The 109,941-nt window shown below is 36.2% G+C and overlaps 12 protein-coding genes across 16 annotated transcripts; 5 read left to right on the top strand and 7 right to left on the bottom strand.

The window, feature by feature from the left end:
- Positions 1-655: 655 nt before the first annotated feature.
- Positions 656-2,535, bottom strand: LOC122303386 (protein DETOXIFICATION 49-like). Its single transcript, XM_043115158.1, has one exon. The coding sequence runs from the start codon at positions 2,430-2,432 to the stop codon at positions 804-806; it is 1,629 nt and encodes a 542-aa protein (XP_042971092.1). The 5' UTR covers positions 2,433-2,535; the 3' UTR covers positions 656-803.
- Positions 2,536-30,866: 28,331 nt separating this feature from the next.
- On the bottom strand, positions 30,867-35,887 carry LOC122303199 (serine/arginine-rich splicing factor RS40-like). 2 transcript variants are annotated; one of them, XM_043114839.1, is made up of 7 exons: positions 35,729-35,828; positions 34,238-34,349; positions 32,974-33,310; positions 32,657-32,769; positions 32,333-32,568; positions 31,383-32,120; positions 30,867-31,267 (listed from the first exon to the last, which is right to left on the bottom strand). In XM_043114839.1, exons 4-7 carry the CDS (start codon positions 32,750-32,752, stop codon positions 31,246-31,248), a joined length of 1,092 nt encoding a protein of 363 aa, XP_042970773.1. In that variant the 5' UTR covers positions 32,753-32,769; positions 32,974-33,310; positions 34,238-34,349; positions 35,729-35,828; the 3' UTR covers positions 30,867-31,245. The 2 variants fall into 2 exon arrangements, with proteins under 2 accessions (XP_042970773.1, XP_042970772.1); XM_043114838.1 differs by lacking the exon at positions 32,974-33,310 and having other exon boundaries at positions 35,729-35,887.
- Positions 35,888-44,797: 8,910 nt separating this feature from the next.
- LOC122303197 (two-component response regulator ORR21-like) lies at positions 44,798-50,680 on the bottom strand. Of its 2 annotated transcripts, XM_043114836.1 has the most exons (9): positions 50,526-50,680; positions 49,275-49,421; positions 48,615-49,037; positions 48,375-48,451; positions 46,350-47,555; positions 46,107-46,205; positions 45,665-45,757; positions 45,367-45,426; positions 44,798-45,172 (listed from the first exon to the last, which is right to left on the bottom strand). In XM_043114836.1, the coding sequence occupies exons 1-9, from the start codon at positions 50,671-50,673 to the stop codon at positions 45,122-45,124; spliced, it is 2,304 nt and encodes a 767-aa protein (XP_042970770.1). In that variant the 5' UTR covers positions 50,674-50,680; the 3' UTR covers positions 44,798-45,121. The 2 variants fall into 2 exon arrangements, with proteins under 2 accessions (XP_042970770.1, XP_042970769.1); XM_043114835.1 differs by lacking the exon at positions 44,798-45,172 and having other exon boundaries at positions 45,267-45,426.
- Positions 50,681-53,115: 2,435 nt separating this feature from the next.
- Positions 53,116-61,841, bottom strand: LOC122303195 (traB domain-containing protein). 2 transcript variants are annotated; one of them, XM_043114832.1, is made up of 7 exons: positions 61,378-61,841; positions 60,673-60,788; positions 60,513-60,601; positions 60,337-60,411; positions 60,023-60,130; positions 58,534-58,629; positions 53,116-53,501 (listed from the first exon to the last, which is right to left on the bottom strand). In XM_043114832.1, exons 1-7 carry the CDS (start codon positions 61,755-61,757, stop codon positions 53,232-53,234), a joined length of 1,134 nt encoding a protein of 377 aa, XP_042970766.1. In that variant the 5' UTR covers positions 61,758-61,841; the 3' UTR covers positions 53,116-53,231. The 2 variants fall into 2 exon arrangements, with proteins under 2 accessions (XP_042970766.1, XP_042970767.1); XM_043114833.1 differs by having other exon boundaries at positions 60,673-60,801; positions 61,378-61,556.
- Positions 61,842-63,384: 1,543 nt separating this feature from the next.
- On the top strand, positions 63,385-64,545 carry LOC122303196 (ethylene-responsive transcription factor ERF027-like). The gene has a single exon (XM_043114834.1). The coding sequence runs from the start codon at positions 63,508-63,510 to the stop codon at positions 64,234-64,236; it is 729 nt and encodes a 242-aa protein (XP_042970768.1). The 5' UTR covers positions 63,385-63,507; the 3' UTR covers positions 64,237-64,545.
- Positions 64,546-74,546: 10,001 nt separating this feature from the next.
- Positions 74,547-75,608, top strand: LOC122303194 (dehydration-responsive element-binding protein 1D). The gene has a single exon (XM_043114830.1). It carries the CDS (start codon positions 74,686-74,688, stop codon positions 75,304-75,306), a length of 621 nt encoding a protein of 206 aa, XP_042970764.1. The 5' UTR covers positions 74,547-74,685; the 3' UTR covers positions 75,307-75,608.
- An 848-nt stretch (positions 75,609-76,456) lies between these two features.
- LOC122303193 (post-GPI attachment to proteins factor 3-like) lies at positions 76,457-81,362 on the bottom strand. The gene is made up of 5 exons (XM_043114829.1): positions 81,007-81,362; positions 79,374-79,635; positions 79,074-79,270; positions 78,484-78,671; positions 76,457-77,093 (listed from the first exon to the last, which is right to left on the bottom strand). Exons 1-5 carry the CDS (start codon positions 81,099-81,101, stop codon positions 76,807-76,809), a joined length of 1,029 nt encoding a protein of 342 aa, XP_042970763.1. The 5' UTR covers positions 81,102-81,362; the 3' UTR covers positions 76,457-76,806.
- Positions 81,363-83,865: 2,503 nt separating this feature from the next.
- Positions 83,866-84,476, top strand: LOC122303192 (uncharacterized protein ycf20-like). The gene has a single exon (XM_043114828.1). It carries the CDS (start codon positions 83,866-83,868, stop codon positions 84,331-84,333), a length of 468 nt encoding a protein of 155 aa, XP_042970762.1. The 3' UTR covers positions 84,334-84,476.
- Positions 84,477-84,627: 151 nt separating this feature from the next.
- On the top strand, positions 84,628-97,162 carry LOC122303189 (zinc finger CCCH domain-containing protein 48-like). The gene is made up of 9 exons (XM_043114826.1): positions 84,628-86,939; positions 87,101-87,196; positions 87,903-87,992; positions 88,145-88,246; positions 94,386-94,532; positions 94,722-94,841; positions 94,942-95,001; positions 96,454-96,551; positions 96,678-97,162. The coding sequence occupies exons 1-9, from the start codon at positions 86,514-86,516 to the stop codon at positions 96,817-96,819; spliced, it is 1,281 nt and encodes a 426-aa protein (XP_042970760.1). The 5' UTR covers positions 84,628-86,513; the 3' UTR covers positions 96,820-97,162.
- A 456-nt stretch (positions 97,163-97,618) lies between these two features.
- LOC122303190 (sorbitol dehydrogenase) lies at positions 97,619-101,737 on the bottom strand. Of its 2 annotated transcripts, XR_006240632.1 has the most exons (7): positions 101,361-101,737; positions 101,150-101,217; positions 100,827-101,063; positions 99,840-100,130; positions 99,103-99,290; positions 98,000-98,281; positions 97,619-97,906 (listed from the first exon to the last, which is right to left on the bottom strand). XR_006240632.1 is itself a non-coding variant. In XM_043114827.1 (6 exons), the coding sequence occupies exons 1-6, from the start codon at positions 101,485-101,487 to the stop codon at positions 98,089-98,091; spliced, it is 1,104 nt and encodes a 367-aa protein (XP_042970761.1). In that variant the 5' UTR covers positions 101,488-101,737; the 3' UTR covers positions 97,619-98,088. The 2 variants fall into 2 exon arrangements, 1 of the variants encoding a protein (XP_042970761.1); XM_043114827.1 differs by having other exon boundaries at positions 97,619-98,281.
- Positions 101,738-103,112: 1,375 nt separating this feature from the next.
- On the top strand, positions 103,113-105,810 carry LOC122303188 (L-idonate 5-dehydrogenase-like). Its single transcript, XM_043114825.1, has 6 exons — positions 103,113-103,296; positions 103,466-103,533; positions 103,701-103,937; positions 104,539-104,829; positions 104,992-105,179; positions 105,446-105,810. The coding sequence occupies exons 1-6, from the start codon at positions 103,179-103,181 to the stop codon at positions 105,636-105,638; spliced, it is 1,095 nt and encodes a 364-aa protein (XP_042970759.1). The 5' UTR covers positions 103,113-103,178; the 3' UTR covers positions 105,639-105,810.
- A 427-nt stretch (positions 105,811-106,237) lies between these two features.
- LOC122303187 (pentatricopeptide repeat-containing protein At2g29760, chloroplastic-like) lies at positions 106,238-109,044 on the bottom strand. The gene has a single exon (XM_043114824.1). It carries the CDS (start codon positions 109,009-109,011, stop codon positions 107,053-107,055), a length of 1,959 nt encoding a protein of 652 aa, XP_042970758.1. The 5' UTR covers positions 109,012-109,044; the 3' UTR covers positions 106,238-107,052.
- Positions 109,045-109,941: the final 897 nt, after the last annotated feature.

Here is a 109,941-nt window from a genome sequence, read left to right as displayed (position 1 = left end):
TCAATTACTAAGGCAAAAGCATTCCTTAGTCCATCTTCAAAAGTTGATTCTCTGTCATAGCTAGTTTGTTCTACCAATCGAACATATCTAGCATTTTCCAACATTTTTTGCTAGTGAATTACGTTTCTTCTATTGAACTTGCGATATAGTTTGGCAGCACGAATTCGAAGCTATTAAAATTACAAGATGTTATAAAAATAAATTAACAAACGAACGTAATTTATTAGGATAAGTTAGATTGGAGTTACTATAATTATATGAAACTATATTAATAGCTAAAGGTGCGTGGCCTCATTGGCATAACTCAAATTTTTAAAATGGAGATCTGGATTTCGAAACTTTCACTCCCTCAAATGTATCAAAAAAGATAAAAATAAGAAACTATATTAATAAGTGAGTTTATTTTTGTATAACCTATTTAGCTTCTATCTTAATTATGTTGCGCCGGACTCTGGTTATACATGCAATGAGTTAGACCTGATATATGGGGTCGTGCTTTGTTGAAAACTGTGGATTTTTTGCTTGATTAACTATATTTAATTAACTCCATCTCAGCTCTTTATTTTTGGTTCTCAGCTAAACCAAGTTTCACAGAGAAAAACAAAAGAAAGAAATATTGAGACCCTGAAAGAATTTGGCATCACTAGATAAAGTATCCTTTCAATTCGTTTGTACTACAAAAATTTTGAAAACCCATGCACTGGGAATTGGGGTGTGGAAGTCGCTATGACGTTTCTCATGCTCCCGCCATGTACAGCATATATATGACAATACCAAAAATAAAAACAAAAACAGAAGTAAAGTTAAACAAGTAAGTTATTAGCTTGGTTTAAATCCCCAGATAAAATTGAAAAATCTTCCTTGATTTCAGCTTTGAGAGGCTGCTTTTCCTCCTCCTGATCTTGGCTGTCATGATCAACACCGACAACCCCGGTGACCAGCTCCTCTGCTCTCCTGGCTTCTAAAGCCCAATCGGTTAGACTGATTACCACCAACATGGCAGCGGCGCAGGAGCCCTGCGCTGCCAAAAGCCCCAACCACAGCCCCCGGAAGTCTAATCCAGCGTAGAAAGCCAGCCCCACCGCAACCGGCGTTCCCACAAGGTAAAAGCACCCCAGGTTGATGTTCGCTCCTACTTTTGGCCTTGCTGTCCCCCTCAGCACTCCGCAGCCTGTAGTTTGCGGACAGTTTCCGAGCTCACACAGCCCGATTACCGGCAAAACCATTGATGTCAATGTTATAATGTCTTTGTCTCCGGTGAACATGGTAGCCCAACCGTTCCTTACCATAATTGCGAAAACCAGTGCCAAAAGTCCCAATATGAAGCTGCAAGAGAGGCCAACAATGGCGGCCAGCTTTGCTTTTCTTGGATTTTTTGCACCTAGTTCATTGCCAACTCTTGTAGATACGCTGAAGCTTAGCGATGAAGGGAATATGTAGATTAGCGCTGTGGTTTGGATTAGGATGCCCATGGAAGCCACCGTTGCTCTGGGGTTCCACAGCAACCCGCATAGTAAAATCATGATCTCATACCACCACCACTCGAGACAGACTGAAATGCAGCTTGGAATGGCCAAATTTAATAAAGATTTCCATTCTTTAAAGCACTCCATTGAAAAACCTCCCCAAGTTTTCCTGTGGAGGCCAGAGATAAGGGTGTAGAGGATTAGAGAGCCTACAAGATTGAAGTTAGTCCAAACACCGCTAAGAGCAACGCCTTTGATTCCTAAATTAAGATGTGAAACAAGAAGGTAGTTTATAGGTATATGAAGGACAATTGAGAGAGTGGCGCAAAATGTTAGAGGCAGAGTCATGGATTGCGTTCGAAGATAAATACGTAATGGGTGTAAAAGTGATTGAGCTACGAGGTCAGGGAGAGAATACAGAAGATATGTTTGTGCTTCTCTGGCAATAATTTCATCTTGGCCACAAAAGAGAAGAATTTTCTTCATGTTTAACCAGAGAAGAGAAATAGGTATTGATATTAACCCCAGCAAAAGCACTGTTCTCTGAAGGGAGAGGCCAAGGAGAGCGTGTTTTTTGGCACCAAAAGCTTGGCCACAAATGGGCTCCATCCCCATGGCGAGGCCAGAGAGAATAGAGTAGCCGGTAATGTTAGCGAAGCCAACAGCGAGGGAACCACCGGCTAAAGCGAGATCACCTAGGCGACCGAGGAAGAGCATGGAAATCATTGAGCGAGAATAAAGCAAAAGGCCTGTCAGCATCATGGGGAGAGCTATTTTGGCTATGGAAATGACTTCTGCGACGGCAAGGGATAGATGGCAGCTTTTCTGTGGTTGTTTCCAGGTGGTTCGGTCCGGTACTACTAATGGGGTGGTAAGCATGTTCTCCTGCTCTGTTTCGTTCATTAGGAGAAGTTTACAAGCAGAGTCTGAATCGCATTTGCTGGGGACAGCAGTTTGCTGGCACATTATAGCTAGCGTGGTTAATTAAAATAAACGTGCTGCAGCGTTGAGAGAGAGAGAGAGAGAGAGAGCTCGGGATCGAGAGGGGGGGTTTGGGAAGGTGGTGGCCAGTGTAAGGGTTTTTATAGGGGTTTGATCTTCGAAAGAACGCGGCCCGAGTGTGTTTTTATTTTAACAGCCTTGAACTTAACACAGTCTCTTCACTTTTTTGGAAGGAAGCAAGCCTTCAATTCTGAGTTTTGACCGGCCTGCAAAATATAGGAAATAGTAAAATCCAACTCTGAAGAACTAAGATTTGGAGGTTCAATTATCATGTACTAGTACTGTTGCACCTTCTCTGTTCATTTATACATCTCCTTCTTGGATTAAATCTGATCTGATCTAACGAAACAAAACTCAACCACTTCTTTCAATACTGGGTTCGGATCAAAATATATTATTTATATTACAAGAAGACGGTTTTTCGTTAACACTATATGGTAGTTGGGGGCTATTTTTTTTGTGTCTTTAGAGTTTAGACTGAAAAACAAGGACAAAGTTTGTTTCTTGGACAGTTGTTGTATTTACCGTATATTAACAATGCAACCAAAAAAAGCCCAACAGGGCCCGTCGATTTTGTCTTTGTACATGGAATTTTGGATACGTCAAGTTGGGAATGGCCGGACGGCCGATCGATCGCTGTTGTACTCACTTTCTATTTCTTCTATAATTCGAACCATTTTACGCTTCTTGAGCCATGGGTCTTGTCCGACCGTTACGCTTTAGCCCTTGCATATGAACTGAAACATGCACTTAGTTATTTTCAAACTTTGGGATTAATTCATAAGATTAGTCGGCCACCGACTAGCCAAACAGATTATTGGTTGGAAATACAAAAATCAAAGGGAGGAGAGTGCGTAGTGGTGGTACTCCAGTATGTATACAAACAAAGAGTAATGATTTATATACAACTTATTTTACATTTTTTATTTATAACTTTGTTTTACGTGGAAGAAATTTAAAATAAAAATCAAATAAAAAAAGAAAAGAGGTTAATATTTTTTTAAATAAAGTGATGGTATCCACGTTATCTTAATTATTGTAAAATGGATTACATCATTGTCCTATCGACAATATATTCTTATTGGCAGTGAGGCACCCTTATCCTTAAATTTTAGGGCAGGGCTAGATACTGGTGATGCAGGGTGCTGATCATCAGGGAACATTTCAATTACGAAATAAATACAATTCATTGCGTTCGCTACTTTCGTACTATTCCTTTGTCTAAAGAGCACAAATAGCGATTCTAGGGGTCCGGTGGGTTCCCCTTTGCTTTAACACACCCTCCATGCATACTGCATTTGATACAGAGGTCTTAATCAGCTTTGCTACATATAGTCGTCACATGCAGTCAGAGTGCAGTCGACTATACGAAATGAATAAAAAAAATTATAAAATTTTTTTTTATATTCAATGGGACTTACATGAATTATAAAAAGTTATAAAAATAATTTTTTTTTTCATATAGGTCCCGTATTAATTTTCTTTTACAGCCGACTGCACGCCAACTATATCTCTCTACTTAAAAAAATATTTCTCGATCTTAATACGGAAACGACAACTCAGCTTTTAATGGGAAGTCTTCTTCAAAAGTCTTACTTTTGCACTACAGTTGGGCCATTCAAGTATGAGTTGCCAAGTGGATGGATGCCAGTCGTGGACGTTTCAATGAGTGGGTTGGTCTTTTTGGACACGATCTTAGCAGAGCCTTTCATGACAAGGGCATAAACCCACTGGAAGGCCGGGTCGATATTGTTCTTTTGACTCCAAGATACAATAGAGACAATGCCTTGGTCATAAAAACGTGTCCAAAAGTCAGCATAAAAAAGAAACACAGAAAAAGAACGGAAATTTGCATGCATCTCGATTTATTTTACTTTGACCTCCAGAATTTTGCTGCTTCTGGAAAACGTTGCTTCTAAACCAAACTTAAGCACTAGCAGCACACAGATCATCATCTAGTCCCACCATGATTTTGTAACCATCAGCTAGCTGGGGGATGTTTTGTCTAGTTGCAATCCTCTTTCGGTGGATCCTTCGACGTGCGCTTTAAGTTTTGGAAAATACCCTAATTGATGACCAAGAAAAGCCATTATTATAATATTAAAAATAGAAGGGGGGAAAAAAAGAATACAAAACGATAAAGTTGGGGAAAACTAAGAGTACGCTATAGACAACACACATGTAAAACCAAAAAAACGAAGGGAAAAAAAAAATACAATATTGCAAGACTTCGATTAGGTTAAAAGAAAATAGTAAAAAAGTGCTTTTGGGACGTTTTGTTAAAGATCATGGATGGGAGAAAAGGGCTTTCGGTAGCTAGGGAACTAATTTCATGTCGTTTAAGCGTCTCTGTAGATCCTACGTACGTATAACACCCTTGTAGAGACCGACACACGGGAAAGTAAATAAAAGAAAGAAAGAAAAAGGCATGCCACGATGATAGTAGATAATACGACCACAGAGTACTGAATCTCTAACGTCATGAGCTGAAAATTGCGATCATGCTTAGAGAACATTATGGATGGCATGCATGCTCCGACAATCAACCCATACCACTACGGAGTTCATTTTTATGCGTACGTGTACCCTCGATCTCCTTTTTCCCCCAAAAAGAACATGTAGTACTACATGAAGATTGTTATTATTTCTGTTCTTTTAGTCTGAGATTATTGTCTTAAAGGATCCTAATATTTTAAGCTAGGTTCAGATAGATCAGAATCAATATCAGAGACATTTCTTCTGAGGCAATCTGCCGCTTGTAACAGAAAATTATAGATATTGCTGAGATTACATATATATATATATATACATACTATTTTGAGAGCTAATCTTCGTATAACACATGTTCACATTAGCTTTACGAATATGATACATATAAGTGTACAGTTATACTTGTAATTAGATTTTTCCTCTTAGATTTTTCCTCTCGATTATACCCATTACCGGCCAAAAGAACAAACCCAAAATAAAAACAAGGAAAGAAAATAAAAATGAAAAATAAAACGAGAAGATAGAGAAACCTAGTTTAGGTTCACAAATTTTAAGGCCCTAGCTACAATCTAAAAACCAACTAATCTCTTGTTTAGACCGCACGTTTAACCATGAACTCTAGCTTAAATATTAGTCTTATCCCTCGTGTTAAACGGCCGAAAATCTATCTAAATTTCCTATACAGACAGTAAGCTTGATGGATTGAGCATCGATATAGGTAACTATTAACGTATCACATTCTAATATTCTAGCTAGATACAGAAAAGAACCCAAATCCTTCTCTAATTCTTTTGTATTTTGCGTCAGAAGGATCCAAATTATATTAATCTTGTCTTCTTGTTGTCTTGAGTTGATTAGGATCGTTATGTTGATACCTGCATAGGTTTTAGGGTAGGATGTTTTCTAGATTAACTGATCTTAAAGTCTCAGTCAGTCTAATTATTTGCTCTCAAGAGAATCAAGACTGTACAGTATGTTCTTTTTCCTTGGAGTAAGACGCGAGCAGTCCTGGAGATCAGAAGCATCTAAAAAAATTCTTTTTTTTTTTTTAAATTTTTTACCTTTTGACTTCGTCTTCTTCACTAAAGCCAAATACGACGCCACCAGCTTGTTTGTCTTCCTCACCGAAAGCCATTTCCCATTTGTTTTTCTTCCTTTAGTTCTTATTTTCCTTTTCTAGGCAAAGCCATTTTCATTTGGTTGGTAACCCGGAAGAGACGGAGTGTGAATTGGTGGACACCATTGAGTTCACACGACTAAAACTATGTACTTATCACAGATGTCACTTCATCCACCCAATGTTCAATATCTCATGCAAATGACATGTTGCATGTCGTTATCCGGATATAATATCATGGTAACTTAGTAACTAGTCATTGGTTTTAAAACATGATAAGAAATAATAGAAAACACACAAACAAATTAGCTAGGTGAGCTAAGGCTTTAATTTAACTACAGTTTTTCCAGGACTTCATAAAGCAATATTTTTGTTATTTTTTTTATAATCAGAAGTTAATTAACCACCATTTCTACATGAACGATAGTACTGTAACAATCAGGAAATTAACCGCTCTTGCAATAACTCAGTATAATTATAAAACTTAGCGTAAACGCGCGTATAGCAGGATAACAGAGAGAGGAAAAAAAGAAAAGGATAACAGAGAGAGAGAGAGAGAGAGAGAGAGAGAGAGATATTAATTATTCCAGCTGCAAATCTAAATAATCTTACCTTTAGGTAAGAGAATGCTTTCATGTCTTAAATAAATCTTATAAAAATATATATTAATTAACGAGATTTAATATCTTACGTATTTAAAAAATTTATAATAAATCAATGTACCGTATGTGTAAGTTTAATTTTATAGACATAGCATTTGCCTTTAGTCCATCATATACGAAGCCCCTTCCATCAATCTATGTAGTTTATTCAGTCATGAAAAAAAAAATCAGGCATTTTCTCGTGCATAATGTTGCCTATAAATCCACTTGTCGGTACTACCTCTGCTTCGGTGGGCCGAAATTCTTACAGATGGTTTTCGTATTACGTCTCTCTAGAGTAGAGTATATGAATATATATGTATATATATACTGTTGAAAACCACCTACAATGTGAAACCATTTTAGCACCATTATCTAATTTGACATATTAGGCGCTACCCATAGACACCCACAGTGTCTGCAGCAAATGACGCCCCAATCTCTTTTTACAAATTGCTGCACCGAAATCATAAATGGTAGCTGCTCTCTCCTATAAAAGAGAGAGCTCAGGTGGGCAAATAAGGGAGTAGGAAATTAGAGAGAAAAGAAGGACGTGAGAGAGAGAGGATTTGTAGAGTTGTTTTGTAAATCTCGTACAAATTCAGTGAAAGAGGCTCCAATAGACGTAGGCAATTTGCTGAACCACTTAAATATCATCCTATGTGATTTTGGACAAGCAGGAGTGCGCAACGTACAATTGGTATCAGAGCTCTGGTTCGCACCGTCCAAAAATCAAGTTGATCGAAATCAACTTTTGACAACTCCAAGGTGTTCCTCGCGTTGAGACGAATCCGTTGCCGCAAACGGAATCGAAAATGGAGATCAGAGGAGCCCACACGTGCCCCAAGAAGATCGGAGCGTGCATCCACACGCCTTCACGCGCCCAGAGGAGGAAGACACATGAAAACTACATGTCTCACGCGCCCCCATGCGCCCCAGTTGCACTGCTGCCGCGCGTGCATCTCACTCGCCAGATGACCAAGACCGTTCGTTTTCAGATCCATTTTGGATTTAATCTAAGCCATTTTGAGTTCGATTTCAACTATCAAATAGTACTTTTCAACTATTTAGATCATTCCAGACTCATCCGTATGGTTAGAATTTTGAAATTTTGTTGTCTAAATTTTCTAAATGCAAATGGAAGGATCTGGAAGAGATAGGAGCTCTGAAAATGCCAGTAGCTCCGGGCGTCGATCCATAGTGTCCAATTGCAAGTTTGAAGTTAAGAAATTCGATGGAACAAGTAATTTTGGCATGTGGTAGTGTGAAGTGATGGATGTTTTGATCCAACAAGAGTTGGATATTGCGTTGGACGATAGACCAGATGATATGACTGATCAGGATTGGAGGAAGCTTAATACCTAAACTTGTAGTACAATCCGGTTATGCCTTACCAAATAACAGAAGTATTTTATCGTGAGAGAGACAAATGCTAAGAAACTTTGGTAGAAATTGGAGGATAAGTTCATAAAGAAGAGCATTGAGAGCCGTTTGCACTTGAAGAAAAAACTCTTTAGATTCCAATTTCGTGAAGGTATTTCTATGTCTGAACATCTGAATAGTTATAACTAAATTCTTGCTGATTTGTTAAACTTGGATGTTGAAATCCAAGATGAAGATAAAGCTTTACTTTTGTTAAATTCCTTACCTGATACATATGAGCATTTAATTACTACTCTACTGTATAGGAAGGAAAACATTAGTTTTAAAGATGTATCTAGTTCTTTAATTAGCAATAAGTACCGCAAAAAGGATAAGCAGGTACAACAAGATACATCAAGTGAAGCGCTAATAGCAAGAGGGAGACCACAGTCAAGATATCCCGGAAAGAAGAAATGTTTTCAATTGAAAACCCGGGCCACATCACGTGGTTCATCAGTCGGCAGAAAACTTACCAGAGATGAGTGTTCCTTTTGTTGCAACAAAGGATACTGGAAGAAAGATTATCCCAAGCTGAAGGGACAATAGCAGAATCAACCCACCACAGTCAATGTCGTGGACATAGATGATGATTCAGATTTTGTTTTGACAAGTTCATTATCCATTTATCATTCCAATGAATGGATTATAGATTCCGGATGTACCTATCACATGTGTCCCAATCGAGACTAGTTTACTACTTCACAAAGATTGAGGGTGGAGCAGTACTTATGGGCAATGATAGTGCCTGTAAGACTCAGGGAATAGGTAGCATTCGGTTAAAGCTGTACGAGGGCAGCGTCAAGACTCTAATAGAAGTTCGGTACGTTCCGGACTTGTGGAAGAATCTAATCTCACTAAGATCTCTGGATTCAAAGGGATTCAGAATCACCATTGAAGATGGAACCGTCAAAGTACTAATGGGAATTCAGGTGGCAATGAAGGGTTTGAGGCGAGAAAACTTGTGGTTCTTGCAAGGAAGTACTGTTGATGGAAGAGCTTCCACATGCTGTAAGAAGGTAGATGAGACTGATGCTGACACCACCAGTCTTTGGCATATGCGTATGGGACACGCAGGAGAAAAAATTTTGCAAACACTGGTGAAGCAAGCTTACTCAAAGGTGCCAAGACTGGTAAACTGTCTTTATGTAAGCACTGTGTATTAGGGAAGCAGAAGTGGATCAAGTTTGGAACCGCTGTACATAATACAAAGGGAATACTTGACTATGTACACTCCGATATTTGGGGGCCTACCCAAAATGCATCCTTGGGAGATAAGCATTGGTTTGTAACTTTTGTGGATGATTATTCTTGTCGTGTGTGGGTGTATACGATGAAGAATAAAGATGAAGTACTGAAAATCTTCCTTGATTGGAGGAAAATGGTTGAGACTTAGACCGGCAGAAAGATCAAGCGGCCCAGATCTGATAATGGAGGTGAGTACACTTTAGACCCCTTCATGAAAGTATGCCAGAGGGAGGGAATTGTCAGACACTTCATAGTACAAGGTACACTGCAGCAGAATGGTGTGGCAGAACTGATGAATCGCACTTTGCTAGAGAAAGTGTGATGTATGTTACTGGATGCTGGATTCAGTAAGAAATTTTGAACTGAAGCTGTGACATATGCCTGCCACCTTATCAATCGACTACCCGCAGCTGCCAATGACGGGAAGACACGACACCCACTGAAATGTGGAGAGGTACACATGCAACTGATTATGACTCTTTACACGTTTTCGGATGTCTTACTTACTATCATGCTAAAGAAAGTAAGCTTGATCCTAGAGCCAAGAAAGCAAAATTCTTGGGCTTTAGTACTGGTGTAAAATGGTATAGACTTTGGTGCATAGAGTCTAAAAAGGTGGTCATCAGTAGAGATGTTACATTCAACGAATCTGAGATGCTTAAGTCACATAAGTATAAAGATTCCGATGAAGGCAGCCATGATAGCGAAACACTTAGTGATTCGCAAAAGATGGAGTTTTCCACTCAAAATGATTCAGGAGAAACAAATGGAAAGCATGGACGAGATGAGGTTGATAGTCCAGTCATAATACCTCCAATACAACCTGAATCAATAGCAACCAATAGATCGAGATGAGAGAAACGTGTACCGACACGTTTTGCAGATTATGTGACATATGCATTACCAGCTGAAGGGGGTGTGATCCCAACCACTTACAGAGAAGCCATACAGTCCAGTGAACAAGTTGAGTGGACAAAGGCGATGAATGAAGAGATGCAGTGTCTTCACCAGAACCAGACTTGGGAGCTTGTGCCGCTTCCAAAAGGAAAGAAGACAATTGGTTGTAAGTGGATCTTTAATCAGAAATATGATGAAGCTGCTAAAAATGGAGTGTGATACAAATCTAGGTTGGTAGCTAAGGGCTACGCTCAGACAGAGGGAATTGACTACAGTGAAGTATTCTCTCCTGTTGTGAAACATTCATCCATTCGGATATTGCTAGGTTTGGTTGCATAATACGATCTTGAGTTAGCACAACTTGATGTAAAGACAGCTTTCTTACATGGTGATCTGGAAGAGGAGATTTATCTGTCTTAACCAGAAGGTTTTAAAGAAGCTGGAAAAGAAAATTGAGTATGCAGTCTGAAAAAGTCACTCTATGACTTGAAGCAGTCACCTCGACAATGGTATAAACAGTTTGACCGCTTTATGATGGATATGAAATATATTCGTTGCCAATACGATCATTGTGTATATTTCAGAAAACTTGCAAATAGATCTTTCATTTATTTGCTTTTATATATAGATGATATGTTAATTGCATGTAAAAGTAAGAGGGAGATAAATCGTTAAAAAACTTAGTTAAGTCATGAGTTTGAAATGAAAGATCTGGGAGAAGTACAAAGAATACTGGTGATGAAAATCAGTAAAGATAGGGTGAAAGGTATAGTTCACCTTACTCAGAAGTAGTATCTGAAGAGAATACTGAAACGCTTCAACATCAACTCGAAGACGAAGCCTGTGAGTACTCATATGACCCCATATTTCAAACTTAGTGCATTGCAGTCTCTTAAAACCGATGAAAAGCGGGGCTACATGAGGAATGTCCCATATGCAAGTATTGTTGGAAGCTTAATGTATGTCATGGTGTGTACACGACCTGATATCTCCCAGGCTGTTAGCTTAGTTAGTCGCTATATGCATAATTCAGGAAAGGTTCATTGACATGTGGCTAAGTGGATTCTACGGTATATTTTAGGGACCGTAGATATTGGTTTAAAGTTCGAGAAAAGTGAAGATAGTCTAGTAACTAGGTATGTTGACTCAGACTATGCAGGTGATCTTGACAAACGATGATTGACAACTGGATATGTGTTCACGATGGCTGAAGGACCAGTTAGTTGGCGATGAACTTTGGAGTCGACAATTGCACTATCATCCACTGAGACTGAATACATGGTTGTAACAGAAGCTGTGAAAGAAGCTATTTGGTTACAGGGATTGGTAACAGATTTGGACTTTAAGCAGCAAGAGGTTACCGTTTATTGTGACAGTCAAAGTGCAATCCATTTGGCCAAAAATCAAGTGTATCACTTTCAAACAAAGCACATAGGTGTTCGATTTCACTTTGTACGTGAAATATTAGAAGAAGGGGACATCAAATTTCAGAAGATTGGCACTGAAGATAATCCAGTAGATATGTTGACAAAAGTCGTCACAGGGATCAAGTTCCAACACTGTTTGGACTTGATCAGTATTGTACACTGCTGAGCACCCTCGGGTGCATTGGAGCGTATTCGATAGCAGAAATCTCTCATGTCAAAGAAAGATGTGCATTTATTTAAAAAATGAATCAGTTTGTAAGCAGCTTAGTATGATACACTTGGGTGGAGGGGGTGATTGTTGAAAACCACCTACAGTGTGAAACCATTTCAGCACCGTTCTCTAATTTGGCATATTAGGCGCCACCCACAGTGTCTGCAGCAAATGACGTCCCAATCTTCTTTCGCAAATCGCTGCACTGAAATCATAAATGGTAGCTGCGCTCTCCTATAAAAGAGAGAGCTCAGGTGGGCAAATAAGGGAGTGGAAAATTAGAGAGAAAAGAAAGACGTGAGAGAAAGAGAGGATTTGTAGAATTGTTTTGTAAATCTCGTACAAATTCAGTGAAAGAGGATCCAGTGGACATAGGCAATTTGCCGAACCACTTAAATATCGTCTTATGTGATTTTGGACAGGCCGGAGTGCACAACATATACATATACTATATATGTGTATGTACAATATATATACACATATTGTTAAATTTGTAGAGTCTGATTTGTGAGTGTGTCGGCTTGATTTGATGGCTCAACCCAATAAAAATGCGTTATAATTTTTTGGTAGATTTTAAATGAGGCTTGGACTATGGGATGGAATTTTGGCATTGTTTTAATCGGGAAGCGGTAAGCAGGAAGTTTGCTCGACAGGTAGCTCAAGTGAAACTCAAGTCGAGATCGAGTTCGCTTGACAGGTTGCTCAAGTGAAGCTCAGGCCGAGAGTTCGCTTGAGATACGCTCGACACTCCTCTCAAGCGAATAATGTAAGAAAATGAAAATTAGGATTTTCACTATGGGACATTATAGATATGTACTTAATGAATAGTACATGAGTTATAAGGTTTCTGAACAGTGAAACTTTATCCCAAAGTGTATCTTCTAATTCCTCATTATAGTAAACTTATCTCCAGTTTTGTGGACGTAAGCACCTTGTCAAACCACGTTAATTTTTTTCTGTTGTCTGTGTGTACTTGATTATTGTATTTTCACATTTATTTCACTGGCTGTCTCGTTATTGTTGCATATGGATGTGATGTTTTCACAATATATATGTCTATAGTTATTATATAAGTGCAGATAGCTGCAAACAATTATTGTTGTTGTGTTTCGTGTGTGCAGTCAGTGTTTGGCATGTTTTTATCTTTTTTATCCTTTTGTGTGTGTGTAGTCCCTGTGTGTCCGTTTAAGTGTAGTCATTTTTGTCTTCCGTGTTGGTGCATCATAGTGTTGGCAGGTTTAATCTTCTTCTTTTTACCTTTTAGTCTTTTGCCTTTCATATTTTTGTCTTTCCACTTTGTCTCCTGACTCTTACAGTGGCAGAACCAAGAATTTTTCTGAGGGAGGCCAAATTTTTTAGTGTACGACACATTGAAATTTAAAAATCATAAAAATATAAATATATATAAAATTAGATCTCCATAATTTGTAATATATACTTAAAAATAAAATTCTAAAAATAAAACATCTTAATATATGTTTAAGACCTTTTACGATAATATTTCATGAAATAATATTCCTCTATTATATTTTTTATAATGAAATATTTAGAATTTATTTATTTCATATAAACTATCAAGTGATTTGTTAGAATGTCATCTTTCATTCTATTATATATGTAAGCTAGTTTATTAAGTTTTATGTAAACTCTAGATATTGTCATGTCCTATTAGGCATATAATATTATAATAGAGACCTTAACTAAAATTTTTCTTGCTCAATGAAGTCTATAGGATAAAACCTCTCAACTATTTTCCATATAGATCACCAATCCTAAATTATTTTTCTTGTATTTTTACTTTGGATTCCATGTTAAGAAATCTAATATTATCTAATAAAAAATTTTGTGATCCATATTAGTAAGTTTATTATTTCTCCTAAACTTAGTTTTGATTTAATTTTGATGAGACCATACTCTTGAAAATAAATAATATATAGGAATTATACAAAATTTTGAGACTATAGGAAAAAAATTGAAGACATTTCTAAGTATATTAAAATTTTATAGAATTTATAAAGATTATAAATTTTTTTGGAGGGCCAATTTCTATATTTATAAAGTTATGAATAAAAATTACGGTATATTTTTATTTTTCAAAAATTTTTTTGGAGGGGGCCTTTGATGTATGTGGTTCCGCCACTGGTTTCCTATTCTCTTTGAAAGTATCTTTGTTTTTTCTTTTTCTAAGTTCTTCCCTTTGTCTTCTCTCTTCTCCGCGTCTTCTCTGCATCTTCTCTCTTCTTTTCATTTTTGTTTGTTCCTTTTCTCTCTTCAAGTTTGTTTTTCAGTGTTTATTTTTTTTTCCTTTCATTTTGTTTAACCTGATTTTTTCCAAGGGTTGTAGTTTGTTCTCTTCCTTTTCTCTCTTCTTTGTGTCTTGTTGATTTAGTTTTTGTGTGTTCGTTTTCTCTCTTTAGATTTGGAAATTTGTGGAAATATAGATTCTCCTTTCTTTCTTTGCATGTTGTGGGTTTGCATGTTTTTTGTTTTCATATTGTGGTAAATTCAAGCTCAGTTTTTTCCTTCTTTGATGTTGATGTTCTAATCTTTAAATTTGTGATCTTCGATTTCTGTTGATCGACTGGTTTAAAGCTTTTTTTTTGTTGTTTTGTGATTTTCATAACTGTGAAAAAATAAAATTTGTTTTTTGTATGTTGTTTGCTTGCATGTTGTGGGTTTTCTGTTTTTTGTTTTCATTATTTGCATATTTGTGAAAAAATAGATCCTTTTGTTGTTGTTTGATGTGTATGTTTTTTTTTTTTTCATTTTGTTGGAGCTGATTTTCTTTGGTTTGTCTGATGTGTATTGTCCATTCTCCGCGAGTTGTTTTTTCTTTCTGGCTTCTTCTCTTCATTTTCCCTACTCTGTTTTTTTTTTCTTGTTTTGTTTTTTTTTTCCTTTCAGTTAGTTGAAGTTTTTTTGTTTGTGATTTATAGATTTTTGCATAAATTGATTGACTAGGTTGAAGGTTTTTTTTTTTTTTTTGGTTGTGATTTTAAGATTTGTGAGAAAATAGAATTTCTTTTTCATGCAGTATTTTTTTTCCCTTTCATTTCGGCAAAACTTTTTTTTATTTTTTTATTTTTTATGGTAGCTATTTAATTTTGGTTTTGCAACTATTGGAGTGTTGCATCTCATATTGAAAGCATGGAATTAAAAAGGGAAAGAAGAAAGACTTAAAAAAATAGCAAGTCAGAAGAGGAGAGTTAGTTATTTCAGTTTATTTGTTATTATTGTTGATGTATTATAAATAGGACTAAAGTCTGATGTGAAGAATTCAATTCATTCAATTCAATCGTTTTACCAAGTTCATTTGCCTTCTCTATTTTTTAATACTTTTGCTCTCACCAAGTTTAGATTCAATACTTCATCTGATTCTCAACATGGTATCAAATTGAAAACCTAAAACGCTTCCACAACCAAATTCTTCAATTCTGCCTTGAGAAATTATGCTCTATAATTCTCACATCAATTACCTTCAAGTTTCTCTGCATTTTCTTGAACAAATTCTTGAAAATGAGTTCTGGCGATCTTCCTCCTACAATTCTTCTTCTGTTAATTCTCCTCCTGTTAATCCCTCATCATTTAATCATCCTCTCATAAATCCTTCACATGATTCCTTGAGTCCATATTATCTACATCCAAGCGACAATCCTGGGACTTTGTTAGTATCAGAAATCTTTAATGGTGAAAACTATGTTGCATGGAGTCGTTCGATAGTCATTGCATTGACAGTCAAGAACAAGGTACAATTTATAGATGGTTCAATTGTTTCTCCTTCTATTGATCAACCTATTAAACACACGGCAGGTTAAGAGCCAATAATCTTGTTCTTTCTTGGTTGATGAATTCTATTTCAAAAGAAATACGAAATAGTTTGTTGTTTATGGTATCTGCTGTTGATCCTTGGAATGAACTTAAAGCCAGACATCTCAAGAGTGATGGACCAAGGGTTTTCCATCTTGAGAAATCTTTGAGTTGCATCAGTCAGGGTGCTTTATCTGTTACTGAATATTTTAGTACTTTTAAAACTCTTTGAGATGAGTACATCAGCTATAGGCCATTTTCAACATGCACATGTGGAAAGATGGCAACTTGCACTTGTGAACATTTCTCATTCTACAAATCAGGCAGCAATCTAATTATGTACTCAAATTCTTGGTAAGGTTAAATGATTCTTATGCCTCTATTAAAAGTCAATTGATGCTAATGGTTCCATTACCAAGCATGTCCAAAGTTTTCTCCCTATTGCTTCAAGAAGAAAGTCAAAGGCAACTTACAAATTCTACTTCATATAATGAGACGTATGCTTTGATGGCAAAGCAATTCAATCAGCAGAATTACTAGTCGAAATCTTTCAAGGATAAACCAAAGAAGTTTGCCCTACACTGTACTCATTGTGGCTATAATGGTCACACAATGGACAAATGTTTTCAACTTCATGGTTATCCCCCTGGCTGGAATGGACTAAAGGGAAAAAGAAATGCTGCTTCTACTCATGCTGCCATTACAACTCCAGAGGTCTACAATCTAAACAGTAATGAGCAACAAAAGTTTTGTTTCACTCCAGAGGAATTTAACAAACTAATAGCACTTGCAAATTCAGCACAGTCCAATTCTTCAAATCAGAATAATTTACAACCATCTGTTAACCTTGTCACCACCTCTAACTTTTCTGGTAAAGGGCGACCTACACCTAAACCAACTCCATTCTCATGTAATTTTGTTACTTCTAAGCTAGACTCCAATTTATATGATCTATTCACCACTTTTATCAGTTTATATCATTCTACACCTAAACCAATTAGTGCATTCATAAATATTCCTAATGGTATTACAGTTCCAGCTACACACATTGGTATTGTATGTCTTTCAGATTCCTTATTTCTACATAATGTCTTGTGTATTCCTAATTTTTCATTCAATCTATTATCCGTTTTCAAATTCACTAAACAATCTAATCTTTCTCTTACGTTTACTGCTTCCCATTGCCTTTTACAGAACTAGTCAATGGAGAAAATGATTGGCATTGCTCTTGAGAAAGAAGGACTTTACCATCTAACTCAAGTTTCATCAAAAGCTAAAACCTGCAACTCTTTTCAGTTTAATTCTGTTCCTTTTGCTTTATCCTCTATTCACAAACTATTAGATATAGGCATTGTAGATTAGGACATGTATCTAATTCAAGATTACAATCCCTCGAACATATTGACCCTACTATCACTCTTGATTGTACAAATGCTTGTGACATATGTCCTTTAGCAAAGCAAAGAAGGCTTCCTTTCTCTGTATCACAAACTAATTCCAATAAAAGTTTTGATTCGATCAATTGTGATACATCGGGTCCTTTTGGCAATGTTTCTTATTCTAGTTTTAGGTATTTTTTAACTATAGTCGATGACTTCGCAAGATGTACTTGGATATACATGATTAAAGTAAAATCAAAAGTGCCATCTTTAATCGAAACTTTATGTAAAATGATAGCAAATCAATTTTCTTCTTATGTCAAAATTATAAGGTCTGATAATGGACCAAAATTCTTACTCACAAAATTTTATCATAAACATGGAATTTTGCATTAGAGAAGTTGTGTAGAAACTCCACAATAAAATGGTATTGTGGAGAGAAAACATCAACATCTAGTGAGCACTGCTCGAGTATTAATGTTTTAAGCAAATCTCCCATTAATTTTTTGGAGTGACTGTGTGCTTATTACCGCACACATAATCAATAGAATTCCAACTCCTCTCATTCAAAATAAAACTCCTTTTGAAAAGCTTTTTAACAAACCACCCAACATTTCTCATCTAAAAGTTTTTGGTTGCCTTTGCTTTGCATCAACATTAACTAGTCACAGACATAAATTCAATTCAAGAGCCACAAAGTGCAATATTCCTAGGATACCCTTTTGATATTAAGGGTTATAAACTCATGGAGCTAAACACCAATAAGATAATTGTTTCTCGGAATGTCATATTCCATAAAACAATTTTTCATTTCAAAGTGTTATCATAAAATCCTAAAACTCATTCTTTTCTGTTTCCCATTTCACAAACCTTTTCAGATTTACCTTCTAACAACTCATACTTCAACCCATATCAAAATATGGAATCTGAAGCACCACATGACAATCCTATTTCTTTCTCTGAACCTTTTTAGCAAAACCTGCTGTCAGTCATCATCAAGCAGCCACTTGAGTATTGAGGTATCTAAAGGCCATGCTAGGGTAAGGTCTCTTCTTTCCAACTTCATTAGAATTGCAATTAAAGGGTTTTTTAGACAGTGATTGGACAGGCTGTGTAGATACTCGAAGGAGTGTCACTGGTTTTGCAATTTTTCTTAGCAACTCATCAATTTCATGGAAATCATATAAATAAGTTACAATCGGTCAATCATCTGCAGAGGCAGAGTACCTAGCCCTTGCAATGACAACATGTGAGATTCAATGGCTTTTATATGCCTTGCAAGACCTGTATATTAATCATTCACAGCCAACTTTGCTATATACTGACAGTAAATCAGTAATGTCCATAGCCATAAATCCAGTTCATCATGAAAGAACAAAACATATCCAAATTGATTGCCATCTAATTAGAGACAAGTTGCAACATAATGTTATTAAACTCTTCCATATTCCATCAAGACTACAGCTAGTAGACATATTTACAAAGCCACTTGGGTCTCTACCTTTCATCATAATCTTCGCAAGATGAACATCATTAACATCCATATTTATCTTGAGGGAGGGTGTTGGAGTGTTGCATGTCGTTTTGAAATTCCATCAAGACTACAGCTAGCAGACATATTTATAAAGCCCCTAGGGTCTCTACCTTTCATCATAATCTTCGCAAGATGAACATCATTAACATTCATGTTCATCTTGAGGGAGGGTGTTGGAGTGTTGCATCTCGTATTGAAAGCACGAAATTAAAAAGGAAAGAAGAAAGACTTAAAATAGATAGCAAGTCAGAAGAGGAGAGTTATTTCAGTTTATTATGTTATTATTATTGATGTATTATAAATAGGACTCAAGTCTGATGTGAAGAATTTAATTCAGTCATTTTACCAAGTTCATTTGCCTTCTCTATTTTTCGATACTTTTGCTCTCACCAAGTTCAGATTCAATACTTCATCTGATTCTCAACAGTAACTTGCAGATTTGTGAAGAGATAGATCCATTGGATAGAAGCCTTTTTTTTTATTTTATTTTTTATCATTTTGTCGTGGGTGATACAAAATTTGATTTTGTGCGTTCTCTCTTCTTTTAGACATTTTGTTTTTTTGGTTGTGTGATTTCAAAATCTGTGAATAGATAGATTTTTTTTTCATACTGTGTTTTTTTTTTCTTTGATTCTGTCGAAACTTTTGCTTTTGGTGTTGATCAATTGGGTTGTAGGTTTTTTTGGTTTTGTGATTTGTAGATTTGTGATGAAATAGATCGACCGAGTTGCAGTTTTTTTTTTTTGTTTTTGGTCGTCGGTGATTCAAAATCGGAATTTGGTATTTTTTGTTTTCAAAAGCATTTATGAAGAAAATTTACAGTTTATTATTTTATATTTTCATCTTCTTATAAATTTATGTTTTCATCTTCATGGGGTTAGCTGATAGGAGATGCAACATGTGTCGGACTCACTAATTGTCTATATGGTGGCTTGCTGAGCGCGAGTCAAGCCGATCTTTGGTTTGAGGTTGATATTTCTCAACTTTGTAAATCTATATAAATCTATAGTTGCTTATATAATTTTATATTTGCATTTTGTAATGATATTCCGATTTTGTAATGGTTCTTGTTGATCATTTTGTAATATTTTTTCTTATTCATTTATTAAGATTCTATTTTTTTTTTTTGAAGTTTGGTTTTTGCGTCAGGTTTGGGCTGTTTGGTTTGAGGTTTAAGTTTTTTTTTTTTTTTTTTTTTTTTGATTCATTATTCAATTCATTTTGTTATGGATTGAATAATTTATTTATTAACCTGTTTGAGCTGTACTATATATAAATTTTTTAAGGTTCTTACTTTTTAATTTTACTTCATTTGTTTAGGATGCAAGATTTTTTAGCTTTGGACTCTTTGGTCTGAGGTTGGTATTTCTCAACGTTGTGAATATGTATAAATATCTAGTTGCTTATATAATTTTATATTTGCATTTTTACTATAAAATTAATTTTTCTTGGTATAAATAAAATTTTTCCAAGTCTGTGTTGTAGCTTTAATAACCTCAAAAATTTGGTTTGAGATTTGGACTGTTTGTTTTGAGATCTGTAACAATCTGAAGTTGGGTGATGTACCTCATATTAATGACATATTTGAAGCAAATTTACAGTTTGAATTGTACTATATATAAATTTTTTAAGTTTTTTCAATTTTGCTTCATTTAACTTCGATCCACTTGCTCATAGTTCTTTTTTTGTTTGGATATCATCACGTTGCTTTGTTTTTTTTTTTTTTCTTTTTAATTGATCCACTTCGTTGGTTTGGTTCTTTCAGGGAATTTGAGCTGTGATCTCATTCTTTCGGTTCGATTTCTCAAACCAAAAGAACATGATCAAAGCCCAAATTTCCTAGAAAAGGTATATGAATTTGGTTCTTTTGCTTTGCATCTCATCACATTATTATCTTATTTTCATGTTATCATGTTTTGGTGATTTTATTTTACTTTAATTAAAGTGATTTGCCCCTATATTTCTTGCAAGGAATTTGGTGTTATTGATTTGTAGCTTTAATAATCTCAAATTGATAGAATATTAATTTGAAGCAAATTTACAGTTTGAGTTATATTGGTTGTGTGATGTCCAGTTTTTTTTCCTTTGTGGGTTGCGTAAATGATGTAAGATTAATTGATCTTGACTTTTTTTTTAATAATCCGATTCTTTTGTTTTGTTTTGGTTTTACAAGAGGTTTGGGATGTTTGGATCAGACACATGCATCTGCCTCTAGTCATAGTGTCCATCCATTAACCAACATTTCTGATGTTGCAGAACTGCTCAAAACTTCACAACCCATTAAAGTAAAATCATATTCTTAACAACAAATTCTCATATTTATGATGTAATCTTAAAGGAAAATTTCTTCCAATTTCTTATATGTACATCACAATACTTTCCTAACTATGCAATATTTACAACAATTTGATTTTAATATTTGTTATAAATATGATGTAGAAACCAAAATCTTGGATAAAAGCTGGGAAGATAAATGTGCTCAACCTCCACCAAATCTTCTTTTACATACCATGTATGGGATGTAACAAAGGAACAGGTTATGAATATAATGAAACATTTATGTGTTATTATTGTAATATAAAAGCACTGAACAACCATGGTATGTAATTTTTTTTTTCTAAACTTTTAGTTTTGATCACTCACATAAAAAATTTAACATATACCTTCTATAAATTCTAACACAACTATATTTTTCTCACTAATAGTTGTCGAGTATAGATATATTGAAGTCGATGATTGTACAATACAATTACCTGCAGTGATGTTTAGTGCAATTGCAGATGAAGTATTAGGTTGTTCAATAATTGACTTCATGAATCATACTGGCGAGGTAACATAATATTACATTTTTTTAACTCCTTCAATTAAAATCATAAAATCTTTTTTCTTTATACCATCACATTTCAATTACTCTAATTTGCAAAAAATCAAAATCAAAACAATTTTTATATATAATAAGATGTTTCCCTTTAAAATCCTTTGGAACTTCAATTTTGTACATTTAGATCCTTTATTTATTTAATAACAACATCTAAGTACCAAACTCATATCATCTGTTGCCCAGATGACTAATACAAGAGGGGGGTGAATTGAGTTGTATTAAAAAAATAACAATTATAAATCAAATATATAATATAAAATATAAACAAAATATGAAATAGCAATAAATATAAAAAGTAAGGGTAAGAGAGAAGTAAACTCAGTATGTTAACGAGGTTTGGCTCCACTGCCTATGAGTTCATTCACTTTGAGTTTCTTAAGGTCTCTAACTTCAAGAATCGCTATCACTTTTGATTCCCAGCATTTTGGTAGAGAGTTGAGAATTTTTCTTACTATCTCCACTTTGGAATAAACTTTTTCAAGAGCTGTCAAGCTGTTTATGATGTTAGTAAAACGAGTATACATACTAAAAATAGATTCATCATCATTCATCTTAAACATTTTATATTCATGAGTAAGAATATAAATTTTTGATTCCTTAACTTGCGAAATTCCTTCATAAGTAACTTCCAAGTTATCCCAAATTTCTTTTGCCGTAGCACAAGTCATTATTCTATTAAACTCATTTCCATTGAGAGCATTAAATAATAAATTTATAGCAGTTAAATTCAAAGTATAAAGTCTATCGTCTTCACGATCAAACTCTTCTTCTTCCTTTTTGACCTTTACTCCATCAACCACTTTTGTTGGAATATAAGGTCCATTTACAATGCATTTCTAGATTTCTCGACCTTGAACCTGAAGGAATATTCTCATTCTAACTTTATAGAATGAGTAATTATCTCCACAAAAGAGTTGAGGCCGACTGCTAGATTGACCTTCACCAAATAAAGCTGCAATGTTAGCCATAAGATCTTAACTCAAAAGATAGTTAAATCTTATAATAGAGTTTTTAACTCTGATACCAATTGTTGCCCAAATGACTAACACAAGAGGGGGGTGAATTGAGTTGTATTAAAAAAATAATAATTATAAATCAAATATATAATATAAAATATAAACAAAATATAAAATAGCAATAAATATAAAGAGTAAGGGTAAGAGAGAAACAAACTCAGTATGTTAACGAAATTCGGCCCCACTGCCTACGTCCTCGCCTCAAGCTACCCATTGAGGATTCCCAAATTCACTATTCAACCTCCTTAAGGTGGAGATAGAAACTTATTACACCTTTGAACAACACCGCTACAAAGGATCCGTGTAGAACACCCTCTACACTTCCCCGTGTAGAGCACTTTCTACACGCACAAGAGTTATACACACCCTTTTCTAATACAAGAGCTGATAGTGGGTAGGTTATCAGAAAATACTCTTCAATGAGTGAAATAAGAACAATACAGCGCAAACTATATCTCTCAAAATAAACAAAGATTAAGACTCAATGCTTAGAGAATAGAGAATGAAGCTTTGAATGAATGTTGTATGCTCTGGATGTTGTAAATGTGAAGCTCTCAAATGATCTATTTATAGGCATATGAGACTTCATATTCAAATTAAAAAAGATTCACATGTCAAAGATAACCTCATTTACTTTTTCAAAAAATTCAAATAAAAGGTTCTTCTTTTTCAATTGTCAAAGACAACATCATTCATTTTTCAAAAACTTCAAACCTAATCTTTTACTTTTGGCATATGTCAAAAGGAGCACACTTTTCTTTTCAAACAAATCAAACCTAATCTTTTACTTTTTGCATATGACGAAAGGAGCACACTTTACTTTTCAAAAAATTCAAACCTAATCTTTTACTTTTTGCATATGACAAAAGGAGCACACTTTACTTTTCAAATATTTCAAACAAAATCATCTACCTTTTGCATAAGTCAAAAAAAGCATCAATCACTTTTGAAAATATTCAAACAAAACATGAACATGTGAAAGATGACAATCAATCATCTTTAATATTTTCAAAGTTCAACCCTTTAATCAAGGTATGCACATGTGAAAGATGACAATCAATTATCTTTCAAAATTTTCAAATTTAATTTAAAAAAAAATTCATGCAAATGTGGAAAATGTATTTTAATGTTTTATGATAAAATATTAATTTTGAGCCTTAATCCTAATTTCGAATTTTTAAGAGATTTACAATATTACTCTATCACTTTAATGTGAATTTGTTCCCTTCTTGCTCATACTTGTTTCCTTGATGTACTTGACTCCATTGTGTAGACAACTTGAGTTTGAAACTCTTTTATTCTTTGAATCCATTTGTTATCATCAATATCCATGTATAGATATATAATTACACAAAACTTGAAATCTTGGATTCAACATCATCCAAGAGCATCTCTCATTCTTGGAAAATATTGCAAAATAAACTTCACCAAAAGAGTGGATAATTCAACTTGATGCAGATATAGATCAACTCAAACAACAATGCCGAAAAAAAATACAATGTCCTCTCAATTGATTCTATAGAAAAGTACAAAACATGCTAATTAAGTTATTTACTATTTGATTTGTCCTCTCATATATATTGTCTATAGGGCAGTAAATGAACTAGTCTTTTTGATAGCTCGCTTGGTACTAGTCTGGTTAAACTTGAATCAAACTCGACTTGTAAAAAAAAATAAAAATACTCATCTGTGAAAGCAGATACTTGCTCAATTAGTAAATGACACGTACCTGACAAAACTCAACTCGGCTAAGACTCGTTAGGGCCTACTCGTTTATGCACGAGTTGACTCGTTAGTTTGACTCGATTAAATTCATTCATATATTGATAAATATATACATACATCTATGTATATATATACTGTATTAGCTAATAATATAATCATAATACTTGTATAATTAAATATATAATATGTAACCTAATTACTTATATTTATATATTGAATATGCTTTATAGCTATATTTTATAATTTGTACAATAATTAGTCGATAAGATTTAATAATTTTATATACTAGTATATGTGAGAACCGTATATGAAATAAATATGTGCTATCATATTATGTCTTTGTATTAATAATTTTTGTAGGCATATAATATATTATTATTATGGATAAATATCAATTAGTTGGATATTAATTATCTATAAATTTTTAAAATCTTATAATTTAATACAGGTTCTACTTGTTAGTTATATAAATTCAATATTAAATTTTTATTTTTTATCTATCTAATTTATTAATTCTTAAATATTATTAAAAAATAAAATAAACAATTCGAGCCTAGCTGGAGCTCTCGAGCTCGAGTTGGAAATTTAGTTTACCAAGTTGAGCTCAAATAAAGAATAAATAAAAATCTTGAACTCGACTATTTTGAGTTGAATCAAGCTTGGCAAGCCTAAGACTGACTTGACTTGGCTCGATTACAGTCCTAATTATCTATATCACTTCATTTTGAAAACTTATATCAATTAAACTACAACTAATATTAAGCATATATGGTTGATGTATATTACTATGGTTGATGCATATATGATTTTATTTTGAAATGTATGGTTGAGATATACAGTTAGCTTATTTAATTTTAGTATATATATTACTATAGTAGCTAGATGTGTATATTCCTTTATTTTGAGATGTGTATTTAACATTGATGGTTAGTATATTTTATTTTGCCATCTATGTTACTATCATTGATGTGTATATTACTTTATTTTGATATGTATAGTTTTTTTTTTATTATTATTATTACTTTGAAATGTATATACGGTATGCTATATATGATTGATTTTATTTTGTCATGTATATAGTTGACATATATTATTAGATTATTTTCTCTCAAGTAGGCAAACGTGCCTTGGAAGTTGCTCCACCACTAGTGTGTATATATATATATATAATCATAGATGTTAGTGGCCTTTGGCTAATTAATGTTGTATCTAGCGTATGATCGGATTGATCAGGGGTTGAATCCTCCTTGAGGTTAGTGAAGAAATATAGTCCGCTTGATTCGATCGTATGGATTAATTTATTGAATTTTCAAGTGGGGCGCTTAAATCCAGTTTAAGAGAGCAACTGCAGCTAACCATCTCTGATTATGAAGGGCTCGAATATTCTACATATAAAAGCGTTTGGAATTCATGGAGATATATATATATATATATATATATATATCTATTATAGATGTATATATATAGAAATCGTAAATTACCAGAATTAATGACGTTCCTTGTATGATCAGTTAACATCATGCCAATCGTAAACCGTGTGAAAGTATATATTAATTCTTAATTAATAACATTGCAATATGAAACTCTGTTCAGAGAAAACACGAACACACACAGACCCACAAACTGAAAACTTGATCAAGATTTGATCACGATTTATCGAAAGTTTACAATTGCAACAAAATTCAAAAGTAAAACTAATTAAATCCACTCAACGTACCTAATAAACATCATATACTGCGCGCTATTAGAGTAATCATCCACATGATATATGATCCTCTCTTCTATCTTCTTTATCAAATGAAAGTGACGTACTGATCAATTGCTGTTCCGTCGGCATAATTTCTAGCTTAATTAAGGTTATTAGGATCCCGCTGGATCCTTAGGTTTTTCCATATATATATATATATATATATATTTTTTTTTTCTATGCGAGTCCTTTACAAACATGTCCTCAAAACTCTGATTCACGATGCTGATGATCAGGTTGCGGATTTTTCTTTACTTTTAGTCATAATTGTATGACGTAGATAATTTTTTTTTTTTTTTAAAAGTACACTCTATCATATCAGTTGTCTTCTTTGCGGTGGCAGCCTAATTGATTGAGAGTCGGGTTACTGTACCGTCAGCTCTTATTTTAGATGTATTGTCTGGTTATTTTTTAATATATTTAAATATTTAAAAAGATAAAAAAATATATTAATATATTTAAAATCACTTCTATAGTCATTAAATAAATAAGTATTTTTTATTTTTTATCCGACGATACATTTAAATTGTACCGCCCAGGCAACACATGATTAACTTTATTCTTGATTGAGATACCAGCGGGGGTGGTGGAAAGTATATCATCCATGAAGTGATTTGCATCAATAATACGTAATAATATCTCTGCGATATCAACATCCTACTCGCTAGGGGGTTTGGTCCGTTTGGAATATATACGCTCTGAAAGGATTGGTGTTTTTTCTTTGCTGGAGACGAAAAGCTGGATAGCACGCTCTTGGATGGAGGCTTGGATGTGAATTTCGGATCAAACTTTCAACAAAAAAAAAAGAAAAAGTTGTCTGAAAAAGCAAATGCAATGAGTGGGATCCATCAATTTAGCACTCGTGGGTTGCTTTTGGAACGGTCGGAAAAATTTAGGCCGTGAGCAAATAGGGGAGCAACTTGCCTTCTCATTCTTAATTTCTTACAATATGTAGTCACTTAAATAAAATACTTTCCTTCCGTTTTTGTGTGCATGGGTTTGTGTTAAAGCGTGTAATTGTGCTATTGGAAATATATATATATAAAACTTCCATGTGTCTTCATACCCACTTTGTACTGCAACGCCACCACAGATGTAGACTTTCTATCGCCGATCTTTTCTATCATTTGTCTTTGATTTCACGTTTTCATGCGCATATATATATATCTCTATCTATATATAAGAATTTCGATTCTTTTCACGCAAATTATTCAAGCCCTACTCGGCTACGCCCTATTTATAAATAGATTATGATGGAACTTCTTTTGACAGATATCCACATGCATGCTAGGTGTGACTCATTGCATGATCATCCTTCTAGGGCTAAGTTGATAATCTTTTTGCCATTTTAAAGGCAACAAATTGCTATGGTAGAATAGAAATATGTATCGTTGGTCTTGCCTAGGTAAGATAATAAATTTTCCCACCTATCAGAACACCACTTTCGTCCAATGAGGAGTAAGTAGGTTTCTAGCTACCTAGATTGCATAGAACAATGTTCATTACCATGAGTGCATGTCGTCTTTTAATTTATGAATTGATGAAATTCAGCCAAACTTTCATGTTCGGATCGTTGTCACAGCATGATAAGGATAAAGGTTTTTTTTTTTGTCCTTTCAAATGGGATTTGTTTAACACTTGGCAGTACTTATCTTTGCATGCAAAAAGTGTCCGTGTTAACAAACAATTTAATATCTTGACACAAAACGAAAAGGTTTCGGTTCAATTATCTTTCATTGACTGCTAGTATCTCTTTTGCCAATATGGCTTTTGATTAGACAATAAATTGTGCATGATGCGTGCATTTATAAGGATTATCACTCCTTCTTCTTTTTTATAACTTTTTTTTTTCTTTTTTACTTTTTGCATTAATACGCGGGTCCATGGATACCAAATCATCAAAGTTGTTACTTTACCGGCTAAACTTTAGGAGACATTTCTTTTTTAACAGTGTGATTGTGATGAGGGGATGCATTAATAGAACATACATTTCGAATGAAGGGAGCCACATGATAATCTTAATTTCTTGTGGTTATATTACAAAAAGAATGGTCATTCGAAGGGACAACGATATGATCCCCAAAACATATTTTAGTGCAGTCCAATATTCCACCCAATAGGGATGTTACCCACCCCATGTGAGTGGGAAGCTAGTCCTCCTGGATCCGCACCCATATGGACAGGGGTCCTATTTTTGTCCCTGCCAACCAGCCCTGCTATATGCGGGCGGGTGTATCACCCGGCTAGACAAGTGAGCGGATTGGCCCATGGTCATCATACCCATGCACCCGCAGACCTCAATGGGCCATTGGCAACAACAATGGCGAGATGGAGAAGAGATGAGGGACGGAAAAGAGAGAGTGAGATAGAGAGTCGGAGAGGAAAGACAGCAATCGAGAGTTGAGAGAGACATAAAGCTTAGAAGAGTGAGTAAGACAAGGATGGAGAAGAGAGAGTGAGATAGAGAAAGTGATGAGAGACAAAGAAGAAAGAGCAACAACAATGACAGCAAGATTAGAGACAGAGAAGAGAGGGTGAGACAAAGATGGATAAGAGACAAAAAAAGATGGAGAAGAGAGAGTCTGAGAAACGAATTTTTGTGATTAAAATTTAGTGATAAAAAAATTATGTTTTATAATTTTTGTAAGAAATAATCATTTTAATTACTAAATTTTGATGAAAAATTTATTTTTCTTGTAATGATAGAGAGTCAAAGAGGAGAGACGGTGACCGAGAGTTGAGAGAAAGAGAGCTGAGAGGGTTTCGAGGGAAAGATGGGAGTGGGTGAAATTCGGGCAGGGTAGTGCCCCACCTAGCACCTGCTCCAGCCTTTTTCTTAGGGGCTGGTGCAGGCCCAGGTGAAGCTCAGCCGAGCCATGTACGAATACTTGGCCAACACCCCTATCAAATATGTTCAATTTCTACATTCCTAGATGTTGTCTTGGCTATGTGATAAGTGAACATGTTTTAACAGGGGGTTGGCTCAAATCATATTGCATTGAAAAAATAAAAGAAATGATACACATGTAATTTTCACAATTCTTTATACAACTTTGTTTTTAACTAGGAGCATTTTTATAAAATAATTTATAAAAATAATATTGTTTTATAAAAATACCCTCAATTTAAAATATAATTATATAAAAAAATTGTAGAAAAGATCGTACATGTATCATTATTAAAAAAAGAAAAGAAAAAAAGAAAAGGAAACCTTAGTTCAACACAAAATAAAGTAAAAACACATCTAAATGTATGTATATTCAGACAACTTGATATACAAGTCAACCAAACTTTTTTTTTTTTTCACTTTTTTGGTGGGATAAGAGAGAATTTATATTTGGTGTGTTTGGGAGTACAAGTATTTTCAAATATTCTTAAATATTTTATTTTTAAATATCACTTAAACACAAAATATTCTCAATTTCAAATTCTAAACTTTTTCTTCTAATCACTAACTAATCATTATAATTTTTTCAAACTCTATGAATAAAATACAAAAAGTAATTTAAAAATTTTCAAATATCAAAATAAAAATAACGTTAAAACAAATAATTTTTTTATTTTATAATATTTGTATTCAATTTTTTTTCTTATTTTTTAAAAATATAATAAAATATTTTAATTTAAATTATTTTATTAATATTCACAAATATTCTGAAGTATTGTAAATATCCAAATCCCATAAACAATTGGTCCAAAATTCTGACCGCAAGTGCAGGTGGTCCAAAAAGCACATAAGGCCTCTCTCGGCTAGGCCGAATCCTGAATTTTGTTCTTTGCTGATAACTGTGGTGACGTCGTGCTTGCCGCTGAGTTTAAAAAAAAGAAAAAGAAAAAAAGAAAGCAAACAAAACAGGAAAAAAGGAAGTGCGCATACAATCGAATCAACACGGAGATGAAGAGAAACTCTGCAGATGTTGCTTACCCCAAGTACTTACTACACCCACTTCATCACTTTCAAGTCAACTCAAGTCAATGGCGTTGAAGTTTGGTTGTTTACTGAAAAGCTTCTAGATCTGATATTGTGGACGACTCATTCTAAACCCGGCCTCTTCTACTTTGTTTGTGGTGAGGTTCAGACTCATTCAACACGCTAAAATACATGCCCCAATTTAGCCGGACCTCCTTATGAAAAACGCTCTAAAATATGCTATTGATGATGATGGTTATTGACTCTCATGTCCCCCGATGTCGGTCAGGTTTGCTCTACTTGTGTTTTAAATGGGCTTAAGACCCATTATGTCACAATAAGTCCATGCTTTGATATATAGAATCCAGCCCAACTAAACTTAACTTAGGGAAGGGAGCAATCCAAACGGGCTACTTCTTTGAGGGGTAAACTAAAAAGGATCAGCAAGTGAAGATGCACGCAGAGAGTCCCGTCTCAGCCATAGAATCTATCTTTTTTTTTTTTTCTTCAAATGAGAATCTATCTTTTTGTGCCTTAAGTAACACCAGCACAATTGAAAAACAATGCTCTCTGGCCACGGTAAGAACGGCACATTGTTTATGCGGACTAACTTTGCATATAGAGGTTCAGGTTGACTAAAAATCTCATGAAGAAAAAGCGATAACAAAATGAGATTCAGTGTCTTCTCTTCAGTAGATACAATCTAATACCGAAGGATTCAGTCTCAGGATCCTAAATATGCCAAATTTATGTTCTCGATCTCGGAACAAAATCTTCTGAGTACCAACAATGGTTGCAAGCAAAGAAGCGCACAGAACCCAGTCTTTGGTCTTCTGAGTTCTGAAAAGACAAAACCAGTCTTTACATTTTAAAAAGAACGGTACTCCCATGAACGCTTAAACATGTTATCCAACCCCACATATTACTTCTATAAGATGTAACAGCAAAATTTACAAAGTGGTGGACAGTCATCATTATCACAAAATAAGGGTACACAATCATCAGTTTCCACGAGAAACAACAATTATTCTGATTCGAAGTACTAAACAATAACAGAAAATAGACCAAGTTCAACATGGATAAGAGGTTTTGTATACAGTAGTCTCGTCCAAACTGTCCATAAAAATTCGAGCATAAATCAAAGCACGAGAAAATTTTAAAACTAAGAGAATAATGACCGACTAGGTCCTACATCACAAGCTCATAAGGATATTACTGGAAGAGGCCCTAACTCCACGATTGTTGTCACTGAAAGAGGCAAAGTGGAACAAACTCCACGGCAACAAATCAGAGCAACCAATTGAAGTTCTTGTATACTACGATCTAGATCACTCTGTTGCTGGTGATTGACTGCATTATCAAAAGAATATAGAAATAATAAAAACAACAACATAACTCCACTATGTTCATACTATAGCAAAGAGAGCAGGGTAGAAAAGACACAGAAAATGACAACAACGCTTACCTTTGATATCTCTCATGCACGGGGGTATTTGGACCACCACCATAATTGGGACTATCCTCTCTAGGTTCAAGTATTGGGCTGACTTCATGAATACTGTCAGGGTTAGCCTTCTCTCTTCCATATGGACTACGGCTGGGGCCGCGACCATTTTCAGGACTAGCCCTCTCTCTCCCATAAGGACTGCAGCTGGGGCCATGACCATTGTCAGGGCTTGCCTTCTCTCTTCCATAAGGGCTGCGACCAGGGCCACGACCATTGCCAGGGCTTGCCCTCTCTCTTCCATAAGGGCTGCAACCAGGGCCACGACCATGGTCAGCACTTGCCCTCTCTCTTGTGTAAGGACTGCGACTGGCACCATGACCAATATCAGCAGTCACCCTTTCTGTTTGGTAGGGACTATGGCTGGCACTGCAGCGATGATCGCGACCAACCCTCTCTCTTTGAGGACTACGACTGCGTGCACGACCATACTCAGGACTACCCCTCTCTCTTCGATAGGGACTTGGACTGCAATCACGACCATAATCAGGGCTGCCTCTCTCTTTCCTAGAGGGACTAGAACCCCGCCCATAATCAGGGCTACCCCTCTCTCTTCGATATGGGCTAGGGGATCGCCTTCTATCACGACTTCTATCCAATGACCTATCACGAAATCTATCAGGGCTATGCCCATTTCTCCTTTCATCATCATCATCCCGGACTGCATATTCCACTGAAATAACTCGATCCAGCAATTTGCTGCATGCCAGCATTAGAACACAATCATCATCATCATAACCAACAACATGAGCGTAAAATGTTAAGAACGCCAAGATGAATGCATTTAGTAACATGCAAAATCAAACCCTAGAACAACCCTACCACATTTTAACCCGCCATTCACCAGCATGAAAGGTGTGTCTAAGGGCCTTTCCTCAAAAATTAAATATGTTTTAAAGTGTAAGTTATACCTCATGTTTGTCGCATCCAATGCTTTTGTGGCATCATCCTGTGATTCATACTGCACAAATGCAAAGTTCCTTCTAATCCTCACACTCACTATCTTTCCATATGGTTCAAAGTGCCTCTCCAAGTCCCTAGTCCTTGTATAGTGTGTATCAAAATTTATAACAAACAAAGTCTTTGAAGGTTTCGTACTAGCTGAAGATCTTTTGGAACCTCCAGGCCTTCTAATGCCACGTTCATGCTGCAACACATATGTTAAAGGGCTCAGGCATAACAAAACAGAGCTGGAACAAAAATTATGAACCTAAGCAATGATGTAGATATGTTACTTTTGTCCATTCAACACGAAGCCTGCGTCCCTTTCGACCAAATTCTGTTCGGTCAAGTCTCCGAATAGCATCATCAGCATCTCTCTCCTCCTCCATATAAATAAAAGCAAATCCTAAAAACCCATGAAAAAAAGAACCAAATTAATAAAATAAAATTGAGGCTGAAAATAGGTATGTAAACCTAGAATCCTCCCGTTAAAGGATTCTTCAACATGACGGCATTTCCCCCCTTCAACTGAAAATCTAACCTGAAGTAAAGATGTTGGTAACCTCCGTTAATTCTATAAACTAAGTGACCAGCAAAATTAGTAACAGACCTTGTGTGATGAACTAAGTGGTGTCAAGGAACAACATTCCAAAAGTGGATGTCTCATAGTAGGTCAATGAAAAGAGTGCCTTCTCCATCTATTCTGCTGCCTCTGCTGTGAGGTTGGCAATGTTTCTAGGTAGAAACATGTCTGAAATTGAAGGCTGGGCAAAATTCATGAGGGATGAAAGGCAATTGTGACTGAGGGAAACGTGGGAAGGTAGTCCATTGAGGATCAGAGTGACTCTTCTTGAAAACAAGAAGAAGAAGCTTGTCACAGGCAGGGATCAGATTTCTGAAGAGCCCATCCGTTAGCCAGGAAGAATGGGGGACATGCCAAGATAATCCTGCGCCAAAGAAAATGTTGAATATGGGGGTCGATGCCTCAAAAAAATGTTTTTCTTAAACATATCCTGAACCCCCAATATAACTCCACAAAGGAAGAAAGCAGTCGCTGAGTCACGGATTGTGACTGATGTTACAGTCATACTGGCAAGCTATGAGTGTGCTAGGAAGCTGCCACCTCTGTGGATAGGTTTGCTACTGCTGAGTTGCCTTGCCGGTGGAGGATCCCATGCCTAGAGTGCAGGCATTTTTTGTATGATTGTGTGTATTTTATTTAATACATCACACCATTGCAGGTTACAGACATAAAAGTACTTTTTTTTTTTTCTAAATTTACGTGGGTTTTATGTTCACCTCAAAAAGATAATCAAGCAATTTATTTTCAAACAAAGCAAAGCCTTTAAACAAGAAGCTCAAATGATTACCTTACTACAAGTGAAATTGTGTGGGACATTCAAATATTGCAATTACCCAATCCTCGACTCCTAAATCTACCGTTAGGCAGCAGCACACCTCATCCTCCATAATTTCCCAATTTGCACCACATTTCCTCTCTCTTTCTTAGTGTAACTAAGTCCAATTGGATAATATGCCTAATTAAGTTACCAGTATTCTTATTTATGTTATTAATTATAACACATGCATGAAACTTGCTAACTCGCAAAACTTCCAATCCCTCAACCACTTTCTGAGATAATTCTCTTAAAAGTTTGATCCCATAAATGCTAAACCTTTACTAATGGATTATTCCCTAAGCTAAATGAACAGTTTCAAACTAATATCCTGGCACTTTGAGGAGCTCAGCCTCCAAGTCTTCTCATATACCAAAGCCTTAACGATTAGCCAGATAGAAAGAGAGAACAGAGAAATATGGTAGATTTGAATTCATAAAAGACCAAATTGTAGATGGGCAAAACAAAAGTTCTTACCAGACTTCATATCCACCCTCTCAACGTTCCCATATCTACTGAAAAGCCGTTCCAGATCAGACGGTCGAGCGTCATACTCAAAATTTCCACAGAAGATTGGCCTCATTTTTTCCTGGCCACATTATGAGACAGAAAATTTCATATATATAAATATATGCTGAATATATCTCGGAAAAAGCAAGAAGAAACTGGGTCAAAGCAACTGCAATTAGTGCAGCCTCATAAAAGTAAGTGCAACCGCAGCATAAAAACCCAAGGAATATTGTCCACACACAACTTCTTTGTAAAATGCAAGTCAACTAATATATGATATGCTTATAACAGGATAAAGTCTATAAGTTTATAACTGCATCTGATTAGACATCATGGCTTTTTTCAGCCAAGAAAATTCCAATGGAACTAAAATCAGGGTAATGGCATTTTTCGGCAAAGGATGACCCAAATTACAAGTCAAGCTTCTCATAACCACTTATTCAACACAGGAAACCAACAAACCCCACCTATCAATAGTTAAGAACCTCAAATGTTTATAATCTCCTACTGATGACCACACTATCAAACCAATAATGAACTAAGAGCGAGTAAATATAATTATTGAGAGAAATATATAAAGAGTATAAACACATTAGAGGAGTCATTGAACGCATTCCATACCCCAAAATTAGTGTGGATTGGATGTGAATGATATCGCATCGTTCTGGGGATTCTTTTTAAAGAAAATTAACTTGAGGAAACGAAACCCAACACTGACCAAAGAGGCATTATGTGCATTTCCCTAGTTTCATGCTAACATAAACAGTGCATCTATTAATAACCCAATAAAAAGGAATAAGATTACAAGTCATTTACAAAGATGATGAAACCCCAAAAATCCACATAACAAAAACAGAAAAGCCATCAACCATTACAGCAACAGCACGAGTAATATTCAACAAAATCCTCGAATAAAGAAACACAAAGGCCCATTAACCAATAGATCGATAACAAAACCAATATTCAGAAAAAGACACAAAACAACAACCAACTCAGCTATGTGCCAGTAACTTCAACATCATATTCTACAAAATTCATAATCATATACCATATTCAAGCCATACCCGAAAAGAAAATATTCGCCAAAATGTTCACATTACAATCGTTCCAAAATATAAGCGAGAAAATCATATGAAACTTAGATAACAACCAAAAAACTATATTAGAGCCAGAATAACCCAATTCTAAAACAGTTTAAGTTAGAAAAATATTAGATCTACAAGATAACAAACGACAATCTCGGATCAGACCGTTAACGTATCGTTTGGTTTCCGTGAAACTGTAAGAAAAGAAAGTTAGAACGTAAAGCCCTTAAAAATTCCCTGAATAAGCCCAAATTCTTCTCTGTTCTGTCTTAATTCATCGGGAACCAAACGGAACAAAGGGAAAATTCAAACAGAAAAAAGAAATTAACGTTTGGGATAGAGCAGATAAAAGGGTTTGAGATTCTTCCTGTACCTTTCGAAGGCAGTGACCGGAAAACAGTCAGAAGAAATTGAGAATTGTTATACAAAACCCTAAAGGAGAGAGGATTCCGATAATTATTTTTCGATTGCCTGAAAAAGATAGCCTGCGTGTAATGAAAGTATACAGACGAAACGAAACAACGTTGCGAGATTGTTAAATGGGCCCTATACTTTCTAGTATTTGTAAGAGGGGACCAATGTCCGGAAAGTTTATTCCAGTGGACCCACCCATTTGCGCTTTTTTGAGCGACCTTTTTACTCATAATCATTATGTTTTGATTTATTTTAAAATATATTATTTATAAAATTTAAATTTTAAAATTAATTTTTTAAAATAAAATATATCACGCAAATATTTTATTAAACATGCTCTGTACACTTGTTTAAAAATAGAATTCTTTCTAAGTCCATTCTTAAAAGGAGTCATATTTTTTATTTCTTATATTAACTTCATTTAAAAATAAATAAATAAATAGCTATAAAAAGATATGTCATGTCCAATATTGTAATATATAATAAAAAATGTTAAAAAATTATTTATGTTTGGTTTATATTTTTTTTCGAGCCCCACCATCTGAGAAAATAAACTGCAGCTTTAATTAACAATTAGATTGTTATCCAAAATGGTTTTGAAATTAAAATCTTAATAATTGAAACAATGACAAATTTAATTAGTTTGAGAAATAATCTACAAAAAAACTTCCAAAAATGCTGTTTAAAAATTACAAGTAATTTTTGGAATTATTTTTTTAAAAGATATGCCTTTCCAAACAGCATATGAATAGGTTTCGAATGGTGAGGGTCCGTATTGCAAATAATACTTTCAGAAAGGTTTCGAATGCAAATTGCGGGATATTAATCACGCAACAAATCTCAGAAGAACTCACGAATGGTAGCAAGCCACGTGTTTTAGTGACCGTTACTAACTTGGAATCGTAAACCACGTGCTGTTTGTCTTGGTGCCAACCTTTTTGCAGAAAATATCTTCGTTGTTTACCAGCTGAGGCCCAAGTCCTCCTGACCAGAAAATGTTTGACTTGGTCTTGGGCTTCTTCTCGAGTTCAGGAGTCAGGACTAGCAGGCTACGTATAATGGCCCATGTTCTGAGATTTTTGGAAGTTTACGTTTTATCTAATCATTTAATTAATTTTTCTAGCAAAGATAAAACACAAAACCTCAAAAGTTTGTGTTAAAAATATTCCACAAATATTTTCTCTTCAACAAATTTATAATAATCCACAAATAAATGCATACATACATACATATATATATATACATACATAATATATATATATATATATATATATATATTAGGATTCATTGGAATGGCCTGGTCCTAAATAAATTTTAAGGGGATTTTTATTTTTTATTTTTTGACGCATTTACGCTTGACTGTATATGCTTTTCCCCCTTCTTTGTGAGCAACTGTACGTACATGTAGGTCTTTATGTTTAAAATTCCAAGCCTATGAGAGAGAAGAAAAGGTGAAAGGGTATAAATTATAAGTGGATCCATCTCAATCCACCAATAACCCAAAAGGCTACGAATTATGCGATGCAAAAGGAAGCCTTTAATGCATTGAACAGAGAAAACGGAAATAAAATATTTAAAAGTGTTAAAAAATGATGTGAAAAAATATTTAAAAGTGTTTTTTTTTTCACATCATTTTTAAAATTTTTTTTTTAAAAAAAATCACAATATTATTTAACAACATTTTCTTAATCACTATATATATATATATAAAACTATAAAAAAAATAGGAGTGGAATGCTCCAACGAGATCCCCTAACACGATTCCTATCATTTTCCAATGATAAAACATGTATTGGTATTAAAGTTGTAACAATTCTTCTATAGGCAAGGAAGTCCACGTAGGGAATGCACACGAATGAAGTCTCATTTCCATATCAACTATAAATAAAGAAATAAAAAGAAAACAAAAGAAAACAAAAATGATCATTTGCCCAACATGAACGGAATTGGGAAGGTTGAAATGCACAAAACATACCAGTGGCATTCGTCATAAGCCTGCAACCCAACTTGGTACAATCGGGTTTATGCTTGACCTGATCGTCCTCATTTAAGACATCAAACCGACCCGACTTGAACAAAACAAAAGTGGGTCTAACCCATACGACCCAAAAAGAAAAAAGAAAAAATTGCTAGTCTATTGAGCTTTTTATCAAATATCTTGTGTGCTTTCTTACTCATTCATTCACCCAATGGCCTTTACACTCACTGCTTTCCCTTTTTAAAAACATTTCACATAGAGTTCTTACAAATACTTGTAGAATGGAATAGCCACTTGAAGAAGAAAAACAAAGGAAAAAAAATAAAAAGAGCAAAGCTAGCAAGCTAATGGCAAATAGAAAAGAGGCAGAATATACATTTATATAATAATTTATTTTAGGTAGAAACTAGACAGCAAGCTAGCTAGCTAAGATAAGAAAGCAATTGCTTGGGTGAGATAATAAGCATGGTCAATGGCCATGCATTTCACTCATAGCTGCATGTTGCTTGGTTCCTGACTACATGTAATGAAATAATGGAAGTTCGAGATGAGCTACAATAAGCGAGACTCCTCTATAAGGGAAGGAGGTTCCAAACCAGAGAAGGTGGTGGCGAAAGCCCTTGTTGCGAGTTCTGTACCCCCCGTCTCTCTCTCTCTCTCTCTCTCTCTCTCTCTCTCTCTCTCTATTCTAGCTATTTTTAGGTAGGAATCTTCATCGTCCTTGTTGTCGTGGCTGAGGGCGACATCAATCAAGCCCTTAAATAGACCCTCCATTATTTGCTCAGAGAGAGAGAAAAAGATATAAGAGTGCGACTAGAGTTTAAGAAAGGAAGAAACGTATGGTTTTTATAGTCAGGCGGGTTGGCACCCAAAATACAAACCGTTATTAGTAACAGGTTGGAGAACCAATCATGTTCAAACCAAAAGAAGTTGGGTTATTTTAATCGGGCCAAGCTGACTTTCGGTTCATATGCACAGCCCTAGTTCATCATTCCCTGCTCATAGAAGAACTGCAACCCATTTCAGCATTTCCTTTCTATTTAATTTTGTCTCCCTCATTTTCAAAATAGTGAGCACGTTGGGTTGCAACCCATTTCCAAAACCTAGTCATTGGTAAGTTTCATTCTATTAATTCAGGCATCCATAACTTACTGGTCAGGGATCAAGATTGAAATGTAACAATTATTTTTTTCTAATCAAATTTACTCAAATTCATCCCTATACTTGAAGCTACAACAGATTTTTTTTTTTTTATAACTTTTGTTTTGAATAAAGACTAATTTTCTAATTTTGTTTACAAAAGAAACAATCAATATCCAAACCATTAGGCTCAATAAAAGTTTTAGTTTTCAACCCTGTTTACATTTACTTTTGCGCATGGAATTAGAAGCTGGTTGTCTGCCTTGCAAATAACTTTCTTGAGGTTAAGAACAAAATGAAATCAAATCTAGAGAGAGAGAGAGAGAGAGAGAGAGAGAGAGAGAGAGATAGAGTACCTTGGCTGTCAAAATCGATGGATGATAGCGAGATGAAAATGGGAGTTTGTGGCCATCGAACATTTCTGCAATGTTCAGAAACCTATCTCGGGTCTTGGCTACGCTTTGGAGATGGAGAAGGTTTAGAAACCCATTTCGGGTCTTGGCTGAGAATGGATCGTGAGAATAGAGGATATAGAGGACACTAAAGAATGGAGGAGATGGAGGAAAATGAAGAATGAAATGCATCGTATCATTTTTCATGTAGATTGTTCGTGCGCAATCCTTGCGCCAAGTCCCTTGCAAGTATCATTTTCCAAGTTGTAGCAACTTAAAACCTAGGAAATTCATTCATTTTAGGCAGATTTCCATGCATACTATACAATAGTATCAATTCATCTTCAATTATGTCTTTACTTATTACTTTAAAAATACAATCACAATTAACAAAAAAATCTGTTAATTAACAAAAGAAACCTATCTCGGGTCTTGGCTACTTTAAAAATACTTATTCTTCATTCTCATCCCTAAAAAAATCTGACATGCTACATTAACAAGAAGTTTTGGCAAATACAATTCTAAAAAATAATGGCTAGTTCTATGGGGCCACAATCTTACAAGAATGTTGTGCAAGAAAATAATGGTTATAAACATAAAACTTAGTGTTTCTCCATGATCCTTTGAAATCAATTAGGTGTTTAACAATGCCAAAGGTTTTAAGCTTGATGCTGCAAAATGGAATGAAAACCTTCATTTGATAAGGTATAGCAAGCTTAGTATGCCTCCTACATTAACCCTGTTTTTAGTATACAAAAGGTATCAGTTGATTGTCATTCTAAATAATTCATGCATAGAGTTATGTTAAAAAGTACCATAAGTTAAGAGTATAGCAAGACAAAAGGATTTTGCAACCAAATCCATACAATCGGTGCTCAACACCCACAATTAAGAACTCTGCCTCTCACCCCTCCCATCAAGCAGCCAATCCCCTCACCTGACAACGTCACACCAAAAAACAGTCGAACCAACCAGATAAATGGAACCCAATAAAGAAGAATGAAAATGGAAACCCAAACAACCAAATAAACGATGGAATCGAACGAGGAACACAAAAGCCATATACTCATTTAGTCACACATGCACAATAGAGGACTATATGTAGGAATGGAAAATGAACAAAAAACTCAGTTACAGAGGACATAAAGGTAAGAGATGTGAAACATCAGTCAGCAGCACACGTGAGGCATGAAACAGAAAACATAGAAGTCATGGGCAAAAGGGTAATAATAGTGTCTTCGATAGAGGCATCAGCGGAACAAAACAAAGAGAGCAAAGAACACAAATGTTAGGGGCACAACAGTAATAACACTCCATCAGACAGGGGCATTAGTAGAATAGAAGTAAAAGTAAAACACAAGAGACAGGAGCAACATCGTAATATGACCAGACACAAAGGGACAAAAGTGGAAAAAGGAAGTGTCAAACAAACATATTGTTCATTCCTGTTCATTTGTGTATAGCTGCTTTTAAGATATAAGAGATATATATATACTTGTAATTGGTTGCATTTAAAAATACAATTATTCCATATACACCGAGTAGAATTGTAGAAGTATGAGTACTGGAAGAAGGATCAAAGGACCACAGATAGGCCAACAGCAACAACACTCTGGCATGTCGATCATGAATTGCTTCGGCAATAAGTCGTTGAAGTCGGAATTGGCTTCAACACAACCATAATTAAACTAGGTCTTGAATTCAGGGCATTGTATCTCTGCCATGTCATTATTATTATTATTATTATTAAAGTGAAAGAAAGAAGGAGTCCTTTAGAAAATCTAAAAAAAAAACCCTAGTGAGAGAAACTCTCACTTCTCTCTAGAAAATTTCAGAGAAGCCGTTTGAGGGAGGTGGAGCTTCGGCTCCTCCTCCCTCCTCCCTCCTCCATCGTTTTTCATTTTTCTGTTTTGAGTTATCTCTTTTCCATTGAGAATAAAAACTGTTTGGCTGAGTTGATGCCCATTGAGAGACCGATGACCAGCCGTTGTTGCCGAGCTTTTTCTTCAACAAATCACCCGGCTGTGTGGAGATATATTCCATGGTAGAGGTGAAGGGTTTCGGATCCGACAGGCAGGTGTTCTTGACCATTTATTCTTTTGGTCTTCTGAGGGGATAGGTTTGAGGTTTTAAGGCGTGGGCTGGTAGTGGAGCTTGCTCGTGGAGATGGATTTTACATGCTGGCTGGGGTGTTTGTCTACGGGGTATAGAACTCTGTTTTTCCATGGAAAACAGAGGTTGTTTTGGGGACGCATGCCGAGAAGCATAAAGGGGATAAAAGCTTCTCCGGGGTGGGTCTTGGGCGCAGCTCACGACGGATGGCTTCACGCAGTCAAACGGTGGTAGTCTTTTTTCTTCTTTCTGCTTTCGTTTTTTTCTGGTTTTTGGAGTTCTCTTTTTGGATGTCCGTGTGAGTGGATTCGGGTGATTTGCTCCTGGAGATGTATTTTTACATGTTGGTTTGGGGTATTTCCCGTGGGGATTAGGAGCTCTGTTTTAACCATGGAAAACAGGGATTGTTTTTGGGGTGTACGCCGTGCTGCATGGAGGTTTAAAGGGGTTTTGGGGTGGAGTCCGGGTGTATCTCATGGCGGTCACTCCTTAGGATGATGGCCGGAAATCGTTTTCGTTTTCTTGGTTGTTTAGATGAGGTTTAAACCGGGTGATGCAGGGTATGGCTTAGTCCTTCTTTGTTTTTCTTTTTGGTTGTTTGGGTGTCTGGAATAAGCCTGGTTTCGTCTCTGTCTCCGTTTAGTTTAGCCGAAGTGGAGTATGGGTGGTTTTTGCGATTGTGGGCTGGCGACGGTGACGGGGAGGAAACCGAAGGGTGCAGGAAGTGGCTCTATTTTGGTTGGTTTGTTGTCAGAAACCATTGTGCAAGAATTGCGTGGTGCAGGCTAGCGTGGTGCAGGCTACGTGTGCGTGATGGGTGCTGACAGAAACCGATGGGCAGAAAGTTGGACGAATGGCGAGTGGGCGTACGACGTAGTTTTTTTAATTTACTTTTTCAGTGTCTGTTATGTTGTTTTTATTTTAGATCTGAATAAATTTTTTTGAAATGGGTAATACCTCTCCTCTTTTGAGGAAGGGGGTTGTGAGTCCTCTCCTCTTTTGAGGATGGGGTTGTGAGTCATCTCCTCTTATAGAGGGTGAAGGTTGAATAGTTTCTCTCCTCGTTTAGAGGGTGAGGCTGGTTTGTGTTTGTGTTGTTTTTTCTCGTAGACGAGCCGGGATGGACACTTCTGTTTTATCAGAGTCTTGCATCTCAGTATGGTGTCGTCATTGGAGAGCTTAGAAGTTTTTAGACACAGTCCGGCGCAATAGAAATTGTGTACGGGGGAGCGTACAACCGAGAGTTAGTTGGCTTGTAATCGGGGCTTGTTACCCGTTATTATTAGTCACAGCTATAACTTCCTTCATTCAGTAATGAATTGAAGTCCATTTAAAAAAAAAAAAGGAGTCCTTTTCTCTAGCCGATTATTTCCATTAGGGACCAAAACCCTACCGTTGAGAAGGAAGACTTTGTTTAAGGACCAAAACCCAAACCTAAAGTTGTTTAATGTGGAGAATGAAGACTTTGGAGTTGTAAAGTCTAGTTTTTTCTATCCGAAGGAAGTGTACTTGTAGCGGAGCTGCGAGTAGTAGGTAAGCACTCAAAACTCCAAAGTCTTTATTCTCCATCAAGGCTTTCCTTCATTTTCTTGAACCACTCGATACAAATTTCTTCTTCTGCATACATATTTCTTCTACACCAAATAGATTTCTTCTAATACATGCAGATCTTATAGTTTTTGATTTCGTTTGATATGGATATTTTTAGATGGGAGAAGACGGACTCAGATGAGAAAAAAAAAAAAAAAGAGAGAGAAAGAGAGAGAAGATGCACTCAATTGGAGAAGACGTAATAGAGAAAGAAGAGGCCTTGGGAGAGACATTGGGAGAAGATGCAAAACGATAGGGGGGGGTAATTGTGACCTAAATGAACTTACACTTTTGCCCCTCAGTTTAAAAAAAATGACAAGGCAACTGCCATGTTACTACGTAAGGAACTAATCTAAGTTTTTTATCCGTATATTTAGCATTTCCCAATGAGAAGTGCTACATATATAAAGAGAGTATACAAAAATAAATTTACAAAATGATGTGGTTTAATGTAATCCGTTAGATCTATTTTATAATAAAAATAACTTTAAAATATGACATACTGTATCAAGCCACATTAGTTTGTGGGCTTACTTTTATATAATTCATTTGTAGCCAAAGTATTTCTCTTTCCAAATACAATATTATCTCCGCTAGCTAGCTGGTACTTGAGCAGCTCGAAGATCATGGCCGGGTGGGATCGATTAATTTCCTGATTAAAGATGAAGAAAGAAGATTTTATTCTCAAATACTTGCAACCTGCATGCCCAACAACCAGATCAGATAATGGTCCCAAATTAATCCTCTAGAAAATCTAACTTCTAAACCCACGAAGATTTTATTTATTTTTTCAATAATTTGCTTATACCGTACATAGATGCATAATGAAAATCTTTAACGATTGATCATTTGTCAGAGAGAGAGATCAATATTTGTATTGTGCGCATGCTGTGGGTGCATGGGTGCTAACTTTGGAGATCAGTCCTTCAACGTACGTCTAGTTATATCTGTTATATATTCTTTCAATCTGGGGAATAGATCAAAGGAAAGCTTAATTTTTAAATTGTAAGAGTAGACCAAGAGAATTGAGAGTTTCACTTCTCTACACAATAGGTTTTGGGGTATCCATATATTTATATGGATTTTCTTTCACAGAAAAAAATAATAATAATAAATCAAGAGACCTAATTTCTTCTTCTAATCAAATTGCATTTAAAGTCCATATTTTCACAAGTGAATCAGTGAATATTAATTGTTGTTTTGAAGATACACGTAAGTCGGCTTTGAGAATATTTTATATTAATATTTGAGAGGAAAAGAAGTACGCACATCATGAGTTTAATTTCATCGTCCATTGAAGGTTAAATTTATACGTTAATGTTTAAGTTGGATGCATTATCTTAAATTCGTGTAACGTATATATAACGTTGTACGTGTGTCAAACTTGAACCATTTAATTTAAGATATTATTTGAAATTTCAAGAATTCTACCATACGTAGAGATCTCATAAAAAAATAAAAAATAAAAATAAAAAATCTACAATAGAATTTATTATAAGAATTATTACTACATAAAAAATGGTAATCCATACATGATATTTATACCACGTACGGGATATCGAACGATTATTTATTATGATAATAAACTTATTTTAGAAGGAAATTATCATTTTTATTGTATATGACCGACCAAAAATATAAGTTATTTTGTAGTACGATTAATAATTAATCAATATTACAGAATGAACTTTTTTTTTTTTTTTTAAAGAAAGAAAAACTGAATACTTTAAACATATATATATATATATATATATATATCTTGAGAGAGAGAGAGAGAGAGAGAGAGAGAGAGAGAGAGAGATGTGGCACACACATATATACAGGGTAAATATTTATAAGTTTCCTACTTGGTTTCATGCTGGTAATAAGCATACGGAAAAGAGTCACATTACAGGCTGCACAACGAAAATTAATTATAAACAAAAGGCCGCACTTGCAAAGTCATTTCCAAAGTTTGATTACCACAGAACCATAACTAAGTTAAAAATTAAACTGCGCAATTCCTATATTATTATTTGAGATCCAGTCGGTCAACTGGATGCATCATGCATGTACTCATATTTCTCGATCAGCCACCGGATATTTTAGATCCTCGCCATGCATTCATGCAGCCTTAGCCTACTCCCTGATCAGCTTCTAGCTATGGCCCAAGACCGAACAAGAAATCCATGAACTCCTCTTCCGGCCATTCCTTAACAAAAATCATTTCCAAACTTTCATTAGAGAAAACTAAACGAATTAATTCGAGACTACAAAATATATATATATATATATATATATATATATTTTTTATTATGTATGGAAGAAAATAAAAGCTCTTCATGATCCCCATGCATGCCTGAATGAGAAATGGATTACCACTTCATCAGAAGGTGTATTCTTTACCTGATCGTTAATGCAATTTAGAAGATCGTCATCCTTCACGAGGTCGCTGTCGTTTTCTTGCTGTACGCAATATTATAAGAAATAGGTTAGGATTAGGAGGGAAAAAGTGCATGCGTTTCAACCCGATCTTTAGATTTTTTTTTTTTTCCCTCTCTTCAGAGTTTATAAACTCTATTCGATAATTATCTAAACCTATTCGATCTACTCTATATTTCTAAGATAATATGAAATGCTTGAAATGAATTACGAGCTATACATGCTTGGGAAAAAAAAAGGGAAAGCTATATCTATAAATTACCTGGTTTAGCTGTTGATCAAGGACGTTCTTCTCTGGATCCTGATTCACATTGCTTTCAAAGACTGCGTTCGGTAGCTGTTCATTGGCCCGGTTCTACACGCGATTGTGACAACACATTTGGCATCAGTTAAGAACAATCACATGGACAATGTTCCAGCTTGTTTAAGACGACTTGTAAAGGAAATGGATTGAAATGAAAAATTGAAAGAATATATATACAATTTCCACTTTAGATTAAGATAATTCATTTTTGAGTATTAACAAAAATTTGACCATGAGGATTGATTTTTAATCCATCTTAACAGTCAAATTTAGTGGATTATATTGTCATTTGAAAAATACTGATAGTTTAGGGTGTAATCAGAAACTTTTAATAGTTCAGACTGTAAATTAAGTAAAAGAAATGATAATTATTTGCGGATAAAAGTATAATTAGGGATACCTGGTCAAGGGATGGTGCTTCACTCAAAAGTGGATTCTCTTCGTTAATATTTTCAACACAGGATGAACCGGCCGAAATGTCATAATTCACTTGGGATTCCTGTGACGATCATCATAATATTTAGAGATGTCAGAAGCAATCTGCATGCATGCATGCAGGTTTATGAAGCCTACATTGCGTAAGGAAATCGAGTTATTAATAAATGAAATTCTGCTAAACGAGAACAGATTTGGTTCTTCTTACACATTCATGATAAGGAAGCTGGTTGAAGTTTTGCTCCAAGAAAAGATCACCGAGATCATCTTCCCCCAGTTGTTGGCCCTGATCAGAAATTCCACTGAGGGTTGAAATGTTATTGAGCAGAATATCAGAGCCATAATGATTACTAAATTCTCCTGATCCATTCGAAAGACCATATTGTTGCTGCACCTGAGGCGCCATCGACAAAGCATTTTCATGTTGATTGACAGTGCTTTCGTCAAATAACACTGGTGGCAATTGATTTGCATTATCCAACCCAGGTGCAGAAGAAGGCCCCTCTCCTTGAGTCATATAACCAGAAGTCCCAATATTCCCCTTAGGTGCAACAGAAATATTGTTATTCTTCCCAGCCAACAAGCCATAGCCATGATCACCATGACTTGGACCCGTAAAAACCAGCTGCCCGTCATTGCTTATTTTGATGCCAGCATAAGAAGTACCGTTAGTAAAGCTAGAATTTGGGGGTGGATTAGAACTATTTGCAGTCCCCATTAATACTTCAGATATCCCAAAGTTGCAGTTAAATGGGGAGCTGGTTAAAAGTCCCTGCCTTTGTTCATTTTGTTGTGGGTATGTGGGAATTGAATTTGCACCATTCATAAGGCTGTTCGTAGCGTTCATGACGCCTTGTGCAACATCTCCATTTGACAAAGACATTGACCCAAAATTGTATTTAGGTTTATCAATATCAAATACTGAGCGATTTGCCTGGTAAAGTGGATTTCCGTTGCCAAAAGACTGCTCCCGAAGATTAGTTTGATGGCTTATCAATGCAGGCCAATGCCCATGCCCTAGTTGAGGTAAATTAAAGTTGGAACTTGGACCTTGCTTGTCGGGAAAGCGGACAGGGCCGACGTTGGGAGCTTTAAATGAATGTCCAAATCCGTAACGAGGCAAAGAGCTGCCAACGTTTGAGGTTGCTCTGTTGGAAAAAAGGAAAGGGTCAATATTGCTGGGAGCATTAAGAGCCGCCATATTACCTCGTCCTCCTTGTTGGAACATTGATGCTAGCATTTGCTGCTGTTGTTGGAATTTTGGATATTGTTGTTGGTGCAGATTCTGCATCACCGAAAATGGAAGCTGGCCAGATGCGAAGCTTGATCTCATGGATCTATCAGCAGACATTGACAAGGCCCTTGAGGGGACCGCACCCTTATCTGCAACTCTTTTCAAGAATATACGATACTTCTGCCATATTCACACACACATATATAGCATCGTTAATTAAGGAATGATGACCATGGTTGGAAAAATATTAACAAAAATTTGTATATATATGGATGTTTCCATTCATTCGAATTGTGATCAAAGACATATACAATATTATGATTTGAATGAAAATTTGTTTTAAATATTGTAGCAAACCTCCTTTCTTTACTATTCTAATTTCTTGATAGTGCACTATATAAACTATACGTAATACCAGTCATGCACCCCCGCGCGCGACGTCCGGAAAAAATTGTTATAACATATTTGTTATTCTGTTTATTATAATTACTTGATTGTGTTAAGTTGTTTAAATATGTTTTCTTTAATTAATACTTAATAAATAGATATATATATATATATATATAAATGAAAGAAAACGAAATGTTAATAGATGAAGAAGATAAAACTTTATAATTAATACCCAATTTCTCTATTTAAACATATATCTAAACACTAATTAAATAGCTGACATATTTAATTATAACAGTACTATTTTGCATTTTTCGTGATTTCAAAATCCTTATGCCCAGGTTTGTCTATGGTTTATACAAATTTCTTAATTAGTCAGCTTGCTTATGTTTTTTTAAATCCGCACACGAGTAGCAAATATTCCAACATATCTTGAACATTTATACATGATGTTTAAGAGAAATCTAAACTGAGTGAAGGGAAGCCAATCTCTCTAAAGGGACATAGACATTAATATTGTTAATTAGGAGAACTTGAGAAACAAGAATCGAAGGGGAAACATTAATTTGCTAGTGATTGCCATCTGATTTCTTTAAAGGAAAACCAAACCTGTAAATGACTTGCGACATTTTCTCTAGTTATGCCTGGAACATTCATAAACTGCAGAATGCTCTTTGGCACAGCCTCTGAAAGAATCAAAATTAATTAGGAAATGAACAAATGTTATTACCAATATATATTATTCAAAATTGCCAGTAACTCAGGAATACTTGATAATTTTTCAAAACAAAGAAAGAAAAAAATGGAATCAATTAGCTAGCTAGCAAGGGATGTGGCTTAATTACGTACTTTCCAAGCCAATATGTCTTATTGCTTGCAAGAATCTGTTGTGAAGTGAAGTTGTCCAAACTACTTTTGCTTTTTTAGAGTCCGCAGGATTATTTTCTTCCCCATGACCTTCATTGCCGGCCTTCTTGGCCAGTGCCTTTCTCTTGGGATCCTTAGTGTTGCCTGTAGTACGCTTTTCTTCATTCACGCAGGATGAAGCAGAATGTACATACTCATGATGATGATCAGATCCTTTCTCACCTGATGAATCTCCCCGGATGCCTCTTATTTCTTCGATAGCAGCAGATCTGCCCTTTTTACCTGCAACAGCGTACTGCCAAACATTCTTGAGATCATTTGGGCTTATCGGTTTTACCATGTAGAAAACAGCTCCATTCTCTAAACTCTTCAATATCACACTTTCTTCATCATCTGCGGACATTACTGCATGATCAAATAAAAAAAAAATAGTTATGATATTGGATCACTTGATTCACAAAAAGTAATTTGCACCCGGTACTTTAATGAGTTTTCCTGTGTCTAAATATATAAAAATTTACATGGTTCACTGAAGGCTTCTTGTTTTTTTACAAGCAAAACCCTAAGTGAACTTGGCTAGAATTAATGCTTTAAAATTCAAATAGCAAGAGATTATGAATGTAAAATGGCAGCATTACTCACTGATCACAGGTAGTTGGAATTCTTCCATGACTTCCTTTTGTAATTCAAACCCATTCATTACAGGCATATGTAGATCTGTAACAACAAGGTCGAACTTCTGCATCCGAAGAGTAGCCAAAGCATCGAGTGGATTTCTAACAGGCACGACTGATCAAAATGCAGCAACAATGTCATCAGCTTGGGAAGATGTTATTGCATAAATATATATGTTATATATATCGGAATTTTCTTAAGATCAAGTAGTACTACTGAGCAGAACAAGAAAAGTTCTTGCAGATATATATATAGTCTTAATTTCCAAGTAAGATTAGCAATGATTAATTGAAGCTTGTTATTCAATGGCCGCCCGAAAGGAAATCAACAGTTAATATGTAATAAATTTCCCCAAAATTGACCAAAAAAGTTTTATTATTGTTATAACATTTGAAGAAGGAAGATTATAAAATTTCTGTTTGTATGAATGTAAATTCTTCAACGCCTGGAGGATAATGCCAAGAAGAGAAGGTGAAGTACTAAAGACTGCCGGAACCGATACGTCTAGGGTTTTCTTGTTTCTTCTTCTGAGAACGTCTCGATACTGACACTTGAAAAAAGCAGTTAAAGTACATTTAAATTAGATTCCTATATCGTAATACCAACCATATAAAAATCATGACATCCAGTGAAAGGAAGAAGCAAAGGTCCGGGTTTGGAAAAGTATGCATTGCGAGAAAGAAAACGATGAATTATCAGAAGTTGGATATATTAATTAATCCGGTGGCGGGCCAAGTATGGAAGCTCGGATTTTCACTTCAATTTATATGCTTTGCATGTGGCTGAAAACGATGAAGTCTCTTGGAGTGAATTGAAAAACTTGCATGCTATGGCTTACCAAACAGTGCAATATATGAATATCTGCACCTACAACAAGATACTAGAAAAATAAGTTTAGAGGTCTAATAAAGGGAACAAACATCTTTAAGAAATGAATACGATAACTTCACAGAAAAATTAAGAAGAATTAGTTTGATCGTTGGCGTATGTAATTTGAAAGATAAGTAGCCCCAAACAGGCCTCCAGTGATCTAAATCGTCGACACCGATAATCTCTCATGGTAACAACAGCTAGGGAACGGATCGAGTATATATCCGTAAACATTGAATATCATCGAACAGGCTGAAGATCATCCTCATGCCGTCCGATATCTGTAAAAACAAGAAAGCAAAAGGAATCGAAGAGGCATATATATATGTATACAATTAATATATATACCTCCATATTTCAGTGCTCTAAGCATTGCTGAAACAATGGCGAGAGATGTAGCGTCATCATCAACAACCAAGATGTGGATATCAACAATGGGAGGAGGGGTTTGGGTGTTGGAGAGAGCTTGAACTGCTCCAAGCTTCTCACACTCCATGATGATTAATCTCAATATGCTTACTGCTAGGATGCCACAACTGGAAAGAGGGAGGTCGTACTTATAGTACAAGGTGGTGCTAGATGAATCAAAGTTGGCATAAAGAAGATGCAACAACTGTCAAATGACTGCGCGCGTGCGTTAATTATAGGGAGGCCTTTTCTGAATCTACAAGCAATTTTTCTTTTAAAATTTTTCATCTCTAAACAAATTCAGACTGTATCTGACCTGAATCTTCATGTACTAATTAAATTCAGAAAATCTGGAAAAAAAATAAAGATTTAATGCTCTCTAGCCAAAATTGGTGATTCTTACATGGAGCCTTTCTAAAGAAGATTTCGTAATCTTTGTTTAAATGACAGTTCCCCTGGTTTTCATAATCCGCTTCAGGAGTTGTTTTAGCTACCCTTGAAGTTAATTCGTACTATATTTTTCTGTCTTTTTAATTCATGTGTAGGTAATGAACATTTTTTCATATATATTATGCCAATCACAGGCTGCCTGTTTAGTAAAACCAAAATGACAATTCGATCTAGTAAAATTAGCCTTAAAGATATAAGCATTTTAGTTAACTAGTTCCCTTTTATTAGAGTTGTTTCGCTTATAAATTATTTTCTATCTGGAAAAACATGGCCTCTTGCTATTTGATTTATATAAATACATGTAATTAGATAATATAGAAGACTATTTCCTTGATATTGATCAATGAAATATTTGATCTTATGGGGAAAGACTTACAAAATTATTTAAACTTGTTCTTGAATTAAGTACTAGTTACATCACTTAGGGTTTAATCGTGTCGAGAAAATGATCTTATAACCGTAAATAGAAATAAAACGGAATAAACGACCCCGACCTCGCTGAAGTCTTAGATTTAACGATAATAACGATATAACGATCGATCGAGCATCTTAAATAAAAGATTACGTCAAGTGAATCTTGTCATACTTAAAATTATGACGACTTATTATAGACATTTAATTATTTAAATGTATATAATTTGGTTATCTCAAACAAAAACAAAAATAGTTCAATTTAAACATGATTAATATATGATTAAAAATTAAGATTAATGCTTCAAATTTATTTATAATTTACTATTTGAAGTACTAGTACTGGTGCTCTTCAAAAAGTCACCAAAAATAGGTTTATGACATGACATTGAAATCAATGATCACGAAGTAGTATACTCCCAAGTTTATTATTTTCAAATCATGTCGTCGAAATAATAGGAACACGAGTAGTCTAGTGAGTACCAAATGAAATCAGGAAACCAAGTACTACTGATCAAGTGGCAACACATGACGTATGCAAGCAAAATGTTGCCATTTCTTGTGTCAGTTTGGCTGGTTTCTGGAAAACAACCCTTCTATAAATCTATGGGTAGAAAAGGAGGACCCCGGCCGTTTCCTTCAGTTTACATATCCATATAAAGTACTTCAGGCTCCAGATGTTAGAAAAGAAAATCAAGCATAATAAATGTGCCTTATCACATACTAAGTATTTTCTAGAATTTAATTCTCAATGAATTTTATAGTGTCCACATTCAAAATTGGCATGGACAAGTGAGCTCCATGGTATTCTTACAGCTCATATATATACAATTAATACCACATAATTAATTAATTAATTATGCCACTAATTAGATATTATAATGATAAATCATGTGATCAGTCATGTCGAGGTCCAAACATATTTTCATGAAGACCAACGAGCCCGCCCTTTTTATATTCTGAATTTTTAAATATTCTTTTACTATCATTTTTATGAAAAAATAACGTTAAATAATTATTAAAAATAATAATAAATAATAACTCTCCTATATTTTACTTAAAAAGAATCCAAAATCTCAAAAGTTGGGTTAGATAAGTTGAATATGCATGTTCATTGGTTCCTTTTACAATGCTTGCTTCTGATTGTATCACCGGTTGAAAGTTCATTAATTATATATTCACAGAAAGAATAAAAAGGAAAAAAAGTTCCAAGTATTCCATCTAAGAGTCTGAACTGTCCCTAGTCAACTTAAATTCCAGTGTAGGACAAAAAGGTGTGGCCCTGGATCATTAAGAGCTTCGTTGTCTTCTTCTTGTTATGCACCAAGTTATAATGCTTTCTCTTTCCTGTTCGGCTTTGACTTTCGATAATACCGATGGTTAAAAACTCATTAATTATTTACAGAGAACAAAATCCCAGATAAGATCAAAATTCTGTCTGAACTGTACGTCCCGAGCCAGCCCACAATTTATGCCATTTCATGTTTTGTAGTCTCAAATTAATTACTAGAGTAAGGCAAAATGGCCCAATGGGCAAGCCATTGACCATTAAGGCTTAGTTGTCTTCTTCTTCTTCTTATAATTAATGTACTTTCTTTATTTACAATGTTAATTTGAGTCATAGACCTAGGACCCCAAATTTCATGACCCCATTACACATCATCCAAACTAACACACTTAATGGTTAGTTGTTCTATTAAATAACATAAATAATGCATATTTATAATTATAGAATTTTGAATAAATAAAGTAGAATAGTTGAAAATGAGGATCATTCACCCGACTCTAGGCTCCACCTTTTATTTGTTCATATAATGCCCACAGCAGAATGCCAATTACAGTGTCTCTAACCAAACTCTTAAGAAGACTATCAACCCAACGATTGGAGCCAGGATCACCATCTGGCCTCTTCCCTGCAAGGTCCCGAAACCTCAAGTTTCCTTGGTCTGATACCAATGCGTATATCACTCCATTCATGTGCCCCTTTCCAATCACCCCCACCACTCGTTTACTGTTATTCACAGCTTTGCTTCGCTTTAGTGACCATGCAAGGTACTGGGACAGAAAAACATCACATATTCCTTAATTAGATTGATGATTATAGAGCTTAGGAAAGTAAAGCAGAAATATATTGAATGCCTCTTAATTATGTAGTTCATGAATGAGGACCAAGAGTATGACTATCATCTTTGATCTTCAGAAAAGAAATTAAAAAGATCCAAAGTGACGACGCAGTTATTAATTATGATACAACATGAATTAGCAAAGACTAATTGTTGAAGAAATTCAATAATTTGCACGTTTGGGTTGTCCTAGTCTTTAGGAGTGGCAGTAAGTTTGTTTCAGTTTATCTAGTCAATAGAAGTCTGTTTACCTAATCAATAAGAGTTTGTTTTGAACGTTGGATAGTGCATATTTTTATGTTGCTTTCAGTTATGTATTAGTCTATTTATCGGCTATTTGTTTATCAATGAAAAATGAGAAAAGTATATCCTCTACTTCCTACTATTATCAGTGGTACCAAAAAAAGGTTGAGTTCCAAGGAGAGAAAAAGCAAAATTGATGATTTCCGAAAGTTTTGTATAGCCAGCCATTCCACGCTTTGATGGTCACTATGACCATTGGAGCGTGCTCAAGGAGAACTTCTTGAGGTCCAAAGAATATTGGACGGTTGTTGTTCCTTGAGTAGCAGAACCAGTAGCAGGTGTTATGCTGACAGATGAGCAAAAGACAGAGCTTGAAGGGCTGAAGTTAAAGGATCTTATAGCAAAGAATTATCTCTTCCAAGCTATTGATTGCTCAATCTTGGAAACCTTCTTTGCAAAGACACAGCCAAGCATATTTGGGATTCCATGAAGAAGAAGTACCAGGGTACAGCAAAGGCTAAGAGGCAGCAGCTTCAAGCACTTCGTTCGGAGTTCGAAATACTTCGAATGAAGTCAAGAGAAATCAGTTATAGACTATTTTTCAAGAACAATGGTAATCGTTAACAAGATGCGGATCCATGATGACAAGATAGAGGATGTTCTTATTGTTGAGAATATTCTTTGATCCTTAACACCAAAATTTAATTTTCTTGTCTGTCTATAGAAGAAGCTAATGATGTTGGTTTACTGTCAATTGATGGGTTACAAAGTTCTTTGTTGGTTCATGAGCAAAAAATTAACCAGCAGGACAAATAAGAACAAGCATTGAAGGCCTAATCTGAAAATCACTCTACACCTAGTAGAGCTAATAGAGGACGAGGAAGAGGCAGATGTCGAGGTAGGAGGTAGAAACAACAATGATCATGGGAACCAACAATAAAATCATCATCATCAAGAGAGTCAATTTCAAGGAAGAGGCAGAGGACGTGGAGGCCACCACTCAACAACTTAGAGATCAAAGTCAGCAGACAAGTCCAATGTTGAATGTTTCATATGTCATAGGTATGGCCATTATAAATCAGAATGTCAAACTGATTTGAATAAACAAAGTAGAGATCAAACTAACTTTTCAAAAAAGGAAGAAGAGGTGTCTCTTTTGATGGTGTGTCACGTGAAGGAAGAAACTCAACAAAACATATGGTATTTAGACACTGGATGCAGCAACCACGTGTGAAGAGAAGGAGGCATTTTCTGACTTGGATGAATCCTTTCGCAGCTCTGTTAAGTTTGGTAACAACTCCAAAATTTCTATTATAGGAAAAGAAAATGTAACAATCCAAACCAAAGGAAATTCCACCCACACTATCGCTAATGTTCTTTTTGTGCCAGATTTAAAGACCAACTTGCTTAGTGTGGGTCAGTTACAAGAAAAAAGATACGAAATTTTTATCAAAGATGGAGTATGTCAGATTCAAGACGCAAAGTTGGGCTTAATTGCTCAAGTTAACATGACGGTGAATCGTATGTTCCCACTTTATCTCACAACACAGCTCATTCGTGCTTCTCGGCAAAATTAGAAGATGAGGCATGGCTATGGCACTTTCGCTATGGGCATCTGAATTTTGGTGGATTGAAAACACTACAACAAAAAAACATGGTAATAGGACTTCCTCAAATTACAGCTTCTTCTCAAGTTTGTGAAGAATGTGTTGTTAGCAAACAACACCGTAATCAATTCCCATAAAGAAAATCTTGGAGAGCGAAGAAAGCATTGGAGCTTGTTCATTTTGACATTTGTGGGCCAATAACATCACATTCTAATGGAGGTAAAAAATATATAATTACCTTCATTGATGATTATAATCGTAAGATTTAGGTTTATTTTTTGCAAGAAAAATCTGAAACCTTTGTAGCCTTTAAAAGATATAAAGCGCTTGTTGAGAAAGAAATTGGCAACCTAATAAAAGTTCTTCGCACGGATCGTGGTGGAGAATATAACTCACATGAATATACAAATTTTTGTGAGAACCATGGAATTAAGAGACAACTTAAAGCAACTTATATACCCCAACAAAATGGTGTATGCGAGAGGAAGAACCGCACTATTATGAATATGGTGCGAAGCCTTTTGACAACAAGTGGCATTCCAAAAAGTTTCTGGCCTGAAGCAGTTAATTGGAGCACTCATATATTGAACGGAAGTCTCACACTTGTTGTTCAAAATATGACACCGGAGGAAGCATGGAGTGGAAGGAAACCTGTTGTAGATCATTTTCGGATTTTTGGGTGTATAGCCTATGCCCATATTCCAGATGAAAAGAGGAGGAAGCTAGACAACAAGGGAGAAAAATGCATTTTTCTTGGTGTTAGTGATAAGTCAAAAGCTTATAAACTATACAATCCTAACACCATGAAAATTGTCATCAGCCCTAATGTGGTATTTGATGAAAAAGGCACCTGGTCATGGAATCAAAATGGTGTTAAAGAAAGTATTCCAGCAGATTTTGATGATGAGGAGAAAGGGCAGCAGCCTATGGAGAATGAGCAAGAAGAGGAAGTCACTCAAAATGTTCCAACTTATCAAAGCCCACTTGCAATTGAATCACAAAGGCCTCAACGTGTTCGAAGAAGACCAGCATGGATAACTAATTATGAGGTAATTGGAGTTGGCCAAGGTGATGACCCACTTACACATTTTGCTCTATTTTCAGATTGTGATCCTACCATTTTTGAAGTGGCTGCCAAAGAACCGAAATGGAGAAAGGCTATGGATGCTGAAATTACAGTCATTAAAAGAAATGATACATGGGAGCTATGTGATCTTCCAAAAGGGTAGAAGACAATTGGTGTAAAGTGGGTTTACAAGACAAAGCTGAAGGGGTGAGATTGACAACCACAAGGCATGCTTGGTAGCTAAGGGCTACAAGCAGGAGTTTGGTGTTGATTATAAAGAAGTCTTTGCTCCGGTTGTAAGGCATAATACAATCAGATTGGTGATTGCTATGGCAGCTCAAAACTTATGGCCTATCTTCCAGTTGGAAATCAGCATTCCTCCATGGAGATTTGAAAGAAGAGGTATTTATCGATCAACCTCCTGGTTATGTAAAACTTGGCAATGAGCATAAAGTGTATAAGTTAAAGAAAGCTCTATATGGATTAAAACAAGCTCCATGGGCTTGATATAATCGTATAGAAACTTATTTTTTGAAGGAAGGATTTCAAAAATGTCCTTATGAACATAAACTTTTTATAAAGACTGAAGACGGAGGAAAAATGCTCATTGTTTGCTTATATGTAGATGATTTAATCTACACTGAAAATAATACAACCATGTTTGGAAGTTTTAAGAAATCCATGATGGCTGAATTTGAGATGTCTGATCTTGGCATGATGCATTATTTTCTTGGCATTGAAGTGGTGCAGTCTTCTACTGGAATTTTTATTTCTCAAAAGGAGTATGTGTGAGAAATCTTGGACAGGTTTTAGATGAAGGATTGTAATCCCGTAAATACTCCATCTGAGTTTGGTATGAAGCTAAACAAAGATAATGGAGGAAAAAAGGTTGATGACACTCTTTACAAACAAATAGTGGGGAGTTTAATGTATTTGACAGCAACAAGACTTGATATAATGCATGTTGTAAGTGTGATTAGCAGGTACATGGAATGTCCTACAGAGATTCATCTCTTGGCTGCAAAAAGAATTTTTCGTTACTTGCAAGGTACTAAGGACAATGGGCTGTTCTACAAGAGTGGAAAAAAATCAGATCTGTTTGGGTTTATAGATAGTGATTATGAAGGAGATTTAGATGATCGAAAAAGCACATCTGGGTATGTTTTCATGATGGGGACAAGAGCTGTTTCATGGTCATATAAGAGGCAACCTATCGTCACATTATCATCCACTGAAGCTGAATTTGTTGCTTCAACATCTTGTGCTTGTCAAGCTATCAAGCTAAAGAAAACCTTAAAGAGCTGCATTTTAAGGAGGATGGACCTACTCAGATTTATTGTGACAACAGTTCAGCAATAAAGCTTTCAAAAAATCCAATTTTACATGGTCGAAGCAAACATATAGATGTGAAGTATCATTTTTTAAGGGATCTTACAAATGATGGAGTCATTAATCTTATTTACTACAGAAGTGAAGACTAGATTGCTGATATTCTAACCAAGCCTCTCAAGTTTCCTGCATTTCAGAAGCTCTGGAAGCTACTTGGTGTTTGTACTTCAAATGTTTCAATTTGAAGGATGAAGCTTCAAATTTTAACTCTTATTAAACTGGATGTATGTCTGGAACATCAGTTTAAGGGAGGGATTGTTGAGGAAATTCAATAATTTGCACGTTTGGGTTGTCAAGTCTTTAGGAGTGTCAGTAAGTTTGTTTCAATTTATCTAGTCAATAGAAGTCTGTTTACCTAGTCAATAGGAGTTTGTTTTGAACATTGGATAGTGCCTATTTTCATGTTGCTTTCAGTTATGTATTAGCCTATTTATAGGCTGTTTGTTTATCAATGAAAAATGAGAAAAGTATATCCTCTGCTTTCTCTATAATCCTCTGCTTCCTACTGTTATCACTAATGCTTCCCCTCTTGATTCAACAAAACTAAATGAAGATTTTATTCCAATATCCCAACACTTTTTGATCCATGAGAATGTATACGTTTCAGAATTCAAGGACATTTATGTTTCTAGAGCTTTTCCTAGTTGGGAAGTACTTACAGTGTCTCGTTCATGTATAAGAGGCTGCAGGAGTGATGGATATGAAAAACTTAGCTGCTCGTAGAGTCGAAAGGTGCTATCATCTGAATTTGGCTCCTGCAAAATATAGTTATATTATTGCAACCATATTGTCGACTATGGTGTAAAATGCATGATAGGCAACTTTGATTTTACATTATGAGAGCTCAGGAGTCAGGATTTTTTTATTATTGCTTTCCACTTGCTGTTACATTTCATGCTAGTTTCTAGATTCTGTTAACAATTTATTTTTTAATAAGGGGACAAGACCCCAAAATTTAGATTCTGTTAACAATTGATTTCTTCCTTTTCAAAGGCTTCCTGTGTCCCATCCTACTTCAAAACAGAGCAATTTGCAACTGCTCTATCATGATATTCTGTTCCTTGAGAATAGAAAACTTACTTATGAATCTTGTCCGCATAATATCTATGTCTAAGGGTGTGAAATAAACATAAAAGTAACAAGCAACCGAAAAGAAAAAACAAGTTAGTTAATTACAAAACACACCATGGGCGATATCAACTACATTCCACTTTACCTATGGATTGAGAAAGAGAAGACTCATTTAACTCTGAAATTAAGGTCTCAACATGATCCTGGTTGCATCAGGGTCTATAGATTTTTTATGACAACAATCCCACTTTGATAACTTATAAGATACAGCCTCTACCCCCTCCTTTCACTGGACACCGTTAGCTTTTACCTAGGTCCCTCTATAGAAGGTTGCTTACCAATTCAGGCAGTCCCTGACTCACGAGGCTATATAACTTTTCAGCGCTGATCAGGAATCCCTCCATAATCTAATTCCTTTTGCTAATGTAAACAAGGGATCTGCAATTCGTGCCAATTGCAGAGACAATTCACAGAGAGAGAGAGAGAGAGAGAGAGAGAGAGAGAGAGAGAGAGAGAGAGAGAAAGATGATGAAGTTATCCAAAAAACGTGGGAACCACCATGGGTAGCATGAACCTCACTGCCTGTATCTAATTCTCGTCGAGTTGCATTCTATAACTCGGACAACAAATTATAAAACCAATAATGACATCCCCCAGGTCAAAACAATTGTCTTGGAGATGGTCAAAGCAAAGGTCTTGGAGATGGCAAAAAAAATCTCTGTAACCAACCCCAACTCAATTGAACAAAGGCTTTCTCAAATTTAATATGTGAAATCGATACTGACTGTGTCATCACTTCATAACATTTTCAAACACCAAAATATGAATGGGAAGTGTTACTGCTGGAGTATTATATACACAGATTTTTTTAAAGAAAGCAGTTTGAATTGAGAAAGTATAGAACATGTCATATAAAATCATACTTTCTAAGGAAACTTTAGCAACGATGCAGAAATCCTCAGAGCCAAGGATACATATACGTGTGCGTACTCTCTCTCTCTCCCCCTCTCCTTATCAAGACATCAATAAGGAACAAATCAGTTCGTACAGATGACAAAGAAACCAGGGTAAGCATACCTTGAGACCGTTCCTAGACATATCAGATGATGATGTTATCCCACGAATAACTGATGTCACTAAACTCAATTTCTCAGTCCATGTTAGAGAATTCCAAGCCCTTTCAAGCTGCAACAACACAGATGACAAAGACTGAAATTCTGTCACTTGGCATATTATGTATATCTAAAAACCCAGCTTCCAAAACAAAGACCAATGAATATACTAATTAATTTAATGCATGATCACTAAAATAAAAAATCATTATGGCCAGAATAGGAATTTAACTTGAGAATGTCTCACGAGAATGCAAGAGTCAACATGTCTGTACATACCGTTATCTCAATTGGACGATCTCCCAAAACTATTTGAGCTCCTACTTCTTCAGATACTTTTCGAGCAGCACGGAACTATATTTTAGGGAACAACTTGGTAAATCAGAATTCTCAAAACAAAAACAAAGGCAAGTTTCTCAAGTGCTTGATTGGGTATTTAAATTTAAATCGGCTACCTCATCACCAAAAGGGCGGTTGATATCTGAAGAGATTTTTGAGGAAAACACTGCCAGTAGTAGACGTAGTGCTAGAGCGGTTTGACCCCCTGCCATCCGGATATTTAGTAACTAATTTTCCGATGAAACATGTTGAAAAACACAACTTCTTACTGCTTACCCAAGTTTATGCTACGACCAACTGCACCAAAGAATTCAGTCCCACTCAAAGAAAACATATTTGAACGTAATTGCTGGACAGCCGCACCATCATTGGAAGCGTACATGATTCCAGCTCTGAAAATGAACTCTGCAACAACCGGAGTTAAGATGCGGATTGAAGGTAAACAAGTTTGAGAATCATACTGCTTAATTATTGCAATCTTTGTTGCCAATCAAAGCACTAAAATAGTGTTAATGCTTTGTCCAGATGAAGTGTAGTCTTGAGATCAAAAAGAAAACATTTGGCCATCTGAGAGGCCTTGCACCATATAGAATCAACTAAATCCTGCATAAAATTTAGTTCTTTTTATTGACATCAGTTCTATGTTACCTGTACTCTCAAACAGAGATTCGAGGTGATGTTGCTGGCTAAATTCTTAAGTTTCCAATGGTCAAGAACCGTAATTGTTAACTCTATGATAGTCATGATTGTGGATTGGGCTAATTGGATATATATTAGTGAAAATTGGTCAAACACTTCGCTTGTGAAACCACAACATGGAAAAGGAAGTCGTAAAAAGCTCAAAAATTTCGCAAATGGAGCATAACCTTTTTTTTTTTAGGAAAATGTCTCTGTTTATATATCAGCATTCAGTATTCTACTTCACAATTTGCATTGACAAAATAAATTCAACCAATCACCAGTAAAAAAAATCACACTTGCCTGCTTCTACATAGCTCCACCACCACATTATCAGGATTCACAGCCCGCAAAACGCGCTCAACGTCCTCAACCGATTCCCGTGATATGTGGGTGGTCCCGACCAACCATATCTTCTCCGGCTCCACAAACTCCGTCCTCCATGCTGGTACTGGACCATACCGTCTTTTCTCAATCAATACCAAGCTCCCAGTATCAGCCAAATCAAGCAATTCAGGGTAAGTTTGGGCTATTATGGTTCTTGAATCATCCAGGATTTCGGTTCTAAAATCAAAGTCTGGTGGAGGTGGTTTGATTGAAACCTTGGAGGGTTTTAGGGGCTTTTTGGAGAGGCAAAATGGGTTGGTGGTGAAGATGGGGAAGGATGATTTGAGGGTCTCCATGGATGAGAATGAGAAAGCTATGTGGGTCTTTTGCGACTCTCAGAAATGCGAGTGTTCCTAATTTTTTGTGTTTTAAGAATTTAGATAAGGCAACTGACTTTAACGACCATTAGCCCACACACGTGAGCGGGGCATCGGTTGTCACACGTGTAAGTGAGCTGATATATATATATATATATATTTTCAATTTTATGTATTTTAAATGTGGCCTAAAAGAGAGGAAACTGGAGTTTGGTGATTTGAAGGTGAAGAATGATAAGACAGGTGACATGACAAATACAGCACATAACCTGGGTGTAATGTTACGTGCACCCACACAACTTAGAAAGCACGTGGGTAACATTTAAGGACAGTGACTCGACAGATTTCATCGGTAACATGTGAAAGCTTTTCATGCCCTGTTTCCCTTATTTAAAAACCGCGTTTTGGGAATGAAAAAAAACACAAACTTTCTTAGGATCTAAGAAAAAAATAAATGTAATCATTTCAAAAATAAAAAGAAAAAAAAAATTTAATAAGAATGATGAAAAGAAAATTAGGTGTAAAATATGCAAACAATCTGAAATGCAATTCCCTCAAATTGCATGTATCTATTTCCTCTACAGCACCTTAGTTAATTTTTTTTACCTTGGTTAATTTTTTTTACCTTAGTTAATTTTTTTTCTGTGTTTTATAGATGACTTGCTTGAGCTTTTCATATTCTAGTCACCTAACCATATCAATGCACAAGTTCTCTCTCTAGACTTTGGCAATGGCAGCTTTAACATCAGTGGCCCACAGACTAATGAAAGAGGGTATTCGCATGTATAAGCTTTAGCTTTAAAAAAAAAAAAAATAGAAGAATATAATTTTCCAACCACCTAGAAAATCAAACTCAAACAGCAATAATAATCTGTGGTAAAATGAAACAGACTTTTAACTGAAGAAAATTATTAGTCCCTGCTGATGTTCTTGCATGCCGATGGAATAGAATATTACTGTAACTATAAAAGAATCACGTAAAAATAATTTTATAAATTGATGTAATTTTATATGATTTGTTAAATTTATTTTATAATAAAAATAATTTTAAAATCGAACAAACTATATTAATCCACATCAATTTATTGCATTAATTTTATATAATCATTTTGTAACTATAGTATTTAGATAATATCGATTTCCAACTCTTATCTCCTTTGTAAATAGAATGCAAAACAGTTTCAAAAACTGGCAATCATATTAATATAATAACAGTAATAACAATACATACCATGCATTTACCATATAAAAATAAATAAAATAAAATTACAGTACTCCATTAGAAAACTTTAAAAAGTTTAAATAGAAGAGAAATAGAGTTTCGTAAAACATGAGATCGATATTCAATAAATATTATTATGATGAGAATTTGGAAGAGATTTTTCCAATGAAAGTGAAACGAAAGATAAAGTAGTCTTTGGTAATTAAGTACCAAATGAAAAGGAAATGTTAATTGACCGGGTAGGTTACAGCTAATTGCTAGTTTGCGCCTAATACGTGTGCCCACTTTTGGTCGCACCATGTCACCCTAGAGGGTTAGCCACGAATTTCCCACGCTTTTCCCCCCCATGCTTTCACTTCCTCTTAAATGGACCCAAAATCCTGACACGCCATTAAACCCTTTCACAGATCAATTCTATATTACAGTTAGGCCCCTATCTATCTATCTATTTGTTTTTCCCATTTTTTGTTTACGTACACAGAGAAGTATACATATTCATGCACTCACATGGCCAATAATCCTGCTAACGTGCGCCAAGATGACCCACAGCCACAAGTTGCGGCGCCCGGCCTCTCCATACAAGTGCCTGAACCTTCTTTTCCAACCGATGTGCGCCAGGAGGAGACAACGCCACGTCTTTCTGCTCCCAGTGCCACAGCCTTTGAAGACCCGTCTCCCAGGCCCCTACCATCTCCAGGCGGGTCATCAGGGCAACAGGCCTCCGGTGGGAGTCCGAAATATCGGGGAGTGCGGAGCCGGAGCGGGAAATGGGTGTCCGAAATAAGGGAGCCACGTAAGACTACGCGTATTTGGCTCGGTACGTACCCGACTCCGGAGATGGCAGCCGCCGCCTACGACGTGGCCGCTCTGGCCTTGAAAGGCCCCGATACCTCTCTGAACTTCCCGAATTCCATCCTTTCGTACCCTATACCGGCTTCGACATCGGGGAGCGATATTCAAGCTGCGGCGGCCAGTGCGGCGGAGGCTATGGCACGGAAGATGGAGACGTCGGAGAGTACTGAAGGAAAGCAGGAAACAACGCCCTCGGAAAATAAGGATATGACGATCAGCAGTAGCAGTACTCAGGTGGGCGAGGAGTATATCGACGAGGAAGCGCTCCTGAACATGCCGAATTTGCTGGTGGACATGGCGGAGGGAATGCTCGTGAGCCCGCCGAGGATTGAGTCGAAGTCTTCGGACGACTCAGATGGAGAAGAATTATGGAGTTATTCCTAAGATGGCACATGAAATCTGAAGAAGGAAACATATATAAATATATATATCGTCGCTCGCCACTTCAGGTAATGGTATTCATGGAAAAGTTTTAGTATTTTCCATATCGTGTGTGGTTTTCTCTCTCTTTTTTGTTGTTGTTGTTTCCAATTAAGTTTTCAAAGTGCTTTCCTACATTTTGGTTGATCTGGTTCTGAACTACCGCAGCAGTTGCGTTAGCTAGTAGGTAGAACTAGTGTTGATTTTGCTGCTGTCTTGGTGGTTGTGTTTTTGTATATACAAATATCAAGAGCTTACATTTCGACCTTCTCATTTGTTCGATCTTGTCAAGTTAGTTTATTATCAGAAATCCAAATGTATTACAACATCTGCTGGTAGATCTCCACGAGTCTATCATGTCCATATATATATATTATATATACGGATTATCATACTCCCTTAATTTCTTTCATATGGGTAATATTTATACGTACAAATCATCAGTATTCTCAGGCTCAGCCTTTTGTTTTGAGGGGAGAGAAACAACAACATGTTTTGTTTTATGATTAACCGAGGCCCAGGTGACTGTAACATTAAACTTTAAAGTAGCACTTTTTTCTTCTCGGGGAATATAACATGAAAGTCATTTAATTGAATGTCGGGTTATCATGATAGAAGCATATATTGAAAGTTGGGGATTGATTGTATATAATGATCATTAGTTCTTCAACTGAAGAAAACCAGGACGCGCGGGATTCAGAAACATGTCTCATTCGTAAACCCTGATCTGTCTAGCTAGTCGCTATGTAATCAATTTTATCGATATGACGTCTTACGATCGAGTAAGTATATACCACCCTGTCTATATATGTATGTATGTATGTATGTATATCTTTGAGATACGCCTACCTAGCTAGCTAATTAGTAGTTTATAATCCGCCCTTTTGATTCAAAAGAAGAAGAATTGTTTTTCTTTGAAACTTATAATTAATTATCCACAAATATCTATAAACTTTTAAGACATCATGGTAGTCAAACATTTGAGACGACGAGGCAAAATTTGTGCCAAAGATCAAGGGCAGCATTTTCAGGAAATTTGAATAACTTTTACTACTGAACTTTAAATTTTTATTTTGTTTTTGTTCTTTCGTAAGCTGACCGGACTTTTCTCTGTTTCTACCATGCATATATATCATTCACGATTGCACCTTTGAATATTGATAATCATTCCAAAGCAGTCCGAGCATATTTATGAATACATTTCACAATGGTTCCGAGTTTAGATACATATATGCATAAGAGAATTATAAGATCTAAAGGTCGTGACGTTATTTCATCAACTCGTGATTAAATCATACCCAAACAAGACAACAAATAAGAGAAAGAATGATCCCTCGGCTGACTTTCGACGGAAGATTAATGATGAAGATATTCAAGAAAGATGACCACAATGATGATCTAATTACGTACTTTAAAAAGAAAAATGATCTTTCCAAAAGAGGATGATTGTTAAAGATAAGGTACTCAATAAAATTAGAAGCAGCCATTGGCACTAGAGATTGATTTCTATTTATGTCAATGGCCGGTGGGATCGAAGAATCTTTGTATTTTTTTTTTTATTATTTTGTTGTTTGGGGGGGGGGGGGGGGGGGGGGGGGGGTGGGTTAGAAGATTAGTTATACAAAGCGCTAGTTAACTTAATATTTGATCTGAATATTAGTGGATACTGTTCCAAAAAAGGCAAAAGCCGACTTATGAATGGACGGAGAAGGAAAGGATAACCACCTTTATCTTTTCAAGGTGGGTTTCTGATTAATTTATACGGATTTGGAAACGTCCTTCAATCACCTTTAATATAATGATAATGATAAGATTAAATTAGAGCATTGCAGCTAATTATTCGTCATGGGTGACGGCGACTTGGAGAAAGGTAATTGTCTCCCCAACCCCCCCTTACCTTACCCAACAAATTAATTAGCCCCTCGATCTCGTTGTTTTTCTTAAGCTTTGGAGGATATATAGAAAATATTATTTGACGTAAAGGTTGTTGATTGACTGTCAATGGTAGGGCTATGCATATCTCCCGAAAAACTGGCTGGTCCGATTAAAATAATTCAACCCGACCTGATTTTTAATGAGTTGTTATATGTTTAGGTCTCCAATCCGACTAGGAATGGGTTTTTAATCTTTGTTCCAACCCGTCTGAATACACTAGCTAATGAAGCTCTTCGTCTTCATTCATTGCATCTTGTACATTTGTTTTCCACCTCATCTCCAAATTTGTACATTTGTTTTTACCTCGTCTACAAGCCCTAGAAAATCGAAGAGCAGCCTCTCTTTTTCATCTTCGATCTGTTTATTTTTCATCTTCTAAAGAAGTAATGCTATTGTCGCCTGCACCAACAAGAACATGGTAAGATTCTATATGGTCACTGTAACTCGCTACCTCTCTCTTTTTCATCTTTGATCTATCTTCTTCATAAATTTAATTAAAAAAAAAAAATGTGTTCTTTGTCCCCTACCTGGCACGCTTCAAAAAAATCCATATCTTTGTTTCTTTGATCCTTAGAAGTTAGAATTAAATAATATTTATCATTCCAAAAATACAACTACATTTTAGGAAATACTGGGAAATAAATATGAGTAATAAGCAAATAAGGGATAAAATAAACTCAAAAACAAATGAGAATTGAAAGATTAGAACGCCAAAGCGGCTATGATACTCAAGCCACTCAAAATGACCCCATGCCAACTCTTCGAGTCCGAACCTAACTCATCACTGACCGATCCTTGTGCAATCTCCAGAGACAAACTCAACGGCACTGGATTTGGAGGGCTACTACTTGATGGAAAACTGCAGGTAATTCCGCTAGAGTCGTAGTCGATGGAATGTTTGTCGATGCCTTAGGAGGGGCCATTTGCCGGAACCTCCACAATTTTTGGTGCCCCGATTGCATCGATGTGCAAAAAGTATAGGGTTTTTTTTATTTTTTTAGGTATAGTTCGGGTCATACGGGTTCGACCCCGTATTTATTTTGTTCGGGTCAATTTGACGCCTTGGATGAGCTCAGTCAGGTCGGGCACAAACCTAATTATTCCTAGCCGAGTTGCAAACCTAGTCAATGCACATGATATATCAATATTTATATACACATTATGTACATATACACTTGGTTGAGATTCGATAGGTCTAATCAAAATTAGAACACTTGGTTTGACATGTTGACTTTTAACCGTACACAATAATTCTAGTTAAAACAAATGCACGTTGTTAATTCCTATAAAGATCAATTGTCACTGTTATGAGCAACTAGCAATGAGGCATCATTTTTTGTTTTAGCAACAAAGTAGTGGCCGCTAGAGCATCGTAATGAGATGAAATGAGAATTTTATAAATAGTAATTGTTAATGTTGTGTTTCGCACACCTTTGGGCTCTCAACAATTTAGGTCTTCGATCTTAGACCTGTGAATATAGAGAAAACACCTTGAAATGGGGGGTAGTGGTGGTGGCTAGGGAGTCTTCAATGTCAAAGTCAATATCATCTTAGAGTTTAGGGCATGTGTGTAGAGAGTTCAGTGAGAGTTCCTAATACTTGGGGATTTGCCTTTTATACCCAATTTTTGGGATTAGCTGTCCACGCCTTGTGTCAGGAGGATGTGTCCTCTCAGCAGTCCATGTGGTCAAATTCCTTTAATACGGCATGGCTTCTTAGGGTGGCGCAATAAATGCGGCGTGGTTCCCTCTCCCTATCCCAACATCTGCAAAAATGTACTGGTTTATTTTTTTCCAATATTATTTCAACCAAGAATTGCATTATATGGATATTTACATTAAAGATCTAGAAAATTAAGGTCTGACAAGTATTTTTTTTATGAGGTTAATAACATAAGAAAATGGTCCTTAAAATTGTAGTGATGATCACTAACGTTTGACCTCTATTGTTCTAGGCCTCTTCAAGTTATGGGTAATTGATAAATACAACCATCCAAAAAGATTCTTGTACAAGCTCAATTTATGGGAAAGCATAGTAGGATGGATAAGTTATAGGTGTCAACAACTGGTTCAAGCAAAGCAGCCCAGCCATCCTAGATTCCAAACGTAAGGTCATTTAAGTTAGCATATTGTGAGAACAATTGGATGGGAGGCTGAATTGGCTCGATATCATGTATGACTTAAGTAACAGGTTTACTTAAAATGTATCTATTACATTTTAAGCTAATTAGACTTGTTTATCCAGTATTTTACAAATGTTGATCCACCACATATTTGACTTGACTTCAATAATTCAATGAAGATTAATGGACAATAATGTTCTAGAAAATGTCTAGAATTGTGTCCCTTCTAGTTTTTTTTCCACTATCATGTTTAAAGTCATTTTTTCATAAACTGCCTATGAATTTTCATTCAGCCACGTAATGGTGATTATTTATGATAACTTGGAGGCACTATTAATGGTGATTATTTGTGACAATCAGATGTTATAATTTATGATTACTTGAAAATAACAAAACACCTGAAAAGGGTACATGAGAATAATTTGGTGAGAATATCACATATGAATATAATCTGCATTTATCATAAAGTAATAATCATTGTGTAATCAATTTTGATTATTTTTTCTCAACAGTACTAATAAAGCATTTTCAACGATATTTTGCTCCGTCGCAATTACTATTTGATCATATATACTACATAACAAATTTCCCAACAATATCATCTCGGCCAAAAAAATCAATTCCAACGAAAAAACACCACCAAATAGTTAATTGCAACGAATAAACATTTCTACAGAAATGATACACTGCAGTATTTCTAGCAGCTTATGAATCTTTTTGCAGTGAATCCGACTCGCCACAAAAAGTTTTACTTAGTGCTTTAACAAATGTCCCGAAAAACAATTCCCAACGAGAAAGGATGTTACTGGAAAACCTGGCTATCAACTTTTGTGATGATTTGAAGTGCTGTTTGCCATGACTTGAACTCGCCACAAAATGTTTTTCACATCGCTAATATAATCATCGATGTAAACAACTACCAACGAGTAATGGAGTTGTTGGGAAAAGTAATGGTTAGTATTTGCCATGATTAAAACTACTTTTTTTGACGATTCTCACTTGCCACAAAAAAGTTTAAGCAACCAATTGCCCGTCTCTCAGACCACTTTTTTCTATCGATTTTTACTTGTTCAGCGTCAAATTTTTATCGATGCAAAAAAAGTTATTTTTGACTAATTTATAAATTCGTCGTAGTAAACAAGTTGTGACTATACTTTGGCATCCAATGTGCAGCGGGCCAAAACCGACGGTAAAAATTATTTTGCGTTGAAAATGCCACTTTTTGTGGTGATTTTAGCCATTGGAAAAAGGGATATTTCTTGTAGTGTCCATTGGGCACACGCCGTCATGTCCTTCCTTCTTTATTTGTTAGATGATCAAGGACTCTTCATAATTTTCACTTGCCTGTCCTCTCAGGTCTACATTGAACTAGGTTCCGCAAGAAATGTGTCGAGGTAGCGTGTTCTTCTCCCCCCTCATTCTTTGCATTATGGGGGTTCCCGCGCTTTTGAGTTCATGGGCCGCCCTTTACTCAAAGGCTGAGGGCCTCTTGATTAGGCCGATGGGTTGCTCGATTGACATGAGCCCTTGTGTTCTTGGGCCTATATTCTGGACTTTTAGCATGGGGGAAATACCCCCTTACAGTAATGAAATAGTTTATGAATAGTAATGAAATAGTTTGAGTTAAGATATTTTATTGAGTTTTGAGAAATGAAAGAAATAAAAATTAGATAAAAATATTATAAAGTTAAAATATTGTTTTAATATAATTTTTTAATATATATTTTTTTTAAGATTTTAAAAAAAGTTTTATTTTTTAAAAAAATTTAAAAAAATTGTAATAATTAGATTAAAAAAATAAAAACCTTGAAATTAAATAATATTTTATATTTGAGTGATATTTAAAAATAAATTATGATAAGTTTTGAGATGAAATGATATGAAATGTCCCCCAACTCATCTCACTTCCAATCCCATACACATGAAAGCCCAAGATTAGTTTTGCCTTTAAGCGAGTATTATATTTGTATTAATACTTCTTCTCAGATATAACCGGCCAAACTCCTTTCAATAAGTAGGTTTAATGTATGGAATATTTAATTAAATATGATAAAGTGCATAATTAACGTTCAAACTCATGACTTTTATTATCATATTATATAAAATTATCTATTGTTTCAAAAGTTTAAAATGATGAAAAAATATAGATTTAATAATATATATATATTTGTATTAACAGAGCATATGGAAAACTTGTTAAGAGTTAAAAACTTTAAAAAACAGATTTGTGGGAATGCTTGGAAATATCGTGTGTACGTATCATTTCCCCACTTTCGGCTTTAACATTTTAAAATTATTTTATCCAAACTTAATAGGGGAAAGTTTTTGCCCAGAAGGTTTTATAGTTTGTTGTTCTTTTTTTGTAATACATTAATAATACATGTATATCTATCCTTGGGCAGGGATGACTTGATTGAAAATAGAAGTTTCTGGGAAATGCAGCAGCGTAAAATATCTGGTATCTTTAGTGAGTGCTACGACCTAATTACTCTGGACGGATTTGGTGGGCTAAGTCCAAGCTTAATTAGTGAGAAGCGTGTGCTTTAAGAAATAAGGGGCTTCTTATCTCGAACCAACCGACTTTTCTTTCTGAAATATATATTATATTTCTTTATATTCGTTTTTTCTTCTCAAACAATAAGCATTCAAAGATTTCCGCATACATCTGGTCAATATAAGTAAACTGAATCAATGAATGAAAAATCTCATATGGTATCAGAGCCTAGTTGCCAAGTGGATCAGTCATCGGAAATCTTGGTCTGAAACCAGCTCTCAAGTTCCAACGTCCTAACCAGGAAAGAGCTTATGTCAACGTCAAAGGTTTGGCTTTGTCCCAATCAAACTACGCCAACTCAAATGCATGAATGAGCTCTGCGTCGCAGTAGTAGTAGTCCTGTCCCCGTTCCTCTCTCCTTCCTCCTCCATAATTCCATTAATAGGGTAGAGCATATCTGATTCGTATCGTATGGTCAACTTCGCATCCCAAAAGAGTTAATACAAGATAAACCCAAATTTAGGTGGACTGGTCACCACCTGGCCATCCGTAGCTATCACTCTCATCTATATATTGGAATGATGGGAGTGATAAGGAAAATTATATCGTACAATAAATTCATTGGATTATTCTATTTTTAAACAAGTGGATATTATATATTATTTTCATTGTTTATATAATAAGATTAATCTACAAAATTTAATTTTAAAAACTTTTCTTTTAAATCAAATTATGTTGTGTAAATATTTGATGTGATCCAGACTGACTTATATACATATAAATAGAAATTTTTAAATCTTTTTGTAAGTTTGATTATTGACTATTGACATGAAAATCTATCACATGAACTTATATCAAAAGTTCATGGTGTTTTTACTGTCTTTATGAATATATATAATGAGTTTTACAATAAGTGATATATTACACATTAGATTTATATAAAACAAGACCATTATGAAACAAAATCTGTATTAATCATGTTAACTATCAATGTATGGATTCCTTGCCACAACAAGCAATCTTCTTCTTTCTTCCTTCCATTTTTTTCAAATAAAAAAAAAAAAAGTTAAAACACTCACTTTAATGAATCCAGGATAAAATATTTTAAGTTATTCCTGTATTTTTGTACATAGATACCATAGATTCATCATTGGGTTTTAAATTTAATCATTTAGGACTGTACGTGCAACGTCCATTCAAGAGAAACTTTAGTTCCTCATTCTAATCAAATTCAAAGTTTATTACTGAAAATAGAGTTTATCATAGAGTCAACGTGAAAAAAAAGGATTTAATTCAGGCTAGTTCAAATCGATTCGACCAGAAATCGAATCGAAGTACAATTTAAAATTGTTGATTTGTTGCGCTCAAGTGGTATCTGATGTCCATGTTTTGAGACAATATTATGTGATTTGATGCTTGACTCTATGTATTATGCTTTCAGTTGTTTTCTTTATTAATGTTCATGTTTTCTGATGTTTTGTTATTTCAGTTGAATTATTGTGAGTCCATGCTCTTCGTTGTTCGGGATATAGTGTTTTTCAAGCTCAATCGGATTACAGTTGAACTTTCTATTTAGTTGTCAAGCTTGAACGTTAATGTAGTTATGTTGTTTATATGTCATTTTTGTTATAAATAATTGACCACGTATAAGCATTTTTCTTATATTTATTGGGATGGATATCCACCCTATATATACTTTCATGTTGCTATCATTGACAGAGTCCACCGATGCCACATCAGCAATAATGAATTCATGTTAATGGAGAAAAAGTACCAAAAATCAAAATACTAAAGGAAGGAATAATGTATATTAGACACCTTGGAAGCGAGGTAAATGTGATTTAACTGATTCTCAAAGAGGGGAAAGGGGCGATGTGGAGAGGTGGAAAGGCATGGATGGGTTTGATTAAAGCTGGACTGGACATGTGTTAGATTTATCAAGTTGAGATACGTGGGACCTTTTCAGGAATTTTAAAGAGGAGATTTTAAAATAAATTATTAAAAAAATGACGTGGGACCCCGATTGGCTGTTTCAACGACGCGTTTCCGTGGCTAAACCACCCGCTGTCCCTCATTGTTCGTACTCTTAGAAACGGCCAGATATTAACTGTCAACCGTGTTTTGGGATATGCGTGATGTCATCCCAAAAAAAGGTTTCCACTTGTTTATCAAAACAACGTGCCACGTGCATTCCTGCTTCACAGTTGGTCCGAAGCCGTAACTTCCATGAAAGTTCTAAAATGCTGCCGATTACTCGCGGATTTTTCCCAATTAACTTATTTTTGACTGGGTAATCATTCAATTTTTTTAAATTAAAAAAAAAAACATTTAATTGATGCGCATTAACAGTAGATCGTTGTTATTCTTTTATTATTAGCCGGGCGAATTGAATTGAATCATTGTTAACTATATAACAATAATTAAACACTTCTTAAATCATACAATATGAAATTTTAGCTATTATTGGTGGAAAAATTGGAAGTCACCATAAAAATAATGAAATATTCTAAGGTTTTCTTAAATATATAGTCGAGTTCTTGAGGAATTTGAGTTCTATGCTCTTTATTGTTTTTTAAAATAAAATTTTATTCTATTTCCACATGTTCATCAAATGTTAAAAAAGGGAAATACATCTGGCTAAAATTTAAAAGAAAATGATATAAAAAGTGATAAAAAAAAATGGAAAGAGAATGAGCCTTTTTAAAAATATTGGGTAATCTGAAATTTACTATTTAGATGATTCTCTTGACGTGGCACTAACACGTGATACCAATTGGTTTATTAAAAAAATATAAAATATATATTAAAACTAAAAGAGTATCTAAAAATATAAAAAGTAAATTATTAAAATTTTAATTTTTTTAATTTTTTTTCTAATTCTTTATGTTTGTATTTACATTTTTTTTTAATAAATTACGTTTTACCACGTTAAGAATATTATTTGAATTATAAATTTTTAAATAAACAAGCAGCGTTACAGTTAAAAGTAAATGTAATTTTATGGGTAATGATATACCAACAATTCATTCACAATTTATACACAACTTTAAATATAATAATATTTTTTTATTATATTTAAACACATCAAATAAAAAAAAAGTGAAAATAAAATTTAAAATAATATTATTTTATTATATACAATTAAAAGTTATTAATTAGAAGTACATCATTCCCCTAATTTTATATTGAAAAACAGGGGAGGGAGAAACATAATGAATGGGCGAGCGGAATCAGAATGTGCGAGGAATTGGGGAGAAGGGAATCCCACGCAAATGGATAACGAGCCGTCCAGCAGCACGTACATGATAAGCACAGACACAGAGAGAGAGAGAGAGAGAGAGAGAGAGAGAGAGAGATATGAGGACCGTTCCTTGACTCCCAAACTGACACCTTTACAGATGATTCATTATAAGCACTCTTTAATTCCTTTCAATCAATACTCTCTGAACCAGTCAATACTCCACGTGTCAGCCGTTCACCTCACGAGACTCACTTCACCCACAACTTGTCAAAATCCAGCTGGCTCCTAAAGTCCATTCTTTATAATTATTATCATTATTATTTTTTTTGTCTACTTTTCTTTTGGGTAGCTTTCCCCTTCAACTATGTTAAAACCGTGGCTTTCACAGCCTGGCTCCTCTTCATCACTCTCCGTGTTTTTCCCCCCTCTTTCGTCTTTTTCCTTCCCAAAGTAACGTATATATATACATACGCACACATTTATCCATTCTTCTTCAAACCAACACACCCTTTTCCCATTCTACTACACTAGCAAAAACTGATTGAACTTACTCCTCAGTACCCACCATTACTGCTGCGTCTTCCACTATTCCATTACTTCTCCAACTAACCAAGTACATACATGGATGTTTTCTACCAGTATTCCCCTGATTCCGAGAGTAGCTGTGGTCGTGTCGTCAACTTGTCTGACGAGGAGGTTATTTTGGCTTCCAGGAACCCGAAGAAACGTGCCGGGAGGAAGAAGTTCAAGGAAACCAGGCACCCGGTCTACCGGGGCGTGAGGAGGAGGAACTCAGGGAAGTGGGTGTGCGAGGTCCGCGAGCCCAACAAGAAGTCCAGGATATGGCTGGGGACGTTCCCGACTGCCGAAATGGCGGCGCGAGCTCACGATGTCGCTGCAATAGCTCTGCGTGGGCGGTCCGCCTGTCTTAATTTCGCGGACTCGGCCTGGAAGTTGCCTGTGCCGGCTTCGGCGGAAGCGAAGGACATTCAGAGGACGGCGGCAGAGGCGGCAGAGGCGTTTCGTCCAGCGGTTTTGATGGACAATTCGTCGGAAACGGTGGCTGAGGATGAAAGGAAATCGCCTGAGAGAGTGTTCTTCATGGATGAAGAAGCAGTCTTTGGGATGCCGGGATTGCTGGCAAATATGGCAGAGGCGATGCTCCTGCCTCCACCATATAATTGCGCGGGAGATGACGTGGAAGCTTCGGCTGACATGTCATTATGGAGTTATTCCATATAAATTACAACTCATAAATATAAAATCATATCATCAGCCGGAACATATACTATATAAAGGAAAGAGTAATAGTAGTGTTAGGAAACCAAAAGGGTGATGAGATGTGTTTTGAAGTTGGACCGGCCATCATTCCGTACTTTGTTTTTTTTTTTGATTGAGTGCGGTGACTGTGTGTCGTGTTTTCGATCTTCATGACAGAGATAAGCATGTATGTTGCAAGCTAGCAAGTGTTGGGATATTATTGGTGAAGAAAAATCATCATGATATATATTCATGTGGGCACATAAAATGCCCAATTACAAGCTGATGCTGTGTTAGTTTCTATTCTTGCTTAATTATGTGTATATGTATATATAATAAGTGGAGATGGCGAAGCCATAATGGTATATATACATGAAAAAACTTGGTATTATCTTTCGTGACTCACAACTATTTTTGTTTTTTTTGTTTTCTGAATTGAGGAAATTTCTATGCGTCTCAACTCTATATTAATTTTCTGAAAACTAGTCCGAGTGCTTGGATTTGGGGTTGATGGACATGGAGCATCCACACTTTGCAGTTTGAGGTAAGACCCCTTTTGCGGCGCATAATTAGTTGGTGAAGGCGAAGACGAAATTAGATGGGGAAGGGAAACCGATACTTTCTAATTAGTTCAATTCTGGGTAGTGTTTGGGAATTTCTTTTAAACACGAAATAAAGATATATTTTTTACACAAGGGTTATGTTAGACTATTCCGAAGTTCAAGTCTAACCCCGGGTAGAATTTGGAGCCCGATTATGTAACTAAAACTTAGTTTATTCACATCGGAACTGGGAAGTGGAAAGTTTATTGATAGAAACTCGGCGGTCATGCTGTAAATGTTGGTCAAAAGGATTCGATTGAGATAAGTCGTTGACTTGAACATCTCGAGTTTGATGGGCTTTCCGTCATAAAAATATAAAAAGAAATGTAGCCGAATGTACATTTGTCGTGTTAACTCCAAATGGTAAATAACAGCCACGGAACTTGGTTATCAGAAACCCAATGAGACCGTGGCTTATACTTCTGCCTGCACCATGTTCAAGTTGACTCGCTCAAGAACTACAAATGTCTGCCCTCTTGCTATATTCCCGCGTAAGCATGTATCTGTGATTCTAGATAAACACGAGCATCTAAATTAGCAAGGCTACACAATTTCTTTACAGTAAAATACACGTGGCAATGGTTGTTTGCTTCTTATACATCTAGAGCTATGAAATTTCTAAGAGAGGGGGAGAAAAAAAAAACAGGAAATGTAAACTCCATCACAGATAAACATCCCACATATTCATGTGGGAGAAAAAAAATGGTTGTTATCAAACAAAAAGCAAAACAAGGGGACACATTATGGTAAGCACTTCAAAGAAATGCATACTCAGGAAGGAAAGAAGAGAGTACATTCCAATGTATTAACAGAGGAGTGAGCATGTCATGTACTTGATGCATCCACCAGCTGATAAGTGCAGGCAATAGATTCAGATATGCTACTTCATCTTCTTGTGGAGAGATGATGTCCTATGCTCTGCGTCATCCCTGATAAAACTCCACCATAAGTATGTAAGAGGGATGGTGGTTGCATGCCAAAGTGCGTGAGCATCAACAAATCCTTGGTAGGGTGGGAAGTCTTTAGTTTCCAACAGCATTGCAAGGCCTCCCCCCACAACCGCCAACCACAACTTCCAGCGGGATGGATGGCGAGTGACGCCAGCCCAGATTGCCCATACAAGAAGATGAATGACACCCATGACCACACACACTTTCATGTTCAAACCTGCAATACAAAGTGGGTTTTCAACCTAGAACTCGTCACCCAACATGACTCCTATTCCAACTTCGAGTACATATTATGCATGTAGCTTTTTCTCTATAGAGATTCTAACTTTTAAACTTCGTTGATAGGTATGGTAAATATATTTTTTTTTGATAATTAGGTATGGTAAATATATTGAGGGATCATGATAGAAATTGATCAATTCCAGAATTCCATTCACAGGTATTTACACACATGATACCTTTACTTCTCTCAAAAACTCTTTCTAACTCTGTTTTCATTATTATTGATGAACGCAATAACAGCCTGCTTCAATATAATTGACACTTGGGCATGTACCATCCTAAGGTTGAATGCATTTTCAATTCCCAATAAACGCATAATAAAACAATTCTGGGAACTTGAATTATTAGTGATCCAGACAATGAGGTACCAAGCAATATTGTTGTACTGGTCAGATATTATTAGTCTTACATAACCAGAAAGTCCACACAGAGAGCATTCTCCATGAATTTCCATGGATATAGGTAAAAATTGAGATAATTATTGCGAGCATAAAATATTTAATTACAATATTTGAAGCTGCTTTGAGAATTCAAAGTTATCGAATCCAATCACAAAATAATATGGATCAACTTACAGGGAAACAGAAATACTGAAATACACAACATTTTTTCAGCATTTTTCAAAGGACATATTAATAAAAAAATCTGTAACTATTTAATTGCCAAAATGCAGTTATATTTGAAGTTACAAAGAGAAATGCATTGGTAACATCATCAAAAAGGATTGATAGAAAGTATTCTAGTGTATATCAACTGATAAAAAAATTTTCAATTGTGTCTCAATCAAACAAAGTTTATCAACATATTTCGACACATAGGCAGCTCACAATGTCAGGGTAACTGGGTTAGCTTAAACAAGGCTGTTGAGATAGATGAGAGACAATACGAGAACGGATAGAATGAAATATAAATCCACTCATGGGTAAATAGGGTATCAGTAATTCAGGAAAAAGTTGAGATATGGTCAATCAAGATGGTAAATTGCGTGGGAAAGGATCCAACAACCATGCCATCAGAGACGAGAACAATGAAAAAGATTTTGCAGGAAAGATCGCCCAAGATAGAAAAGTAACAAAAGTAAGCATGACCAGTCCCAAATAGCTGAGATAAGGGCTATTTAAAATAAACAGTGCATTAAAACTCTACAGAAACTACCAAATGATCCAATATTGGCTGAAAGGAAACTCTAAAACTGCTGGTAGATTACTCAAAGCCATATGCAATGAAAAGTAAGATAGACATATTTGACACAATTGCACCAATAGTTTCGAATATTAATAATGAACATCATTCCTTAGGTGGAGATTAGTAGGAGAATGCTTTACCATGGTCAAGTTTGTAGAAGTTCAGATACAAGATATGGGTTGTCATAAATGCAATCAGTGGGGCAGCAACCATAACTCTTGCAGCCTCATCTCTCACATCAAAAGCTCGCAGTATTGACAGAATCAGGCTAAACCCAAGTAAGGCCACAGCAGATGAATAATATAGCTTCTCTGTCAATTCCACATCTCTGTAAATATTTGAATCAAGAAACAGTTAACAACATAACACAACAAAAATAAACAAATAATTTCCTCCAGTGATAAATAATTTCATAAGTTTTAAACAAAAGCAGACAAAAGAAGCTTTAAAATAATGATCCACAATACATTTTCCCCTCTGTGGGATGTGAACGGCACTAGGTTTCTGAGCATGTCTGGAGTTGGCCATCCCTCTTTTAGAGCTAATACCATGAAACTTAATCCACTTTCTTTCAAAGTGTGCCAAGAAGGATTTGCAATTACTAACAACCAGAATACAAATATTAATTGATCATTTATGTGTGAAGCAAAATGATATTTCTTGTTTTTTGAGTATTTATGCACTGCTTACACTATCCTTTAAATCTAGCAGTGATGTAAGGGCTGCTTACCGACTGTGAAAAACAGCACTCCAGAACCAGCAATTCATGGATAAAATCCCATAGATATGCCACAAACCAGTATACTCATAATAAGACTTCTTATCAGGCCTCAATGGTAACTTGTAGTATAAAAGGATGAAAAAGGATAGCCAGCCATGAAATTGCATAGAAAGATTGAGGGCAGACAGAGCAACAGCAACAGGTTCCTAAAAAATGAAAGACATTTATATGTAGAATGTGTAAGCAATTATAATCAAGGTAATAACCATTTCATACTAAACTGCTCTCCTCAAATATTGACGTAACAACCTGAATCCCATAAACACGCTGAAATGGCCACTTCCCATGATATTTGACAGGCTTATGTCCAAGCTGCTCTCTGTCTTCCTCCCTACTTAGCATGCAGTGGTATCTACAGTCACTGAGGCAGTCCCATTGTTTCCACCTCAGATAAAGTGGTTCTTGCAGGTACCATGGACCATCAATAGATTTTCCATCAGATGAGAATTTACAATGATGGAAACATTTCTCCCTTACGCAACCAGTTTTCTGGCACTGGTCCACACAAGCCCTGTAAAAGACAAACAAGAATGGTAATGACTTGTTGTAAAACTATAAGGATAAATATGCGTAAACAGCCAAATCAGAAAGAAAAAGTCATGAATAAGCTAATTATCTGGTTGTAATTACCAAATTAAACCGTGTAGAAACTAATTCTTTTAATTTGTAGAATGGACTTGAAATCCCAGGTGGATTCAGCTCTCCAACCTAAACTTAGGATATTGCTAGAAAAAAGTACTTTTTACCTCTCGCAGTCAATTATTTTGGCAGGTTATGTTTTCCAGAAGATTTTGTTTTCATATTTTCTATTTTTAGAGGCACTGAAAAATACTTGTCAGCTGAAAGCTTTTCTTGATCAACCAAACATTATAGACGAAATACCTGAACATGATGCTTTAAAAAAAAAAAATCATTCTTTGGAACCGCAGTCCTACTCCTATCTTCTGTCTTTCCCACATATTTTTGTCTATTATCTGTCTTTTGGATGGGTCTCTTCATCCTCACTTCTTCACGTACCACCAGCTCCCCCTCTCTCCTCACCCCACACGACATGACCTTCATCTCAGTACCCCCATCGCCCCCTAATAACTCCTATGCACCACCACAGCCTCCTTCCCTCACTCCCTGGCACCACGCCCTCAAATGCACCATCCCCAACTCCTGATTTACCATCCTCAAATCATACATGTTGCCTTATCAGCTAATAGGCTTTAGCATGATTGGTTTCAATGGTTTTAGATCCAAACCAACAGTGAAAAACCATGTTCAAAATCTTAACCAAAAGACAAACAAATCATATGTGAAAAAGTCTTGCTAGTTCGAATTAACATCCAAGAAAATGGATCAAGTTCTTCTATTTTTGACCAAGTGTTCCTTCTTACAAACATTAATACTCAAGTACTGCCTTCTCCAATAACTTTATTCATTACACCATAATCTTAGGTTCGCATAGCCTCTAGATTCTAAAGCACACATCTCCTCCAGTAACTAAATAATGTTAAAAGACCGAGAAAAAAAAAAAAAAACTTAATTATCTTGAAAAGATTTAGCTAGCAGTACCTAAATTTTATAAATCTCAAACTTTACGCGATTACCCTCACATTCAAATTTATCTAGAAGATAAAGTGCCATTGTTTAACTGCCACTATATCAGAAATTCGAAAGTAATACTTCTCCACTGCTGCACAGGTATTATAAGGTAAACAAGTTACAAACTAATCTTCTCCATCAAACAGTGCAACCATCAATATTTAACAAAATTTGGGGGAAAAGAAAGAAAGAAAAGAAAGGCGGTTACATATTTAACCGATTATGATAATAGAAAAGAGAAATTTAAAAAATTAGAGCAGACGCAAAAGATAAAGAACAAAAAGAAACTTACCTGTAAACCGGATCAGCGTCACCAGTGCTAGCGTCTAGAGCACGAACGAGACAGAGAAGTGCGGAGAAGAGCAGAATCCCATGAAACCGAGCCATCCGATTCGTGGAAAATGGAAGTCAACAGGAGAGAAAAAAGAAAAGCTCACAAGATTTCTAGAGAATCAAGGGCGAGGCATAAGGATCACAAAGACGATGCGACAGCTCGCGCTCCATGGAATCAGATAAAGGACGGAGTCGATGGCGCACGAACTGTGGTCAGTCAGCGAGGCGGGCGAGCTTTTGGGCGTTTGTAGCAGCGGGGGAGTGAATCGGTTCGTAATCGTGGGGTGAGATGTACCAGATTGAGAGACCAGAATCTCTCGTGATGAGGGGTTATTCTCAGAGCCCCAGGGGCGATCTACTACTGACCACGTGGACACCCCGTGCGACTTATATATTTACTATAATGACCCTCCTCCACTTTGCCTTGTATCCGGATTTGGGGATTATATACTTGTAGTGGCGATCTGAAGTTGAAGGCGACATTTTTTTCTTCAAATGCATCTTTCGTAACACATTCATAAAATGCGATTCCAAATACATTTTTAGAAGAAAAATTCTATCTTTACTTCACACATTATATATAATTTATTAATTTTTATTTTTATTAAACAGTTATTTTTTATTTTTATTAAATTAAAAAAATTCTTCTACTCATTATTTATATATCATATATTTAATTAAAAAAATTATATATAATATCCATATGTTTATTCGGGCTGCGGTGTTCAAAGCGTCATGGATGCTCCATGCTAGTTCAAAAAGCCAATTCAGTAAGAACTCAATTGATTAAAAATAAGAGTTTTATTATATATAAATAACGTTACGTATTAATCTGTATATTAATATTAATTTTTTTATATTTAAAATTTAAATTAATATTATTTTTAATAAAATTTATTTTTTAATCAAGTATATTAAATTAACATATATATATATATATATTAGTACACAGTTGTTGTGACTGAAACTAAATTTTTCCTAAAAACAACCCGGGTCCATTTGGCTTCTCATCTTTTTTAACGACCAAACTTGTTGTTAAGACGATATAAGAGTTGTAGCAATAGAACTACTCACACGTTATCTAAATAGAGGACTTAGCCACCAACGCAGCGTCTTATGGGGTGAGAAGTGAGAACAGCATAGCCTCCTCGCTCCTCCTCTGCACACTTTATCTTGGGCACTTACATCTCTCTCTCTCTCTTTCTCTCTCTCTCTCTCTCGTTTGTTTGCGGCAACGAAGAAGAATGGAACTTGGGAAGCCTCTGCATTTGAAATCGTAGGTTTAACTGAGGTATTTTTTTTTCTGCTCTTTTATTTTTTCTAAATTTTTGTTGGATTGAATTCATTTGAGTTCTTACACAAGTGGTGATGGGTTTTCTTTCAAATAAAAATTTTCTTCATTCTTTAGTGTATGCATTTGAAAGTTATAGGATACTTTCTGGTGTTTGTAGTTTTTTTTTTTTTGGGAGGTTCTGAGTGCTGGGATTTTGATCGCTTAACCTAATTTAGGTGAATATAGCTTCTACAAGATTCTATTTTTTCCAAAGAAGCGCCCTAACAAGTAAATCAACTTGGGTAATTTTATTTTATTTTTTTATAAGTAATCAACATGCGTAATTAGATTTTATATATATATATATATATATAACAGGAGAAATTGCGTAATTAGATATACACATATATAGCATAACTTGGTATTGTTTATTTAATGTGTTTATTTCTGAACAACTTGTTTCTGAGATTCGATTGGTTTATTTGTCCTAATAGTTGACACATCAGGTGCTTTAATATAAGGGTATGGAATCAACTTGTCTACAAATAAGACAACGTCGAAATGGTTTAGGAAGACTGTATTGAAGATGTACTTTTGATAGAGAAGAATAAAAAGATCTTCTTGCCGATATAGGACAGACTGTTGATGTTGCCAAGACCTGCATTTGTGCTAATGAACCAAGAAATGTTACTAACTGAATTGTTGTTTTGTATGTTATCGAAATGAATTGTGAAGGAACATGTTCTCTGGGTGTCAGCCACATCAAGTCAAGAACAAGATCGTAAACTGTAGGGATCGGCTTGTACACATCCTGAAGAACATGTTCAAAAAGTCGTGCTAGAATCATAAACACTCAAGTCAATCAGATTTAGATTAAAACTAAGCAACAACTGTGATGAATCTTGAAAACAAAAGATTGATAATGATTAAACTAACCATGCAAACTACATAACTACTTGCTCAGAAAAAGGAGTAGGAGGGGTAGTTTTGAGGTTCTTGAAGGGGCCACTTGACCTTGCCAGGGCACTGCTGTCAATAACCAACCTTGTATGAGGACTGTGTCTCCAAGTTTTCTCACAGAAATGATCCATCATAGCATAGCAGTAGTTGTCTGGCAGATCAGAGAGGTGATCTATGTTTTCAAAAACTTGGATGTCTCCATCTAGGTAGATCATCTTGCTGTACTCCCCAAACTGTAACTTCCATCACAACACTTCAGAAATCAGTGATATTCATAAATACTTTGTGAAGTGAATCGTGAAACTGGACGAAATATGTCAACATCTATATGAAAAATCATGTATAATGAAACAACAATTTTCTTTTTTTTTTTGCACTTTTGAGAATTTTGGAAGTTTTGGTACAGTGAAAACCATACTGTAGTCTCTTATTACTCCCACTATTAACTGATACATGTTCTATTAGTGTCTTTATTGCTTGTGTTTTTTTCTGTTGTCTATGTTAGATATGTATTCTTATTTAATGTGTTTGCCTTCAACTTTCGTATAGGCATTGGGTCTGGTCCTTTTGGTAGTGATACTCTAAATGGCATATTCTGTGAGCTTGATCTCTACAGGCCTCCCGACAATTGGCTTGAGTCATCAAACCCAAGTTTCACTGCATAAATATGGATTTTTTACTTTGAGATCCTCGCCTGGGCTTCTTCGTGTCCAAGCTGTGCAAGAGAATGGAGGGCCTCGAAGACTAGTTGACATTATCAGACTCGTGCCAGAGCTCTCAAGGAACTACTTTCAAAGTCCTACTCGGAGGACTCTTTTTGGGGGAATCTCACTGTTGGGTGGATTTTATGTTGCACAGACAATCTCTCTGTCATTTGGAGCTTTAGGAGTGAATGATGTGATTGCTGCAGTTGTATGTGTTCTCCTGACAGAGTATGTGACGAAATTTTATTACAGCCAGCCCAAGGTAACATTCCCACTTGCTCTTCTTAACAATTTCAAGATGGGCTTCACTTATGGTCTCTTCATTGATGCTTTCAAGCTTGCCAGCTGACAATTCCTCATAAAGCACTTGTAGTTGTCTCGACAGATTTGGTTTTTGTAAATTTCTCTAGTTACATGTTCATATTCGAATATGTAGTAAGATAAGATATATTTTGCATATTCAATCTAGTCATACCATATATTTCTGATCTCTGTCTTTTTGTCTCCCTTTCTTTTTGCCTCAATTTTTTCTTCTCTACCTATGTAGTTATACTAATTTTATAAAAGCATTTCTTTTGTTACTTAAAAACTCTCTCTCTCTCTCTCTCTCTGAAGAAAAGCTCAGTTAAATGCATGCATGTTACCAGAACAGTATGTTGTGAACCGAAAACAATATGTGCAAACCTCAAAATAAAGGATATATTGCCCTCTGCTAGTATGTTGTCTTGCTTGCTTGGATCATTTGTGGGTCAAATTGCAGACTACCCAAGCAATAGCATATTTTATCGTGAACCCTAGTCGTTTTGGAAGGTGGAATTTGCTTGAGTATCCTTGATCCAATTGTATTTGTTTAAATCTTGAATCTTTACGAGCTGGTCCTTCCTGACATGGCTCAGAGCCGAAGAGAATTGCTCTCTAATATCATGCATAGCAATTTGTGACAGAGGTAATCTTCTTGTTAGGTACATTTTGTGAGATGATTCGATAGGCTTATTGGGTTAAAGAGGTGTTAACAGAGAATTAGTGTTTGTAAGAGGTGTTGACAGAGATTAAGCGTTTTATTTGGGAAAAGAACGTGACCCGGATCCTACCATTCGTCTGTCCTACTATTCAGGTTCTTTTTCAGTACATTAAAAAAGAGAGAGAGAGAAGTTAATTATCGGTACGCTCGAATAAAGAAAAGGATTCATTTTAGGTTCTACCCGCAGCTGTCGGTTGGCGTGCACTGTGTGAAAGGAGAACGATCGATCAGGAATTGAAAATGAAGCAGCCATGGTGTATACGATCTGATCTGGAGTATGAGTTTTCATGCATTGGCCAGATCAAGTTTGTAATAAGTAGGGGGGCAGTGTAAGATTTGCAGATTATGGATACGAAGACGGTAAAGATCCCTGTTGAGAAAACAGAGGTTCTGCATAAACAGAAACATAGCATTAAAGAACCACCAAAAGCCGACTGGATACTCAGTGTGTCTAAGAACTATTGTTCAACTATAATCCAAGATATCTTGGACATGCGATTCTCGCGTTGCTTTTAACATGTGTAAAATAAATGGCAAAGTTGAACTCCAACTCCTTTGTTCTTTTCGTTTTTACTCTCAAATCCAAACGTAAAAATGCCTCGCCAAATTGCTAGACTTGTATTGTCTTATATCAATTATCAACTGGTACGTGTGCATGGCAATGAATCACCCTCCATCTCGAAGAGTTTAAAAAATTTTCAAGTCCAATTGTTGTCCCTCCGATACGTTTTTTGTGTAGTTGGAAAGAAAAGATAAAAGAAAGACGGATCACCGAGAAGTTTCCGAGTGTTCTGTTCACGCACGAGTCAAGAAAACAGAAAGAAAAAGGAGTCGAACCGAGTGCGCAGGTTGAGTACTGGAGACGAGAGGGAGAGTTGTTATCTATGCTTGGATGTATTGTGGAGTTCAGTTCGGCTTCACTTTCGTCTTGCAGGTCCAGAACTGAAAACAGCGTGCTAACTTCACACATCACCGATGGTCCGAACAGCCTCAGTAGCAAGCATGTAGAACTGTAGAAGCAAAGAGAATCTTTCGACTCATATTCATATGTTACTTCCAGGGTACCTTTGTAATTTCACCTCTTCTTACTTCCGACGCGGTCTCGCACTGTATTTCTCCTCCTACCTTCTTTCCACCCCCGGAGAAGAGTGACACCCCCAGAGAGAGAGAGAGAGAGATTCGGCAAAACAGAAACAAAATTAGGGTTTCTGATTCTAATATTCTCAAAACGTATCTCTTGCATACACCCGTTCTGAGGGAGAGATAAATTAGGTTTTCTGATATTTTCTAATTACGTTACTCATCCCCCGATTCTTCCAGATTTTTTACTTCCAATCCAAAATACTCAAAGACAAACAGTTCTTTATTATCCCACTGTCACTGTCTCTTTCTCACTCAAAATCACAACTTTACTTTTTCCTATTTCATTTCCAAAAAGTAACAAACTCTGAAACCGAGAGAGAGATAATTGGATCAAATTGATAAATCTGAGATTGGGAATTTAAGCTATGGACTTAGACAGCGGCAACAAGCGTGTGTTCCAGCGGCTGGGTGGGCCCGTGGATCCCAAGAACCAAAAGGTCTGCTTCCATTGGCGGGCCGGTAATTGCACTCGCCACCCATGTCCGTATCTACATAGAGAATTGCCAACTCCGTTTTCCAACGGCTCCTCCTCCAAGCGGGCTCACGGCTTTGTCGATGACTCATCGGGCTTCTCGGGCCCCCGGACCAGGACAAATTATACCGGTTCGACGTGGGGCCGTTCCCACGGCGGTGCAAATAGTAGAACGATTAGGAAGCCGGAGAGAGTATCCAAGATTTGTAAATATTGGGTTCAGGGGAGTTGTGGCTACGGCGAGCAGTGTAGGTTCTTGCATTCTTGGAGCTTGGGAGAGGGTTTTTCGATGCTAACGCAGCTCGAGGGGCATCAAAAGGTGAAGATTTTGGTTGGTTTTTTTAGTTATTTTGGTGCTTCTTGCATGTTGATTCGGCTAAATTTTTTGGGTTTCTGATACATATAAAAAAAAATATTTGGGTACTGATGGTATTTAGGTTATGGGATTTCGTGGATTATTTGTAAATATTTTGTGAACAGGTTGTGAGCGGGATTGCGTTACCATCGGGGTCCAATAACCTTTACACGGGCAGTAAGGACGAGACTGTAAGGGTTTGGAATTGCCAGTCTGGGCAGGTTGGTATCAACCTTCTGTTTTGTTGTGATATTATTGGCTTTGATTCTATTTTTCAGTTTTAGTTCATTTTATGTTTGGTCACCGGGAATCTGTGGGAAAGGAAGGGAAATTTATAGTTTGTACGTCATTTTTTCAACTAGATGGTTTCTATTGCAGAGGGAATTTTCACCCACTCGAAATAACGAATAAGATGACCTCAAACATTATGGCTAAATTTGTAATACTTTGGAATTAACTAGCTAAACTTAACATTTTACTGCAATCATCAAATATATCGAGTGAATTAACTTCTTTTTTTATAAGTTCGACTGAATTAACTATTAAATGGAAGTTTCTTGTTGAGTCTGATTGTCTCAATAATTTCATGTGTTTTGAAAGCAATGCTAACGGAATGCTAACTCTGGTGAGCAAACTTGCCGAAGTTCAAAAGACTAAATAGGAGTTGCTTTTAAAGAAGAAATCCTAGACTTGTTCTATCTGTACCATTTGTCAGAATCGATTGTGCTAGTCTCTTGGAATATCACAAAAATTCGAAGTTGAGAACCCTCGTATTATGCTTTGTTGAGATGAATTTTATTCTTCCTTCATACTCCAGAGACATTGTCAAAATGATTGCCAACATAATTCATTACTCATTAGCTTGTAGCCTATGAAGGAGTAGGCAACTTAATTCATATATTATGGTTTTACCTTTCTCTTTTGCAGTGTATGGGAGTGATTAATCTCGGTGGTGAAGTAGGTTGTATGATCAGTGAAGGTCCTTGGGTCTTTGTTGGGATGCCAAATATTGTCAAGGTAAGATGGGAGGCAAACTCAGGTTTGTTTGTTTTACTATAGTACAATGTTTTACTCCCTTTGTGGTTTTATAGTATGATTTTACTGATCTGTTTAGCTTATACTCGTGTGAGTAATTCTGCCTAATTGCATTTGTGGCAATGGTGTTGCAGGCGTGGAACACCCAAACTTCTACTGAGTTGAGTCTAAGTTGGCCTGTAGGACAAGTTTATGCCATGGTTGTGAGTAGTGATTTGCTTTTTGCTGGTACGCAGGTAAGTTTCTGGATTTATGAGTGTTTGTTTTGTCACTCATCATGGTTTCTTCTAAAACTTGTGGTGGTCTCATTAGGCTTCCTGCTGTAGGTTTATAATGAATATCATTTTTTTTTTATAAGTAAACGATAGTATTAATAAGAATAGGCATAACCCAAGTACACAAGGAGATATACAAGAGATAACACCTATCTAGTTCACTAAGTAGGACAAAAGGAAATCATGCACATTTAGGCCATTGAAATCTATGGCAATGGCCCATTGAAACAAAGTACTGAAAAAAAAACAGACGCAGCTCCTCTAGTGTGTGCTCCTCTTCGAAGGTCCTCTCGTTACACTCTCGCCATAAGCACAACATAATGCAGATAGAGACCATCTTTCAAATAGCTTTGATTTGTGAAATACCTCCCGGCTTCACCCAACTCGCCAAAAGCCCAACCACTGAAGCCGGCATCACCCAACTTAACCCTACACGACTGAAAATTTCGCACCACAGAAACCTGGCTGTCTCACAGTGTAATAAGAGATGGTCCACTGTCTCACCGGCTTTCTTACACATACAACACCAATCTAAAATGATTATCTTTCGCTTCCTCAAGTTATCAGTGGTCAAAATTTTACCTAGGGCTGCTGTCCATGTGAAAAACAGTGCTTTAGGAGGCGCCTTGTTCCTCCACAGTCTTTTCCATGGGAATTGAGGATTCGGTGAAGCTGCAAGGGCCTTATAAAATGAGCGAACTGAAAAAATACCCTTACCCGCTGGTATCCACCTCAATTTGTCAACTTGTAGTCCATTTGGTTTCTTGGAGTATAGCATACGAAAAAAGGCCTCAAAATTGTCTATTTCCCAATCTTGCGCTGTTCTAGTGAAGGTCACATTCCATTGAACTTGATCTCCTGAGAGGGTCATGAGATCCGCCACCGCTGCTTCTTGGTCACTTGCCACTCGAAAAGCTAAAGGAAAGGAATCCTTTAGTGCCACCTCCCCAGACCAAACATCCTTCCAAAATTTTATACGCGTTCCTTCCCCCACCACGAAACTGGTACGGTTAGCAAAAGCTCTCCATCCTCGTCTTATATGCCTCCAAATCCCCACACCGATCGGCCCATTGCCCTCTCTAGTACACCAACCTCCCCAAGACCGACCATATTTACAATCAACTACTAGTTTCCAAAGAGCGTCCGGTTCCACATTATATCTCCATAACCATTTTCCCAAGAGAGCTTGATTAAACAATCTCAAATTCTTTATCCCTAGTCCACCTGAATGAATTGGTCTACACACATTGTCCCAACCGACTAGATGGAACTTAAATTCTTCCCCCATCCCACTCCATAGAAAGTCTCGATATAGTTTTTCAAGCCGCGCCACCACACCTGCTGGGATAGGAAATAGAGATAAAAAATAAGTTGGTAAGTTAGAAAGAGTGCTTTTGATAAGGGTCACTCTCCCTCCTTTTGACAAATATAATCTTTTCCATCCTGCCAATCTTCGTTCTATCTTCTCAATAACTGTGTCCCAAATCGTTAAGGCTCTTGAAGCAGCCCCCAACGGTAAGCCCAGATAAGTCATTGGGAAAGAAGCCACTTTGCACCTAAGTATGCCCGCTAACTGCCGAGTATTACTTAAACTACCAACTGGTACCATCTCTGACTTATCAAAGTTCACTCTCAGCCCTGATACTGCCTCAAAGCACAGAAGGAGCGCCTTCAGAGAACTAAGTTGGTCCTGCTCTGCCTCGCAGAAAATTAAAGTATAATCGGCAAAAAGCAAGTGTGAAATTGAAACAATGCCCCTATTTAAATCCCCCAATGAAAAACCTGTCATAAGACCATTGTTAACTAGGGCTGTTAACATCCTGCTCAGTGCTTCCATGATGATAACAAAGAGAAGTGGTGACAACGGATCTCCCTGTCTTAACCCCCGAAAACTATTAAAGAAAACTTCTGGGTTGCCATTGATCAGAACTAAAAATCTGGCCGTTGAGATACACCATCTGATCCACATACACAATTTCTCTCCAAAACCACATCTCTTCAATAAATAAATGAGGAAATCCCAATTTACATGGTCGTATGCTTTCTCCATATCTAACTTGCAAATGATCCCTACACATCCAGATTTTAATCTACTATCTAGGCATTCATTGGCTATTAAGACAGAATCTAGAATTTGACGGCCCCTTACAAAAGCATTTTGTGGTTTTGAGATTATTTTAGCCAAGGTCGCCCCTAACCTGTTTGCAAGCACCTTTGAGATGATTTTGTAAACCCCATTTATGAGGCTAATAGGTCTAAAGTCTTTCACCTCCGATGCCCATGTCTTCTTCGGGATTAAGGCAATGAAAGTAGCATTCAAACTTTTCTGGAATTTTCCTCCCACATATAATTCATGGAACACATTCATAATATCCTCTTTCACAACCTCCCAGCAAGTTTGAAAGCATCCTATTGAGAAACCATCTGGTTCTGGTGCTTTATCTTTTGCCATTCTTCTGATTACTTCAAGTACCTCATTTTCCTCAAAAGCTCTTTCCAACCATGATGCAGTTTGTGGCTCAATAGAATCAAAACTGAGTCCATCCAAATTTGGCCTCCATCTCTCTTTTTCTATAAAAAGTTGTTCATAGAAACTTACCACATGTTCTCTAATCACTGGAGCCTCTGTACATTCACTATCATTAATCTGCAGCATCTCAATAGTGTTGTTTCTCCTATGAGAGTTGGCCACTATGAAAAAATTTTGTGCTTCGGTCCCCTTCTTTCAGCCACAATGCTCTTGACTTCTGACGTCAAGAAATTTCTTCCAAAGATAATACTTTCTCTATTTCTGAGTTCAACTCTGCCTTGCGTGAAATCTCCTCTGGGGTAAGAACTCTATCTTCCATGAACCTCTCTATACTCTATAGTTCCTCCAACATGGTTTTCTTTTGTTCCCCCAAGTCTCCGAAGGTATGAGAATTCCAAAGCTTTAAGTCATTCTTTAAAGCTTTTAATTTACCTGCAAGTATGTGAGAGGGACTACCAAAAACTTGATATGATGTCCACCAAAGTCTTACCCTTTCCACAAAACCCTCACTCTTAAGCCACATATTTTCAAATTTGAAATAACGCCGACCGCCTTCAATGCCTCCTCCATCTAGTAAAATGGGGAAGTGATCGGACCCCACTCGTGGCAATTTCTTCTGGCACATCTCTAGAAACTTACTTTCCCACTCCGGCGAAATGAGGAGACGGTCGAAGCGAGACCACGTTTGGCTATTGGACCAGGTAAAAGGGCCTCCTGTAAGTGAAAGATCTATCAAGTTTAAGTCAAAAATGCAATCTGAGAAATCTGACATAGCTGAGCGAAGACGGTTATCTCCAAATCTTTCACTAGGGAATCTTATAATGTTGAAATCACCACCAATGCACCATGGGAGGTCCCACCAAGTGTGTAATCCAGCAATTTCATCCCATAATTGTTTTATGATATTATCAACATTTGGTCCATAGATACCTGTAAAAGCCCACATAAAGTTATCTTCCACCATCTTAAAAGAACAAGCCACTATATACTCCTCCATTTTTTCCATCACTCTTTTATCCCACATCACAAGAATACCGTCAGAGGCCCCATTTGAAGCCAAATACACCCAGTCTACATACAAACAGCTCCACACACTTCTCACAATTTTTTGGTTCACCAATTTCAGTTTTTTTTCTTGAAAACAAACGATGTCTGCCCTCCATTCCCGAAGCAAATTTTTTATGCGTTGGCGCTTATTAATTTCATTTAGCCCATGCACATTCCAAGACAAAATTTTAGGCTTCATAAAGAAATAGCGGTGCCCTTCCCTTTAGATCTATCCCGACTTGAACTACCTTCATTTAAGGACCAGTTAAATCTCTTGAGTTCCCTCTGTTTCTTGGATCCCATCTTTTTATCAATCATGTGCCCCACCTCAATAGCCGTAAGGAGTGCTAAAAATTGTTCTTCATATCCTACACACTTCAATCCCACCACATGTTGAATATCTTTTACCTTATTGAACACCCAAGTTGATGTATCAAATTCACCAATTAACTCACAATTCAATGGGAATGGAGTACTGTCCCCATTCTCAATTTCGTCATCCAACGAGTTGCAGCCTTCCCATTCAACCACAGAGTTCATTTTATTTATCTCTTGAGACTCTGGTACCAACGAGATGTCGGTATTCTCCGCTAAGTTGCTTTGATGAAAACCCACGATGCTGTCTTCCACAAACTCCATGTTCTGCTCAACTCCATTTTCCTCTATAAAATCCAAATGCTCCACCGTGACAGGTAAAGTCTCTTTCTGGTCAGCTTTGGGTTCCGTTGATGGAGTTGGCAACTTCTGTGTACAGATTTCGGGGAAAAACACGGACATATGGTCTCGTACTGCACAGACCTCCTCACGTGACGGTAATAATTGTTGCTCCATCATCACCGGTGTTTTCTATTTCACCTTCAGAGATTCCACCGTCGTCGGAGCTACACGAACAATCCCCCCCGAAATACGCGTCGAATCTAATCCAAGAAGTTCTCTGGGGTTGACTGAGGTGTTTTCCGACGTCTGTCCCTTCGCCGTCAACGTCTGTCCCTTCTCTGTCACTGTCTATCCCTTCGCCGTCGCCGTCTGTCCCTTCGCCGGCACAAGTGGCCTTGATAACGCAACGTCCACCGTGTCCATGACCTGAGCTCAGGGCCTCCAGAGCTTTAAGTTAGGCAAAGGCCTCTGGGCTTCGCTTGGGCTAGGCCAGTTACCCGGGTTGGGCCCGTTACTTAAGCTTTTAGAGGCCTGCCCATTTGCCCGCCCGTTAGGTGCCCTTCCATTTAAAACAGCTGGATTATATCCTTCCACTACGGGCTGTTTGTCCTTCAAAGAACACAGGGCCCCCACTCCTGTCCATAGCCCATCGTCTGGGCCTACACCCAGGTCCCCTCCATCTAACCCGTCCTCAACTAGTTTCTTTAACCAGTTTAATTTAAGTTGGAGATCTTCCAACTGAATCTGCATGTCAGTCATTACCCGAATAAGTTTCTTTATATAAGCCAACAGTTTCCTTTTCACCCCCATCATGTCCCTGCAAATCTTCCGAAATAGTCTTCCTCCCTAGCTGCCTACCACCTGCTACTCTGTCATCTGGCCAGGCCTGTTGAAGCGACAGGACCTTACCATTCTTTTGTTGCAAAGCCTCCTTGTATGACCGTGAGGGCCAATGTGGAAGCTCCGATAACGTTGCTGCCGGTGTCGCCCGTGTGAGGCCACCGTATTGCTCCATCTCTTTCAATGTCTCCACCATTTTTCTCCAACCCAAACCTTCAAAATCTTTAGGAATAAAGATGCAGTTCCTACGTCCACTCCCATAATACTCTACCAACGCCATGAAAACCCCCTGCAAATTTGAGCACCTCTGTGCTATGAATCCCGTCACCCACTCTATGGCCTACATAGAACTCCGTCTTCCTTTCTTTTACACAGTCGTCCAGAGCTTTGGAGAACCACCTAGCAGTGGTTAGCTCTAGTCTCATCGTCTTTACCAACTTCCATCCTTTTTCCGTGACTACAACCCATCGACCTTCCCTCGACACCACAAAAGATTCTGTTCTATCACTAAAGTCTTTGAGAAACCCATGAATCTAAATACTTGTTCAAACTCGCATGATTGAAAACACTAACATTATAATAAATATCATACCGCATTACATGAACCATCTGATTGTTTTAACTATGTTATATGAATTATCAGATTTTTTTCTCTTTTTTTTTTTTTTTTTTTTTTTTGGGGGGGGGGGGGGATGTAAAATTCAACACACTTAAGAAGGTTTGAAGAGTGTAAAGAAAACCAAAATTGGGAAAAAGTGGACGGGTATTTTTGTAATTATCAGTAGACAGTCATGCAAGTATCTCTACTCCCGTCAGGATATTAGGGGGTTCTGAATATGTGATATCTACTGTAAATGAAAATATGGTACACAAGGCCCCTTAGTTTCCTTGGAAGCTAACCTATCAAAAAGTTTCCTTGGAAGCTAGTTTCAATAATGTAGCGTGAATCTCACCAAGGGAAGATCCATTGCATCTTTAGGAATTAACATGTTTAACAGGATTGAAGGAAGATTTTCTTTGGTGCAGGATGGGTCTATATTGGCATGGAAGTTTAATGCAGTTACCAATTGTTTTGAACCGGCTGCATCCCTTAAAGGTCATACCCTCGGAGTTGTTTCACTAGTAGTTGGAGCTAATAGACTCTATTCTGGGTCCATGGACTGTACTATAAGAGTAAGTCGGTTTCAGTATTATATTTCTCCTGTACATCTCTTTCTTTTGGTGTACTTCTAGGGTCTTCTCTTTCTTTTGGTGTACTTCTAGGGTCTTGATTTGAAATTGCATTGTAGTTGGATTTTGGTATCTCTTTATCTGCATTTTGACATTTTTTCTTTTCAAAAATTTGCATCTTTTTTTTTCCAGGTCTGGAACCTTGAAACTTTGCAGTGTATACAGACACTTAAAGAGCATACTGCAGTTGTGATGTCTGTTCTTTGCTGGGACCAGTTTCTATTATCATGTTCATTAGACCAAACAATAAAGGTTGATGTCTCTAGTGCTTGTCCCATACTGTATTTACACATGTTTATCTTCATATGCGCTAGACCTATAAACCTTTAGCTTCCAATTTTTGTTCGTTCAGGTGTGGGTTGCTACAGAAAGTGGAAATTTGGAAGTCACATACACTCACAATGAAGAACATGTACGCTGTTTATGATGTTTCATTTAGCTTGGCCATGAATATTGAAATTTGATTTGCAAATAAGTTAGCCATATCAGAATTGAGACTGCTAAAATGAGCATCTTCATTCGATCTTGGTATACATTTGTTGATATTATGAAATTTATTTTAGGTCATCTAAACCTTGGGAGATTTTGTTATTTTAGCATCTTCATTTGATCTTGGTATACATTTGTTGAGATTATGAAATTTATTTTAGGTCATCTAAACCTTGGGAGATTTTGTTGTAAAGTATGCTGACTTGTATTGAATTTTTTGTTCATACCATGATAGGCTTAAATGGGTTTTCCAGCTTTCCTTTATTGATACAGAATTTGGCTGTTTATAGCTACTATACTAGAGTAACTGTGATTGCCCTTGACATAAGGTTTTGATTTACACTATTTCAGGATTTGAATGACCCAAACGATATTTCAGATTATTAAAAAATTTGTAACTAATGGAAATTTGTGCATGTTTTAACATATGGATAGTGAGTTAAGATGAGATGAGTTGTGATGAAAGTTGAAAGTTGAATCAAATTTCGGGATTTGAAAAAGTTGAATTGTTTATTGTATTTTGTGTTGAAATTTGGAAAATTTGTAATGATTAAATGAGATAAAATGAGATGAGATGAAATGCTTGTTATATCCAAACCTAGCCAAAATGAGAAAATATTGGGAGCAGCCACTATTCACCACTGCACACCACACACCCTATAAAAAACATCCATATATCCTATGAAAGGCATCCCTACACCCTATAAAAAGCTATAAGTGTGTGGTGTGCAACATGAATAGTGGCTGATGCATAGTAAATCCCAGCCAAAATATCTATTCCAGGTTTGGTGGTTCTTGAAATTTTTTTGCTATTGTAAGATCCATTTTCTTTTAACGGGACATTACATATTGAGTTATTCAAAATACATATTATAATTTTTTGTGGTTAACTAAATACATGGTTTAGTTATTTTTAGGGTAGTTAACTAAATACATATTGAAGTAAATTGTCACTGACAAGTCATCAACAAAGACATTGTATAAACTGAGACTCAATTAGCACAGATTTATTGACCAAAGCATTGGATCATAGTTAGGTTGAATTTATTTGTTCCAGTATAGATAACCTTATCTTAGTATTAGATCATAAGTTGTATTTTATTTTTCCATTTTTTTTATTCACTTCTTTTCTAGTTTCGGCATCCACTCAGAGTTGGGGGCTCCAATATTCCCGGGAGAATCATAATCTTATTACAAATGTTGAGTATGGGGTTGGATTTTTTTTTTTGTTTTGTTTGGGGGGGGGGGAGGGAATCCCAAACTTCTTTAACTTATATCGGTATTGGATTATGATAGAAAAAGGAAGCTATCGGATTGGGGGTGGAGTTAAGATAAGGGATATAGTTTAATGATGTTATGAATTTGGCTGCTGCAGGGCCTACTTACCCTTTGTGGGATGCATGATTCGGAAGCCAAGCCAATTTTGTTATGCTCTTCCAATGATAACTCTGTCCACCTGTATGATTTGCCATCGTGAGTGTTTTCTTGGTTTTAACTTGTCTCCCATCTTTTTTTCTTTAATTTATTTATTATGGTTGTTTGTTTCCAATAAACAACTTAAATCTGTATTTTTTTATCTTTTGGCATGTTCTGGTTTAGATTTACCGAGAGGGGTAAAATCTTTGCTAAACAAGAGGTTCGAGCAATTCAGGTTGGTCCTGGTGGCCTGTTTTTTACTGGTGATGGAGCAGGTCAAGTAAAAGTGTGGCATTGGTCAACTGAACCAACGGCTAATGCCTGATGAGCAACCCTAATTTTTTCTATTGAATTATATTTATCAGCTTAGTTCACTTTTTTTTTTTTTTTCTTTTTTAGTTTTTCTTTTCTGGTCTCTATGTAATTGGTGAGTTCGTGGAAGGAATTGTAAGATGAGAATGCCGGTTTGGGGTATATAGTAGTTGGTGTTTTCTGTTTAGTATAGCATCGAAGCTATTGTCTCCTTGCCGTGTCATAACTTATAAATATATGCTTCTTGGACCATATCCAGGCTGTAAGATTTTTGACAAATATTCATGAAAACTGAGCCAATATTTATATTGGTTGATGCAATATAGACAGATTTCTTGTCAGTGTGTTCTGCAACACATCATTGTGTCCTATATTGTATATCGGGAAGCATTCATTTTTGTTGCAGATCTTAATACTAGAGTAGCGTCCTTCAGGGAAACAGATTCGCAGACTGTAGAACTTAGCATCAGCAGTTGTGCGTTTTGGTTCTCCTGTGGCCCTATAAAGAATTGAAAATGGTCAAGGATTATTTCGTCGCTGTATTATTAGCATTTTTGAAGGAGCATGAATTCCTTCGGTCGGAGTTCTAAATCTTGGAATGGGTGGGGTGTCCTTGCTATCACTTGCCAAGAAGCACAACATGCTGGCTACAGCATTACTAATTACCCCGAAGCATCTTAATCAATTATAACGCCAAATTCTTTGTATCCTTGCTCTCGTAATTGGTAAACTTTCATTAAGTTGCTTTACCAGTTTTTGGTATGATATGGTTCTCATTTCAATAGCATCTACCACTGTTTACAGAACCAAGATTTTCAAACGCATTGCCATTTTTATTTTTACTTCTACTTCCTGGTGATGTAATGTCTAAAATAGTCTTGAGGAAAGCAAGACATCGTAAACAAGTGCAAAAGGTCTATTATGATACAAGGAATTTCAGATGAAATGATAAACGGTTACATCAGAAGAAGAACCACCGACTCCAGGCATGCTTCATACTAGTGGGTGATAGAGCTTAGTCCCGGATAGCTAAGCCAAGGTCTGCAACGACCGCAATGGTAAGCCTTAGCCGGGGAGAGATGTCACTAACATCTGAAATTCTGCATTTAGATATCACAGGAAGTCTATACAACCCACTTTTGAGATATGAAACCACAAGAAGTTTATATGTAAGCTAGTATTTCTTTTTTTACCTCTTTCTTATTTATAACGGCAAACTGAGCTCTAAAAACCATTTTTACTAGTATAAAGACAACGCTGTTTCACCAAAGCTTCTCCGACTTCATAGGTTAAACATGACCTTGATGGCATTACCACCTCGAGCACTGGTTTCAAAGGCTTCTTCCACCTCCTTCTGAGAGAACCCAAACCTGTGGGTTATAAGGGGCTTCACGTCGATCTTACCACTCCTTATAAACTCCAGGCAAAGCGGCCATGTGTTCTTATAACGGAAGATGCCAATCACATCAACCTCCCTGAAACAAAGGGAAAACTATTACCGCCAAACGTTAAACAGAAAAAAACTCACTAGACCAAATTCATATCCCTATACTACCAGCCTAACAGGTTTCCATCTCAAATCAACAGCCCAGCAACTTTCTCCAGCTAGTTTCCTGACAATGGTATACAAGGCTATGTGCTCCTACTAATTACTTGGGCACATGTAACTCTGCTGATCCCTGAGAGTGGCTTCAAAGGGATTATTATACAAGTGAGGTTTTGAATTCTTGACCATGCGAAATGCTTATCAAGGTCTGCTTGCCACTTGAGCACTTGGGCTTAGTCAACAAATGGTTTTATTTTATGGTGAAGGCTTCTCAAATTACGTGCAGACTTACCAATTCATCCCACTAATGATTAAAATGCAGATATATGCCCTTTACTTTTGCTCTTGCATCCAATTCTTATTATTTTTTTTTATTGGCACCGGGTGCCCAGGAACAATGTCCTAACTAATCCCGGGGGTGGCACAGGCCCTCGATAAAGAGGTTCCCGCAAGTGCACCTCAGGTAATTCAAGGGGATCCAATCCAATGATATCTAGAGATTGTTTGCACCCAGTGGCATTCGAACCTTGGACCTTGGAGGGAGCATACCACCAAAACCAAGGCCTTTACCACTTGAGCCAACCCCTAGGGGCTCCTTGCATCCAATTCTTTTGCTCTCTAATTAGGACTTACATTGTCAACTATCAGGCTTTATGATTTTCCCACAAAACCAAGAAAGGAATTCTAGTTATCACTGACTTTTAGAATTCCTCAACCCAAAATATTCAATCATATGATAATATCCAGTACCTTGCAGCAGCTGGTGTGAGTGGGACAGTCATCTCGCTATGACCCATTCCCACAAGGCAAACTTTCCCCCCTGGAAAAGTCGCATTCAATGCTGTTGACATGGTTTTATTGAAGCCTGCACAATCAAAGCTCACATCCACTCTGGCCCCCATTGCTTTATGTATTTGTACTACTTCTTCAGCTACATCCTGTAAGATAGTGAAGTTAAAAAATAGAAGTTGTGTCTTGAACCAACAGCCATTGGAACTTGAAGCTATTCGGAGCCAAACAAAAAAAAAAGGTAAAAAGAATAGTCAGTAGTCAGTCGACAAAAGAATGGATCATAAATCTTCTTGTTGATCCGCTGCAAGAAGTTAACATTTGTTTCAAAAATTAATGTTGCAACTTTAATCAGAGAACTGAGTTAGACTGAGGTCAGATTGACAGGTTAAGGATTTTTTTTGGGCTAAGGCTAAAACATAAATATTACCCGAAAAAACTGGAAAAAGTAGCAAAAATGGAGCAAATTTACAAGACGGAGATATTTGACATTATGTTTACTAACAAGATTTTCTCCCACAGCCACCACAAAAATGGAGCAAGTTTACAAGATGGAGATATTTGACATTATGTTTACTAACAACATTTTCCCCCACAGCCACTGGAAGGGATTGGAGGTGGGGATTGAGAGATGGATCTGTATGTTACAAAATTGTGGATTCTTTTTTTTCCAAAAAACAAAAAAGAAAGACCGAAACCTGAATATTGGTCGAAACTTTTGCAATCCCATCTGCACCAAGTTCTTTTGCAACTGATAAACGGTGGTCATCCACATCCACAACGACAATTCTAGGTGCTCCAAAAGCACGAGCTGCTAGCATCGTAACAAGCCCTATGGGTCCTGCTCCCATGACCAACACATTTGTTTCTGGACCAACATTTGCTCGTCGACAAGCATGAACACCAACACTTAATGGTTCACACATAGCTCCTTCCTCCAAGCTGACATTGTCTGGCAATTTAAAACACAGGTCTGAAGGATGCACAACCTGCCAGAAGAAAAATGTATAAAAAAGGGCCTTTAATGAATTTAGTCATCACATTCAATTCTAGGCATTGGATGCCCTACCAATAGGATTATGGGAGATATAGTCTACACAACCCAACGTATCAAAACTTAATCCGGCTTTTTTTCACATAAAAATGCCAATCCCTCTTTAAGTTTATGAGTAGTTCACTATTTCTACACACACACACCCACAAAAAAAAACAAGATTCTAATGGATGTTTGCACTGTTAAATGAGTACCTTTTTAGCTACTTAAACTCACCTTTGTTTTTGCCCTTCAAAGCACTAGTAGGATAATGTGATAAGGTCATTATGATCATATGCGGTGCTCGACCATTATGATTATTATATGCGGTGCTCGACCCATGGAAAGGGTGGGGGGCTTGGGTACAGCTCAATTCTTCAGTATATATATGATGGCATGATAGAGCGCTTAAATTTGTTGGACAGAGCCGTAAGATTAAATGGGTATATAAAATCACGATGATGTCTCATAATCTTGATTCCTTTTTGAAAATCTCTCTTGCAACAAGATTAAGTAATAAACTCAAGTTCAAACTAACCAGAATGCTTTTACAAATAAAAATAAATAGGCATAAAATGTGATTCGTATTGTGCTGGGTGTATTTATGTTAAAGCAGAAGTCTAGTATAGTTTGAGACGCTTCAAATTTTGACCTGATTTGCAAGAGAACCATGGACTGGTGGAGTGGCGAAAAACTTCATCTCTGGGCACAGATTGTATCGACCTTCTTTGCAAAGGTTGCATCGCCAGCAACTAATCCCAGGCTCCAGTGCCACGCGGTCGCCAGGCAACAGAGTCTTCACCTCACTCCCAACTTCCTCTATGATCCCGGCACACTCGTGCCCAATTACCATCGGCTCTTTAACTATAAAATCTGCACATCTCATGGTCTGAAAACATATGGAACATTCAACATGGGTCTGAAAACAACAATTTATGCGGATTAAAGGGGTGGAAGCAACTGAAGAGGGTTTACCTTGAGGTAGTGAACATCACTGCCACAGATACCAACAGCCTTCATCCTAACTCTAACATCATGGGGTCCTAAGAAATATCCAGAAAGAATCAAGCAAAAGAGTTAAAAAGGAAAAAAGAAGAAGCGGAAAGCACAACTTCAATATCACTGTTAAAATTGTGACTGTTTACTTGATCCAAGAAAAGCGAAGAAAAGATAGATGAAGTGATACCAAGTGGAGGGAGCTTGAAAGGCTGGATCTTGAGGCTGTTGATGCCAAGCAGCCAAGCAGCCATGTTCTCTTCTTCACCATCTCTAATTTCCTCAGCACCCCCCTGTGACATCCCTTCCTTACCCATTTGCTCTCTCTCTCTCTCTCTCTCTCTAAAAAACTATGAACGGTTAGATGTAGAAGGTTCACTCTCTGTTTATTTATAAGTCTGGAAAAGCAGTGATGAGGAATGGAGGCCGGCCGACGGATAACAGTATGAATAGATTTTTTCTTGTACTATATAACATCGCTATCTGTTTTGGTTTCAGTGGTCTGAAGCGTAATTTTGGCTGTTTAATCGAAAATAGTCATTTAAAAGCAGTGATGAAGAATGGAGGCCGAATCAGATTCGGATAACAGCGTGAAGATTTTTTTTTTTGGGAAGCTAGCTTATTCTTTTTTTTCCTTCTACTGTATAACATCGTTATCTGTTTTGATTTCAGTGGTCTGAAGGGTAAGTTTGGTTGTTTAATCGAATATAGTCATTTTCAATTTCAATTTCAATTGCAATATTGCAATATCCCTATCATCATCCCATCGCCTTCGGGTGAAGAGGCCGATTGGGTGCCCAATAAGGATTTGGATCGTCTGCAATTCCTTGACGGAATTGGAGATGATCTCGGTCTGCGAATCAGATTTTGGCCCCCTCACCCCTTTGCTACTCATCATATTATGTATTATATATCATTTTTATTTTTATTTTTTTAATTTTATTTCTATTAAATTAATTAAATTATTCTACTTATCATCTATATGTCATATATTTAATAAGCAAAAATTAAAAATTAAAAAATTTTATATAATGTGTGATGTGAGATGATGAATAGAATTTTATGTTTAATAATTGTGTAACATAAGTCTTAGTAGTATTTACTTTATTTCTTTATTATATTTTATTTTTCTTTTTTTAATATAAAAATGGTATATTTTTATTTCTTAAAGATTTTTTTTTTTTAATGAGGCTTAGGTGTCTTTTTTTTTTTAAAAAAAACATGAATGGAAAAAATACTAACACTCGAACCTCTTCCACGTATAGGCATTGCACTATAAATTATTCCCAAAATAGGATATAGAATACGAGTAAAGGAAAAGCAAAAGAATAATGATAGTCTTATTATTATTTTACTATTTTTTTTAATTTTTTAATTTTTTAATTTTTTTTTTAATTTTTCTTTTATTTAATGATTAAGTAAGTAATTATCACTAAAATTATATATTTTTAAAATTTTTTTTTAATGGTTAAAGATGTTAAAAAAATAATTAAAAAAATGATAAAAAAATAAATATATTATAAATAATAAAATAATAATAAAAAAATAGTAAGTGTATCATTACCCAAAGCAAAATATAGGGGCTGTTTTGGCCAAAAGTTCCAAAGTTTTTATGTTTGGGCCTGCATCCAATGTATAACATAATTTGTATCAATCCAATAAAGTAAGTTTTCTTTTGCTATTTCACTCTAGAATGGACCACACGAGAGCAAAACCTAAGACTGGTAGAAGGAGAGATTCAATCACATGACGTGTTGCCAACGTGGAGTGGATTAGTTTGAATCGAGTTGATTGTGATAAGATGAGATGAAAGTTAAATAAAATATTATTAAAATATTATTTTTTAATATTATTATTATTTTAATATTTAAAAAAATTAAATTATTTATTATATTTTATGTTAAAAATTAAAAAAATTACAATAATTAAATGAGATGATTTGATTGAAGTTGAGGACCAAACGGAACGAGGATAGAGTACGTTCAACTTCAATGAGAGAGAGAGAGAGATGTCAGGGGTTACTGGTGGTGAAGATAAGGAACACAGGAATGGAGAAGAGAATATGGCTGCTTGGCTTCTTGGTATCAAAACCCTTAAAATCCAACCTTATCATCTCCCTGCTCTAGGTAAATGAAATTGTCTCTCCTTGTATTTAATATTGCTTGTCTAGGCAATGCCTTCTCTCGTTTATGTTTCAAAATAAATGATCAGATGAAGTTTCAAACAAGTCATTGTATCGACAATTTTTTTAGACAGTCGCTCATGTTGACCATAAACTTCGTGTAACAAATTTAGGGCCCCATGATGTCAAAGTTCAGATAAAAGCACTGGGTATATGTGGAAGTGATGTTCATCACTTCAAGGTAATATATTCCCAGCACCTTGCCAATAAGATGTATACATGTCCCAGTAAATTACCTAACGTGGCTTCTTAGAGAGAGGATGAGATTGCTTATTAGTAATATTTTTTTCCCCTCTTTTTTTCTTGTGATCAACTGATGTCTGCTATGACGTGTATGTTTCGTATCAGACGATGAGATGTGCAAACTTTATTGTGAAAAAGCCCATGGTTATAGGACATGAGTGTGCTGGAATCATTGACGAAGTTGGAAGCCATGTGAAGTCTCTAGCAGTGGGTGACCGTGTAGCATTAGAGCCTGGAATCAGTTGCCGGCAGTGCGACCTCTGCAAAAATGGCCGTTACAATCTCTGCCGGGAGATGAAATTTTTTGGTTCTCCCCCGAATAATGGCTCTCTTGCTAATAAGGTTTCCCATAATGCTTCTCTTCATAACATTATGTTTATTAGTAAAGAATACACTTCATTGGGCTTTGAATCCATGACTACTTTCCATCCTGTTTTTACACGGAAGGTAAAAAAAAAAAAAAAAAAAATGTTCATTGCAACTTTGTTCTTGAAATTGAAATTCACTTGTGAATATAAACAATCTATAGGAATATACCATTGTTAAGTTTTTCCAGAGTTTGTTGAAAATTGTCTGCACCATCTTACTGATGATTACTTTGGCCCTATTATTATCCACAAGTAAAGATCTTATATCGAACTTCTGCCAAAAACAACTTTCACCATAGGTTGTTAGTTTGCAGATGAGCATATTTATGTCTGGTTTGATTCCCACCCCAAAATCAATGCTCTGGAAATGCGATTTTAAAATGAGATACTAGACGGTACAAATTGCTCCCCATTTTGTTAATCATACCACATCCAAACACCATATGTTACCATGTTAAAGATCCTGTTTGTTTGGTTAGTCAAATTGGGAATATTAGCAGTATGTTGGATCAAGGAGATGCCAATCAATGTTCTTCATTTTCAGTTATAATTCAAATGCAATTTTCTTGTACCAGGTGGTTCATCCAGCATATTTATGTTTTAAACTACCTGACAATGTGAGTTTGGAGGAAGGCGCTATGTGTGAGCCCCTCAGTGTTGGTATCCATGCTTGTCGTCGTGCAAATATTAGTCCTGAGACAAGTGTACTGATCATGGGAGCAGGACCAATAGGCCTTGTTACACTACTAGCTGCTCGTGCTTTTGGAGCCCCCAGGGTCATCATAGCTGATGTTGATGATTGCCGTTTATCTATTGCAAAGAATCTCGGTGCAGATGAGATTATTCAAGTCTCAACGAACATTCAGGTTCCAGATGTTGTTGTTCTTTTCTCTGTCATTTGAACTACTCACCGAATCATTTAAGGACTTTGAACATTTTTATTGACGTATAGACAATTTTACAAAATTGATTTTGTCCTCCAAGTTATTTGTGCTAGTAAATGATCTAACTTGAAGATCATTTCTCAGGATGTAGGTGAAGAAGTAGTAAAGATACAAAATGCCATGGGCTCTGGTATTGATGTCAGCTTTGATTGTGTTGGTTTTGATAAAACCATGTCAACTGCTTTGAATGCCACCCGCTCAGGCGGCAAAGTTTGCCTTATTGGATTGGCAAAGAGTGAGATGACTGCCCCTCTTACCCCTGCGGCTGCAAGGTAGGTATACTTTAATGGCAAAGCAAATGACTTTCGCGAACACCCCTTTTGCAATCCTACACTATACCTAATAGCAAGCCGGCAGTACAATCATAATGGTTTCATCCTCCAATGGCTTGACTATGAGCATTTCCGTGTGCTTGTTTGTTATGTTGTGTGTATACGAGCAGAGATTTGATGTCATTCTGAAATTCTCAGTTTTTTTTTTTTCCCTTTGAAACTTTGATCTCATACAATTGATTATTTCCAATTCTTGTGGCTGGCAGGGAGGTTGATGTGATTGGCATATTCCGATATAGGAATACATGGCCACTCTGCATTGAGTTTTTGAAGACTGGCAAGATAGATGTCAAGCCATTGATTACTCACAGGTTTGGCTTCTCGCAGCAGGAGGTAGAAGATGCCTTTGAAACAAGTGCTCGTGGAGGTACTGCTATTAAAGTTATGTTTAATCTGTAGGAAAAGGTCTCATGATGCATCTGATGAGATCGAGCTTTGTCGCTTCTTTCTTTGTTTTGTTCCATCCAGTACTATGGCCTGAGTATCCAATTGCTTGCCATTAACTATCAAGTAAATGTAAGTGAAAAAGATATATGGATCTCAGAATAGATATGCCTACTCGATTGCACAATGGTCAGCATCCAATCTCACATTTGGATGTATACTGCAAATCCTTCTTCCATCATGTATGCCTAGAGTTTGATTGTGGAAAAATCTGTCAGTTGTAAAATATTAAATTTAATAATACAAGTTCATTAAAAAAAGAAAAAAAAAAAAACTATTAAGTAAATGCACCACCTTTCTTTCTACTTTTATTAATTTCCATTCCGTTCTTTGCAATTCGATAAAGACACTGTAGTTCAGTATTCAACAAGGACTAATTGAACTATTGAAAACATTGTGCACCTTGGTCCATATGAGAAAACCTATTTCAAGCAATTGTGGTGGACATCCAATAGAATTATGAACTTTTAGAAGAAGAAAGGTATTATAGCCAAAAGTAATGTGAAAAATAGACGAACCTAGACGATAATCAATTTCTCCAACTATAATAGAAATGCAATGAAGAATTCTCTGTTTTCTTTACTATTTCTTTCCCTACTTTTAAAAACACAGGAAATAAGCCTTCTTAAGTATCCACAAGAAACAATGATCTCAACCCTTAACTATTTACATGAGATTACTAAGCAATTTGTAGCAATCAGCGGCTAGATAAGAAGTGTAGCAATCTTCATGTGAAAAAGGTTCTCCCAAATACTCTTCAATAAAAATACCGTTTCTTATTCAACCTTTTTTTTATCAAAAAAAGATAAAAAATACTCTTCAATAAAAATACAATAGAATGGAGATTTTGTGTCTGGAAGTGTAGCTGGTAAAATTTTGAGGCAGAGGTCCAGCGTGAGGTCTTGCATCTCCAGGAGCACTCCTACCTAGCCTAGTTCCTCTTATCACCAAGGCTCCATTTTTTCACAGCTTGCCTAGGTCGAATTTTGTCCCTAAATATTACTTATTACCGAGGGGCGAGAGACAGCACACTTAAAGAATTTGCCTCCGACACATTATCAAATACTGGAACCCCATCAAGCCTTCCCAACATCATCAAAGCTATGACCGATCATAGGACTAGTTTGTGATGGGCACCTCTAGCAGAATTTGTCCTATCAGAACCCAAAATACTGAACTCCATTGGTTCCTTCGCCAAAATCATTTTCAATACCAACATGGCATCGCAGCTTACAAGCTAATAAAGAGTAGAACATCCTGGTTCCGATACCAACCAGATTGATAAGAGGGTAAGGTTCATACCTTCAAATAGTACTCATATTCATTCCGTTTTACCAAAACGTGAATTGTTCTGTCAGAGTACCAAGTTTTACATGTCTTGCTTGATGGATTCCTCCTTTAAGATTGGATAAGGCAGGGATTGAGAGTTACACAATGTTGTGCTATTAACTTCAATGGAACTACAACCAAAAGGCTTCTGCACATTGCTATCCTCCATTAACTCTCTCATTTTTATTGCATCGTCCCATCTATCTGAACCAGCATAAGTATGTGAAGAAAGAACGTAATTCCCACCATTATACGGATCTAATTCCAGAAGCTTGTTTTTAGCAATCTCAGCTAGGACCACATTTCCATGCAGTTTACAAGCACTTAAGAATATCCTCCATACCACAACATCAGGAACTAAAGGCATTCTCTTTATGAATACATATGCCCTGTCCAGATTGCCAGAGCGGCTCAAGAGATCCACTACGCAACCATAATGTTTCATTTCTGGAATTAACCCGTGAACTTTTTCCATACTTCGAAAATAGTACAAGCCTTTATCCACCAATCCAGCATGAGCACAAGCTAGTAAAATCCCAACAAAGGCTCCATGAGTTGGCCGAACACATTCTCTTAACATTTGTGAGAAGAGCTCAAGTGCAGAATCTGCAAAACCATTCACCGCAAGGCCTGAAATTACTGAAGTCCATGAGACAGAGTCCTTTGTTTTCATCTCTCGGAATACCTCTAGTGCCTTCTCAACCACCCCGCATTTGCAATACATATCTATCAACGAGTTCCCCACATAAACATCTGCTTTTATACCATGCTTACGTATGTAGTCATGAACTGCCTTGCCAACATCAAGCGATCCTAGGTGGGCACAAGCAGAAAGCACGCTAGCTACTGTTATTTCATCGGGTTTCACCTCTGCTGCCATCATTTCTTTAAACAGCCTCACCGCCTCAGCAAACTGGTTAGCTTGAGAGTAACCAGTGATCATAGAAGTCCAAGAGATCACATCCTTTTTGGGCATCTCATCAAAAAGCTTCTGCGCAGCAACTACGTTCCCGGCTTTCGCATACCCCGTTATCATGGCATTCCAAGAAACTATACTCCTCTCATGCATCCTATCAAATACTCCCCGTGCCAGATCCGCTAAACCCCGCCGTCCATACATATCTATCATGGTAGTCCCCAGGTAAACATCAACCGCAACCTGATTATCCTCAATATACTTAACCATTGAGTCTGCAGTTTCCCACTCACCCAAAAAACTACATGCTAAAATAATTTTCACCATTGTTACTGAATCGGCCTTCACGTTTGCCGCCAGCATTGCTTTAAAAAGATCCAAAACTTCCTTAAAATTATTGCACTGACTATACCCACATATCAAAGAGTTCCAAGAAACCAAATCTCTTTCGCCCATTTTATCAAAAGCCCTCCTTGCAAAACCCAACTCGCCACAAGCGGCATACATGTGAATTAAAGCATTGGAAACAAAAACATGCGATTCAAACCCAAGTTTCCAAGCATGAACATGAACCTTCTGGCCCAGTACAATATCAGGGACCCTAGCACAAGCCTTGCAGACAAATATTAGAGTTAAATGGTTCCCCGCTTGTCCTTGCTGGTACATACGGTGGTAGAAACAAATCGCTTCACTAGGTTGGTCACTCAGTGACAAACCACGGATCATATGGTTCCAGATTGTCAATGTGGGACGCTCAATTTGGTCGAAAACGAAGTGGGCTTTGGGTAGAGTTGGTTGAGATAGTGTATAGAATTTGATAACCTCAGATATAGAAGACGGGTCAGTGTAAAGTCGGGCTCGGATGAGGTGGGCGTGAAGCTCTTTGATGGGGTTGAGGGAGATGCGTCTATTGGTTATTTGCTCTGATTTTTGGTTCACCGTGTAGGTGCTGAATCGGCGGCAAATGAGCCTTGCGATTATCATGAAGATTGAGCAGCAGCGCTGATCCCCTCTCTCAACTCTTGGGATGATACATGCATGAATGCCGAGTTGCTCGCGTAAGAGACACCTTGCACAATTCATCAGCGCGTTACAGTAAACTGTCTAATGGAATTCAATTATGTTATTTATGTCCAAATAATTTCCTTTTTACTGAACATATAATTCTAAAATATGTCATATGGTTTAGATAAAAAAAAAATGTCTCATAGTAATCAAATGCAACAAAGAAATCTTACACCGCATAGCTCCACCTAACAACATGTAATTTGTTAAAAAAAAAAAACTAATATGTAAGTTATTATTTTTGTCCTTTTATTTAAACACAAAAAAATGCTACTTATCATTCCAATATCATACACCAATACGTGATTTGTCATTTTTATGATTCTATTTTAACTAATATATTTATATATCGATACGTGTGTTTAAATAAAAAGATAAAAATGATAAATCATATATTAGTGTGTGGTGTAGGAAATGATAAGTAGAACTTTTCTTAAACACATTCATAGGGGTCTAAAAATACCAGTAAACCAGTTGAACAAACCAAACTAGTATGTTGGTCCGATTCCGATTTGTAACCAGTCCAGTTTGGAACCGATTCTAAGTTGATCTAGTACCAATTTTCATATTTTAAAAATCAATACGAACCGAATTAGACCAATATATATATATATATTTAATTTTTTATATTATATATAAAATATTATTTATATAATTATTTATATTGAATTTTATATATATTATATGTTAAATTACTAATTAATATAACATGAAACTCTATTTTAATTATTCATTTTTATTAATCTTATAATGTAAAATTAATCTCATTAACTATACTATACTAAGTTAATCTCATTAATAACTGATACGTTAATCTAATTAATAAATTAGACACTACTTATACCATATTGGTATAATTAGAAACTAATGAATTAGTAATTGTTAATAATAAATACTAAATTTTCAAAGCCGAAAAAATCGCAAGTTTCGATTTGATTCGATTCTGGT

This window comes from Carya illinoinensis, chromosome 3 (genome assembly GCF_018687715.1).
Source record: "Carya illinoinensis cultivar Pawnee chromosome 3, C.illinoinensisPawnee_v1, whole genome shotgun sequence".
Taxonomy (NCBI): domain Eukaryota; kingdom Viridiplantae; phylum Streptophyta; class Magnoliopsida; order Fagales; family Juglandaceae; genus Carya; species Carya illinoinensis.
The sequence above is the reverse complement of the archived record's forward strand: the minus strand, read 5'-3'. Positions and strand labels throughout refer to the sequence as shown.

What these genes read in the sequence shown, in the direction of transcription:
- LOC122303386 (XM_043115158.1), bottom strand. Translation starts at nt 2,432, where the DNA reads ATGTGCCAGCAAACTGCTGTCCCCAGCAAATGCGATTCAGACTCTGCT.
- LOC122303199 (XM_043114838.1), bottom strand. Translation starts at nt 34,343, where the DNA reads ATGAGGCCAATCTTCTGTGGAAATTTTGAGTATGACGCTCGACCGTCT. An exon ending in TTCGTGTTGAATGGACAAAA is followed by an intron (nt 32,569 to 32,656) that starts GTAACATATCTA and finishes TATGTGTTGCAG; the next exon opens with CATGAACGTGGCATTAGAAG. An exon ending in GTGCATGAGAGATATCAAAG is followed by an intron (nt 31,268 to 31,382) that starts GTAAGCGTTGTT and finishes TTGATAATGCAG; the next exon opens with TCAATCACCAGCAACAGAGT.
- LOC122303197 (XM_043114835.1), bottom strand. Translation starts at nt 50,673, where the DNA reads ATGGAGTGTGAGAAGCTTGGAGCAGTTCAAGCTCTCTCCAACACCCAA. An exon ending in TAGAGCACTGAAATATGGAG is followed by an intron (nt 49,422 to 50,525) that starts GTATATATATTA and finishes CATTTTGATCAG; the next exon opens with TCGTGCCTGTTAGAAATCCA. An exon ending in AAGACATATTGGCTTGGAAA is followed by an intron (nt 48,452 to 48,614) that starts GTACGTAATTAA and finishes TGATTCTTTCAG; the next exon opens with AGGCTGTGCCAAAGAGCATT.
- LOC122303195 (XM_043114832.1), bottom strand. Translation starts at nt 61,757, where the DNA reads ATGGAGACCCTCAAATCATCCTTCCCCATCTTCACCACCAACCCATTT. An exon ending in GTGGAGCTATGTAGAAGCAG is followed by an intron (nt 60,789 to 61,377) that starts GCAAGTGTGATT and finishes GTTCATTTTCAG; the next exon opens with AGCTGGAATCATGTACGCTT. An exon ending in TTATACATGAACGAGACACT is followed by an intron (nt 53,502 to 58,533) that starts GTAAGTACTTCC and finishes TTTCTGTCCCAG; the next exon opens with TACCTTGCATGGTCACTAAA.
- LOC122303196 (XM_043114834.1), top strand. Translation starts at nt 63,508, where the DNA reads ATGGCCAATAATCCTGCTAACGTGCGCCAAGATGACCCACAGCCACAA.
- LOC122303194 (XM_043114830.1), top strand. Translation starts at nt 74,686, where the DNA reads ATGGATGTTTTCTACCAGTATTCCCCTGATTCCGAGAGTAGCTGTGGT.
- LOC122303193 (XM_043114829.1), bottom strand. Translation starts at nt 81,101, where the DNA reads ATGGCTCGGTTTCATGGGATTCTGCTCTTCTCCGCACTTCTCTGTCTC. An exon ending in GACGCTGATCCGGTTTACAG is followed by an intron (nt 79,636 to 81,006) that starts GTAAGTTTCTTT and finishes TGTCTTTTACAG; the next exon opens with GGCTTGTGTGGACCAGTGCC. An exon ending in CTTCTACAAACTTGACCATG is followed by an intron (nt 77,094 to 78,483) that starts GTAAAGCATTCT and finishes TTTGTATTGCAG; the next exon opens with GTTTGAACATGAAAGTGTGT.
- LOC122303192 (XM_043114828.1), top strand. Translation starts at nt 83,866, where the DNA reads ATGGCATATTCTGTGAGCTTGATCTCTACAGGCCTCCCGACAATTGGC.
- LOC122303189 (XM_043114826.1), top strand. Translation starts at nt 86,514, where the DNA reads ATGGACTTAGACAGCGGCAACAAGCGTGTGTTCCAGCGGCTGGGTGGG. An exon ending in AGCTCGAGGGGCATCAAAAG is followed by an intron (nt 86,940 to 87,100) that starts GTGAAGATTTTG and finishes TTTTGTGAACAG; the next exon opens with GTTGTGAGCGGGATTGCGTT. An exon ending in CCATGGACTGTACTATAAGA is followed by an intron (nt 94,533 to 94,721) that starts GTAAGTCGGTTT and finishes TTTTTTTTCCAG; the next exon opens with GTCTGGAACCTTGAAACTTT.
- LOC122303190 (XM_043114827.1), bottom strand. Translation starts at nt 101,487, where the DNA reads ATGGGTAAGGAAGGGATGTCACAGGGGGGTGCTGAGGAAATTAGAGAT. An exon ending in TTTCAAGCTCCCTCCACTTG is followed by an intron (nt 101,218 to 101,360) that starts GTATCACTTCAT and finishes GATATTTCTTAG; the next exon opens with GACCCCATGATGTTAGAGTT. An exon ending in CTCACACCAGCTGCTGCAAG is followed by an intron (nt 98,282 to 99,102) that starts GTACTGGATATT and finishes CCTTTGTTTCAG; the next exon opens with GGAGGTTGATGTGATTGGCA.
- LOC122303188 (XM_043114825.1), top strand. Translation starts at nt 103,179, where the DNA reads ATGTCAGGGGTTACTGGTGGTGAAGATAAGGAACACAGGAATGGAGAA. An exon ending in AAGTCTCAACGAACATTCAG is followed by an intron (nt 104,830 to 104,991) that starts GTTCCAGATGTT and finishes ATCATTTCTCAG; the next exon opens with GATGTAGGTGAAGAAGTAGT. An exon ending in CTTACCCCTGCGGCTGCAAG is followed by an intron (nt 105,180 to 105,445) that starts GTAGGTATACTT and finishes TGTGGCTGGCAG; the next exon opens with GGAGGTTGATGTGATTGGCA.
- LOC122303187 (XM_043114824.1), bottom strand. Translation starts at nt 109,011, where the DNA reads ATGAATTGTGCAAGGTGTCTCTTACGCGAGCAACTCGGCATTCATGCA.